The sequence below is a fragment of the Carassius auratus genome, chromosome 22 (genome assembly GCF_003368295.1).
Source record: "Carassius auratus strain Wakin chromosome 22, ASM336829v1, whole genome shotgun sequence".
Taxonomy (NCBI): domain Eukaryota; kingdom Metazoa; phylum Chordata; class Actinopteri; order Cypriniformes; family Cyprinidae; genus Carassius; species Carassius auratus.
In genome coordinates this window covers 19,696,193-19,810,709 of record NC_039264.1, presented here as the reverse complement: position 1 = coordinate 19,810,709, position 114,517 = coordinate 19,696,193, and the positions used below count along the sequence as shown (strand labels likewise).

At 38.6% G+C, this 114,517-nt stretch overlaps 7 protein-coding genes across 10 annotated transcripts; 4 read left to right on the top strand and 3 right to left on the bottom strand.

Annotated features, from left to right (window-relative positions):
• The first annotated feature begins 1,006 nt into the window (after positions 1–1,006).
• LOC113039952 (beta-1,3-galactosyltransferase 2-like) lies at positions 1,007–10,432 on the top strand. Of its 2 annotated transcripts, XM_026198132.1 has the most exons (3): positions 1,009–1,183; positions 5,769–5,874; positions 8,586–10,432. In XM_026198132.1, exon 3 carries the CDS (start codon positions 8,605–8,607, stop codon positions 9,649–9,651), a length of 1,047 nt encoding a protein of 348 aa, XP_026053917.1. In that variant the 5' UTR covers positions 1,009–1,183; positions 5,769–5,874; positions 8,586–8,604; the 3' UTR covers positions 9,652–10,432. The 2 variants fall into 2 exon arrangements, with proteins under 2 accessions (XP_026053915.1, XP_026053917.1); XM_026198130.1 differs by lacking the exon at positions 5,769–5,874 and having other exon boundaries at positions 1,007–1,183.
• A 4,679-nt stretch (positions 10,433–15,111) lies between these two features.
• LOC113039951 (calpain-2 catalytic subunit-like) lies at positions 15,112–26,225 on the bottom strand. The gene is made up of 21 exons (XM_026198129.1): positions 25,948–26,225; positions 24,068–24,137; positions 22,733–22,851; positions 22,363–22,496; positions 22,121–22,289; positions 21,864–21,947; positions 21,401–21,486; positions 19,828–19,902; positions 19,581–19,741; positions 18,235–18,404; positions 18,060–18,071; positions 17,695–17,906; positions 17,574–17,610; positions 17,436–17,501; positions 17,287–17,344; positions 16,813–16,877; positions 16,633–16,701; positions 16,436–16,514; positions 16,234–16,350; positions 16,089–16,147; positions 15,112–15,493 (listed from the first exon to the last, which is right to left on the bottom strand). The coding sequence occupies exons 1-21, from the start codon at positions 26,182–26,184 to the stop codon at positions 15,470–15,472; spliced, it is 2,103 nt and encodes a 700-aa protein (XP_026053914.1). The 5' UTR covers positions 26,185–26,225; the 3' UTR covers positions 15,112–15,469.
• Positions 26,226–34,057: 7,832 nt separating this feature from the next.
• On the bottom strand, positions 34,058–53,102 carry LOC113039949 (calpain-2 catalytic subunit-like). The gene is made up of 22 exons (XM_026198127.1): positions 52,993–53,102; positions 42,793–43,000; positions 41,822–41,891; positions 40,202–40,320; positions 39,837–39,970; positions 39,466–39,634; positions 37,903–37,986; positions 37,741–37,826; positions 37,596–37,670; positions 37,354–37,514; positions 37,098–37,267; positions 36,637–36,648; positions 35,980–36,191; positions 35,799–35,835; positions 35,597–35,662; positions 35,455–35,512; positions 35,273–35,337; positions 35,003–35,071; positions 34,747–34,825; positions 34,548–34,664; positions 34,363–34,421; positions 34,058–34,272 (listed from the first exon to the last, which is right to left on the bottom strand). Exons 1-22 carry the CDS (start codon positions 53,040–53,042, stop codon positions 34,249–34,251), a joined length of 2,124 nt encoding a protein of 707 aa, XP_026053912.1. The 5' UTR covers positions 53,043–53,102; the 3' UTR covers positions 34,058–34,248.
• Positions 53,103–53,933: 831 nt separating this feature from the next.
• LOC113039950 (calpain-2 catalytic subunit-like) lies at positions 53,934–68,046 on the bottom strand. The gene is made up of 21 exons (XM_026198128.1): positions 67,759–68,046; positions 66,137–66,206; positions 63,253–63,371; positions 62,776–62,909; positions 62,408–62,576; positions 60,008–60,088; positions 59,840–59,925; positions 59,685–59,759; positions 59,111–59,271; positions 58,862–59,031; positions 58,169–58,180; positions 57,634–57,845; positions 57,351–57,387; positions 57,173–57,238; positions 57,027–57,084; positions 56,848–56,912; positions 55,906–55,974; positions 55,628–55,706; positions 55,284–55,400; positions 55,121–55,179; positions 53,934–55,037 (listed from the first exon to the last, which is right to left on the bottom strand). Exons 1-21 carry the CDS (start codon positions 67,993–67,995, stop codon positions 55,014–55,016), a joined length of 2,100 nt encoding a protein of 699 aa, XP_026053913.1. The 5' UTR covers positions 67,996–68,046; the 3' UTR covers positions 53,934–55,013.
• A 15,237-nt stretch (positions 68,047–83,283) lies between these two features.
• On the top strand, positions 83,284–97,472 carry LOC113039948 (calpain-2 catalytic subunit-like). The gene is made up of 21 exons (XM_026198125.1): positions 83,284–83,637; positions 84,704–84,773; positions 86,544–86,662; positions 88,149–88,282; positions 90,399–90,567; positions 90,681–90,764; positions 90,847–90,932; positions 91,688–91,753; positions 91,846–92,006; positions 94,469–94,638; positions 94,767–94,778; positions 94,880–95,091; positions 95,207–95,243; positions 95,889–95,954; positions 96,042–96,099; positions 96,182–96,246; positions 96,359–96,427; positions 96,513–96,591; positions 96,673–96,789; positions 96,948–97,006; positions 97,141–97,472. The coding sequence occupies exons 1-21, from the start codon at positions 83,401–83,403 to the stop codon at positions 97,162–97,164; spliced, it is 2,094 nt and encodes a 697-aa protein (XP_026053910.1). The 5' UTR covers positions 83,284–83,400; the 3' UTR covers positions 97,165–97,472.
• A 126-nt stretch (positions 97,473–97,598) lies between these two features.
• LOC113039946 (calpain-1 catalytic subunit-like) lies at positions 97,599–108,153 on the top strand. 3 transcript variants are annotated; one of them, XM_026198124.1, is made up of 24 exons: positions 97,602–97,724; positions 98,637–98,662; positions 98,776–98,829; positions 99,507–99,750; positions 100,682–100,751; positions 101,891–102,009; positions 102,684–102,817; positions 102,893–103,061; positions 103,156–103,239; positions 103,326–103,411; positions 103,481–103,555; positions 104,109–104,269; positions 104,347–104,516; positions 104,613–104,624; positions 105,035–105,246; positions 105,375–105,414; positions 105,504–105,569; positions 105,651–105,708; positions 105,788–105,852; positions 105,982–106,050; positions 106,150–106,228; positions 107,156–107,269; positions 107,357–107,415; positions 107,549–108,153. In XM_026198124.1, exons 4-24 carry the CDS (start codon positions 99,508–99,510, stop codon positions 107,573–107,575), a joined length of 2,112 nt encoding a protein of 703 aa, XP_026053909.1. In that variant the 5' UTR covers positions 97,602–97,724; positions 98,637–98,662; positions 98,776–98,829; position 99,507; the 3' UTR covers positions 107,576–108,153. The 3 variants fall into 3 exon arrangements, with proteins under 3 accessions (XP_026053908.1, XP_026053909.1, XP_026053907.1); XM_026198122.1 differs by lacking the exon at positions 98,776–98,829; XM_026198123.1 differs by lacking the exons at positions 98,637–98,662; positions 98,776–98,829 and having other exon boundaries at positions 97,599–97,724.
• Positions 108,154–109,459: 1,306 nt separating this feature from the next.
• LOC113039945 (replication stress response regulator SDE2) lies at positions 109,460–114,295 on the top strand. Its single transcript, XM_026198121.1, has 7 exons — positions 109,460–109,663; positions 109,753–109,870; positions 110,102–110,213; positions 110,340–110,509; positions 111,433–111,538; positions 111,626–112,298; positions 113,634–114,295. Exons 1-7 carry the CDS (start codon positions 109,562–109,564, stop codon positions 113,847–113,849), a joined length of 1,497 nt encoding a protein of 498 aa, XP_026053906.1. The 5' UTR covers positions 109,460–109,561; the 3' UTR covers positions 113,850–114,295.
• The last annotated feature ends 222 nt before the right edge of the window (positions 114,296–114,517 follow it).

Below are 114,517 nucleotides of genomic sequence, written 5' to 3'. Positions count from 1 at the left end.
TAACATCCATTAGAACATGTGTATTCCTTTCAACACAATTTTGAGAAAAAATGTTCTTCCCACTTTATATCTTCGAATGGCCCCTTTAAATGATTTAACTCACTTTTTGGTATTCTAAAAAAATTCCATGTTTTTCTATTTAGTCTGATGGCTAAACATCCTCTTTGTCATTTTCTTTTTTTATTACCAAAGTTAGATTACGGTCTGACAATCCTGTTATCATATTAAAAGGCGATTTTCTCAATTTTATTATTATTTTTTTAATTTTATTGCACCCTCTGATTCCATATTTTCAAATAGTTCTATCTCAGCCAAATATTGCCCTATCCTAACAAACCATCAATAGAGGGGTTTGAAGGGTTAGCTTGTTCTGTTGGGAAAAATATTTCGGGATTTTGGACAATTGCATATGACCCTTTCTATGCAAAAAAGAAAAAAAGAAAAAAAAAAGGACCCTTATGACCCAATTTTGCTTCCTGCAGGGTATCCTAACCATGCACCACTCTCTCATCCATAGCCTGTATGGACAATATAACAGAAAGGGAATTTTAGATTTAAATCTGCTATTGCTCTAGAGCCACTAGAGTGCAGCAAAGTTCTTATCTCTTGAAGTTAAGGTGTGGAAACTACCAAATGACAGAGCCTGCGCCCCAAGGCACATATATACATAGATATATGTGAGTGTGAAAATATTTATTTTCAATACCATATAGCCTTGGGCAGATAGGGTGGATAGTATGCACACTGGGACGCAGGGTGACACAAAATATAGGATTAAATTACTACAGAGTCTACAAACACCATTCTACAGATTTTATTATTATTATTTTTTTGTAATAGCATTGATATGAAACATCAGCTGTCATAAAAACATTACAATGAGTTATATATATATATAAAACATGACTAAAGGATATCCCATATTAATACACATAAACATTCACATTTACAATTAAATCATGTCTACCTGAGGAGGAAGAACAATTTCCGGGTGTGGCTAGGGGCGGGAGACACCTGTTGTTTTACAGATGGAGGCTTTTGTTTGCTGGCACAAACATCGATTGAGATACTTTACTCGAAATCTGTGTTAAAGGGCTGGACTTTAAAGCGTGAAACGCAGAATCACGCATCACAAACGCGTTTCCGACTCAAGAGGCGTTCACCTGGTGTCACCGCGTCTGATGTAAGTAATATACGTTTGTTTCGAGAGTTTGATTCGTAGTCCTTTTACTGTACTTTATAGTGTAGGCTACAGCAGTGAAAAAGAAAGGGGTGGTGGGTTTTATGTAGCGGGGTTGTCAAAGTTACCGCGTTTCGAACTAATATCGCGAGAAATGAGAGAGGAGAATGGCGCTTTTTGCGGAAATTGTGTGTCAGAATTATTTATTTATTTATTTTTATAGAATAGTGTCAAGATATTATCAGAAAACTACCATTACTAGTTCCATGTTAGGGTAAATGGATCATAATGTAAATTTAATCTTAAAATGGCTTGTTAGGTAATTGTTTTAGTATGATGACCAATTACTCATAATACTAACCTCTATAACTAGAACTATTTAAAATACAGATGTATTTTTTCAAAACTAGGTAATAAAGACAATAGATCAAAACCATTAATTAGGGAACAATCAGTGTGATATGATACATTAATCTATTTTATAACCTAATTCATCATTGTTTGGTCGTTTGGAACATATTTAACACAAAACCAAATAAAAAACGAGGCTTGTGTATGAGAAATCTATATTCACACTATAAGCCGTCATACACGAAACCTTTGGTTTTTAGTGAGAAGCATCGAGTTTCAGCCGCATTTAAAATGCAAGTGTTATTTCACACCTGGCAGTCTGGTTTACCTTTCCAATTCAATAGAATGAGTTATAGAATCCTGACATGGGTGTAAGCCTTGTGCTAAACTGCAGTGTTTTACCAGCCTAACCAGATAAACCAGTAAGCGACATATATGTCTGGGGTTGCTCTGCACCTTTTGTTGTGTTTGGCATACAGCCATAAAGTGTTAACCGGAGCAGAACCTGCAGCGATAAAATGAGATTTGTATGTGGCTCCGACTTTGAGGCCTTGTTCAGATAGGTTCAACGATTTTTGTTTGATTGCATCTCTATTTAAAAGGTCCAATTGGATTTCAAGTTGTTTTTTGTAATTTGGGAGAAACAGCACATTAGTTTTTTTTATATAGAGTATGCATTATTGTTTGAAAAACAGAACTATAATACTAAACAAATCTCTCTAATACTCAGCATTCAGAGATACATATATATTTAGTGTGGTACATCTCTGCTAATTAAATATATATGGTTCATTCTGTGCCAACTCAACCAGAGGTATGCTGTGTTTTTGTAAAATAAATGCATGAATGAAACGCACAGATGCCACGGGTGTATATTTACTGAGTGACAAATTACAATTATTATTATAACTATACAAAGATTGGAAGGGTTTATTAGTAAAATATGTGAATTTGAACTATCTTTGTTATATTATATGTTTACTGGTGGTGACAGCTCAAAAATATGAAGAAATACTTGTTGTGCCCCCCCCCCCCCTCCCGGTTTACATGCCTGTAACTCAAACTTTCTTAATCTTTAAGGCAATATATGCATCAGTCCCAAAGATGTGGGGTTTCCAATGTGTCTCGATGTCCAAATTGTTTAATTTTACCAATTATTATTGGTTGAAAATCAAATGTGAGCCACTTATCACAGAGCACAAACTTATTATATTAATAAGAAGAATGTATATTATAACTGTATAATAAATTAGATTGTTTCCCTCTATCAAAAGGTTATTTTTCCATAACTATACAAGCCAATTACTCAAGAAGTATTAAAGATATCTCAATAAGATTTTAGATAGTTTCTTCTCTATATCGGGTTCTCAATGTGGCTTCAAGTCCAAATTGTTCAATTGTACCCATTTTCATTGGTTGAAAACCAAATTTGGCTTTGTGCTTAACTAGTCATGATTGCAAATATGAAAAGAAAAAAAAAAGTAAACCAGGGTTTAGGAATGTATAGTATCATGACACATCAGAGTATGAATAACAGGATTAACTGTTAACTTTGAGTCTGCGTATGAACAATGAGAAAAAAAAATAAGATTACACAGGAATGGGGTGGAGAGATTTACACAGGGTTAACTTGTTTTTCGTATTTGAAAGACCTTAAATGTTTCAAAGTTTGAGGTACTGTCTGTGATTCTACCAAACATGCCATTTACCAGTGCTTGATACTTTGGTCTATGCCTACGCTTCACATGTTATAACATGAGGAGATTCTAATGCTTTAACAATCAAGCTGAGGCAAATCTTGGTTAACTGATGTGAATACAGTGTGTGAGGAAAGAAACCACATGCCTCAACTTGACTATTTTTTACAGGCAGGCAGGTCTGTCCTATGCAGTTGTTTTGATAGAGAGAAACAAGATCAACCCTCTACATTGCGAGTAAATCACTCGCATATGCGACTGAATTTTACTCTATGCGACTTAATGATGTTTATCGTTAGCCATTGGCTAATAAATTCTTTAGTGTTCGAGGCTATTATAAGATTAGCACATTTTCACTCGCTGAACAGAGTTTCGCTCTCTCTCAAGCGATCTGTACTTTTCAGTTCATCTCAATGGACGCACAGTGCATCTGTATTTGCCGAACTGTAAACTCTGTGTGAAGGCGCACGACTCGCCGTTGCTTTGCTGATAGCGCTGTTTCTCACACATGCAAAGAGAGAGAGAGCGAGAGTCTTACCACACTGAATCGACACATTACATGTAAACTATATTATTTGTTGTATTTCCCTGTCAAAATAATGGAGTTCATTTAGAACATGCGGAAGATAAGGCGGTTTCTCCGGTAGTGGGCGGAGCTAATGCGCAAATGGCAATTTCATTGGCTGGCGCTGATCTATTACTAGCCCTGTTTTGATTTCAGCAAATCAGTTCGACCGAACAAAGACAACGTGATTAATATTCATTAATATTTTAAAATAAAACAATGTGTTATTTGAACAAGTAGACGTTCTTGCGGCATAAATGTGGAAATATTTGTTTTTATTTAATTATAAAGAATTCCAAGCACCACAAAACTGCTTGTCCCCACAGCCATTTACAGGGGGAAAGTGCTTTATTTTGCAGTCAAAATCAGTTTTCATCCATTTTCAATAACAAAAATGTATTAATAACTATTAAATATTTTATATAAAAGGCATAAGAAAATAAAATGCTCAATAAATATTATAAAAATGTATAGTGAAAACAGTGGTCCCCAGGATTTGTGTCACTGGTGTTACCGTTTGTTACCATTTCTATCACTTTGTTTATTACTCTTGAAATGACCTGTACACTAAATAGTCTAACCTTCATACTTGCATAACAATAGCAGTATTTTTATTTAATGGTCCAGGTTAAAGTCAGTATGTATATTAATGACAATATGGAATAAATATAATGTACTTTAGTGGCGGCAGGTGCTACGTGCTGACGATACATTCACAGTCAGACTTAACGACATGCACAGTTATCAAAGGCGCGAGTATGCGTACAGTTGAGGGAAACTAATAAGCTATATGTGTTCGGTAGTTAAATATGTGACGCGGTGCAGCGCGTTTGTAGAATGCGCATCATTCGAATCAGTTTGCTCAGTAATTAAAGAGGGAGGGCGACGTTTCTGTTATTCAGTTTGTGACATCCTTAACGGGAAACGCAGAATCATCAGAACACTGGCGGAAGGCTCCTCACAGCGCTTGGTCACGTGTCACACCAGAACAGTTTTCGGAACCGAAACTTAGAAATTGCTCACGGTTCCGGTTCTTTTTAAAGAACAGAACCGGTTCTGAATGGTTCTCGATTCCCAACCCTAGCATATAATTCCACAAAGCTAGTTAAAATCAACATATTTTTTCTGAAATAACATGATGCTGCAATCTTAAGTAATTTGGCTCAGATTCTCAGGTTAAAATTGTCGTTTTGATCCCTCTTCTGAAAAAAGTTGATTACTCAGTAAATACACATCAGTGACATTTAATGGGACAGTTCACCCAAAAAAGAAAATTTTGTCATTACTTACCCATCCTCATGTTGTTCCAAACACAAAGTAAGATATTTCGGATGATTTCCGAGAGCTCTCTGACCCTCTTATAGACCGGAATATTACCACGATCAACGCACAGAAGCGTAGCAAGGAGATCATTAAAAAAATCCATGTGACATCAGGGGTTTAACCGTATTTTTACAAAGCTAAGAGAATACTTTTTGTGTGCAAAGAAAACAAAAATAATGACTTTATTCAACAATGTCTCCTCCGCGTCACCCAATAGCGCCATTTTGGAGAATATTGAATACGTAAACAACATATGCTGTCCTGTGTCAGCAGCACTGTGCATGGATATGCTGTTTACATCATTTTTGCTTTAATCCGAATGTAAAAAAAAAACGTAATCCAAAATGGGATTATGGGGTGAGACCGAAGAGATTAATCGTTGAATATAGTTTTTTTTTTTAAAAATTTTATCGCACACAAAAAGTATTCCCATAGCTTCATAAATTACAGGTAAACCACTGATGCCACAAAGACTATTTCAACAATGTCCTTGCAATGTTTATGTGCGTTAATCTTGGTAGGACCCTGGTTTTCTATGGGAGGCTCAGAGAGCAATGTATCTTAATTTATGTTAGGTCTAGACTTAATCTCTGTCCTGGTAACCGCCACAAAATTATCTAACATCTCTCAGTAGACTTTTTTTTTTTTTTTGAGAAACTGGTGTTTCTGGTGTAACAGGCTGCTCTCGTCCAATAGTAAATGAGTCATCTTAGTGTGTTGACGAGAAGGAAATGCAAGCTTCATTATCGCTGCTAAAGGTATGTCTGAATTAACTAGCATTTCAAGTATGATTTGTGGATTTATTGAATAAATTTAGAGCCATACCCTTTTAAATAGAATGCTGTATGATTTGCTTAAAACAAGTCTTACTTTTTGTTGTTACAAATGTGTTGTTGTGCTCAGTTGTGTCATTTTGTATAAGGTTGGGAAAGTATCCTTAACTGCCAGAATGAAAGGTTCAGTTTATTGCAAAGCACAAATACGTGCGCAGTTTGTCTTTGCTCTGTTATATTTCAACAAAACCAAAATGGTATTTGTTTGTACCTTAAATTACAGCTAGAAAATGTCTTATTCATTTGTGGTATATATTGCGAACTTAATATGTATTTGAGGGAGGCGTTTATGTCCAGTATTCAGGATCTTGTGGATGTGTATTGTATGTGAACTGCATAAATGGTTTGACGGATACATTTGTTGACACTGTAATGATTGTGTTTTGAGTTTCAGTAGTCAAGAATTGTTTTTATGGTCTTGGTCTTGTCATGGATTTGGGAGCATTTGGACTCTAGCTAGAATCAGACTAATGTGGAATCAGATTTATTCCGGTGATCGGAAAGGTCCCAAAAACCCCCACTAATTATCATCATCAGCTTATTTTCACTGAAATGACTTCGCTGACATAAAAAGAACTAGTTTCACAAAGGCTACAGCCAACAGTGTGCTAGCAGAGATGTTCTGCATGAGAGGAAGCATCTGTCAGTGTGGCAATCATTTATATTTAGAATTCAAACAGGGGAACTGAAACTAAGACTGCAGATATACAAACCGCAGACGAACTAGCTCATGCTTACTACTTTGAATGTTCAATTTTGCATTCAAACCTAGGAAGTGACATTTAAATCTGTATTCTTGTGAATTTTTAATGAAGCCGCTTTCCAAAGCTGGAAAACAAAAAAATGCTTCACTCACTGATTACACATACAAAAACAAAACAAACAACAACAACAACAAAAGAAAATGGCCAAAGTACACTTTGGTTTTTATGTGAATGTGAGTGTGTGTACAGTGCATGTGATGCATCATTATGTCACCTAAAATGATATGCCCGCACTTGCGTTGTACACTTAGGTCACATGCACATTAGGTCTTGCATTGACTAGTTGAGTAGTAGAGTTTTCGACTTCTTCAACCACTGTTGGAATGGAAAATGACTTCAAAAACTAATAACAAACAAGTAATAATTCTGCCTAAATATTGGGCTGACACCGTCTGGTGTTTGCTAGATAACAGTTGAGCCAGGGGACCAGCGCAATATTATACACAGACCTCTAAAATCACAAGTGTGAAGTGAATAAGTGTAAACTTTATGAGTGAAAAGAGCGCAAATCAAACACAGCATTGCTGTTGCCTCTCCATGAATCTCTCAGAAGTCAGAGCTTTGCAAGAGTGATAACACTTATAATAATAATAATAGTAATAATCCATCATTCACACATTCTATTATTTGTATATATTTAAAAGGCAATGATTTAAACCTTAGGCTATGATATGATACGAATAAATAAGCACAGTGCGCTCACCAAACAAACAGCAGCACTGTGCAGCATTTCAGACTCTCAAAAACCAAACCAGTTCTCTTTCAAGAGCAGGCTGATAATCAACTTAGATACAGATACATTTTCTACTTGTCCTACATGTTTGCATTTTTATCTTTTGCTGGTTTGCGTGGCTCATTTGTTTAGTGAAGTTCAAAAAACATTAATACTTGCTTTTGTCAAATTAGCTTAAATTAGTTAATGTAATTAAAACGTTGGTTATACTACATGACATTTTTCAGTCAAACAAAATTAAATGCAGTGTTGGGGGTTACAAGTAACTCAAGTTACGTAATCGGATTACTTTTTTCACGTATATAGTAAAGTAATTACTTTTTCATTTACAAGAAAATATTTAGAGTTATTTTTTCAAAAAAGTAACACCAGTTACTTTGTTTTCCCATTTATTGACTTACAAGCCTGTCCTCATATTGGGAGAAATCGGAAGTACAGAGGCGCTGTGTGAATGTGATGTAGTTCTAGACTAAATGTGAATGTGCATCAATTCATCCTACTCGCAAAAAAAAAACAGATTTATTATTCTTCAATATGAATTTAAACAATGAAAATCAAACTCAGAATATGACGCAAACCTGCAATAATTAATTGTTAAATGACACAAATGTATCTAATCTAATCTTATTAACTGTCTTTGCTGTTGATCTTTGATGATCCAGTTCAACCATACTATTCAGCAAAAATGACTTTATATAAACTAACCATTGTGCTTCATTGGGGTTTTTTATTGCTGAAGTGTGTTGAACCTTCTTCTCCTGTGTTCTACTCTACAGACGTGAATTTACTATTCCTTCAGCCTGAGGTTTATTCATTACACTTTTTGGTGTGAAAGGGCTTTTACATTTGCTATGAATAGAACTTCTTAGATTAAAAACAATCAAGTCCTGCTTATATTTAAAAAGTAATGCAAAAGTAACATAAAACATTACTTTTCATAAAAGTAACTAAGTAATGTAATTAGTTACCTTTTTAGGAAATAACGCAATATTGTAATCCATTACTGTACTTTTAAAAGTAACTTTCCCCAAGACTGTTTAAAGTGTTTCAAAACCCCATGAAACCAACATCAGAACAAACATAATGATAAGAACTTGCTTACTGGACACTTACTTGTGATTCTTTCTGTTCTCTTTCAGTTGTGTCTCATCAAGACAGATGTACTATAACAAGAGTGTCTTGTTTTTTCTCCTGGTTCCAGGAACTTCTTTACTATTGTATCTCTCGTATTCCTATATGACATTAGGGCAATATAAGAAAGAACCACAAAGGTACCCTCTTCCAAAACGACAAAACACAACAGCACCAAAAAAGGATCCTGTAACCGAAGAACCAGAAATAGACCAGGAAGTCCAGGAAGATCCGGGGTTGTACCATGTGGCCTACCCCCGCAAATATAAATTTATCATTGACCAACCAAAGATATGTGAAGAGCAGAAGCCCTTCGTGGTGATTATTGTCCCGGTGCCTCCTTGGGACCTTGAGGCACGCAGTGGCATCAGGAGGACGTGGGGTGGAGAAAAGCTCATTGGGGACAAAGTGGTTCTGGTGCTGTTCATGATTGGCTTACATAATGGAAATGATCAAGAAACGTTGCAGGAGAAACTCCAGAATGAGAGCCAGCAGTACAAAGACCTCCTCCAGAGCAACTTCCTGGATTCTTACAAGAACCTGACCATTAAAACCATGATGATGATGGAGTGGCTCAGCAGGAGTTGTCAACAGGCATCCTTTGCTGTGAAAGTGGACGCTGACGTGCTCGTTAACACAAACAATCTAATAAATATGCTTGTGAGTCTGAACCCAGTACCAACCAACTATATGACCGGGCTGGTGTGGTACGGAAACATTGTCATTCGAAATCCGTTAAACAAGTTTTATCTCCCCTATGACGTGTACCCCAAAGACACATATCCGCCGTATCCTCTAGGCATGTGCTACATCATTTCTCTGGACCTGCCGCAGAAATTTATTCAGGAATCTAAGCACATTAAGGCCATTTTCATAGAGGATGCATATCTTGGCTTGTGTTTGGAGCGTATGGGTATCGTCCCATCTCATCCGCCACATATAGAACAGTTTGTGGTGAACCCACCGCAGTACAATCGCTGTTACTATTCTGGACTGATAGCTATACTTACGGGCAACACAAATCAGATGGCATCTTACTGGACAGATATTCATTCAACCAGCAATCCATGCTGAGGTGGAAACGTCCAGGCTAATAGGACATACTGCAATATTTTGTGTATGACGAAGACATTTTTTTATATTATTATTTCTTTTTTACTTTAATGGTTCGCTTTATATAAATGTACATTTTGTGTGTTGTGTGAGCAACACACAGTATCCTCAGGAACATAGACCTATGTTTTTACATGTAAAAACATGTATGTATTTTTTGTTATATAAAGTTTGAGACATGTTAGGGGTATGTTTTAAGTTATTTAAGAATGAAATAATTTGCTTGTTGATGTTGAACACTTACTGTTTAAAGGTTATCTTGCATAAAGAAATGTGCATTTTCAGCGGAAAGCTAAGCTTGCACACACTCATTCCCAGTGTTGGGAAGGTTACTTTGGAAATGTTACAGATTGCAAGCAACTCTATTTAAATAGTAATAAGTAGTGTGTTACTTTATCAAAGTAATGTAATGGATTACATTTACTTTTGGATAACTTTTATAAAATTCTATAAAAGGTTTTCAAATATTAATTATTATTAGAAATTAGTCTTGCTATTAAACAGATTTCATACTGAGCAATCCATACTGAGGTGGAAACAACCAAGTTACAGTATATACTGCAATATTTGCTTGATGGTTACACTACATGACATTTTTCAGTCAGAAAATGCCAAGTCCAACACTGCTCATGCCATGCTTGACAAAGAAATATGATTCTACCTGGGGTAGATGCAAAGAGGCCTTTGTGATCCCAATAAGGTGGCATCCATTTAATAATCTGAATTAAAATTATTACTTCTACTCAATGTGTTATTACTGCATACTGTTTTATTATATGCTGCAACAATGAGGTGCAGATTTTCAAAAAACCCTGGGGAAGTCGTGGCCTAGTGTTTAGATAGTTTGACTCCTAACCCAAGGGTTTTGGGTTCGAGTCTCAGTCCTGCAACACCACGGCTGAAGGAAAAAACCCAACTGCTCCCCGGGTGCCGCATCATACATGATGCGCACTGCTCTGGGTGTGTGTTCATGGTGTGTGTATGTGTTCGCGGTGTGTGTGCACTTTAGATGGGTTAAATGCAGAGCACAAATTCTGAGAATGGGTCGCCATAGTCACGTCACATTCACCTACTTAAACATAGTGTAGATAGCATGTTGTTAAAAAAAATACTACTACTATTATTTACTAAGTGTAAATTGAAACAATTGCTGTTTGCCTATCCCTATTTGCACTCGTTGTAAATTAAATAGCATGGAATTGCTATTTGCACTTAGTGTATATGTAGCATCTAGCTTCTATTGCTATTTACACTTAGTGCAAATAGCCGCTGCCTTAAAACAAGTTATGCTACATCCTTGGCAGAGGACATTGGACTCAATAAAAAATAAAAATACATGAATGAACAAGCTTAGGCAAATATATATATAAAAAAATTAAATCACCAATACATTATCAGTTTTAATTTTTTTCAAACTTTGGATAAAGACAATTCTCTACTGTAACAAAATGATTTGATATACCATTTTTCTTTATGCAAAGAATGTGTAAAACCCATAAATAGGTTTTCTCATTTTATATATATATATATATATATATATATATATATATATATATATATATATATATACACATACAAACATATATATATATATATATATATATATATATATATATATATATATATATATATATAATACATCTATAGGCCTACACTATATCTAATTAGCATATTAATGTGTTTTTGGGGCAACATTTAATGAAAAAAATAAGTGTAATAATGGGAGTAATAATTGACAAGACTTTAATACTAATATAGAATATTTCACAGTAATATTGAAATATAATTTATTTCCCTATTCATTTGTTGCGTCTCCCAAAATTCATATGTAAACATGCTTTTAGTTCCGTGTCCTCATATGAGGACGTGTATGCAATCACGTCCTGTTTCGTAACAGAAAGTCATACTTTGATTTTGAAACCCCATAACATTTTCCTGAGATGTTGACTTGTGAGACACAGTTTAAAAATTAGTCAGATTTAAATGATAATTACACAATATTATCATACTTCCAGAAGAGTGTCTCTCTGACTAAATTAATTTCAGACATTTCTGAAGACCAAAGAGAGGGAGTGGTCATGCTGAAAAGCCCTGAATTCACTAAAATAATGTCCTGATATGACGATGCAGGGTGTCGGGGATAGGAGGGGCAGTTTCATATAAACCTACGTGGAAACTCCCTGCACGGCATTTCTAAACCAGAAGTTCATCCGCCTAAAAAAGTACCTCATAAGTATGATATAAACTCTACAATTCACATAGGCTACATCTTTTTTATTTTTACTAAATAATTCTACAAAAAATATGAGCTTGAAGACGTTTAAAACTGCTTCTACTGAGTTAGGCCACTTCATGCCGGGTTATAGCCTAACTATTTAACTGATGAATAAAGTAAATATTAGCTCACAAGCTAACCGGACTTGAATATGACCTATCGCTCCCTCATCCGTGTTTCAAGTAGGCTACTCAAAATCATTTATGTTGTCTATTCTTCCCAACAGTCAACTGCACATTACATTAAAATGTTCAAGGTGATTAAATGTCTATTTTCTTAGTTAGCACTTAGCATTAAGATGAGAATTACCTGAGAACAGCTAACGTTACTGCTAAACAGTGTTGGGGCTAGTTACTCAAAAAAGTAATATATTACATATTACATATTACTCTCAAAAATAGTAATGCCTTACTTTACTTTATTACTCCCTGGAGAAAGTAACTAGTTATATTACTAGTTATATTACTAGTTACATCTTTTTTTCTTAATTACTCTATGATTGCCTGAGATGCATCAGATGGAGGGAGAACATACAAAGGAGGAGTGTTCTTTAGGGTCTTTATCAGTGGCGGCTCCTGCCAATTCTCTCAGGGGGGGCAAATGTTTGCTCTATTAATGAGGATAGGTCACCCATTCAATTGATAAATTAACGGGTAGTTAAAGATGTAAAGGGAACCGAACTACTGTAGTATTAATTAAAAATAAACTGACATTAGGAATCAATCTCTTGCACTCCTTATTTTTCTATATCCGTGTTAACACTATTCAGCAGCATATGAAGACTAACACCAGGATGTGGTTTTTCCAAAAAATACTTTTTACTTTTCGATTTCAGTTTAATAAGAAATAATTGAAGTCACATAAATCACTGTTTACATAACTCACTTATATTACTGCTCGTCAGTACACCTGTTCTCTAATCAGCGGTTAATTCCATCAGGTGCGTGATTTCACATAGAGCAGCTGTTACTACACAGAGCCGTTATTAACTGAGAAGATGCGCAAATCCACGTTCATTTTCAGCGTTTATTGGCACGGTTTTATGAACATATGGTTCACGCACCTGATGGAATAAACCGCTTTAGAGAACCGGCTTTACTGAGATGCGCATTAACGAGCGGCCGATCGTGATCGGAGCACTCCTACAAAATAATTACTGAATCTCCACCCGTCGAAACTAGCTTTCTGTTGCTGGGAACCTTCCTCTGAAAAAGAGCTTGCCGTTGTTGACGCTTCCATTTTTCCCCATCTGTCTGAGCGTGCCGCTCTGCTGCCGGCTGTCGACCAATCAGTGATGGTAAATGATACCTCGTGCCAAACCCAGACCAATCACTGTTCCATTCACGCCCTCCTTCCCTTCCCTTCTGTTCTCTGTGTTGTGTGCCTTGTGTGTGATGAAGGTGCTACTGGCAAAAGTAACGCAAGTAACTAGCTTGGGAAAACTGTAATAATATTACCATTTTCAGACGAGTAATGCCTTACACTACTAGTTACTGAAAAAAGTAATATTATTACAGTAACGCGTTACTTTGTAACGCGTTACACCCAACACTGCTGCTAAATGAGTGACCTAGCTGTATGTGAGCCATTATGTTGACTCGAACACCACACCCAAATGTCGTAGCCAAGTTGGAGATTATATTTCAAACCCAGAGGTACTAATATGTACAGTATTAGCCATACCTGTTTACGGTGCTCACTGAGGCTTACATATGAAGTAGTTCAACCAATGATTAATCTGCGGCTCAAAACTGCACTAGTTGGGGCTACTATGATATTGTTTATTATTGCTTGCATGATGATAAGAGTAATTTGGTTAAAAAAAAAAAAAAAAACTCTGCATATGCTCATTTTCATTAGACTTACAGATAGTTTGGCTACTGCAAACACTGGTAAACTTTTGGGGAAGTCTACTATCTATGCTAGGTAGCAAAACTCGATTCAAAATGCAATATGCAAAACGCAGTATTAAAAACGTCAGTGTATTTCTGTATTTAAATGTACCTTTTCCATTACCCATGCATGCAAAGTTTGGTGCAAAATGAACATGAAGTTATATAATTTACATGTGCCATTTCCAACTGTAATAAATAGGTAAATTGCATAGCCTACACGTTAACGCCTTCTACAGGTCATACATGATAGTGTTCACATTGGACGTATTAAAATGCAGTATCTTTATTATTGTATTATTGTTATATAAACTTGATGTTTAAAATAAATTTAAGAAGAGACCATATTTTCTAACGTTGTCAAAATCCGTATATTACTAACTAAATTAGTAAATATAATAATTATACAAAAATACACACACACACGCACACATATACAGTAGTAGTAATAAAACAAAACAGATAACTCCGTTTTTAACGTTTTTTAAAAGTCATGTTTTTCGATGTGTATTCCAATTATTTTCAGTCAATCTGCAGTTGGGTTATTTTGATTAGGTTAAAAAAATAACAATTAAATGCAGATAACACAACACATCATTAAAAAAAATAAAACAGGGTTCTCTGTTTTTGCAATTAAACTCTTCATATAAAGGCTTCATACATTTTTATTTACACAAATAATAGCGAGGGAAATGTAGGCTAATTTCCGTTTTAATTTTAATGACATTAATAATATGAATTAGTTATATATATATATATATATATATATATATATATATATATATATATATATATATATATATATATATATATATAAATCATTGTTTGGCTGAATTAAAGTTATAATTTAGATTAGAAAACTTAGATTAGCCTACATATATAAATTGTTATGAAATGTAATCGTTAAATTCAAAAGCCAATCAGTTTTCCCTTAGATGTGTATCTATGTCTGTAGAGTGAAGAATCGACACAAAACACAACAATATACCCAGTATTATAGATCAATAATATTTTTTATTAAATAAATTATGTAATCTCTTCAGTGTACACATTTATGCTCTTTAACCCCTCTGTAACCGCCTACATTAAATAAACGCATTACTGTAAACACAAGTTTGTTTCTCTGGTTGCCATACCACACAAATCTGCATAATGAAAGATTCAAATAAAAGTTTAGGTGTTTTCGCTTAAATCGCTTTTTATGCAAAAGCGCTATTATTGTTGTAGAAAGAAAGACATGATGCACAATGAAAATGTCCTTAAAGTCAGAGGATTTATTTACTTTTATTTATGATTAACAGCTCATCTTTATTATTATATATTTTTTTTTTCATTTATCATAGTAGTGATTCATTAGCTAATAAAAAACATTTCTATTAACTATACAACAAAATAAGCTATCCCCAACTAGCTAAACCACCATAATATGAATTACATTACACTGCACAGGGAACCGGTTCTTGTTAGCATATGAAGATGCTGATCAGTTTGATGGAGGCCTGAGTCTGGAGAACATGTAGCATGAGATGTAGGTCAGTTTTTCCTTCTGTCTCTGGTAATCCCATGTCAATGCAGTGTGTAAGACATGTCCCGAATCTGCTGCTCCTTTTCCTCAAAGCATGGAAAAATTCAGCCACTAGAGAGAGACAAAATACAGTTGTTGTCTCAGGAGCCAGGTAAAGCGAGTGTTGTTGTCTTTGAACATATATGGAAGAGCGTCCTACCATCCCTTTCTGATTTTTAACTTCTAAACCTTTAGAGACAGACCTGTTGTGAGCTCTGAGGTTGTTAATTGATTGCATATGCCACATGTTTGAATCTTTTCAAACTAGTTTTTAAATGATCATGTTTTAACAGTAGAATTAGTGGTGAAAAACTAATTTCCCATGATTAGCAAATCCCCCAAAGTAGTTTGCAAGAAATTGCACTGTTACATGAAGCACCACTAATGACTTAATAAACTTTTTTTTTTTCAAGTTTTTGACAGTTTTTCATAGTTTTCACCATCATCATTCATGAATGTATTGTAGTTTGTTCCGGTACTTCCGGAATACATTCTTTTTTGATGTACAATTTGGTGGAATTAAGAATTTTCAACGCAAAATAGGTGTAAAAAAATGATAAATCGCCAAAACGTTAACTGAATGGAAAAAAGAAAGAAGAAAAAACTTAATAAACACATCGTGTCTAGATTCTAGATTGCATTTCACATGACTGGCAGAGACACAAACCTCAAAAAAGTTCAGCACTATTGTGCCAGTCTTGTCCTTGTCCAGCATTTTAAATGTTTCTGCAAAAGAGAAATGTGGACATGTAAATGCAGCATATCACATAGCATTGTCTTTATTTGAATGCGGTTGTTTATCGGACACTCACTGAACATGCTTTCCAGACGCACAATACAGCCCACGAAGTTGTCAAAGTCGATGGTGAGACTGGAGTCGCTGTAGCGCGCGACCATGATCTGGTGTAGAGGGCTGTTCAGAGAGAAGCCTGTACGAACAATAAGAGGGTGATTAAACAATAACAAATTCATCAGTTTTGTGTGAACTGTCCCTTTAAGACACAATATTCTGACCTGCTTTCCCTATGGCTTCTCTCATCTCCATAGAGCTCATTGTGCCGGACTTGTCTTTGTCGGCTTTACAGAAGACGTCCTGACACAACGCAAACACAGGCAGACTTCAAGTTTACAACATAGTTTAACAGCCTTCAAAGAGGGACAGTACAAATAATAAAGATGATACCAGGATCAAAGCAAGCATGAAAACATACCAGGTACACCTCAATTTTAGTCCAGAGAATCTTAAATTCAACCATGCCCAGTTTTCCACTGCCGTCTTTCTGAGACGGCAATAAAGGAAAGAACAGACTAGAGTAGTGCAGAAATAAAACATTCAAATCTTTATAAGATCTGTTTCAAAAAACATCATGTGCAGTTCTTTGACAGGATACGTCCAGTAAGTTCACCATGTTGCGGCAAGTGTCCAAACTAAATCCATCAGTTTTGATGTCTTTGCCTTGAAAAAAAGTTATTATAAATAGTCAATAATTAAAATAAAATATACATATACATGTAAAAAAAATAAAAATAAATATATATATATATATATATATATATATATATATATATATATATATATATATATATATATTTCTTTTCTTTTTTGTTAATTAATATCTATAAAATATTAAATTACTATGTATTTTATAAATTCAAGCAAAAGTTTTTTTTTCATATAATTATTATATTATTATACATTTCATTATTAACTATAAATTTAACAGAGCTATTATTTATATTTATTGTTACTTATTGTTTTATGAATTGATAATATCTATAAAATATGAATGAAACTAATCATTATATTAATATAATCTAATATAAAAAAAAACTAAACAAGTGAATAAGTGTATCCGAGATCTTACGTTTAGTCACTACTTTGTTCAGGACATTTTGCAGCTCAAATGCTGAGATTTCAGCATCCTTGCGTAGAAAAAGAATGATTGGATATGATTAATAAATATTAAAATGATCAAAAAGAGCAAAATTCATTAAAAAATCCTGTAATACTCACTGCCCCAGCAAGCTGTCCAAACAGACTCTTGAACCGGCTATCAATATCACCCTCGTTCACGTTAATCTGTGAAATAATACAATTGAAATAATGCATGTTTATGTCATAATACAGCATTACATTCATGGAGAAATGTACCTCAGGAACGTTGCACTCGACAGGGTCATCAAGCTCTCTAAAAACCAAACATATTTTCAGTCAGGAGGAAAAGACTTTTATTAGAAACAAACAATGTAATTATTGTGTGCCTGGGACTCACTGGAACTCTGCCTGTTTCTCAGAGAAGACGCGAACACAAAAGTCTCCGTCCTTGTTGGGCTCGAAGGTGGACGGGACGATGAGATACTCGCCGGGGGGCAGACAGAAACGAGAGCAAACCTCGCGCAGGTTGATGAAGGACTCTGAACGGGCCGCTGAAGCATGCCGCACGAAGAAGTTACGGTCCAGGTGGACGTTCCTCTGCCCGGCAAACTACAACACAGTATTACAATGAAATTATATTTTTAGTGATCATTTCTGTGTAAATGATCCCTTTAAGAGCTATGAGGAAAAAACACTTGGATTTTGAGGTTGTGGAGCAAAACAAAACAGGTAAATTTGTGCTTCAGTATCTGCAGTCCATACCTCGTCAGGAACCTGTGGACAATAATAAGAGAGATATATTGATTTAGTTTCTGTTTGTGAAATGATCAATTCTTATAACTGCTGATAGTTCTTGGGCAGAACAAGTAGGAAGTGGATCAGATTTTCTTATAAGTCTATGCTAGTCTATTTTCAGACACGGTGTTAGGCTGCTCACGTCGTAGATGGCGAAGCCGATGGTGTGCATGTCCTCTCCGACTTTTCTCATTTTGCGGCGGTTCTTCTGGATCAGACCCACAACGAAGCTGCAGCCCTCTTCATTATCAGTCGGGTCGTCGTCCTGCTCCTCCAGCTTGATCAGAAACTGAGGATTCATCCAGAACGAGTCTGTCGGGAATATAACGAAGGTCAAACAAGTGTTTAGTAAAGTTTGTTTGGTTTAGTTTTTATTTATTTTATTTGTTGTGACATTGTTTTTGTGCAGTATTCTTTTGTTTTGCTTTTTTGTTGTATTCATTTACAATTATTTTTTACAATAGCTTTTTAGCAGTTTTGTTTGTTATATTCTTATTGTTTATCATGTTTGGTATTCCTTTGTTTGTTTTGTTTATAATTATTTGTAAAATTCTGTTTTGCTTTTTTATTGTTTTTACTAGTTTTTGCTGTTTTTGTATAGTATACGCTTGTTTTGCTGTTGTTTTTGTTGCTTTTTATTGCATTTCATATTCTTTTTGCGGTTGCTTTTTAGTGTTTTTTTGCAGTTGGTTTTAGTTTAATTTTGTTTTTGTTGTTTTTTTTCAAATGTGATTTTATTTTTTTTGCAGTAGTTTTTGTCCAAAATGTTTGTTTTGGTTTGCTTTATTGTTGTATTTATTTAGTTATTTTGCTTTGCTTTTTGTTGTTTTTGTTTAGTATTCTTGTTTGTCCTTTGTGGTTGTGTTTGTTTAGTATTGTTTAATTCCTGTTATTGTTTAGTATTATTTAGTTTTTGTTGTTGCTGTTTTTGTTTAGTATTTAGTTTTTGGTGTTGTTGTTTTTGTTTAGTATTAATTTGTTTTATTGCTGTTTTTGTTTAGTATCATTGTTTTTTGCTGCCTTTTTAGCATTATTTATATATTTATTGCTTTTTTTGTTTAGTTTTATTTTGTTTATTGCTCTTATTTTTGTTTAGTATTGTCATGTTCAGTTTAAGTTTTTGTTGTTTTTTTCAATTTGATTTTATTTTGTGTGTTTTTTTTGCAGTTGTTTATTACAGTATTTTTTAATGTTAAGTTCATGAACATGTCTAATTGATGTTCATTGTTAATTAATAGCACATTAACTAATGTTAACAAGTAAAACTAATCTAATGAACCTTATAGTAAAGTGTTAACGTTACTTTTCTAAACAAAGTTAAAGTTGATTTTGGATCCGCATCTCCTCTTCATTGCCTTGCCTGCATTGTGACAAGTATTCTTTGTTTTGTTTTATATTCTTAGTCAAACATTTAATAATAATAATAATAATATAATGTAATATAATAAAATTCAATGTAATTATCAGGTAGTTGATTCAGTTCATTACTTGGGTAATTTCTGCAGCCTCCAGCAGTTGATCCTCTCCTCCAGTTGCCATCAAACTTGGACAGCGCCCACTTATTAACGCTGTCGTCTGACAGAGCATCAGGGGTCAGATTACAGATCTCCACCCGCGAGTAATGACGCAGGAAATCAGAGAACGACATCCTAAGACGCAGAGAAGTATTGTTGATCATAAGAACACCTTAACCGAAATGTCGGAAAAATAAACAGATAAAACATTCACAGATTACCAGAACTCTCCATCTTCTGCTTTGCAGACCAGTCTCTCACGGTCACTGTCACTGATCTGACGCCATTCTGACGACCTATAGACCAATCACATGACATCCTGGCGATTATTTAGCTAAACTGTATTTGGGTTGAATACAAATCTTACTTCACATATATACACTACCACTCAAACGTTTATGGTAGGCAAGACTTTTTGTTTTTAAAAGAAGTAGGGACTGGCAATATGGGCTCAAAAATATATCATGATAATTTCTAATATTCATAGCGTTAACGATGTCAATGATGATATTTTAGGGAATCCTGTTTTTATTTTAGAGAAAAGTGTTATCTTTCCTATTTTTACTCATAATAGGGTGTTGTGAGCAGTGCACACGATCGCTGAAGCTCTGCATATTTACAGTAGAAGTAATGCTCCAGGAAATCACTAATCTGGACAGAACCCGGAGAAATCATGACCGAGGAAACCTGAAGACAATAAACATGCGATTGCACAAAATATTTGGTCTGTGTTCTTCAAGCAATCTTGGGTACCGTATTTTCCGAACTATAAGTCACACTTTTTTCATAGTTTGGCTGGTCCTGCAACTTACAGTCAGGTGCGACTTATTTATCAAAATTAATTTGACATGAACGGAGAGAAATGAACCAAGAGAAAACATTACCGTCTCCAGCCGCGAGAGGGCGCTGTATGCTGCTCAGTGCTCCTGTAGCCTACACTGAAGACATAGAGCGCCCTCTTGTGGCTGTAGATGGTAATGTTTTCTCTTGGTTCTTTGTTCTAAATAAATGCGACTTATAGTCCAGTGTGACTTATGTAAGTTTTTTTCCTCATCATGACGTAGTTTTGGACTGATGCGACTCAGGTGCGACTTATAGTCCGAAAAATACTGTATTTTTATAAGGATAAAATGCAATGCTAATCGACATAGCCTTTATCACTGCATATAATGCTATAAAATAGTATGATTCTGTGATACCAAGCCACATCTGATCTCAAAAATAAGTTATTTTAAACACTCGACTGTTATTAAGAAAAACCACGTCAATCAATAATATCTTTGTTGGTTTTTAAACGACTCATACATATGAAAACTGTATTGCACATGTGCTATATATATACAGTATTATAAGTTTATCAAGTGATATAAGATTTCGTAGGCTGCACATGGGCACCACTCGAAAGCCTAAAACCACAGACCCCCCTACATCCCAATTTAACCCCTCTCTCTATAATATAATCATGCTATATATTAAAATGTTGTGTATATATTCTCAAAGGATTCAATTAGTTAGGCGTTAATGGGTTAAGCATGTTAAAGGATGTCGATTTTGTTGTGGAACGAGGAAGCTAGGTGTACACTGTGTGATGTGGAGGATGGGCGGCACTCAAACTCTCCTTCATTCACCTGAGGGCTTAAACAGAGTTCCTATAGCAACATGACTCAATCGAGCCACGGGTGGGTGTGTTACCCTCTGCAAAACCACAGAGGGATTTCAGAAACAGAGCTTTGCATGCTTATTAGTTTACAGACATGTAACATGTTTTGAAGCCAACACCCATGGGTCACCCACCCATCACTCCAGGGTCCGGTCCACTCCACCTGCCCCCAGGGGTTCCTAATGCGGATCAGTTTGGTTAAGTTGCCCCTGTCCTCCACCTGTAACAGTCATTCATAAATCATTTTTAACACGCAAACCAATTAATATGGTTAGTTCACCCAAAAACGCCAATTTCTGTCATTATTTACTCACCCTCGTGTTGTTATAAACCTGTGTGGGTTTCTTTCTCCTGTTGAACACAGAAGTGGAGCAGTTGCTGGTTGGTAGCCATTGACTTCCATAGTGTTTGCTCCATACCATGGGAATCAATGGCTGCCGTCAACTGTTTGGATCTCTTCTTTTGTGTTCAACAGAAGAAAGAAACCCATACAGGTCTATAACAACACAAGAGTGAATAAATGAGAGTTAAATGAGTTTAGTTTTTGGGTGAACTATCCCATAGATTTCAATTCTAGTCAATGTAGTCACCCCTAACCTCTTCAGCTCCTGTAATCGAGTAGGCATGTCCTTTCACTAGTTTCTGACTAGTAATGGCCTCCGAATCAGCCGAGTCTGTGATCTAAGCCAAACCGAAACGAAACCAACATCATTAACAAATACATAACACAACCGGTTTTGCACGACTATCAATTCCAGTTCACTGACGGTTACACAACATATCCATTTACACGCTCCTAGTAATTACGAGGTTGCACGACTGAAGCACACGCAAGTAAATATGAAGTTTCTCACATCTATCGAGCAGCCCAGCAGCGAGCCCCAACTCAAAGCCTTCTGGATGATTTTGAAGAGGTTTGGACCTGCTTTCGATAGTTCATGGACCTCAGCGATGCCTCCAGTGAAATCCTCAAAGCCCTCGGTGGTGGAGCCACCAGACAGAGCTTCATAGCAGCCGTTCAGCCTGAGGACAAGAAGTAGCTTCTCGTTATTATGTCTGAGGAAGTCTAGTCGTCATGCTGAGTGAGTTTGCATACTTTGCATAGGCCTTCTCCAGCAGGGCGCTCCAGAACTCAGAGCCCTCGGCGGAGTGGACAAACAGCAGCTCTTTGTTCCTGGTGGGCAGACGGTCATCGATGACAACATCCACCCATTCACCACACTGCCAGAACTGAAGAGACGAGAGACGTATGCAAACGTTAATGGAACGTCTGACAAACGTCTCTTTGGAAACATGTCGTATAGATATAATAGCACTTTCCGAATGCATGGTAACATATGTCATTTTCATGAGCGTGATAGCGAGATCAATCCTTAAACAACAATAAAAATAAATGTGACTTTTACATGAGAAAACAGCTTTGCATAAATTACAACAATGGTAATATAGGACAAGAGGTTATTAACCTGGAAATGAAATATTCCGGCGTAGTCACCGTCAAAACTCTGTCCAGACGGGACCACACGGGCGAACACGTCCTGGTTGAGGGTAAGAGAAGCAATGGCAGCTAGAAGCCAGCAGTCACCTGGAAAACCATAAAGATGATATCATACTGCGCTCACTAAATCTGTGACTCAGTATTGCAGGTGGAAAGTAACTGCATTTGTATTTAATATTTTATTCGACTTTACTGTACATTCACGCAAACACTCAAAACAATAGCAGCACGATATTGCTGGTAAAACGTAAAATCCTATCTACATAACCTTTACGTTTTTCAAGTTGGCATGTTTCAAGACACCACCTCTTCTATTATTCCTACTCCCACAAATTTTGCAAACTCACTTTCATCACAGACACGTCCTGAATAGCCAGTAAAGTCAGTGGCATTGTCTGATCAGGACTCGTATCAGACATTTTCAGCTACTGTGGAAAACTCCAGTCACCTGACTCTTGGGACATGTTTCCATTTGACAAAACAGAGGCGTATGATCCAAGACAGGACACCAGTGTTTGTGTCGTATGGAGTAAAACAGGTTTAACAGGCTGTGTGTGGGACGAACAGTTGATATGTACACAAAAAGGTTTTGTTCCTCCCATGTGGTACAACAGGAATTCCCTTTCCTATGATTACTCACCCTTTGCTTTTGAAAAAAAAAAAAATCTATAGGTTTGGACCATAGACTATATAGAAAAAAACATAGTGTCCATGTTTTTAGTGTGACATCACAGATGAGTTAAAAAATGTCACCTCCCTCACAGTTGTCATGAAGGGTAAAATTAGCTATATAGATCAATATAATTTTTTGCACCAGGATGTAAACATGTTTTTTTCTGCTGTAAAGTAACATGGGGAGTCTATGGGATTGACTCTCTTTTGCAGCCAGCCTCCAGCAGCCAGTCGATGAATTACAGGTGTAGGCTTCACGAGAGAGAGAGCGGGAGGTTGTCGCTTGGTTTGGCCCAATGTTTTGGGGGAACTGTTTCTTTAAGAAAATATGCAATTCATGAAATTCCCAGATATTAAAAATCGGCAGTTGAATAATTTAAGAAATAAGGATAAGAAAGTATGAGTTTACTCAAACAGGGGTTTGTACAATTCTTATGATTTTTCGATCCCGTCCATCCGCCATCCAAAGAAACTTCCCAAACTAGAAAACCTGCTTTTGTGGTTCAATGGCTGACTTCAGTTGGTTATACTGTATGAGGAAGTTCTGTCTGATCTTTTTGGATCATCACTTCTAAAGTTTAATTGTACTCTGGCTCCACAATGGGTGAATACTATAGCAGAGTTGACTCACCCAAAGCACCCTGGCAGATGTCAGTTCTGGTCGCTCCTCCACTAATGAACGTTGGACTGGATGTCAGTTGCTGGGTGATAAAAACAGGCATCTCAAAAACATGAATCACTGCTTTACCCTAACAAGAGATGAGTTCATTCCTGAATTGAAAATGATTAAACAAATTGCTGGGTTGGGTTGCAAATTTATCTTAAGAACCATTTAACTCAGAAGGAACTTAAGATTTTATGGTTATTTTGTTGGTTTGTTGTTTTAGTAGCCTAATAACTTACATTTATCATTAAAGAAAAATATTTGCTTGATAATTTTTTTTTTTATTACAGCTACCTGAGTAACAGGATTGAATGGTTGAGCAGTTAACTTTGAAATATTTGTAAAACTTTTTTTTTCTTCTCACCATGGGAAGAGTCCAAATTATGTTTCTTCTTGGGGGTTAATATTTTAAGTTTTATATAACCTGGGGGAAATCATGCAATAACAGGGTTGCAAAATTAGTTTAAATAACACAATACTATGTAGGAGCTTGAGATTTTGTAGTTATTTGATTTATTTTACTTTATTATACATTTTACAAATATATATTTGATCATTTTTATCGCAATAAACTGAGTAACAGGGTTGAATTGTTGCACTAAATACAATATGTTTAAAATTACTCAAATTTTTACTTTATTATACATTTAAAAATATATATATTTGCTTGATCATTTTTATTACATTAACTTGAGTAACAGAGTTAAATAGATGCACAGTCATCACTGAAATGTATCTACAAGTTGACAATGAATGTTTCTTCTTGGGTGTTACTATTCTGAGGAATGTTACATTTTCTATTATGGGGGAATTTTGTGTGGTAACAGGATTGAAAATGTGACACAGCTAAATATCTGCTTTTTCAGTGGTATTAGTTAAATTATTAATTAATTTTTAATTGTTTAAAATAGAAGAGGCTGTGACTCAAACTGACACCATTCTTGCAAACAACAATAACCATCCATCAGTACAGCAGTGAGGATCGTATTCCCTTTAATTTGCTCTAAAAAGTTCTTCTGGTAAGCAGTAATGCATTATGTGTATCACAAAGCATAAGCATGTAACATTTAATGTGCTAATGCTCTTAGAGGAGTATGCTTCCATAGCTTCCTGGTCTGTCTGGCTCTGAAGTGGTTTGTCAAGCTCAGTCTAACATGCAAGGGCTTTAATATGCAAATTTTTATTTTTGTTCTTTCCTGGTTGCTGGGATGGTGAAAACACATGCATTAAAACACTGATGTGTATATGTTATATGTTTGTCTGTATTACAATGATATGATTGACCACAGGTGCAGCTTCATGATCAGTCATCACAGAAAAAATTTAATAAATAATGATGGCAAACACAAGCAGATACAGGAAGCTTCAGACTAATTGTCAGTTATAATAACCAAGCACAAAACAACAAGACATGCCTAGAGCAAACAAGTAAGAAAAGAAGTAAAAGTTGAGATTTGTACGAGAATAATGTGTTTTGCCATTGTAATGATGCAATCATGCAAAACGGGTAAATATCAGTATTAGATATAACAAAGAAATATGAAATCAAAACATCGGATAGCCTACTATAGGTTTAACCAGTGTAATATCATATATTTTGTATGTTATGCAAATTCAGGAAAATTAGAGTAAGTCTTTCAGTTTAGACCTTTTTTTTTATTTATAAATTAAGTATAATACATTATAACTTTTAAATATGCATGTAATATTCATGCAGGTATTTATGTAATGTTTCATATGTGCCTATATATATATATATATATATATATATATATATATATATATATATATATATATATATTCAGCACCTTTAAATATAATTTATTAAATGATAATGTTAGACCCACCTTTGGTCTCAGCCACTCAACCCCGCGCACTTTAGAGGAGTTTGGTCCCAGTTCCTTGAACCCGAGCGCAGATACATTGGCTTCAAACGTGTCGTCCTGAAACAGATGTCCGCTCTCCAGACAGTCGCGCTTCAGCGCTTCATAGTCCTGGTTGAGGAATTTGACCGCCTGGGCGTTAGTACCGACGCCCGCTGCTCGCGCGCGGTTCTGCTGGAGCTTCGCTGCGATTCCTGACATCTCTGCGCCTCTGTCACAACAAACAGTGAAAGCCCTGACCTCAGATGACAACGCGTTAAATAGAGTGGGCGGGGCCAGGGGCGTTAGCCTACTAGCCGAAATAAGTCATAAATAAGTCTATAATATTTTACGAAATAAATTCGTTTATTATCTATTTAGCTATAACCTAAACATAACCTACTTACTTATTTTCTTTGATGAACGCAATATACAAAGGAGGAAAAAACATGTAAAACACAAAACATTGTTTCAATCGGGGATCCAGTTAAACTTGAATCGGCACACACAAACAAACAAACATTTTGCAACTATTATTTTAAAATACCATATAAGATAAGAAATGGGATCATTGCAAGTTAAATACTCCCTTTTTAAATAAACAAAAAAGGTGCTAAATAAACATGAAGTGTTAAAACAGTGAAATGTTGTATTTTTTCTGGCAATTAATGTTGTAAATAGCGAGACTTCTGAAGACTAATTCATATGACACCACTAAAATTTTCAAAAATTAACTTAAAAATGCTACTACAGGCTAATATTAATAGTATGCGTGCACACACACACACACACAGTTGCACACACACACACACACACATATAATTCTACTGAGATTAGCAAATGTTATGTATATTTTTTATAAATTGTCCTGTTACCATTTTACTGAGATGCTGCTCCAAACAAAAGTGTGAGTGGACTGTTTGGATGATTCAGTTGGGAATCAATTCAGATACATTTGCTAATCCTGTGGTTCTAAATCCTCTCCATGAAGTACCCCCGCCCTGCAGATTTTGCATGTCTGCCTCATCTATTACACCTGATTCAACTCATCAGCTCATTAGTGGAGCCTGCAAGACCTAAAGTGGATGTGACTGATATAAAATGTGCAGTGCTGGAGATGTTCCCTAGTGAACGAGATGCTTCGGCGACATCACCGTATGGGAACACCCCTTGGTGTGATGAATGTCTGAAGCCCTGTACCATCCCACCAATTTTATTGGCAAAATAGCACTTGACACTGCCTGATGCATGTGTATGCATAGTATACCTGATTGCCGCATGCTATTTTGTTCAGATTACATGATCTTAGGAAACACTTTCAAGGTACGGAATGGCCCGGACTGCAGCATCTCGTTCCCTATTCAGGGAACCGTGGTTACATACGTAACTAAAATGTTCCCTTTCAAAGGTCACTTCGATGCTGCAGTGACATCACCGTATGGGAATGCTATACCATCACGCCTGATGTACCTGAGATAGCTGGGATCCGAGGAAAGCATCTACTAGCGGAGAGAACCCGGGAGCCAGGAGCCGTCCTCACAACAAGACTGTAAAACTTGACCAAAAAAGTGCTCCGTGAGGACCATCCTGCAGCAGCACATATAACGTCCATCGAAAATCCACTGAGGAAGGCTTGCGATAAAGCCACTACCCTCTTGGAATGAGCTCAAATTCCTAAGGGCGAAGCGAGTCCGCTCACATCATAGGGTAAGGATATAGCCTCCACCAGCCAATAGGACATGCATTGCTTTGATAGCATGGCCTTTATTTTATGCTGAACAGATGAACAGCTGGTCAGACTCATGTCATGGGGCTGTGTGATCAACATAGACCCTCAGTGCTCTCACAGGACAAAAGATTAGATCTCCTAACCCCACCTCTCTTGGGGAGACTTGAAAAACGGTCTTGAAGAAACTCCAGTACTGAAGCGACAGGGCAGTTAGCTGGATCCATAAGTCTACACCAGGTAGTAAACAGGTTCCATTTGAAGGCATGTAAACATCTCATAGAAACCGCCTTAGAATGAATTATATTCTCGGTAGCCTCTACTGAAAGACCAGGACATATTAACTCATTCCGCTCAAAGGCCGCACCTACAGCTTCCATAGATCTAGCTTTGGGTGCCAGATCATTCCCCATGCATGCGACAAGTCCTGCCTGAGGGGAATCCCCATGGAGAACCCACTAGAGAGCCCACTAACAGACTGAACAGTTTCGCAAACCACTGCTGAGTGGACCACCACAGAGCTACCTAGTTGTTCCACTCTGTCCAACAGTATTCAGGATAACACTGCTGGAATTAGCAGAATCTGAGGAAAAAGAATGCAAAGTGATCCAGTCCCAGGGGCAATGGAGGGGATAGGGAGAAACATAGCAGGCAATGTGCAGTCGTCGTTCTTGACGGAATAAGTCTACTTCCACCTCTCAAACACTCGCCATATACAGCTCACCGTTTGGGGGTGCAACCTCCGTTCCCTTTCTTTCAAGCTCTGTCTCGAGAGCATATCCGCTCCGAAGTTTAAGTGTCCTAAGTAAGCCTAAACGGATTACAGCCAAATGTATTCCAACAGGATGCACAACGGACCACTTTGCTAGCAAGAAAGCGTCAGCAAATTTTGGGCCGTCCCTCGAACTCTGATGGCTGATGTGTGCAGAGTGTCTGAGGGGGCGCTTGGATTGGTAGCTTGGGGCAACTCAGCTCGAAGCGCAATTTGTGGTGAGACAGTCAATGTTAGTTAAAAAAAAAATTATCTGGCTGCATCCATAAGAAAATATATATTCTTTTCCAAATACCGTTGAGGTTAAGCCAAAGGTGGTGCTAAACCGTCACTGTGGAGCGTGACAGCCGCCTGACCTGAAGCGGAGTAAAATTTCCTTTCAGTTTTATTATTAATTAAATTTTTTACATTAATTAAAACATTTAGGCTACTAATGAAATATAAGCTATATACTAATGTTCAGGGAACCATGGTTACATACGTAACCGAGATGTTCCCTTTCATAGGTCACTTCAATGCTGCGGTGACGTCACCTGCTATGTGAACGCTATACCAAAACGCCTGACGTACCTGATAGCTGGGATCCGAGGAAGCATCTGCTCAAGCGGAGAGAACCCGGGAGCCAGGAGCCATCCTTACATCCAGACTGTACGACTTGATAAAAGTACTCGGTGAGGACCTTCCTGCCGCAGCACAGATATCATCCATAAAAGATCCACTGAGAAAAGCTTGAGAAGAAGCCACAGCTCTAGTGGAATGAGCTTTAACTCCTAAGGGCGAAGCGAGTCTGCGCGCCTCATAGGCTAAAGATATTGCCTCAACCAGCCAATGGGACATGCGCTGTTTTGTAACCGCATGGCCTTACTCTTATGTCCAAACAGACAAACAGCTGGTCAGACTCACGCCATGGGGCTGTACGATACACATAAGTCTTTAAAGCCCTAAGGGGCAAAGACTTAGATCTTCTGACCCCGCCTCAGCAAGGGATAAAGCCTCCAGGACCATTTGCTGAAAGCAAAAGGGATTAGATGCGACCTAGGAACATAATTAGGCCTCGGTCGCAACAACACCTACACAGATCCCGGTGCAAATTCCATGCACGAGGGTGAGACAGAGAGAGCCTGTAAATCCCCAACTCTCTTGAGGGAGGATAAAGCCATAAGAAGAAGTGTCTTCAGAGTCAGGATTTTATCCGGTACAGTTTCCAAGGGCTCAACAGATGCCCTGATAACCCTGCAACAAAATGGATAAATCCCATGAAGGACTCGCACGGGGCGGAAAGGCCTCAGCCGTCACGCACCCTGTATGAAACGAGAAACCAGTGGATAACGGCCCACTGAGGTACCGTCTATATATTTGTGGTAAGCTGAATAGCTGCCACGTAAACCTTAGAGTGACTGGCGTCGCTCTATTCGAAAAACGATCCTGAAGGAACTCCAGCACTGAAGCCACTGGGCAGTAAACTGGATCCACATTACGATTTTCACACCAGGTCGTAAACAGTCTTCACTTGAAAGCATATAAGCATCTCGTAGAAGCTGCTCTAGAATTCAGTCTATTCAGAAACTAGTCTCGGTAGTTTCAACAGAAAGACCTGGAAATACTAACTCACTCCGCTCAGAGGCCACGCCCACAGTTTCCACAGATCTGGCCTCGGGTGCCAAATCAGTCCCTGTGCTTGTGATAATAAATCCTGTCTGAGGGGAAACTCCATGGAGAGCCCGCTAACAGACTGATCAGGCCTCCAGCAGCAGCTGTTCCACTCTGTCCAGCCTTATTTAGGATAATACCGCTGGGATCAAATGAATCGGGGAAAAAGCATACAGACTGGTCCTGGGCCAACTGTGAGCTAACGCAGCAAAGCCCAGGGGCGATGGGGGCATAGGGAGAAGCATAGTGGGCAATGCGTAGGCCATAAGAGATTCACCGTTTGGGGGTGTAATCTCCATTCCCCTTGTCATCGCGCGAGAGTCCAATTCTATTCCCAGAAAGGTTATCCGTTGAGAGGAGATTAAAACACTTCTCTGAAAATTCATGTGTAAGTCCAGGCTCTTTAAGTGATTCAGCACAAGAACCCGTTGAGAGTGTGCTTGAGTCTGCGATTGCGCTAAAACCTGCCAATCGTCTAAGTGGTTTAAACACGGACGCCCTGGAGCCGCAACGGGGCCAGAGCTGCATCCATGGATTTTGAGAAGTACGGGGTCACAATCCGCCGTCTTTTTTTTTTTTTTTTAAGAAAGGCTGTAAAACCCTGCCTCCATCTGAGAGGGGTGTACGTCTTCTATAGCCCCTTTGCTCAGCAGAGTTGACATCTCCTGTCGCAACACTGCTATTTCCATCGGTTTACCACCGTGGAAAGAATTCCGTGGAAAAGAGGCGGGCCTCTTAAAAACTGAATGGTGTATCAGTGTCACATTGTGAAACGTGTCCACGGCAGGAATTAGGCCAACGACTTGAACATCGAGCTCTGCCGCTAACGAAAAGCGGCAGCTGTGTGAGCCGTCATAAACTGGCCATCTTTGCAAGCCTCTTGTGCCGTCCCTCAAACTCTGAAGGCTGGATTGTGCAGAGAGTCTGAGGGGGCGCTTAAATGATAGCTCAATCCAATGATGCTCGAGGTGCCTTTGCTGCGAGACAGTCAATGTTAGAGCGTGGGGACTGCAGTGAGAGGGTTGGATGTGCATTAGCAGTCCAACAGCACTCTTTAGTGGAGGGCACAGACCCTGGCAAACATTGAAGGAAAGCACATGCGTCAAACTCGCTGCGTTTCGTTGTGTATAATCCTGAAGCGTATCCATGGCAGGATTTAATCCAACAAGATAAACATAGGGCCACGCCGCTAGCGAGAATGCGGCAGCTGTGTGAGCCGTCATAAACTGGCCATATTCGCCAGTCTCTTATGCCGTTCCTCAAACTCTGAAGACTGAATTGTGCAGTGTCTGAGGGGGTGCTCAAATTACAGCTCAGTTCAATGACGCTCGAAGTGCCTGTGCTGCGAGACAGTCAATGTTAGAGCATGGGGGTTAAGAACGAGAGGCTTCTCGTTAAGAACTGCCATAAAGAGAATAAGATTTGCCAAAATTAGACACGACTCGATAGGTCTTCGACGAGACTTAGGCCGCGGCGGAGTTTGGCGCAATCCATTCAGCTAGAGAGGTAGTCAAACGGCATCGCTGTATAATAGCAGTCCGCCATGTCACTTAATCATGGTGAAACCCGCGGCGTTCATGATATGTGCTGATTAAGGCTGCTTCCAGAACCTCGAAACCTCTTGGTGGAGGTCCGTGAGAAGGGTAGTTTATCCACCACGCAGATAGCCACATAAATAGCACACAGAGAAAGGGGAGGCGCGTTTCTCCTGTCCGTTCGGAGGGAGAGAACCACGTATGCCGGCCAGTGGACAGGTGCGCGTGGTAAGTAGGCTTCAAAAGCACAATTGCACATGTGGAGGCAGTGTGAAGAAGCTCATTGCTACGCGAACCTGTGCAATCCATCAATAAATGAATATAAAGACAGCGATGTGCAATAATTCTGGGCAATTGTTTGTTAACATGTTTGTTGCAGAGCGAACCATCAGCCTGCGCATTCAGAAGTATAAATTGAAGTCTACGTCCGTGCTGGCCGTGTACCCGTCCGGATTGCTCATGCGGAAAGTATAACACAGGCTTTACAATCGCAACTTCTTTGTGCTGTTACTCCTTTCGAGCTGAATCTCACAAGAATTGGTTATCTCCCGACAACATCAGGTGCTTTATTTATGGAGAGTAGAATTATTTATTTATTTAAATGAATGTAATAGATTAGATATCATAATATTTAAGCTATAATATTATAAATCAGGTTAGTTTGTATTGGTGATGTAATATGTAAATTATATGCTTGTGGCCCGCGAGACTTGCACTGGACCATAGTGCGGCCCGCTGAAAAAAAAAGGTTGAGAACCACTCGTTGTAAAACCGAGGTCCGCCATGTCAGCAATGTAGGGAAAACCTGCGACGTTTGTGATGCTTGCTGATTAAGACTGCTTCCAGGACCTCGAAACCCATTGGTGGAGGTCTGGGAAGAAGGGCAGTGGCTTACGGGGCTGGGCAGGTACACGATTAGTTAAAAAACGGTTGTGAAGTTTAGATAGGGATTGGCCTTTTTGGGCCGCATCCACTTCCCAATCCAGAGCCAGTTTATCCAACGTGCCGGTAACCACATCCAACAGCTCACTGTAGGAAGGGAAGGTGCATTTCTCCTGTCCGTTTGGAGGGAAAGAAATGCATGTGTCGGCCAGAACATCCTCTGAGTCCGAAGCCATGGTTGGCAAAACATTGTTTGTTAAAAGCAATTCTGCTGATTTGCTTTCCTATGGCACAGAAAACTCACTTTCCTGAAGGAAATTAAATCTGAGCAAAATAGCACACAGCACTCAGGTATACTATGTGAATGCATGCGTACAGTGCCAAGCGACATTCGGCCACTAAAATAGGCGGGATGGTACAGGGCTTTAGACATTAGTCACACCAAGGGGTGTTCCCATACGATGACGTCACCACAGCATCAAAGTGACCTATAGCAAACCACTGTGCTAATCCGTTTAACAACTGTTAATTGAAAAGAACCGACTCAAATGAGTGATTCATTAGCGAACCGTGCATCGCTTTTTTTTTTTAATTCTAAACACTTTACAGACGTGATCATGATTGCGGTTAACAGCTGAAAATGATTCTATGGTCATCTCAATCCTCAAACGTATTTATCAGGGCTGCGTTCAGTCTCGACAAAATGATGCAAAACGTTTTTTTCAACGGAACATTTCAGATGAAGGAAAGTCCTCTTCTTACCTCCAAGACTATACTTTATTATATAGGCTATAGCCTATGATTATTGCTGATCACTGCTGAGTAATATTTACCATTAGCTATATATTCAGAGGGGTATAGAATGAAAGTGTCACTCCATAATACAAAATATATAAATATGCATAGTATTTTTATTTTACATTAATCAGTATTTAGCACACCTTCCTTGGGAAAGGATCAGAAGACATTGCAATTACGAAATTATATTTAGACAGACATAAAGAAATTCCAGTTCTATACTTGTACTCTTTTATTAGTTTAGTCATCTTGCCTTTAATGTAAATGTGCAAACAATATACTTTATTTTGAATTTATTTTGATGTGAATTACACTGTGCGAGCTGTCTCTTTAATATCGTGTGATTTATATGTTGCTTCTGATCGGGCTGACATGTTTGACACCACTAAACAAGAGAAAACGCATCTCCAACTCAAGACGTAAAATGACGCAAACCTTAAAAAACAGGTTGTGTCAAATCCTGTCTTTCCTTGTGTAGCCTACTAATCTCCATACTGGCTGGCAGACCGTGTAAATTCGGTTAGTATTCCCTATATTCAGTGGCCATTTTTTATGTAAAATTTTTTAATGTTTCTTTTACGCTGCCGGAGGTTTGCACACTTGTAGTCTAGGCCTACTATGTTGGTTATTGTTATCATTATTATTATTTTATTGTAATAATAAACACACTTTATAGTTCTTTATTATTCTAATGAGCATGAATCAGTTAAAAAACAGTCATGAGGTATCTGTGAATGGTTTTATTTTCAGCTGATGAGCACCATAAACAAATTGCATTCTGTAAGCAATACCAACGTTATTTGCCTGTCTTTGGCTGATTTTACTTATTGGTATTCCAGGTCTAATGCACCATCTTCATTTTAATAGCAGGAAATGAATGGACTTCTAGTGCAGTTCTGGTGCAAGGTAGGCTAAGTGGATTTTCAATTCAGGGCCAAGCACAACCACTGCAAAACACACACACACACATTTGTAAATGAAAACACTAAAATGAGAACATACATAAATCATAATCCATGTTTACACTTGTGAGTCACCTGCAGGATATCCAGCTCGATTTTCCCAGTGTCCTTCTTATCGAACGTTTTAAATATTTCTGCATAGAGCACAGATGAACATGTTACAGTAAATCAGCATTAACACCTTTTTATAATTCCTATTCGGAGCCATTTATTTCCAGTAATTGAAAACATTAAACTGGATAATCTTCCGGAAAACTTACTGAAGAGCATTTCCAGGTGAATCAGACAGCCAACAAAAGAATCAAAGTCAACGGCGTACTGCTGATTGGCGTAACGTGAGATTATCACCTCAAGTACCTCATTGTTCAGCTGGAACCCTGTGAAAAAGCAAATACAACCATTAATGCACTGATTATGACCACTTTTTGAAGAAATGAATGACTATATTTTCTTCATTACCTGCTTCTTTGACAGCATCTCTCATCTCATGGGAACTCATAGTGCCCGAGTTGTCTGTATCATGCTTCTTAAAAACCTCCTGGAGAGGAATGACAGAAGATAAACATTAACTATTTAACATCACCAAATACAATGAAGAATTTGAAGAACTTTAGTGCCCACAAAGTTGTTGCTCTATGGTAGGAATGCACAATAGATTGTAACATATTGATTATCAGCTGTTCATCTTTGATTTGCACCAAAATATATATTATACCAAATATTTCTGGATCTTTATCCACAGTATATGAAACTCCACGAGGCCGAGTTTGCCGCTGCCATCTTTCTGGACCAAGGTCAAGGGTCATAGGAGGGTTACTGTGTGTAATTTGGTTGCTGTTTTTGTACAGTGAAATTATTACAAATATTAACTTAAACTCCCTGGGGGGCTTTAAGTTAATATTTAAGGGGTTTGGCTGACAAAAAGAAAAATCTCTGCATTAATCCATGTAGTGTTCATTCATGTGATCCAGTGAGGTAAGGATACATCTAGCAGTCTGATAATGTGGCGACAGGTTTCCATGCTAAATCCATCCATCTTCACATCAGTGCCTGTGTGATATACCACAAAACATTTAGAAAATGACCAGTACAGAATGTTTAACCATTCAATTATATAGCCTATATTTAAATAAATGTGAATAAAACCGAGGAAGTTTGTTTTCCTACGTTTCGAGGTAACACTGTCAAGGATCTGCTGTAGTTCAAACACAGACACCTCTGAGTCCTGCAGATTGAAGACAAGATCATGTATACTAGGTAAAAAATGATATCAACCCAAAATTAAAAAATGACCAGCCATGCGACTTACATTTCCAGCCATCTGATTGAAAAGGTGTTTGAAATGTGGGTCCACATCACTCTCGGATATGTATTGCTGGGAAAAAGATAAAATATTGAAATTCATTAAAGAAAAGTAATATTGATTTTATATGGAGTACATCTGAATTTACAGAAATGTTTTTCTTATAAAGCAAAATAGTACACACTATGTGTGTAAACGAAAAATTCACCTTTTTCACATCGGCACTGATCTCCGTATCCATCTGGCTGCAGGGACCAGAGTCAGAAACATCCATCATGCATTTGGGTGCAAATACAAGAATGTTCAGTGTACAGTCATGATTTATTGGTCCGACAATCAGTTAGCAACCATACAAATGTTGAAATAAACTAAAATCACTCGGGACGAACCTGGCAGCAGCCTCTTTCTCTGTGAACACACGCAGTATGAAGCTACCCTTGCGATGTGGCTCAAAGGTGGAGGGGATGATGACGTATTCACCCGGAGGCAGTTTGAAGCGCTCGCTCACCTCTCGCAGGTTGATGAAGGTGTTGCTTCCTGCAATGGAGCGCTGACGCAGCAGGACATCAGGACCGAGTGTAATGTTATTGCGACCCCTGAACTGCAACACAAACACAGATGCATGAAAATTGGTAATGGCTGTTTCATTTCTATGTATTATGTGGCGCCCCAAAGCGACATGATAGAAAAAAATAGGAGGAAAGATTCAATTTTAATGCGTTAGTGTTCACACGCCAAATTTCTTAGCATTTTCTTGCAAATCAATTGTGTGCACGCACAAGTTCTCTTACAGAAGGATTGCGTTCCTTGAAAAACGTTTCATTATAACTCCCATCTCATATTATTTCCAGCTCAAAAGTTTTGCAAATGAATGCAAAGCTTCTTAGGGGAACGCAAAAAGCATTGAAATATAGTTTTTCTTCCTTTTTTCTTTAACCACCATGTCTCTTTAGAGTCTCCATAGTAGCCTATCATAAAAGAACAACTGGTTACGTTTGTGGTGTTCAGTTACTCTTATGTGCAAAACATGTTGAGCTCATACACACCTCATCTGGAACCTGAAAAACACCAAAGAATATTGTACAATTCAGTGTTCACATTCATACAATTCACCACAAAAATATTATATTATTTAGAGGTAATGTCGATGGTTATGTCACTGGAAAAGTGTGTTAAATAAAGGGCAACAGTTGCGTTCTGGAAGTAAAACATTATTTTAACATTTGAAGAGAGGCAATTCACTGATATTTTAACTTTATTCAAGGGAAAAAATCTTTCCAAACTCCAGGTGAAGAACTACTCTACCCATGAACTGCTTTAAATGAAAGTTTGAAATGTTTGATTCACTTTGGAGCAGGTTGGTTTAATTAAGGACTCTTTATTGTCTTTAAAGAAACTGGAGTAAATGAATGGGGGGAAAACACCTCTAGAAACTAATATTATGTGATTAGGTGGTTCTGCTGGTTGTGGTGTTTATAGTAATGTTGTCTGCTATATTAATAGTTACCCTATAGATTGCGAAGCCAATGGTGTTCAGGTCTCGTCCAAACCGTTTGTCTTTACGACCATCTTTCTGCATCAGACCCACTAGGACCGTGCAGCCGTCCTCTCCATCATGAGGATCATCATCTTCTTCATCCAGCTTGATCAAAAACTGAGGGTTTGAGCAGAATGTAGCTGGAGAGGAAGAACCAAACAGTGGATCAAAAAAAACGCCTAAACAACCTTAGTTTCAAACACATTGCAGTGGCAACCCAATTTACCTGGGTTGTTCCTGCAACCCCCTGCGGTGGATCCCACCCTCCAGTTGCCTTCAAACTGGCTGTAGTTCCAGCGGCTCGCGTCTTCGCTGGAAAGCGTGTCTGGAGTCAGATTACAGATCTCCAACTTCGAGAACTGCTGTATGAAGTCTGAATATGCCATCCTGACAGGACAAGGGAGATTTGTCAGTATTCGACAACATATTTGTTACGTTGTTGAGGGTTAAAAGCTCAAATTCTCTTACCAGAACTCTCCATCTTCACCCGAATAATCCAGTTTAGCTTTCTCTTCTGGTTGGACACTGTTCCACTCTTTGGAACTGAAGAAGACATTGGAAATATTTGACAGGACTGATGTTGAAGGAGTAAGATCTGTTTATGGAAACTCACTTGTCACTCCAAGGGCCCGTCCACTCCACCTGACCCCACGGGTTCCTGATACGCACCAGCTGAACCAGACGGCCGTTGGAATGAACCTGTAAGAAAGATGACAGCCATTAGGGCTCCTTTGTGTTTTCCTATCAAATCCATATTTCAGTGCCAGTTTCTGACCTCTTCTGCGCCCGTGACCGAGTAGGCATGACCCTTCACCAGCTTCAGACTTGTCACCGCTTCTGTCTCATACGAACTGGTAATCTGATCAATGATTATGCAAAAAAATCAGCTTTACATCACACAAATATATAGCAGTCTAAAAAAATTCAAATATAACAGTTATTTTAAATATTAATGTTTCACAATATTATGGTTTTTACTATATGTAACGCTATAAAAACCTTCATAGTCGTTGTGGACTAAGGACAAAGGTGGTGGGAACCGGCGAACATTCAAATAAAATTTAAACAATAAAACAAACACAATTCATTGCTGCGTCCTCATTTCGGATAGATCCAGAACCAGACTTGGGTCCATATCAAACACCCAGCTTATTGTGGCGTCATTAAGTGTTTTTTGCTAGTTTCAGCCCGATGCAGTTATCATTTTCTCTTCCTTTGCCATGTTGTTTAAATAGCAAATGCATTTGCGCCCAATTGTGTGCCCTGGGCGTGCTGGTCTGAAAATGAAGTGTGTTCAGGTGCATTGCTGGGGCGTTACTATTTTAAAGCAACTGAAATAGATTGTGCCAGTGACCAACTAAAACCTGGCCTTAATTCAAGTGCACAGCAGTTTCTTTAGTTGTTTAAAGAGCTTGTTAGTAATATGTGCCTATAGGCAGGTCCGCAATGCATTACACACACAGGGACGTGCAGACAAACGTCAAATATAAAAAATTAAAGGATTACAATGTAAAAGATTATTATTGTGTATGCTACATTAATATAAAAATGCCTACATATCATAATGGACAGTCATGGTATGTGACAGAAAAATGCCCTCTAGTTGCTTGCGCATGAGCAGATCTGTTTCCTTTCTGTGGTACATTACTTACTAGATGTTAAATAAACATACTGTAGCTGAAAAACAAGTTCAACTTGTATTTTTGTTCTGTTGTGATTGTAATTTGTTTATTTGTTCTTATTTTTAATAATAAAAAAGCTATTACAATTAAAATTAATTAAAAATAGCTATATCAAGATAAATTGTTATAATAGTGGAATTAAATTTCTAATACCATGAAATAAGATTTTGGTCAAATAACCCACCTCTAGTAGTAGTAGTAGTAGTAGTGTGTGTGTGTGTGTGTGTGTGTGTGTGATATACTTTATATTAAACAACACAGTGGTTATCAGCTTCAAAGTATGAAAAAATAATCAGTATTAGCCTAAATGTTTATCCTATTATGTATTAAAGGAATAATAATATTAGTCACACTTGAAACTCCTGGTATTTAGTTTGAGCCACAAGTGAGCTAATATTTGATATTTCCAGACACAAAATCCTTCTTTAAATATGGGTGAGTCCAACCCATTTGCATATGTGGCAAGTGTTCTTTGCAAGTCGCCTGCAAAACACCCACAAAGCACAAGCAAATTGTTCACAAGCAAAAAACTGCTATCTGGAATCTTCGTAAATAATGTAGAAGCTTAGGTGTTTCAACCATATTTATTCATTATACCACAGACCGCAGCTGTAAGTTTAAATGATGTGAAACAACAGAAATGGAGTGTGACTCACATCAATGGAGCAGCCCAGTAATGATCCCAGCGTCAGTGCTTTCTGCATGAGCTTAAACAGGTATGGAGGAGCTTTGCTCAACTCGTGGTTCTCAGAGATGCCTCCAGTGAAATCCTCGAAGCCCTCAGTGGTTGAACCTCCCGACAGAGCTTCATATGAGCCATTAAGCCTTCAAAATATGGGAATAATCAGCGCCACCGGCTGGTCATGTCATTGATATGTGACATGTTATATGAACATTGTGTGTTTTGTAGGCAGTGGTTTGATACAGTGTTTACCAACGGTTTCAGATGACTCAGTATCTTGATGTTCAGCATTACAGTTCGGGTTAGTAGAAGCAGGTAATTTATGATGAATAAAAACACACTTACTTTGCATAGGCCTTTTCCAACAGGGCGCTCCAGAATTCAGAGCCCTCGGCTGAATGAACAAACAACAGCTTCCCGTCTCTAGTGGGCAGCCGGTCATCAATGACAACATCCACCCATTCACCATACTGCCAAAACTGAAGAGATGCCAACAACAACAATCACTCAGACAGTGTCCCCTTAATTCATCATTGGAATGCTAATAGGGTTGTGTGTTGCAATTAATATTTACATGAGATCCAAAAGACTGAGACCACTAGTGAAACTAATTTTGGATTTTTTTTTTCTGAACTATTCTTCCAGGTTTCAAATCCTAGATCTCTAGTGGTGTCTCAGACATTTCGATCCCATGCACTGAATGTCCTGACCTGAAAGTGAAAGATGCCGGCATAGTCCTCTATAAAACTCTGTCCTGGAGGAACTACACGTTCCAGAATTGCATTATCAAGAGTCAAAGAGGCAATAGCCGCCAGCAACCAACAGTCACCTGCCAATGAATCAAATGTCATTAGATACTTCCGCATTGAGCTCATTGTTTAATGCAAACTGTCTTCCAGTTCACGTGTGACAGATATAGTCCTCAAGGATCAACCTAGGCTTCCATGTTTTGCTCAAAGAGGATCCTGCGCATATACATCTTGTTCAATGTTGATGGTTGGCCCACTGTGGGGTTAGAGCCTACAACCTGTAAGCTTACCTTCAAGCTATAGGATTTTAACCACTCCCATATCTCACAATATGTTTTTCCACAACACAGGAAATGCTCTTGCATTGTGAGGTAACTTTAATTAGCGGTTGCAAAAGCAAGCATCACTATTATTATTGTTCATACTTTGTACACGTATCCACTTACCACTTAAACTTGAGCTTATTTGTGCTATGGTCATGAACATACCAAAAAAAAAAAGTTGCAAAAGGGTGCTTTCACAGTGACTCCATAAAATAACCATTTATAAAACGGATAGTTCTTGTCCTTGATTCTGATTGGTTGAGTCACGTTAGAAGCTGTTGTAAATTACACTACAAACATACAACGTTGTTTACTTCTGTGTGTTGCTCAGTTACCACTTTGTTGGTATCACAACTGTTTCTGAGGAACTACATTGTTTAGTGGAAGAATACGTTTTTTTTTTAATATCATTAAACTTTTTTTGCTCCGTTTTATTCTGTGAAACCTTACAATAAATATGGAATAACCATTTTATAAAAGCAATAAGCCACGTGAAGCTATGGTTTATAGTTTACAGTGACTCAGTGCTTCGCGTTGTGCCTAACAACGCCCCTTAGCTGTTAGAAATTCACTGTAAACCACGGCTTCTTGCGGCTTATTGCTTTATTCTTGTTTTTGTGAAAAATAACGTTTTGTCGAATAACAAAATTTCACGGATGTTAGAAGTTTCGCACCGTAAATGTGAATAAAGAACCTCTATTTTTAAGAGTAAATGATACCTCTTACTTTGCATGCCTTCTACTTTGTGCTTTTTACCAAAACGGATGAAGAAAACTGAAGGAGGCACTGAGACATATCACTTCAGTTTTAACTGAGTTCAATCCATTGCTTTTGGAACTTCATGTTTCATTTTAACTGGGCAGTGTTTTTATAAAATGTTAAAACTAACTGTTATTTATTGTGTTTTTGAGAAATTGAGTATCATATAAGTCACATATATGACACAATTGCTTATCTAGTGGTTATATTTGTTGTGTCTTGGTCGTTAGCACTGCACAATATGAGTCTGTGTGGGTTTGGGGTGGAGGACAGTTTACTCATGTCAACATAAAGCAGACACACCAGCAGATAGAGCTAACTAAACACCGCATTTAATAGAGTAATGCATGAAAAAAAATCCTGAAATTCCATATTTATCAGGTTTTTTTTAATGCTGCACTTCAGGGATACTGACTTAACCTGTATTTGTTAGTGGAATTCGTAAGTAGTTTAAGATAACATACCCGGACATCATTCTGACAAAAGACTTGTTCCTCACCTAAAGCTCCTTGACAGATGTCTGTCCGATTGGCGCCGTCCACAATGAACTCAGGGTTTGAGCAGAGCTCCTTTAAAAAGGGACAATGTGAGGAAAAATTAGAGGTGATAGTGTTACGTTATGTAAAAGTACACTTAAATGACAATAGCTTGTAATTGCTCTTAGCAAACAACGCATATAAAAGTTTCAGTTGATCTAGTGTGCTGCTGTGGCTTGTGTATTCATAAAAGAAAAAAAAACATATAAAAAGCATCGTATTGTTGTATGTTGTATGTATCAACAGACTCAAGATCATTCTCACACCTAAAGAGAAAACTGAGCAGCCGTCAGTTACCATAGTGAGAATATAACATATATTCACATGCATGCACATAAAAATACATGTTTTGATTCTCATATAAATTACTATTTATCATTCTTTCTTTCATCATATACTTTCTGCTCTTGACTTTCTGTCAAGTTAGTGGACTCCTTGCACCACTTTCGGTTTATTAAGATTTTAAGGCAGCGATTAAACATAAATTTGCAATTTGACCAATTCTAGAATTAACTGAATAGTTGTATTAATCACTGAAACTCCTAACCTTAACTGATTTAAAAGAGACATAAACGTGTTTCTTGCAGTAAAGTCTAATTTGACTTTATTTTTGCTAAATTTATTATTATTATTATTATTATTGAATTGTTTAATGATAATGAAAAGCATGACAAAAACAATATGAAAATGTTTGAATTAATAATTAATATTGATATTACTTTTTTTACTTTGAATTAACCTCACTATGCTCTCTAAATAACATCACTATTTAAAAACATTTATTTTATACATTAAATAGATGGAATAAAAGTTATTTAAATATTTTTCTCAGGTAGAAATGAATTCTATAAAACATACAATGATCACAAAAGCACACCTTAATATTTACCTAAACTCCACCTGTGCGGAAGAAAGCAAACACTCACTGCAGTACCTTAGGTCTCTTCCACTGCACTCCTTTGGTCTTGAAGGAGTACCGTCCGAGTTCGTTGTATCCCAGGGAGTCAGATTCAGCAGGGAAGGTCTGGTCACAGAACAGGGTGTTTTTCGCCAGACACTCCTGCTTCAGGGTCTGGTAGTCTTGCTTGTTGTAGGGAATCGCCTTCTCATTTGTTCCCAGTCCTTCTCCTCTATCCTGCCTCCTAGAAAGAACCTTAGCAATATTAGACATGCTGCCCTGTAGTCGTACTCAAGTTCCTCTCAAGCTTGTGTAGTGTATGTGTTTGTGTGAGACTGATGCTGGTTTTTAAGTGAGAGCTGCTGTATGGTAAAGCAGTGAGGGGTGGAGTCAGGAACAGGTGTTGCTTTCAACCTGGTTTTACACATCATGCAACCCAGCGATGTATAATGAATATACAATTATCTAAAGCTCATAGTGGATACATTTTAAATATATATATAAAAAAAACTTTACTTTAGGAAACAACATTTATAAGCAAATACTATGAAGGAAGAAAATAAGTTTTCTTTAAATGTTGAATATTTATTGTGTTCATTTGTTTACCTTTTTACATGCATATTATATATTTACATTAAAACAGGAAAGAAAAAAAAAATGCACATGTAGTCCATTAGTGGGGCAGCTGTGGCCTAATGGTTACACAGTTGGACTTGTAACCCAAAAGGTTGTAGGTTCATGTCTTGATGCTGGCAGGAGTTGTATTTGCAAAATGCATTGAAATATAAAAGCAAGAAATTGTAATTGAGTTGCATATAAATGTTTGATTGAAATTAAATTGGCAAAAACATGACGAAAGTAGGCTATGTTGACATGGCCAGACACACCCGTGTGTGCTGGTTTAACATTCAAATTCAAAACCACAGACTTCAACGTTATTACAGTGCTTCCTATCACCTTCAACTTCCAGTTCATCCTTGTTATTCGGACTCTTGCACATTCGTCATGTTTTTAGGCTCTAAACTCTGTTAACCATTTATATGGCTCTTGTTTTGCACATCGTCATGACACAGCAGGAAACGGCCCTTCTTAAACTATTGTCACAAAGTTTTTAAAATGCATACAGTAGCATTACGATTTGTAGAATTAAGGTAGAATTCTAGCCCATTAAATAGAAAGCAGTGTATATATCATGGCTAGGCCTATGCTGTGTAGGTTTTATGTAATGCTTAAATTAATGTGCTCAACTTAAACATGAAAAAACATTTCAGCATTTGGTGCATCCTTGGAAATAATCACATTGGATCAGAGATAAACTGCTTACAGAATATGGCTTTAAATATGGCTCATGACTCAACTTGCCCCCAGTGGATGGATGGATGACTACGTAAAAGTTTTAAGATACAGTTCACAACTTTGAAGGCATTTTAAAAATGATCTAAAATTTGCAGAAAATAAAGTTCAACATTTAACATTTAAACTGATAACTCTTCATATATTTGTGGTCATGTTTTGTTTAAGGTTTCCTAGAAACAAAGTGGCTCAACTTCCCCACAGGCTCAAACCCCACTGTTCCTTAATAAAAGAGATTAAAAAAAAAAGAGCATCGGCATAGTGTTACGATCCACCCAGTCTAGGATAGGGGAAAGCAACATTAAAGTAAAAAAATAAAATAAACAACATAACTGTGATACGACTATTTATTTGATGTAACACAAACAAGGAAGTATTAAGTCTTCAGGAGTGGATGAAAATCCCAAAGAAAATACAATAAAAAAATGCCTCTAACTATTGCGACCAAGTCTACACTTACCTTACAGAAATAAAAAGTAACTAAACAACAATATAATTCCCTTACTCCCTCTCTAGTTTTAAACAGGAGAAAATGATTCAAAAATAATAAAAAGAGGGCACCCACTCCCTAGAACTTTTTTTGAATGTATATATTGAAACTAGAAGATACGTTTCCACAATTGGTATCAAAATAAATACAGAAAGAAATAAGTGTCTATATCAATGTAACAATGTTGACAAGTTAACAGCAAGGCAAAGAATTAAATAGAAAGGTTTTTACACTGATTCACAACTGAACAACAGTAAAGCTTAGAAACAACCAACTGTTAGCTAAAGCCCCAAACAACAAAAGAACCACGCGCTCCTCTCCCTTGAGCGCGATGAGGCTTTTAAACTTCGACAGGCCACTCCCCAAACGAACATCCTTCATTCCAAGAGATCACCTTCACCTGGCTTTACCTGCACAGAAATAAGGCATGGGGGGGGGGGGACAACCACGACTGCCACCTAGTGGTTGGGAAGACATGTATACAAAAACTTAGTCTGTAGAACGTAACACCCCCACCCATAAATTACAAACCAGAGGTTTGTATATAATACAAGACAGGATACCCTTAAATTTCACCATCATAAACGCGTGACAGAGCATCAGCAACAACATTTTCAACTCCTTTCTTATAATGAATGTCTAGATTGAACTCCTGTACAATGAGCGACCACCTCATCAAATGCTGGTTTGAGTTGGACATTCGTGACAAAAAAAAACAAGGGATTGTGGTCCGTATACACCCTAATGGGATTACAGCTTCCACCAACATATACTTCAAAATGCTGAAGTGCCAGCAACAGAGATAGTGCTTCTTTCTCTATAGTACTATATCTTCTTTGACTCTTTGTAAACTTTTTAGAGAAGTAAGCTACAGGGTGTTCAACACCAGAGTCATCATCCTGCAGCACTTTGGCATACACTTTGGCATCAACTGGCTTAACTTGCCCTTGTCCAATCACTTTACCAAGATAAGTGACCATAGCTTTAGCAAATTCACACTTCGCCAAGTTTAAGGTCAATGATGCTTCAGCCAACCTCTTGAAAACGTACTCGGTTACGAATGTAACCTCGGTTCCCTGAGATACGGAACGAGTACTGCGTATGGGGAAAAGCTCCTTTTTTCCTCGATACTGAAGCCTTTTTTCAATAACGCAGTGCAACTGCACTGCCATTGGTTTAATCTGTAAACTTTTTTAAACCAATGACAGCGCTGCGTAGCTGCGCGAGCCTGTGGCGATGCAGCGCGCCAAAGCCCGCCAGAATGGGTGGGGCGAATGGCTATATAAGCAGGCAATCGCCAGAGGAAATCAGGTCATACGACTGAAGCGACGACACTGAACCCGCAGCCTCGTGGCACGGCATATAACGCAGTACTCGTTCTGTATCTCAGGGAACCGAGGTTACGTTCGTAACCGAGTACGTTCCCTTTCGATACTTCACTCATACTGCGTATGGGGAACGAATTCAACCGCGCCGTGCCACGGTAGGGAACGACAAGACTTAACTTGAACACCCTGGGGTCCAGAGGATAAGTGAGAGGGCCGGAGCCATCGAACCCTTGACGCTACACTGCTGAGAGGGAGCTAGCTCCCTGGAGGCGGTATGATGACAGAGTCTGCTAGAGGCCGTCGTATCAAACCTAAAGAACCCGAGCATGCAAGGTCGGGATATCCAAGTTATAGAACCTGACAAAAGTGGACGGCGAGGACCAGCCGGCCGCCTCACAGATGTCCTTGATAGAGACACCACTAGACCAGGCCCATGAAGAGGCCATCCCTCTAGTAGAGTGGGCTCTAACTCCTATGGGGCACTCAAGGCCCATAGAGGAGTAACATAGAGCGATAGCTTCAACTATCCAACGCGAGAGGCGTTGCTTTGAGACCGAAGACCCTTTGGTGCGGTCACCAAAGCAGACAAAAAGCTCGTCAGATTGCCTGAACGGCTGAGACCGCTCAATGTAAATTCTCAAAGCCCTCACTGGGCAGAGTAAATCCAGCTCTCGCTCACCTGACAACGGAGGCAGAGCTGAGAGGGAAATTACCTGTGCTCTGAATGGCGTCGAGAGCACTTTAGGTACGTAGCCATGCCTGGGTTTTAAAATGACCTTAGAGTCATTGGGCCCAAACTCAAGGCATGCAGGGCTCACCGAGAGGGCCTGCAAATCGCCAACACGCTTGACCGATGCTAGAGCAAGTAGCAGAGCGGTTTTGAGCGTTAGGGGCCGAAGGTCAGCTGACCGCAGCGGTTCAAAGGGAGGTCCTTTGAGTGCTCCAAGGACCGTGTGAAGGTCCCAAGTGGGAACGGTAAGAGGACGTGGGGGCTTCAACCGCCTAGCACCTCTGAGGAAACGCACAATGAGGCTGTGTCGACCCACTGATTGGCCAGCAATAGGAGCATGAAATGCTGCAATGGCTGCTACGTACACTTTGAGTGTGGAAGGGGTGAGACCCTTTTCTAGACGCTCCTGGAGAAATGACAGTATCGGAGATACATCACACTCAACAGGGTATTTGTTTTGTGCTAAGCACCAGTCAACAAAGACTGACCATTTTTGGGCATAGAGGCGTCTTGTAGACGGGGCTCTTGCCTGAGCAATGGTGTGTAGTACGTCCCCGGGGAGGCTCAGAGGCTCCCATCGAGGGACCATACATGCAGAGCCCAGAGTTCTGGCTGTGGATGCCAGATTGTCCTGTTCGCCTGAGAGAGGAGGTCCCGCCTCAGGGGGATCGGCCATGGGGCTTTCATGGAAAGCCTGAAAAGCTCCGAGGACCAAACTTGGGTCCTCCAGAGTGGGGCCACTAGGAGGACTCTGTGTCTGTCTTCCCTGACTCGTCTGATGACCTGAGGGATCAGAGCGATCGGGGGAAAAGCATAAAGAAGGAGGCTGGGCCAGTTGTGGGCCAGCGCATCTGTTTCCTTTGAAAAATAAGTTGGGCAATGAGAGTTGCTTTCTGAGGCGAAGAGGTCGACCTCTGCCTTCCCGAAAATCTCCCAGATTTTGAGAACTGTCTGGGGATGGAGCATCCACTCGTCCGAGGGGACATTGCTCCGTGAAAGCATGTCTGCTCCCAGATTCGTCTTGCCAGGTATGTGTGTCGCCTTGAGCGATCGCAACCTGGGTAATGCCCATTCCAAGAGGCGCTTTGCCAGTGCGCAGAGGCGGCTGGACGAAAGGCCGCCTTGGTGATTTATGTAGGACACCACTGTCATGCTGTCCGACTGGACTAGGATGTGGCGCCCTTCCAAGATTGCCTGAAAGGATTGAAGGGCTCGTTCTACTGCCAGCATCTCGAGGCAGTTGATATGAAGATGGCTTTCTTCGTGCGACCACGAGCCGAAGGCTGGTCTGCCCTCGCACAGAGCACCCCAACCCAGGTTGGACGCATCTGTTGAGAGTACCGTCCTTCTGGAAACCGCCTGTAGGGGTACTCCACGACTGAACCAAACAGGGTTCATCCAAGGCTCCAGGGCTGCTAGACAGGCCTGGTTGACCCTGATGCGAAAGCGGCCGTGCCGCCAAGCATGAGGTGGGACCCGGAGTTTCAGCCAGTACTGCAAGGGCCGCATTCGTAGGAGGCCGAGCTGTAAAACTGGGGAGGCGGAAGCCATCAGCCCTAGCATCCTCTGAAAGAACTTCAGAGGGAAACAGGCTTTGTTCTTGACAGAGGCCGCGAGCTGCTGAAGTACAAGAGCGCGCTCTGGTGATATGACAGCCCTCATATTGACGGAGTCGAAAACTGCTCCCAGGAACGTAATACATTGGCTGGGGAGCAGTGAGCTCTTGGCGAAATTGACCCTGAGTCCTAGGCACTGTAAGTGGCTCAGGAGCATGGATCTGTTGTGGTCTAGCTCGGTTCGTGACTGGGCTAGAATGAGCCAGTCGTCGAGATAGTTCAGAATGCGAATTCCCATCTGTCTCAGAGGGGAGAGCGCCTCGTTCATGCACTTCGTGAAAGTGCGGGGAGCTAGAGACAGCCCAAAGGGAAGGACTGTATATTGGTAAGCCACACCTTCGAACGCGAACCTCAAGAATCGTCTGTGATGGGGGGCTATCTGGATGTGAAAGTAAGCATCTTTCAGGTCCAGCGAGAAGAACCAGTCCTCTGGGCAAATCTGCGTGAGGATCTGCTTCAGTGTCAACATCTTGAACTTCCGTTTCATGAGGGAAAGGTTCAGGTGTCTGAGGTCTAAGATGGGTCTGAGACCGCCATCTTTCTTGGGGACAAGGAAATAACGGCTGTAGAACCCCGACCCGCTGTCTGAGGGAGGAACTATCTCTATGGCTCCCTTCCTTAACAGCGTCATCACTTCGGTGCGGAGGACCTGAGCATCGTCCGGCTCTACCGAGGTGGGAATCACTCCGCGAAAACGCGGGGGTCTTCGGGCGAACTGCAGTGAGTATCCGTGTTTTATTATCCCCAACACCCACTTGGACACTCCGGGGATGGCCTGCCAGGCCTCGGCCCGCGTGACAAGGGGCTGGATAGTGTCGGATGGCAGACCGCTGATCAGGGGCCTGAACACTGACGAGTGTGGAAGAGGAAAAGTGCTCTCTTTTTGAAAATGTGAAATATTTATTGTGTTCGCCATAACAACGGCGCTTTGCGTGGACGCAACAACAGTGGGCCCAGGTCGCACAGCAGACAGGCGAGAGAGCTTCTGGGGTGGTCCGGCCGCGGCGGGACTTTGCCCCTTCCTCTTTCTTCCCCAACGATCAGGAGGATTTAGAGGGCGTCGGGTCCAGCACAATCCTTTGCCGGGGGCCCTGACGTCTAGGCGGTTTAGCTTGGGCAGGAAGTGTCGCATGGCTTGGGACGACTTCTGTGCTGCAGTGAAGCGTTCTGTAAACCCTTCTACCGCTGGTCCGAAGAGGCCGCATGGAGAGACTGGGGCATAGAGAAAGGCCACTTTGTCGCTCTCCTTAATCTCTGTTAGGTTGAGCCAGAGGTGGCACTCCAGCACAACCAGGTTGGCCATGGATCGTCCGATGGCCTGGGCCGTGGCTTTCGTGGCGCGCAGAGCCAAATCAGTGGCGCTGCGGAGGTCACGGAAAGCAGGTTCACTAGAGCTAGACTCATCCAGGGAACGGAGAAGCTTTGCCTGGAACACCTGCAATATGGCCATGGTGTGCAGAGATGAAGCGGCTTGGCCCGCAGAAGTGTAGGCCCTGCCAGCCATGGCAGAGGTCGTCCTGCAGGGCTTGGAAGGAAGGGCTCTCTTATTTTTCCACCCCACAGCCGCGGGGGGACAGAGGTGAGCAGCCACGGCCTCATCCAGGGGCGGCAATTGCTCATAGCCCTTCTCCTGAGAGCCATCTACTGAGCTGAGAGCTGCAGAGGAAGTGCGTAGGCGGGCCGAGTAGGGGGCGCGCCACGACTTTTTCAGCTCGTCATGAACCTCAGGGAAGAATGGGGCAGGTCGCTGGCAGGGGGCATGGCGGCGTCCTGGCAGGTACCACTCGTCCAGCCTGCTGCGTGTCGGCTATTCAGGGGGGGCCCACTCCAAATGGAGTTCCTCAACGGCCTTGGAGAGGATGCGGAGAAGCTCGGCATCCATCCCAGCTCTGGCGTCGATGGGCTCCAGTGACGGCAGGTGGGCGGGGTCAGAATCGCCGGCCCAGTCCTCCGTTTCAGAAGCCGCGAGTGACATGGAGTCGTCAAGCGGCTCGTCCTCCGATCCGCCAAAAGAGACGAGGTCGCTTGCTTCAGCCGAGGGACGCTGCTCTGGGCGTGAGAAGAGGACAGGGGACGGCTCTCTCATTGGAGAGGGTGAGGCACGCGGGCGCTGAGCCGGCGTGAGCTCACCCAAATCCGGGCGCTGGGCCCCTCTTCCCCGCTGTCTTTTCCTGGCCGGCTCGCGGGAGGAAAAAGACGGGAGGGCGCGAGGGGCGGGATTACTTTCATTAAAGAAAGCAATCCGCGAGCGCAGAGAGGCGAGACTCATGCTTTCACAAAAGCAGCATGAAGTCTCAGTGAGTGCAGCCTCAGCATGGGGTTTACCCAGGCAGAAAACACACTCACCATGGCCGTCGTCCTCATGCAGAGGGGCTCTGCATGTGCAACAGCTGTGGCGCGGCATGGCCGTCGCCGTTAAAACGGCGTTAGAAACGCTCTTTTAGAGCAGTGAAAACCGCTGGAAAAAGCTCTTTTAGGATCGCCGGATGGCGGCAGGAGATCGCTGAGAAGCGGCCGGAAGCGGGAAGCGGGCGGCCCGAGATCGGCGCTGAGAGCGGCTGTCTGCGAGTACGCCGGCGCTGCAGGCGGTCGGCGGTCTCAGCTGATCCGCTGCGGTGCCTCTTCGACGGCGAGAGCTCGTTCCAGGCGAAGGCGTTCAGCAGAGATCCAACGAAGTGAAGTCGTCGCTGAAGGAGTAAGATCTGATTTCCTCTGGCGATTGCCTGTTTATATAGCCATTCGCCCCGCCCATTCTGGCGGGCTTTGGCGCGCTGCATCACCACAGGCTCGCGCAGCTACGCAGCGCTGTCATTGGTTTAAAAAAGTTTACAGATTAAACCAATGGCAGTGCAGTTGCACTGCGTTATTGAAAAAAGGCTTCAGTATCGAGGAAAAAAGGAGCTTTTCCCCATACGCAGTATGAGTGAAGTATCGAAAGGGAACTAGTTTCAAGTTATTTACGTGATCCTCCCAAGACATTGAGTAGATAACCAAGTCGTCCAGATATACCTCACAATTGGTCACCCCTGACAAAACTCTCTGCATGAGCCGTTGGAAAGTTGCTGGGGCATTTCTCATCCCGAATGCCATAATGGAATATTGCAGGAAGTTATCAGGGGTGACAAATGCAGAGATCTCAGAGGCCCGTGGGGTCAAAGGTACCTGCCAATACCCCTTTAGGAGATCAAGCTTGGTAATGTAATGAGCAGAGCCTACTCGATCTACACAATCCTCCATACGTGGCAGGGGGAAGGAGTCTGGTTTTGTTACATTATTAACCCTACGGTAGTCAGTACAAAATCTTACAGTTGAGTCAGGTTTTGGAACTAAAATACAGGGTGATCTCCATGGGCTTTGACTGGGAAAGGCCAAACCATGTTGTAACAAATATTCTACTTCTTTCTCATTAATTCACCCTTCATTGGGTTGAGCCGATATGGATGTTGCTTGATTGGCCTACACTCGCCCACATCGATATCATGTTTCAACACTGTAGTCTGCGTTGGCACATAAGAAAATAAAGTAGAATACTTGTGGACCAGATTTACAATGTCCTCACATTGTTCTTTAGGAAGATACCAGAGATATGATTTCAAATCACTCAAAATGGAGGAATTATTCAAGCGCATTGTCAGGCCATGAACGTCACTATCGGCTAAGCCATCATTTACAGGATTATATACCACTTGCCTGACACTAGTGGACAAAACCGATACAGGTTTTGGTATCGACTCTGGAGATACCGACCTGGTCTTGTAGGCTTTCAACATTTATGTGACACAACCGGGTTTTTCCTCTTACGGTCTGGGGTACTAATCACATAGTCTGTGTCACCAAGCTTTCTCTCAACAACATAGGAGCCCGAAAATTTGGCTTGCAAAGCTGAGCCAGGAACAGGAAGAAGGACAAGCACTTTTTCACCAGGTTGAAAATTACGCACTACACTTTGCTTATCATAATGAGCTTTCATTTTAGCCTGTGTTTTAACAAGATGCTGTTTTGCAACTTCAAATGCCCTGTGGAGACGTTCCCGAAAAGAACTGACATAGTCTAACACTGACATGGGTGGAGTGGTCTTAGACAGCAACTGCTCACTCAACAACTTCAGTGGTCCCCGAACTGTATGGCCAAAAATGAGTTCTGCAGGACTGAAACCCAGTGACTCTTGAACGGTCTCTCTAATTGCAAACATGAGTAAAGGAAATCCCTCTCCCCAGTCTTTTCCTGTATCAAGACAGTATGCACGAAGCATGGACTTTAAAGTTTGGTGAAACCTTTCAAGTGCCCCCTGGGACTCAGGGTGATAGGCACTTGACAGTTGATGTTTCACCCCCAGTTCTCGTAATACCTGCCTGAACACATGAGAGGTAAAATTGGTACCTCTATCAGATTGGATAATCTTAGGCAATCCAAATGTAGAGCAAAATTTTACAAGCTCCTTAACAACTACTTTTGCTTTAAGAGTACGTATCAGGACAGCCTCAGGATATCGTGTCACAGCACACATCAACATTAGGATGTACTGATGACCTGACTTTGACTTGGGCAATGGACCCACACAAATCAATCAGGAGTTTCTCAAAAGGCTCTCCCACAACAGGAATTGGTTGCAAAGGAGCAGGAGAAATAACCTGATTTGGTTTATCTGAGAGCTGACAAACACAACAGGAGCGAACAAAGCCTGACACTGCAGACTTCAATCCGGGCCAAAAGAAGTACCTTGAAATCCGCTGGAAAGTCTTTGTGATGCCCAGACAAAACATTCTCATGCTTCAGAACTTTTTTACGATAACCTTGTGGAAGAACAATTTGGTAGCTTGTACGCCACTCATCCTAATCAGAATATTGTCACCTCCACCAACGCATTAGCACTTCCCGGTCCAAAAAATATCCTACTCTAGACTGCCACCTAGTGGTTGGGAAGACATGTATACAAAAACTTAGTCTGTAGAACGTAACAATAGTAATGTTTCATTTCCTTATTTAGATTGTGGCAGCGACAGAAGGCATTGTGATAAAATAAACTATTTTAGGTAGACTAAACAACTTTCTTTAAAACAAAAGTAGTTAGGCCTATTAATATTAATTTTGTGTTTTAATACTGTGTTTGCGTTGCATCGTGGTGCTTAAACATAAAACCATGTCTGCATTTGTGATCAGAGAAAAGAAAAAACAACAAGTGCTACTTTACACTGCTCAAAACTCACATTTGAATCATCTGCGGCAAATCCTTATATATATATATATATATATATATATATATATATATATATATATATATATATATATATATATATACAGTATATGACATTTGAGTACTAAACTTAGTTCTCTTTCATGTCTTTTTGCACTTAAACTTTCAAATACATACGTTACAAAATCACAAAATGACAAAAGTCAGTTATGTCTATGAAGCTGGAAAAGAAATTGCATGTTTATATTAGACCTGTGTATTAAGTGAGAGTAAATATGGCATATTGTGTGCTGCTCACTTAGGGCGGGGTCTCTGCAGTGTCTGTCAACAGTTATGGGAGGGGCTTGTAAAATGTGACATCACAGTTTACAGATTCACGAAACGCCTTGTTCTTTTTAGGGTGATAAGAAGTCAGCCAAGAAGTTGACTCAGAAAAACCAGAGAAAAGCAGAAGTAGGAGACAAAGTAATAATGCTGAAAAGAAGTTTATTAGATAATCTTAGTTGCATATGTTTCAATGCTCAGACTGCATCTTACAAACACAAATCCAACAAGTCGTGTTATACCAAACTGCTCCACAACAACATCACATAAATTTCCATTCCCTCGTTTTTCTTATTCATGAAGACAAACAGCCTTTGAAACACGTTTACAAGATTAAACAACAATGGAAAAAGTTATATAATATAAATGACTAATCAATTAATGAATCAATGAAATGAGTATATAAATGGTTAAAATTATCGTTATAAATGATTATTCAATAAAAAATATTAAATGATGAATGAATGAAGAATAAATGAATATAAATGAAAGAAAGTGTTGCATTTGAGGATTCTTAGATCCTTCAGTTAGAACACACAACACACAAATAATACATCTTTTCATATGAATAAAGTGATAAATATGAGGTTTGTAAATGCAAAGAAAATGTAGCGCAAACGGTAGAAAATCTACAGTTTGTTTCAACTGCTTAAACACTCTTTTTTTTTCAAAGCTCTACACAAAAATCTAAAAATTGCACACAAAATGCAAAATGCTTCACATGTCTTTTAAAATGAAGGAGTAGACTGACGTTTTGCTTGCTGTGTGAAGAGTTTTGAAAAAGTGACAAGTGAAAAAGTATTGAGAAATATGTCCTAGCAATTGTGAAAAACATTTTCCACTCCAATATAGTGGGTGGCGCTATATCCACCTTTAAAGTTGATCTGTGTCTCACCATAAAACAAAAGAATATGATTGTCTTTGTTTAGCTTTGTTCACTAACTGCTGTTGGTGAGTTTATATTTTGGGTTCTGCACTTGGGTTCAGTAAACTTGCATGCAGTGGAGATTTATTACACATGCAAGTGATTTAGTCATCTTTATTATAGCCAATTCTTCAGTAGAAGCACCGTAGACAAACAAAATTTTTAAAGCAATTCCAAGTTTATATAATACCCATCTTTGGTTGGTTTTACTCTTGGGTATTTCAGGTCTGCTGCATCCTCTTCAGTTCAATTTCAGGAGCTGAATTGATTTCTGATGCAGTAATGGTGAATGGATTTTTAACTGAGGGCCAAGCAGAGCCACTGCAAAAGCCAAAACAACACATCTGTAAATGAAAACGCTACATTGAGAGGATACAAAAATCAAGTTCACACTTGTGAGTCACCTGCAGGATATCCAGCTCAATTTTCCCAGTGTCCTTCTTATCAAATGTTTTAAACATTTCTGTGTAGAGAACAGACAAAAATTGTTACAGTAAAGCATTATTCCAGATTACAATAATGCATTTACGTTATTATAAAACATTAAATATCTTCAGTAAAACTTACTGAACAGCAATTCCAGGTGAATCAGACAGCCAACAAAGGAATCAAAGTCAACGGCGTACTGCTGGTTGGCATAACGTGAGATTACCACCTGAAGTACCTCATTGTTCAGCTGGAACCCTGTAGAGAAAAGCACAAACAAACATTGGACTCCTTATTGGGATCAGTGTTTAGACTAAACATAAACTTTGCACACTGAAAAAACAGAACATGGAAGAAACCTTCAGCCACAATTGGATACCTTCCATGTGCCAAACACACAAGCCTTACACCGTTAAAATCATCCCAGTAATTGTACGGTGATTTACTGGGATTACTGTGTAAAAACGGGGCCATAGACTCATTACCTGCTTCGTTCACAGCATCTCTCATCTCATAGGAACTCATAGTGCCTGAGTTGTCTTTATCATGCTTCTTAAAAGCCTCCTGGGGAGATATAACAGATAATACACATTCAGTATTTAACTTCGGTAAATAAATTTAGTAATTTTATCAGAACTTAAAGCCAACAAAGTTGTTGCTTTCTTGTAGGGATGCGCAATAGTTAAACTGTACCATATTAGCTATTGTCTAATACTAGAGATTTTTCATTTAGCTTTAATTTACCCCAAGATATATATTTTACCAAATATTTCTGGATCTTTATCCACAGTATGTGAAACTCCACAAGGCCAAGTTTGCCGCTGCCATCTTTCTGGATGGATGTCAAGGGTTATAACAGGGTTATGGTGATTAATTTGGTTGAAAGGACTCTGTTGAGAATATTAATCCACAAATACAACATTCAGATAATCTGTGATTCAAATCCAAACTGGGTTTCCTGAACCCCTGGAGATTTGCCAGGGATCTGCAGGGGGTCGTGAGTTGGTGAAAGGCTAATAGTTCAATCATGAAAACGTAAAATTAAAAGAAATATTTAGAAAATTTAAACTAAATTGTAATTGAAATATTTACTTTCAATGGGACGTTTATGGTTAAATGGGTTCGGCTGATAAAAGGGTTTGTGAATCTCTGCATTAATCCTAGTGCTGTCAAAGATTAATCGCGATTAATTGCATCCAAAATATAAGTTTTTGTTTACATAATACATGTGTACTATGACTATTTATTATGCAAATATAAATACAAACATATATTGTATATTTTGAAAATATTTTACATGTATATACATTAACAGTAGATTTTTTATTTAGAAATATATTTAATATGTTAAAATAAGATATTATCTTAAATATATGCATACATGTATTTGTAAATTAAATATGCATAATAAATATACACAGTATACACACATATGTTGTGTAAACAATTTTATTTTTATTTTGGATGCAATTCATTCTTGATTAATCGTTTGATGAATCCATAATCCATAATTCATGTAGTAATCTTACATATAGGTGTTCCTGTGGCTCAGTGGTAGGGCACTGTGTTCAAAGGTCATGGGTTCAATTCCCAGGGAACAAAAAATGTATAGTTTGAATGCGCTGTAAGTCGCTTAAAATATAGATAGGATAAAAGCTTCTACTTAATGCATAAATATAAATATTATCCAGTGAGGTAAGGATACATCTAGCAGGCTGATAATGTGGCGACAGGTTTCCATACTAAATCCATCCATCTTCACATCAGTGCCTGTGTGAAATATGGCAAAACATTTTAAGCACAGAATTTCAATTTCAAGGAGCTTTCTTTTCTTTTATATATATAAACAGGTATAAATAAAACTGAGAAAGTTTGTATTCCTACGTTTTGACAAAGCAACGTCTAGGACCTGCTTTAGTTCAAACACAGACACCTCTGAGTCCTGCAGAGTGAAGACAAGACCATTTGTGACCATATTTATCATCACCTCAAACTGAAATTAACCAGCATTTAGATTAAAAATTACTTACGTTTCCGGCAATCTGACTGAAAAATTCTTTGAACTCTGGCTTCAAATCACTCTCAGATATGTATTGCTGGGAAAAAATAAAATAATAATATTTTTAAACTGTATGTGGATCTTATTCTGTTTTATGTCTGAATTTACATAAAAGTATTTTACACTATGTGTGTAAATGATCAAATCACCTTTTTCACATCTGCATTAATCTCTGAATTCATCAGGCTGCAGCGACGAGAGTCAGAAACATCCATCATGCATTTGGGCACAAATACAAGAATATTCAGTGTACAGTCATGATTTATTGTTCAGACAAAGAGATGTTTTAGTGTAACGATCCACTCTAGGCAGAACAGAACCTGCTCAACAGCATCGTCATGTGGTCTAAAACTTTACCAATATTATTTCCTTTTTTATACCATATTATACCCTTTTTTAAGTTGAAATATGCTAAAAAGACTTGTGACAAACCTGGCAGCAACCTCTTTCTCTGTGAACACACGCAGTACGAAGCTTCCATTGCGATTAGGCTCAAAGGTGGAGGGGATGATGATGTATTCACCTGTAGGCAGTTTGAAGCGCTCGCTCACCTCTCGCGTGCTGCTGAAACTTTTGCACCCAGCAATGGGCTGCAGACGCAGCAGGACATCAGGACCGAGATTAATGTTATTGCGACCCCTGAACTGCACAACACAAACACAGATGGATGAAATGGCATATTAAAACTTACAACAGTTGTTTTGTATGAATATATCATAAGTAGCTCTCAAGGGGACATGGTGATGAAAAAAAAACAATTATTTAAATGCTTTTGTGTTTAAACAGGTAAAACTGTTATCTTTTAAAAGTATAGTGTTCCAAATGAGAAACCAGACATTCTCTCTATTAACATTCGCCTTCCCTGGAGAAACTTTAGGGGCTTCTTAGCATCGTTAAAACAAAATAACAAATGGTTACATTGGTGGTGTCCATCTACTCTCATGTACAAACCATTCAGATGTCATACCTGATCTGGAACCTGCAACACACACACACACAAACACAAAATAAATTATAATATTGTCATTCAGTTTTCAATGTTAATGTTATTTAACCACAAAATGTAACTACAAAAAAGTTAATTAGTTGTTATATTGATAGTTGTATCAGAGGAAAGTGTGTTCAAAAAAGTCTCCCATAGATACTTTGTAAAATTTCAAATCATAGTTTGAAATATAATGATTCATCTTCGAGCTTGTTGCTTTAGTTCATGACTCTATACTTATTTTATTTATTTTTTAATCCTTGGACAAATTGGAGAATATTAATGGGGGAAAAAAAACATATCTGGAACTAAAAGAGACTCTGGCATTTTTGTGTCCACCCCCTTTTTCGAACTCCATTTCCCATCCTGCCCCATTCCTGGGACTGATTGCACACACACACACACACACACACGTCTGGCATTTACTAGCGTTTTCCTAGTTTTTGTTCTTCCCTGTTTGACTTTGGATTGTTTATACCGACTGTGATTCTCTGCTGCCTGCCCCGGCCTTTGCTTGTTACTGTTTCTGATTTTGGATATCCCTTGACACCTGACACTGTCCTTTGATCATTGCCTGTTTGGCCATTCTTGATAAACTATAGTATTTGGATCCATACGTCCCTGACTCCTCGTTACAAGTACTAACAATATTACTGATTGTATTTAGCCAGTTACCTTATAGATACTGAAGCCAATGGTGTTCGGGGTTTTTCCGAAACGCCTGACTTTGCGAAAATCTTTCTGCATCAGACCCACTAGGACTGTGCAGCCATCTTTTCCATCATAAGGATCATCATCTTCTTCATCCAGCTTGAACACAAACCGAGGGTTTGAGCAGAATGAATCTGGAGAGGAGGAAACAAACGGTCAGATGGTAGTTAAAAACTGTTTTTAATCAAGTGCAATGTGGTTAATTTAACTTACCTGGATTGTTCCTACAACCCCCTGCGGTGGATCCCACCCTCCAGTCACCTTGAAACTGGTTGTATTTCCAGCAGCTTGCAGTGTCACTTGAAAGAGCTTCTGGAGTCTGATTACAGATCTCCAAAACGGAGAAGTGCTGTATGAAGTCTGAAAACGCCATCCTGACAGGACGAGGAGGTTTGTCATTTTTTGGTTACACTTTATTTCGATAGTCCACTTTAGACATTCTGCTGACTATAAGTAACTTTGCAACTACATGTCAACTACATATCAACTAAATGTCAGAAATTTGCAACTACATGTCTACTAACTCTCAGAGTAGACTGTTAGGGTAAGTTTAGGGTTAGTGTTAGGGGTAGGTTTAGACTTAGTATAAGTTGACAATAAGTTGACAAAGAAAGTGTTAGAAGATATTAAGCAGACAGACTACTAATACTCTACTAACTGCTAGTTGACATGTAGTTGCAAAGTTACTTACTGCTAGTAGAATGTCTAAAGTGGACTATCAAAATAAAGTGTTACCCATTTTTTATATTGTTGAGACCTTGAGGCTTAAAAGCTTGAATTCTCTTACCAGAACTCCCCATCTTCAGCTGAATAAACCAATTTAGCTTTCTCCTCTGGTTGGACACTGTTCCACTCTTTGGAACTGACAAAGACATTGGAAATTTTTGACAGGACTCTCAAGACTGATTGTTAAAGGAGTAAGATCTGTTTATTGAAACTCACTTGTCACTCCAAGGGCCCGTCCACTCCACCTGACCCCACGGGTTCCTGATACGCACCAGCTGAACCAGACGGCCGTTGGAATGAACCTATAGATAAGGTGACAGCCATTAGAGGTCCTTCAGTTTTTCCTATCAAATCCATATTTCTGTGTCTGTTGCATTTTCTTACCTCCTTTGCGCCTGTGACGGAGTAGGCATGAAGCTTCACCAGCTTCAGATTCGTTTTCGACTCCATCTCCTGCGAACTTGCCTTTTAGATATTTTTAATGATAAAAAACATTAGGAAAATCAGAATTAAATGTGCATTGATAGTAAAAAAAAATGTTTTTTTATTTGATATATTTTCATTAGAGATGATGCACAACACATAGGCTATTGTATCGACCATCAGTGTCTGCTGTAGGTGCAAAATTTTGAGGAAACTTATCCAAGTTGTAGGCTAGTCAATATTGTGCAGTTGTATCTGACATAAAGGATCTGCGAATGGAAATGTCACCACAAACACTGAAGTGATTGAAAAGTAATAATCAGCAATATGTGTTCACACAAATTACTTTATTTGAATGTTTCATTGATGCGACTTGGCACTGAGTTGTTAAAAAATAAATGCATACTAGTGATATCATTACTTGATAATGCCAGGAACCAATGAATCTGGTTTTTGAACTGGAGACGAATTGACCGAAAGGAACCAGTTTGTGGAAGTGAATCGGACTTTGCATCACTAATGCAGACTCAGAGTCAGTGAACCACAGAAACAGGTATTTATTTGCAGCATGGCAGGAAACAGGTGAGTATGCTGAGCAAATAACAGTACACAAGGCTTGAAGAAATTAATAATAGAATGTCCTTTCCTTACAAATGCGGGAAATTGTGGATTAAATGGAGCAGTTAGAGCACACACCTCGCTAGCAGGTAAGTACTGGGTTAACACACACTCTGAGGACTTGGAGCCATGAGGGAAACAAGAACTGGAGTTGCAGGAGCATAACAAAGATACAAGTAAGTAGTCCACAACATCAACAAATGAGACCAGACAGGAAACTGATGCAAGGTGTGTGCTAAATCATGTTATAAAGCACTCTCAGGAGCATGCCAAGCCATCCGCTGGTGATATAATCTCAACTATAAAGCCATGTTGTCCGATCAGAAGCATGAAAGTTTCCTGTATGTCACCACAACCTCACTGGCTCTGACATTACAAGCCAAAATACTGGTTTCGCTGTCTACATGATAATGCAATCAGAGTTGGTTATCGTGTGCACGTTTCAGTACATTGAAGGAACAAATTAGTAAATCGTGCACACTGATGAAACTGATGTGTGAATGGAATGTCATTCCCTGTATGAACAGCTCATATTTGTACTTACCAGTAAAGCCAGTAATTTTACGGCAATTTACTGGTAATACTTTGTGAAAGGGGCTAGATAGTCTATTTGCAATGCTGCCTCATTTGTTTCCATAGTAGAGAAGAAGATCCGACGGGTTCGGTCGGGTATGGGCTTAATTTATATCATCTTACATGGGCTCGGGCCAGGTTCGGGCTTGCGCTCCGGTTTGTGAGGTAAACAATGAGCTGTCATGTGATATGTTTTGATTAGCGCGAGAAAGATACGAAAATGGATGCTGAGTAGGTGTAACAGAGGCTTGCCTCAGGCGATTACGTTTTGGTTGCACCAGCAACTAAAGCAAAGTCTGAGGTGTTGAAAAGTTTTGACCATGTTTATAATGAGAATAATGAGTGAATAATGACGCACCATCAGTGAGCGCAGGAATTCGCTGAAGCCATCTACAGTGGATTCAATAATTCTCCTCCTCAAAAAGTATTTACGCTAATGTTGGCATTATTCTTTAATTAAATGTCAGCTGCTAGTAGCGAAGCAAATCCGGAGGAGCCTTTATCTTAATTTCGTTATTGCCAAATACCTATCTTAATTTAATTTGTTTAAAAAGACTCGTTTTTATTGGTGCGTTGGTTTATTTATAGGCTAAATGAGCCTATGTATGTTTAGAGTGCTGCGATGTTAAGATTATTTTATTTCTTTATTCCAACTTCCAAGTGGTCTAGTCTAAGTTAGTTATGAATTAATTGTTAAAACATGTATAAATTACTCATTCTTGACAAAAGGCAAAAGAGCTGTGTGTGTGCGCACATTTGAATAATGTCGGGCTGTAAACGGGTTCTGTATTTTAAAAAACTGTCAATCAAAATGTACTGTCGGGCTTGGGTGCTGTCGGGCTTAACTTTTAAGGCCCGATTACAGCTCTACTCCATAGCAACCCTTGTTCATTTCCTTGACCACTAATTACCCAGACCCGTTCCTTGTCTGCCCTGGTTAACTTGTGTATATATACCCCTATGTTTCCCTTGTTTAGTATTCAATTGTTGCTCTGCTGTAGATGCCCTTGTCTCGGATTTCCTGGTTTTCTTCTGCACTGTGATCCTGTGTACCAGTGTCTTTTTACTCTAAGTCCTATTAAGCATTATATATTTATACACAATTTTTTTCTTGCCTTAGAGAAATAAATGATGTAAAAAGAAAGCCAAGCAAAGTAAAATGGGACTCACAGAAATGAAGCAGCCCATTAATGATCTTTGAGTCAGTGCTTTCTGCATGAGCTTAAACAGGTGTGAGGAATCTTTTTTCAGATCATAGGTTTCAGCGATGCCTCCAGTGAAATCCTCAAAACCCTCATTGGTCAGGCCTCCTGTCAGAGCTTCATATGAGCCATTTACCCTTCAAAGTACAGGAGAAATAAGCAGCAGTGGTTGGTATGTCATGGATATGTGACATGTTGAATGAACGTTGTGTGTATTCTAGGCTGTGGTTTCTGGTTTGGCACAGTGTTTATACCAAACATTTCAGATGACTCCATAGTTTTTGTTACAGTTCAGGTAAATAGTAGCAGGTAATTTATGAATAAACACACACTTACTTTGCATAGGCCTTTTCCAACAGGGCGCTCCAGAACTCAGAGCCCTCTGCTGAATGAACAAACAACAGTCTCCCATTTTTAGTGGGCAGCCGGTCGTCAATGACAACATCCACCCATTCACCACACTGCCAGAGCTAAAGAGATGTGAATAGCAACAATCACTCTGACACCATCCATTTCATTTATTATTGGAATAATAAGGTTATAAATACTCAAATGAGGTCCAACCTTCCGAGATTACCAGTGAAAATAATCAATTTATTTCTTTTTTCTAATGTGAAATGACTTTTTACAATTATAAAATATATTATTAACTAATAATTTGAGTGTAAATTTTATTACAATATAATTATTTAGATGATTTTAAGTTATGCCTAAAATGTTGTAAGGTTTAAATCAGATTTTATTTATTTATTTTTTAAATATTTGATTACTTTAGTGGTTTTCAGACATTTTTATCCCACTGCATGTTTATACCTGAAAGTGAAAGATGCCGGCATAGTTCTCTGTAAAACTCTGTCCATGTGGAACTACACGTTTCAGAAAGTCAGTTTCCATAGTCAAAGATGCAATAGCCGCCATCAACCAACAATCACCTGCAAATGAATCAAATATCAAGATACTTCTGTGATAAGATTATTATTTTATGCAAATTGACCTTCAGTGCAGTTATTACAGATATAGTCTTCCAGGATCAACCTGGGCTTCACTGTTTTGCTCAAGGAGAATTTTGAGTGTATGTTTCTTGCTCAGTGGTGATGATCCATGGATTAACCTACAACCTTCAAATTTAGGTCTTCAGTCATTCCCAAGTCTCATAATATATTTTTCCAAGCGCACTTAGTAGTGTGAAGTAACTTTTGAGGTAACAATTGTTAAAGATAGCATCATGATTATTGTTGCTCATACTTTGTTCTTAACCACTTACCACTGAAATTTGGATGTACAGTATTTTACTCCACACCATTTGTGTGTGATTCCAAAAGGAAGTTTTGCAGGAAGTTTTGATGCTAAAGAGCCACCATTTTGTTTGTTTTTTGTTTTAATACCTTTTTATTCCAAATGAATAAATGTATGAAAAAAATATTTAAATTATGTTCAGTCTATTTCTGTCAGATCTACATGAATCACGGAAACTAGATCCCAGAACCTGAACCCAGAGAATGTCTCGGTTACGTATGGCAACCCTCATTCCCTGAAGGAGGGAACGGAGACAAATCAGGGATATCGCTTTGATAGACCAATCTTCTTCGAATGTAAACTAAGTAAGCCAATGCACATTGGCATGCAATTATTGGATTCAGCTGCAGCTGATCACATCCTGAGCATAAAAAGGCAGCAGGTGCATGTATACCAGGTTTTCGCTTCAGAGCCGAGCCGGTGACCTGGCCGCTCATCGGTTCAACAGCGGCCGCGATGTCTCCGTTCCCTCCTTCAGGAAACAAGGGTTACCATACGCAACCAAGATGTTCCCTTTCAGTCCATCACTCTTGATGTCACATTGGATGACAGACGAATTGGGATTCCTACCAAAGCGCCATGGATGCTGCCCTTTCCATTGGCCTCTGCGAGCCACCTGAGCTCCTTTTCGGTGTAGGCCGGGGCTCACAACAACAAGTTCCATTCACCGTTTTAACAAGCAATACTAACTGGGACTGGTATCCTCCTGATAGAACACAGGAGGATACCGGCTCCAAATGAAGGCTATGGAATCTAGCGAATGTGTTGGGGGTCACCCAGCCCACAGCTCTAAAACTATCTGTCTGCATCACCAAAGAGGTCAGTTTATGACAAAGGGGCATTAAAGAACCGATCTCTGTCTGCATCTGTCATATCATCCAGACACAGCCAGGACCACAAGTGTGGACATCGCACGACCCAGAGAACTCGCAGTGACCTTCTTCGCTCAGATCGCGAGATCAGCAGCAGTTTGGAGATCTTTCAGAACTTCCAGGTCGTGACCACCTTTGTGCAGGTCCTTCAGTGCCTTGGCCTGATGCACCTGCAGTAATGCTGTAACATGTAAGGAAGAGGCAGCTTCTCGTCAGGCCTTTTAAGCATTTCTGGACAGGCCAGATGAGTACCTACAGTCCCAGAAGGGGAAGCATGGTTCAACTACCACTGTAGTGCCATAACGGCAACACCAAAAGTTTCCAAGAGTGCGTTGAACTCGTAGCTCACTTAAAACACTTTTATGCTCATTTCGTTGTTGTCCGAAGTGAAAAGCTGGTATGCATTGCACCTGCTGCCTTTTTATACAGATTAGTCTATTGAAACAATATGCCCAATTTGTCGGGCATCAGACATGATGTCAAGAGTTACCAACTGAAAGGGAACTCCCCCATCCCTTATCTGAGATTATAATAGTTTAGAGTGAGGAGTTGGGGTGATGATGAATGCCAGAAAACTGTTGGGGGACAGAGGTGATTTGGCTATATGAATGTATGTACATACAGTATGTGTGTGTACAAATATATGCAGTACAGACCAAAATTTTGGACACACCTTCTCATTCAAAGAGTTTTCTTTATTTTCATGACTATGAAAATTGTGGAGTCATACTGAAGGCATCAAGGGCTATTTGACCAAGAAGGAGAGTGATGGGGTGCTGCGCCAGATGACCTGGCCTCCACAGTCACCGGACCTGAACCCAATCGAGATGGTTTAGGGCTGAGCTGGACCGCAGACAGAAGGCAAAAGGGCCAACAAGTGCTAAGCATCTCTCGGGGAACTCCTTCAAGACTGTTGGAAGACCATTTCAGGTGACTACCTCTTGAAGCTCATCAAGAGAATGCCAAAATTAGTAATCAAAGCAAAAGGTGGCTACTTTGAAGAACCTAGAATATGACATATTTTCAGTTGTTTCACACTTTTTTGTTATGTATATAATTCAATATATAATTCCACATGTGTTAATTCATAGTTTTGATGCCTTCAGTGTGAATCTACAATTTTCATAGTCATGAAAGTAAAGAAAACTCTTTGAATGAGAAGGTGTGTCCAAACTTTTGGTCTGTACTGTATATATATATATATATATATATATATATATATATATATATATATATATATATATATATAAGTATGTCTATTCAGTACACACACACACACACACACACACACATTTTATATATAATATAAAATAAAGAATATACATATATAGATGTAAATACATGTAAATATTTGCAAAATATATACTGAATGTGTGTCTCATGCTAGTTGATTAACTAGACAACCTCCACCTGTGCTGAATTGGTTTATATGATTGTGTTTCTCCCGAACATTGTTAACAAAACATAATTTGTCTGTTAACACCCAGACAACATCTTTCAGATCAAAAGGCTCTTTAAAGTTTTCTCACCTAAAGCTCCTTGGCAGATGTCTGTCCGTGTGGCTCCATCCACAATGAACTGAGGGTTTGAGCACAGCTCCTTTAAAAAGAGACAATGTGAGAACAATTATAGGTGGTAGTGTTATGTTACGTAATGGTACAACTGAATAACAAGAGGTTTTATTCACGCTTCACAAAATGCACATGTTAAAATTTAGCTATCAGAGTGTATCAAAGTATTGTAATGTTATTACAAATGTTGAAGGACACTGGTTAATGTGATGAAGTTTAGCAGGGCCATAGCAGTAACCCTAATGTTCTTTAATAAAGTTGCAGAGTGACTGAGAGCCTGCCTGTTTTTATTCATAGTGAAACTGTGTCAGAAGTGGCAGACTTGAATGCAAGATCTGAGCATTCACCCACGAGATGGACTATGGGGTATGGGTGAAAGTGAAACAAGAGTTGTCGGAGGAGATTGTAAATGGAAAGGGCTAGTGATTTTGGACACATGTGGCGGTGACAGATCCACACTGGGCTTCAAGAGATGAAATCAGAATGAGAGACACCATCACGCTACAAGCTGCTGAAACAGGCTTTATGTCTCCCTTCGCTCTGCACACTCAGCAGCATGGCACCGACATAACTGCACAAGTGCGGCCTGGTGTGATGCACTCTCGCAATGAAGTGAAGACACAGAATGTAAACAATCACAGTTGTTCCCAGGCCAGTAGTGAAATCACCAGAGACTTTGATATGTAATTCTACAATAATTCTACAAATCCTGTGATAATTAATTAATTAATAATTCATTACATTTAGTGCTTTTCTAGGCACTCAAAGCGCTTTACATAGGCGGGGTATCGTCTCATCCACCACCAATGTGCAGCATCCATCTGGATGATGGGATTCCAGCCATATTGCGCCAGAACGCTCACCACACTCCAGCTTACTGGTGGAGAGGAGACAGAGTGATGAAGCTAATCAGCAGATATGAAGATTGTTAGGAGGCCATGATGGTCAGAGGCAAATGGCCGAATTTAGCCAGGATGCTTGGGATTTTTACTGACCATAGAGAGTCAGAACCTCGGTTTAACGTCTCATCCGAAGGACGGCTGTGAATGGCCTGCTCCATTAGTCAACGTGAAATTGAAAATGGATAAATATGTGCATTATAAATATAATTTTTTTTTTAATTCAGTGTACACACATTAAAGATTTAATTGATTTCAAGTAGAATAAAATACAATAGAATAAATACACTACGAAAATAGATCATTTAAAATATGTATCAAGATCTAATTTAACTAGTGTTATCACAGAACAAAATATTTTTCATATTGTAATTATTGATTAATATTGAATTTAATTTAATACTGAATTAAATACATTCTTTTTAGCATATTTTAATATAAAAAAGGCTTCATATATATAAAAATATTAGCATGAAAAAACTACTATAAAATACTGTATTATTTTATTGATATTACTATTTTATATTGAATTAACCTCACTACTCTTTAATTAACCTTACTATTTTTACTATTACTATTAACTTTTTGCATATAAGTAATTGGGTAAAACCAAAGTCATTTTAAGGGTCTTAATACCTAAACTCCACCTGTGTGGAAGAAAGCAAACACTCACTGCAGTACCTTAGGTCTCTTCCATTGCACTCCTGCGCCCTTAGGGGACTGCGGTCCGAGTTCGTTGTATCCCAGAGAGCCTGAATCAGCAGGGAAGGTCGGGTCACAGAACAGGGTGTTTTTCGCCAGACACTCCTGCTTCAGGGTCTGGTAGTCTTGCTTGTTGTAGGGAATCGCCTTCTCATTTGTTCCCAGTCCTTCTCCTCTATCCAGCCTCCTAGAAAGAACCTTAGCAATATTAGACATGCTGCCCTGTAGTCGTACTCAAGTTCCTCTCAAGCTTGTGTAGTGTATGTGTTTGTGTGAGACTGATGCTGGTTTTTAAGTGAGAGCTGCTGTATGGTAAAGCAGTGAGGGGTGGAGTCAGGAACAGGGGCAGGAGTTGCTTTACATCAAATAAAAGAAATGTACTTTTTTTTTAAAGCAAGTTATACTTGATACACTATATATATATATATATATAGAGAGAGAGAGAGAGAGAGAGAGAGAGAGAGAGAGAGAGAAATCTGCTCCAAAATAGTGGCGTATATGGTTTTCTTTGCTTTTACTTTTTACAAAATTATTATTATTATTATTATTATTATTATTATTATTATCATCACAATTTTCATTTAGCAAATACGTCTCAGCAAGGGTTTATTTTCGGGGAAAAAGACAACAACAGCAAAGCATTTGCTGCATTATTCAGCATAATGCATCCCCCTCTGCAGGTATTTTGTTAAATAATTTTTTATTAAAACTATTTAATTAGTTTATATTTAAATATTTTATAATTTGTATTTATCTGCATTATAGATGGCTAAGTAAAACCATTAAATAAAACATATGAATAACAAGGAATTCATGAAATGTTAAGAAAAGTTTTAAAACTAGATACTGTAAGTGATGCATTATATATAAAAAAATACTTGAAAACGTGATAAAGAACTTTTCAAATAAAACATTGCCCATTTAGTATTACATCCATTTATTTACCCAATGACTTCACATGCATTACATTTGTATGGTCCTTCCGAACAGCTCCTACTTTCAATTTGTCTCATTCGGTGGGCTTCAGGGGCCAGGTTCATGAAAATCTCCTTAAATTATGAGATTTCTTAAGATAAATTCCAAACTTCAATCCTAAATAGTTTGCATGCTAAGCTTATGATTTTTACGGTCATCTAGACTATACAGGCACCAAAAAGACAACGCTTGAAATGTTTTCTATTGAGTTTATCAGTCGTTAGCAAGAAGCACCAATTCAGTCAGATAAAAAAGATTTTTAAGATTTTCTTCTTAAGAAAAACATATGTTATTGAGAACATTTGAGGGCAACTTATCTGTTTCCGTGAGAAGAAAATCTTAAAAATCTCTTTATCTGCATGCAGCAAAAAGACGACCCTTAAAGTGTTTTTCATTGAGCCCACTAGTACGTCTGTAGTAAGAACCTCCATTCAATAAAATAAAGAAACATATATATATATATATATATATATATATATATATATATATATATGTATCTGTATTTCTCTATTATTACATTTTAGGCACTTTCAGTCCAGTCTCGCTGGTGGAGTGGAAACAGTGTCATTAAAGATGCTTTAATAAAAGCCTAATGTTTTAAAGCCGTCTCCTTTCTGAACAATTTGTTTTCAAATAATTTTGAAGTTGTATTTAATTTGAGAATGTAAATTATTAGCTTCTAGCAGTGTTACAATGTTAAGATCACATTGTACAGTACTTAAATACATTTTACAGTACGGTAATAAGCTTATGCATATGACATTAAAGTTGGAATACAATAACAAAGAGCTTATGAAATTACAGTTGGAATACTAAAATATCAGTGCAATGAAAGTATTATACTGTAAAGCTTATATTTTCTACAGCATGGTACTGTAATATTTCTACAGTAAACTGTTGGTACAGATTACAATACTAGGTACACTGTAGAATAACAGCTTTATGCTGGCAAATGTAACTGCCAGTAGTTTACTGTTATTTAAACACACAAAAACACCATTTAAGGAAAATTAGGGTTACAATATATTTTTGGTTTAGTTTTTATGTGTATGCTAACGTATCAGTACAGTAGCTATGCATGATGTAATTCAATTTGCAGCATCAGCATAGTCGCTGTAACCCAGTTTTTATAACTGTGCATATACTTCTTACATTGCAAATGTATGCCATCAAGTGGAGTATAGTCAAACCAAAATTTAATCAGACACCTACACATCTTTCTCATATTATTAAAGTTTATTTGCTTGCTTACTTACTTACATAAATGAACTATAGTGTCCTGCACTCACTAGTAAAAAAATAAAAAAAATAAAAATAAATCTGGTGTCTGAATAAGTTTTGATTTGACTGTACATTGAAAGACAATGCGTTCAGCTGTACACATGAAAACTGATGCATATTTTGGGCTTTAAAGGTTTGTTTAAATTACTCTAAATATGCACCGTTAACAAGTACTTAACAATCTTTGTTCAATAACTGTGCACATGTACCATATCCACAACGCTGTAAGAGACTTGGCCTTGCACAATGCAGATAAAGTTGTACAATGCGGTTTCTGAGAATAAGAGCATTCCATACTGCAGTGCACACCATCATGAGTATATCAGATCACAGATATAAAAAGCTTTATGTCCATGCTGATTGTAGAAGGTCTCAATAGCTGTGCGACAACATCAGTCTTGACTTCTTTGGCTGGGTTCACATGCAAATTGCGTCCTCAACGTGCAAATGTTGTTTGACCTATGTCAGCAGTATCTATTAGTAAACTCTGGAATATTTAAGCATATTTGTGCATTAACTACACTGTAAAAAAAAAAAAACACTTAAAGTCAAATGTAGCATGCAGCATGTGTCATTTGAAGTGGAAGCAGAATTGTTATTTATATTTTCTTTGCTCACAAAAAGTGATTTTGTTGCTTCATACAATTTACGGTTGAACCCCTGATGTATGTCTGATGTCTTTACTGTGTTTCTATGCCTTGATTTTGGAAGTACCCTTGCTGTCTATGGGAGGGTCAGAGAATGCTCAGATTTCATTAAAATATCTCAATTTGTGTTCAGAAGATGAATGAAGTTCTTACGGGTTTGGAACCACATGAGGGTGAGTAATTAATCAGATAATTAAAATTTTGAGGTGAATTATCACTTTAAAGGGGGGGGTGAAATGCTCTTTTTCACTCAATATCCTGTTAATCTTGAGTACCTATAGAGTAGTACTGCACCCTTCATAACTCCAAAAAGTCTTTATTTTTATTATATTTATAAGAGAAAGATAGTCTGTAACTATTTTTCCCGGAAAAACACGAGCACCTAGAGGCGTGACGTGTGGGCGGAGCTAAAGAATCACGAGCGCCAGTAGGCTTTCGCGTTGAGAGCGTTTGGAAGCTGTGAAACACAGATCCAGAGGCTGAAATTTAAAAAGAGCAGCATCAGCAAAGGAGTCTCTATGTGGTATGTACTGAAACTGTATATATTTGCTTAGCGGTTTTGGAAAATGACTAAGTTCCACTCTATGTCGTCTTTTTTTTATTATTTTTTTTTTTAAGCTGTACATGTGGAAAGTGCAGTTTGATGACAACATCGCATGTTGTTTACTTGATGTGCTTACACGCCGACAGCTAAGTTCACAACACAGAGATATTTGAAGCAGTTTTACTCACCGCATGCGGATCCAACACACGATCGTGACCCTTTTTCGTTGGGACTGCATTATCCTTAAGAAATAAACGATGTTCAAATCCGTCGTCAAACTGGGCCTTGTTTGTAAAACAAGCATCTTCGAAATGCAGGGAACAAACAAAAACACTTGCACAACTCCGTTGATGCTCTGTAAAAATAAACTCCATCCACTGGTCCCTTAATGCTGTTTTTTTTTTTAGTAATCTGTGCAGGGTTGTCTTGCCCTGGCAACCAAAAACACAAATACTTGGAACAAAAATACTCCTTCAAACGTACAACTTAATTTTTGAAACTATGTCCATGTTTAGCATGGGAATCCAACTCTTTAACAGTGTAAAAAACTCAGTATGCATGAAATAGCATTTCACCCCCCCTTTAAAGCATATATGGGCTGCATGGTAGTACTATTCTAATCATGGTAGCGCAAGACTACCCTTTTCCCTTCTCTAATTGTAACATCTTTTTTTTTTTTTTTTTGCTTTCTTTTTTTCTCACCATATCATGAAACCATTCTATCCCAATCTGTAAAATGCTGCTTGCTTATTTCTATTTGTATGTTTGGAAAAAGTATAAAAGGAACATGGGAGTATATTCATTTTTATTGATTCAGTACTGGAAACTAAGTCTAAATATGGTAAATACTGTAGATATGTCTGACTGAAGTTTAGAAACTAGTGGCGTAATATCAATATTAATATCTTTAGGTATTAGAACCCCCAAATATATATATATATATATATATATATATATATATATATATATATATATATATATATATATATATATATACATATTTCAACATTTTGTCCTACATATTGGCTTAAAGGCTCAAAAAGTAAAGCAAATAGGTAAATAAAGGACTGTAAAAGATTTCCATTAACTTTGACTCAAGCTGTAGGTTTACTATAAGAAAGTGAAAAATGTTGCATGGAATCACTGATTTTATCTTATGTTTCTGAATATACTCAAAATATGCAGTGTGTGTCTGATGCTATCTAGTGTCTGTTTGACTTACAAGAGGGGCATATCTGATAATTATAGTTTCTAAACAACCATTTATAAAAACATATCTACCTTCTTTAAATATTTACTTTCGAGCAGATGTTCATTGGTAACATGTTTTGATATAAGAATGGAAGCCTATTCTAACGCAAAGAAAATATAATTCCTAAAATATGAATGATCAATATATAACAATATATGTGTTAATATGTGTTCATATATTACAATATATTGAATAGTACATAAGGAATTGCCACTCTCATATATTAAAAAATATGTGACAATATATTTACTTATATATCACAACTTCCAATATAAATTATAATAAAATATGTTATAATAAATATATAAGAATATAATAAAATTATATTCAATAATAATAATTATTAATAATAATTATTAATTTTGAGCAAATACACATGAAATGACTCTTAATTTAAAGTTTCAGCTTTTTAAAAAAATAAATAAATAAAATAATTGTGACAAACTGTATCTGAACTGTAAGTCAAGCTTTTTATGGTTATTTAAATGTTGAGTACAAATTGAGTACAAATATATAGTCAAAAAATAATAATAAAATATATATTCTTTACATTAATGTTATATAGATATCTGTTATTTGTTTTAAATATTATTTTCTTTTACTATATTATTTTATATAGAAAAAAATATATAAATAAGAGATTTTGACATATAAGAAGCATGTACCTCTAAGATCAGTAAAACCACATAATCTACAAAACCAATGTTATGTTGAATTCTTTATGTTGAGATTGAACGATAAAAGCACAAGTCTGTGCTTGTGAGTGTTAGATGGAATGACTTACATTACCATCTAAATATAGATTAAAATAGTATGAAAATAAAAATGTCTGTCTCTATCATAAGTACTAAACTATCCTAATGATCAGTGATAAACATTTTAGGTACATATAGGTAAAAGATGGACAGTAGATTTTTAATACCTAACAAAAGTCAGTCATTTATGTGCTGGGAATCACTCTCTCCCCGTTATTACTAATATTTTTGAAGGTATAATTCATTGCTTTTTTATCAGTACAGTCATGCATAACTCTGGTATATCTTAGATAAACCAGGTTTGGCTTAACCACACAGTTTATCTTTGGACTGCACACTTCTTGGTACTTATGGCAGGTGAGTGGAGATGAATCAGATGAGGGAGGAAGGAGAATGTGTGTGTTATGTTGGCAGTAATTCTTTGGCCTCGTGCCTGGTTTGTAATGGCTTCTGCTTTAGATGGGCCTACAACAGTTTGAGCCAGTGAATAAGGACATACTGTTACTGTAAATATCATAAAAGAAGGCGAAAGATTTTGAATTCAGTAACTTGAGTGATTCGCTTACCAGGGATAGAATCGTAAGCAGGATAAAAGATGAATGTGTTCATGCAAGACCCTTGCGTGAGACAGACCCAAATTGGAAAAAGCGATAGACAACTATAGGGCCAACGAGACAACAACACATCAGATGAAAATGATAGTTGAAGAAGTAGATGTGAACAAGATAAGCAGTGTCAAAAAAAAGAAAGAAAAGAAAAGAGGATCCATTGGCTCCCATTGAAGACCACTATATAGAGAAAATTCCAAGAATGTTTTCCTCAAAAACCTTAATGTCTTTCCTACTGAACTAAGAAAGACATGAACATGAAATTTTTATTCTGGAAGTGAAATACTCCGTTAAGAGCAGCTTTGTTTCAAACGGAGACAGTCAAAAACAACCTGGTTAACATAAAATGTGTTTTTTCCCCAATTTTTTTTCCACTATGTACGGGTCACAAGAGAAATATTAAGTGAATAATTTAAAGTGATAGTTCACCCCAAAAAAAGGAAATTTTATGTTTATTTGCTTACCCACGAGGCATCGAAGATGTAAGTGACTTTATTTCTTCAGTAGATCACAAACCAAGATTTTTAGCTCAAACCATTGCAGTCTATCAGTCTTATAATGTAAGTGGATGGGAATCATGGCTAAAAGAACAGAAAACACACACAAACAAAACCAAATTACACCCTGTGGCTTATGATGATACATTGACGTGTAAAGACACAAAATGATCGGTCTGTGCAAGAAACTGAACAGTGTTTATATTGTTTTGATTCATGCAATTTCCGAACTGTTAGAACTCTCCTGAGAGTGTCCTCCTGTGCCATTCTCAGCAGCAGGCACGTGAGGCATCTTCTTCTTCTTGCTTTATGGCGGACTGCAGACTTATAAGTGCATTACTGCCACCTGTCTCTAAAGTGGACCACTGACACTCCTTATTGAGATTGTAGATTGAGTGTCAATGGTCCATTTGAGAGATAGGTGGCGGTAATTCACAATAGTGAATTGACCATACATAAGCACAGAGTGCGCTTTAGAACTTCTGCAGAAAGATAAGCCAGCTCGTAAACTTCTGGTAAAGCTAATTTTATGTTGTGGTTTATATAGGTAGATACTCTTAAGGCCCTCACAGAAAACCCTCATCTTGTCAGAAATTAATGAGTAGGTCTTTATAATCCAGCACTTAGCATTCTCACATTATCTAGTCTCAACGTTACTACTCCTTATACCTACCTGTGATGTTGTCTCTGTTCTCCTGCATTCCTTCGATCCTATTGCTCTATCGCTATCTGAAAGACAGAGGAAGGACTCTTGTTATTAACTCATCTAAGTTCCGTTACCCGAATTTATGGACTGCTGGTACTCACCTTCTCCTGCCACCTTTATCTTTTGCTCGCCCGTGAATCTGAAAAGCCTGTTGTTATTTGCCACTTAACTGAGTATTCCCCTGTTTGTGTGTGTTGCCGACAGAAGACCAGACCTCAAATATGGATTATAATAAGTTGCTCTCCCACAGAGTATCTGCTCCATCTCTGCCAAGATGGACGTACTCTGGAGAGCTACTGTATGTAGAGGAGTTTGTGGAACATGTCCATTTGGTAAGTTGAAGCGATTCCGTGATGAATCACGTTTTGCTGAATGTGCTGGATGATGATCTGCTCATCATCCTTATGCTCACGGATGTTTATGAGTTGCCTCTGGTGGATTTTATTAATCATGTCCTCGAAGTAATGGGTTCCATTTTCTGTGTTGGTGAAGTAGATGAAGACTAACGTGATGTCTCTCCAGTTCCAGGATCTCTCCAGCTCACCCATAGCGCCCAACTAAATCCTCCACATACTTAGTCTCCCCTCTACAGATTACTTCTAGCCTGATATCCACTCCATCTGGTCCTTTGTGGAAAAGTAACTTTAGTCCAAATGTCTGCACAAGAATCCCATCCAGACTATGCATCCCTCTCAGAGCACAGTTTGGATCAGCTCTAGCCCCTAACCAGAGTCGTGAGATGTCTCTAGCCTCTGACCAGAATTAAGAGATGGATCTAACCCCTGACCAGAGTCAAGAGGAGGCTTGCATTCCAGAGTTTATCTCAGAGAATGCTCCAGACCCTGAGTTTAGCCCAGTGAAGGCTCCTGTTCCTGAGTTTGGCCTAGAGAGGTCTCCTGTTCTTGAGTTTAGCCCAGAGAGGGCTCCTGTTCCCAAGTTTATCACAGAGAAGACTTCTGTTCAAGAATTAGGGTCAGAAAGGTCTCCTGTTCCCAATTTAGGCCCAGTGAGGGCTCCTGTTCCCGAGTCAGGCCCAGACAGGGCTCCTGTTTCCGAGTTTAGCCTAGAGAGGGTATCTGTTCCAGACCAAAGCCCAGAGCAAAGATCCAGCCCCTGACCAAAGTCCAGTGCAGGCTCCAACCCACAAGCTCAGTGTGGTGCTCGCTTTCACCTCTGAGCTCTGCCAAGATCCTGCTATAATCCATGGATTCACTCCAGAGTTTGCTCCTAGTCCAAAGTCCACTACAGAATGCGCTCACTTATGAGTCCATCTCTCCTTCTTCTTTGCTGGCCCCATCCAGATCTCCTGTATATCTTGAGTCCCTGAAAGGTTCGCTCAGTCCTCCTTCATCAGTCTCAGTGCCCGCTGTCAGTTCACCTGTCTGTTTCCTGCCATAACTCCAAGACCCAAACCCTACCTCTTCTGCTTCATTCCTTTTGGTGTGAGGTTGTGCCTTCCGGGAGGAGAAGGTACTGTCACAAGCTCACCAGTTTATGTCTTCCTGCCCTTCACAAGACTAGTCACCTCTACGCATTAATTTCCCAGTATCCTCCATGGCTCACACCTGTTCACTGTTCCACACCACACCTGTCTGCCATCAGCGCCATCAGAAGGTCTTTATAATCTGGCACTTAGCACTCTCACATTGTTTGGTCTCAAGGTTACTGCTCCTTATACAGATATATCTATCTGTGCTATGCAAAGTTCCATCAGCTAAGTTCCATTACCTGAATTTCTGGACTGTTGATACTCACCTTCTCCTGCCGTCTTTATCCTCTGCTCCTACATGAATAAAGCCTGTTGTACACTTACCTGAGTGTTCCGCGTTTGTTTGTGTTGCTGACAACAGTAAATAATAATTTAACTTACATTCATTAACATACATTTTCATGTTATTTAATAACATATAATTTCAAATTGCAACCAAGATGGCGGCGCGTCCAAACGCAGCTGCTTCTCTCTGTGGCATTTTCGTCGTCATCGCGTCTACCTGTCTGTATGCGCGCATACAGTCACGAGTTTCTGCTGAATTTCTGCAGAACCGCATTTTTACAATTAAACTCCACGCACGCGGAACAGCTGTGGGATCTCGGTCTGCTACGGAGGCCTACACCATCACTGACCCCCACTACTGCATCTCAGTAGCCCACAGCTGATGCGCCACAAGCGGTGTGAGAGGAAGCAGAAGAGGGGCAAGAGTAGAGGTATCCGGCTAGGCTAACGGCTAACCCACACAAGCCCTCTATCCCCACCATCATACTGGCTAACGTACGCTCGTTGGACAATAAACTGGTATGCATTCGATTACTACGTTCAACTCCAAGGACTGTAAGAGACTGTTGTGTTTTTGTGTTCACGGAAACGTGGCTCAGCAACAGCTGACGTGCTATCGAGCGGACAGAGCTCTCGTCCTCTCGCGGTGGCGGGCTTTGTGTTTACATCAATGATGCGTGGTGCCGCGATGCTGTTGTGATCTGCAAACACTGCTCACCCTCTGGTGGAGTTTATAATTATTAAGTGCCGGCTGTTCTATCTGCCGAGGGAATATACTGCTATACGGCTCATTTCGGTTTACATTCCCCCGATCAACAGCAACAGGAACGACGCACTAAATGAACTGTACCAGCACATCAGTGAGCAGCAGACAGCACACCCCGATGCTTTTCTCATCATAGCTGGGGATTTCAACCATGCTGACTTAAAGAGTGTGTTTCCAAAAATACACCAACACATTAACTTTCCAACATGAGTTAATAACATTTTGGACTTGTTTACACCACACAGAGAGGAGCTTACCAGAAGCCAGGGATGACAGGGGAGGTCTACAGACTCCTGAAGATGCGGAACGCTGCCTTCAGAGCTGGAGATGAGGTGGGCCTGAGAACAGCCAGGGCCAACCTGTCCCATGGCATCAGAGAGGCTAAGAGACAGCACTCCAGGAGGATAACCCATCAATTCAGCAACAGCAGAGACACTAGGAACCTGTGGCAGGGGATACAGACTACAAGCCCCCACCACAGACCTGAGACAGCAACATCTCTCTGCTGAACGAGCTGAACACCTTCTTCGCTCGCTTTGAGCAACAAAACAGCACCACTGCACAGAAGACTCCACCTCCTCCCGGCGACCAGGTGATGACGCTGACCCCAGACAGCATGAGGAGATCCTTCAGCAGGATCAATGCACGCAAAGCTCCGGGTCCTGACAACATCCCTGGGTGTGTACTGAGAGACTGTGCAGCAGAACTCACTGATATCTTCACAGACATTTTCAACATCTCACTGAGTCAGGCTGTTGCTCCCACATGTTTCAAAACTACCACCATCATTCCAGTTCTGAAGAAGCCATCTCCATCCTGCTTCAATGACTACCGTCCTGTTGCACTTACTCCCATCCTCATGAAGTGCTTTGAACGGTCATGCACCACATGCACCACCAACCGGTCGACCGATGATGCCATCGCCAATGCCATCCACTCAGCACTCACACATCTGGACAAAAAGGACTCATATGTCAGAATGCTGTTCATAGACTTCAGTTCCGCATTCAACACAATCATCCCTCAACAGTTCATTTACAAACTGGTCCAGCTGGGGCTCAACACTTCGCTGTGCAACTGGCTGTTGGAGTTTCTGACTGGAAGACCTCAGGCAGTATGGGTCGGCAGCAACACATCCAGCACCATCACACTGAACACTGGGGCCCCCCAAGGAAGTGTGTTGAGCCCCCTACTCTTCACTCTACTGACCCATGACTGCACACCATCCTACAACTCCAACCTCTTCATTAAGTTTGCGGATGACATGACTGTGGTGGGTCTCATTAGCAACAAAGTTGAGACAAACTACAGGAGCGAGGTGAGCCACCTGGCCAAGTGGTGCAGTGACAACAATCTCTCTCTGAACGTGGAGAAGACGAAGGACATTGTTGTTGACTTCAGGAGAGTGCACACTCAGCACGTTCCTCTGACCATCAACGTTGCAACTGTGGAGAGAGTGAGCAGCACCAAGTTCCTGGGTGTGCACATCACAGAAGACCTCTCCTGGACTGAAAACACAGCAGCACTGGCCAAGAAATCACAACAGCATTTCTACTTGCTCCACAAACTGAGAAGAGCCAGAGCCCCACCCCCCATCATGTACACCTTCTACAGAGGCACCATCGAGAGCATCCTGACGAGCTGCATCGCTGTGTGGTATGGCGCCTGCAACTCGTCCTGCCGAAAGACTCTGCAACGCATAGTGAGAGCAGCTGAGAAGATCATTGGTGTCTCTCTCCCCTCCCTCCAGCACATTTACAGAACCCATCTCACTCGCAAAGCCCTCTGCATCGCAGGTGGTCCCACCCACCCATCACACAGCTTCTTTAGCCTGCTGCCATCAGGGAGGAGACTGCGGAGTCTCCAGGCCAGGACCAACAGACTGAAGGACAGCTTCATCCACCAGGCTGTCAGGAAGCTAAACTCCCTATCAAACTTGCCCCCTCTCACCTCCACTGAACTATGAACCTCAATTTCGATTCTCTGTATGTATGTACTGTACATGTGGAAGAATTGACAAATAAACCAGACTTGACTTGACTTGACTTATATGCAGAGCCTGGTAATACCAGGAGAGTACCTATACATGTAATTGTAGATTTTAATGCTGACAGCTAAACACTATCATAACTGTTTAGGCTAACATTATCTAGCTAGTGATACTATCTCTTAAATGACATTACAATGGTATTTGTGATAATCATTAACTTTCTTTCATAGTCATGAACACATTGTTAAACACTTACAATATTTTAAAGCCTTCTCAAATCTACAGCTGTGAAATTAAGAGATGGCAGTGAAATTCACTTTGAATATATACTTTTTATTCATGAAAATGATATAAAAAAGTGTGCCAAAATTTGTCTCCTGGTGGAAAACAAAAACTGTTATGATGAAAATGACATTAAATTAAATGACATCTACTTATTATAATGCATTATAATAAGTAGATGGCAGAAGAGGATCACTCATTAGCTCAACTGCCATTTCAACTCCCTCTCTTTTTTTTGTCCTGCTTATGGATTTAATAATAAAAGACTATTATAAAAAATTATTTTCACATTTACTTTACTGAAGTATAAAGTATATCAAGTGCAGGAATCACAAGTCTCATGTCATTTAAAAAATAAATAAATATGCTCCGACACTAACAGCCTAAGGGGGTAAATTAGCCTATTATATAACTACAAATAAAATAAGTTACTAATGGTATAACAATGAAACAATGTATTAAATATTTTGAAGCATTTTTAAATTGAATTTAGATTCAGTTTTATATTTAACTGTATTTAAATGCTGTAAAATATATTCAATCAACATGTACTTGTTACTGCTGTAATTTTGTTACTCTGAATTTAGACTTAATCACTTAATGCACAACTCTGTTTTTGACATCTCGTCATATATTTTGTTCTGTTATCACTGTAAATCATAGTAATGAGTCACATAAACATTTTGCAGATTTACTTGCGTAATATTTAACACCCAAGTTTGTCATTCCTGAAACAATATATGTGGAAGTTTGGCCCTTCCAGACTTTTCAGAATTTTCTTCAGATTGCAAATGGATTTTGTAGAGAAACCAAGCAATGGACGCTCCCCGTTACAGCACAATGCAGTTGACCAGAAATGACTTTGCTGGCTTATCTGAAACCAGGAAGCAATCGCATGTGGTTAACTGACTTAAGTTAAGACATTCACAGACATAACTTGCGCAAAGTTTGCACATTGCTTGATATCTATTGACTCGCCTTAATGTTTTTAAACAGAAATATTTCCAATATTGTGGGACCTAAGGCTTGTGGTTTGTGGGGTGGCCTGCAATTTGTATTACGCCTCTGATGGTAACAGTAGTGAAACCGAACAAGATACATAAGGATCCACAAGACTTCTACTGACAGTGGAAGTAGTGGTATTCAGCTTGACAAATGCAAAGATATTCTCAATCCTGGATGCTAATCGTGTATTCTGGTGAGTAAAAGTGTATTACTGGGTTATAATTTTCCTTGAACGTTTAACGTTTAAATGCCAAAAGTGGAACGAAGTAGCTACTCTTGAACAGCGGCACACTGACAATTTATCCGCTCAGCTCAAAGTAATTTTTATTTTTATTTTTATAAACAGCGCTGTGAGATCCAGTGTGACGCAGTTAAATTCAGCGAAGAACACAAATTACTGATTTAAACTAGTTTTAAAAAGCCAAATGAGACAGTCCTGACAAACAGGAGAAACACAATGAAACAGAAGGCTTTTCAATCTACAAATCGTTTACCATGGATTCAATGTAGTAACACTATGGTATTGTGGTAGCCCATCATTTCAAACTGCATTATATTAATAATTTGGACATGCATTAAATGTATTAAAGGAGTAGGCCTAATGGAATACAGCATTTTTGTGATTAAGCTATAGCGTTTGTGCATTTATACTACATGTATTCAGACTACTGTTTGTCATAAATACCTATAGAAACCATATGCACTAACGGATGTTTAAAAGACATAAACAGAAACTGAAAAATAACATTCAGTAAAAAAAAAAAAAAAAAAAAAAAAAAAAAGAAATGAAAAAGGGAACCCCTTTGTTAGCCCTGGTGTCCGTGTTGTCTTATTCCTCACCTACAAGACATAGGCTATAAGACATGATACATACGATCTAAACAGGGTGCCTCTCAGTGCCCTTCAGTACAAGCTAATGTAAAGTCTGATTCTTTTCAAATCTTTTAACGATACACTGGAATGGAGTTAGGCTCTGACTTGATTGTCAGCTTATAATTGTTAAATTGCGTCCTCTGCTGGAGGTAAACTAGACTGCATAATTTAGATTTTGTAAATACTGGTCAAAAACATATTTTGCACAAGATTTCATGGCCAGGAATTAGGAATTTGATCCCACACTTATTTGTGGCCTCATTTTATTGACTAGTTCACTCATTTTTATTGAGATAAATCCACTTTAATTTGTTTTATTGTTTTAATTTTGTTAAATCATGGTCTACTAATGGTTGTACTAATTTATTCCCATTGTTAGCATTTTAAATCGCATATTACGTCATACATATCTGGAAAAAAAATAGCAATATTATCAGTTTCTCTACAATTTATGGGTATGTGTTTGAGTTAAATGAAAATGTTGTTTTATTCTATAAAATACTGACCAAATTTATCCCCAAATTCCAAATAAACATGTTGACATAGAGCATTTATTTATAAGTGTGGCATGAAGTATTGTCCTGTTTTAGGAAAAACAACAACAAAAACCTCATCCAGGCTCTTCTTTGCATTTCATTGATGAAGGGCTTTTTCTAGGTTTGTTCTAGAAGCCTGTTTCAAAATGTCCTCACACTTCAACCCAGCTACAGTTTTACATTCTTTCTGTAAGTCACTCGATGTCATTTTGAAGTACTACTAGCACGGTTTTTGCCATCCTGTTGCAAGTCAGGATTGTGATGACTACACAGTTGAAAAAAAAAAAAAAAAAAAACTCCATATGCTAGTCCTTCCGACCAGTACATGACCAGCAAAGGACCATCTTAAACCAGCTCAAACCAGCATCCTTAGTTGTATCTCGGTCAAATAATAAACCATACATCAGTGGAAAGCTCATTTATTCAGCTTTCAGAGGAAGTATAGAGCTCAATTAAATAAAATTGACACTTAAGACCTGTTTTGTGGTCCAGGGTCACATTTGGTTCATATAGCAATCAAAACAAATGAGTGGTTCTATATCCTACCGATTAGAAATGCACGGCACGCTCCTGACTGCGCTGAAGCGACTGTAATATCCGGCAGATGGTACTGTTGAGAAGATAATCATGTTCTGGGCTTCCTCTCTACCGTTAGGAGGGAAATATCAGAATGAACGAACATGTCTGAACGAATGAAGCCTAAGTTCTGTGCGCACAAGAAGCCAAGCTTGTTCACACTCCAAAATCCATTGTTAATTTAAAATTAAACTGTTTCTTCACATGTCATTGACAACTGGACAATTTTTATGTAAACAAGCAATAACCTAACGTTCTTTAAAAAAAAAACAAGTAGTTGTTAAAATTTATTTTGTAATATGCTATAATAGAAATGTAGCATCAATATCGTGATCAGTCAGATACGGTATGTTATTGTTTTCGCATCAGCTGTCAGTGTATGATGCTAACGCACGTCTTCCTGTTCTTCTTGTGCGTAAAAACGCGCAATAACGCGCTCATGACAGCCTGACCACGCCTGGGAAGTTTGGGGCGGAGAGTCACAGTTAACTAAGTTGAAGGATCAAGACATTTGTACATTTCTCGGACTTCTTGGGCTCTTCAGAAGTGGAACAATGTCTGGAGTCGCCTCTACCCTTGCCAAGAAGAGAGCGCTGGCTGCAGGGTTCGGGTCTAACGCCAACGCCACCAAATACCTCAACCAGGACTTCGAGGCGCTCAGGAGCCAGTGTCTCAGCGGGGGGACCCTGTTCTCAGACCCCTATTTCCCAGCCGCACCCGAATCCCTGGGCTTTAAAGAACTCGGACCCAGCTCGTACAAAACCAGAGGACTAGTGTGGAAAAGACCTGGGGTATGCTTTCAGTGCCGTTTATTAACTATTAAGGGCATCATTCGTTCACTAGAGATTAAACAAGAACTCGTGCACTTTCTATAAGTTGCGTTGTGCTGTACCGTTATCCTTTTCTTTACGAACGAGTATTCCTAGTACGCCTACATCTTTCTTTGCACAAGTCGCATTCTGTTTGCTATTTTTAATAATAGACTTTTCAAGGGCACTCTCTTCCTTTGGGGCCCTGGTAAACAGTACTGGTTTTACCCCCAGTCCGTCTTCTTGGCTGCTTCTCGCCTTTTAGGGTCGCGTCGCGAGCGTTGCGTTTCAGCGGCGTAGCAAAACAGTCCTACTTTAAAAAGTCTTCTCGTGACCAGTGTGCGTTGCAAACGCTCATTTAGACCCATTTAGTTTTTGTCATATTTGTGTTAATCTGTAAATCTGCATTTTGTCATATGTGACCATGGACGACAAAACGAGTCTTAAGGGATATTTATTTATTTATTTAATTGAGATTTATACATCATCTGAAAGCGGAATAAATACGTTTTCCACTGATGTATGGTTTGTTAGGACAGGACATTACACTCTTAAAAATAAAGGACGCTTATAGAAATTATCTTCTAAATGCATTGATTGAATTAAATTTAAATGTAAAAAAAAAGGTTATTGACAGCGATGCCATAGAAAAAACATTTTTGGAAATTTACAAACAATCTTCAGGGAACATGATCTTTAATTACTATCCTAATGATTTGTGGCATTAAAAAAAAATCAATAATTTTGACCCATACAATGTATTATTGATAATTGCTACAAATATACCTGTGCTACTTATGATGTTTTGTCAATGATCTGCCTGATAATGATCCCGATAACTCGACCAGCGTACTGTTGCTATGATTACTGTAGCCGATTTCTGCTTATTCATTTACACCAGGTGGTCAGATTAACAGCTGTTAAGTAAATATATTCAATGTTTATCTTTGTTAATATTTTAGTGTCTATATGCTTTCCTTTCCATATCTGATAACATGATTAGCCTGATTCTGTATTTCAAACGGGGTGTTGTTGGTGTCTTTTGCAGGAGCTGCGCTCAAAACCCCAATTCATCGTCGGAGGAGCTACACGGACGGATATCTGTCAAGGAGCTCTGGGTAAAAGATGAAAAACAGTCATCCACCTGCAAGAAACACATTCTGAGATTATTTGTTAATCCTCCTGGTTTCGACTAAATGTGAAGAACCTGTTCAGTATACCGTGTCTCCAAGTCAACAATACAGCTCACTGAGTCACAGATCTCTTCTCGCCCTTATCTTAATTCTTTAAACACAGGAGACCTGCAAGTCCGCTTAATGTTTTAACTGCCTCAACCAGAAAATTTGCTTGTACTATGGTGCAATCAACGCTGTAAATTCTGTAAGGTAACTAATTATCATTACTTTAATGGAAAGTAAAAATCATGCTACTAATGCGACACTGGGACGCTCTCCATTAATCTCTGCAAGCCACCATCATAGTTTGTAAGCAACAACAAATCGCCTGGAACTACAGAAATGTGGGTGTTAAAGTGGCATACGTGCATTTACACCTGGATGTTAGATTTTTGGCTGAAATGAACTGAAACAAACCTGAATTCCACTGAATTGATTTGTTTCTTGAATGTATAATGGTGGTGCTAATTTACTTGTTACTTTACTCCCTAATTTGATAAACGAATTTGATTGCATAACGCACATTACTTATAACTTGCGGTGAAGCCCATTATTAATTCTACGAAGCCTTAACAATGAATTCAAAACATTGTGAAAATGCAAACACTCCCAAAATGTAATACCTAGAATAAGGGAGGGTCAGGATCTAAAGGATGTTTTTAACATAGTGTTCATTCCAGTGGATATAGTTAACTTAGAAAAAAAGCTAGTAAACTAAAACTAAAGCTGAAATAAGTGGAAATTAAAATAGAAATGTTCTATGAAAAAAAAAATACAAATGAGAAATGTAGCCAACTAACTAATGGAAAAAGCTGAAATACTAAAATGACTAAAACTTAAATAAATTAACTATACTAACTTATAAAAAAACTAAATTAACTAAATATAACAATTATATAAAAAAAAGTAGTTATGATAAATTATTGCAACAAAATTGAGTAAAACTTAAACTAAAAATAAAAAAGAAAAACTGAACATCAAAAAGATTAAATAAAAGCTGATTAGATCTATCTAAACCGTTCGGAGGACTTGAGCACCCAACTTCTCAACAGTTAATTTACATTCTGTTAGCTTTACACTAGTAACTTCAGTATCTTTATTCTCTCCTTTTATACCTAATCTTTTGCCTCATCTCTTCCTGTTTGTTGTGTGTACCTCTAACCGAATGGCTGAGCCAAACACATAATACAAACCACCCAAACCTAGAAACTAGCTTGAGGGATTTTGGACACAACCAGTTTTGTTATTAAATGCTGCAGTTAAAGAGAAAAGAACTTGGCTGTATTTCTCCTGTTAAGTCTTGCATTAGAAACATACATGCACTCTTGCAAAAGCAGTCTGTTTCTTTTGCGGAGGGCAGATTTAAGTCTCTGCATTTTCTACATGCGTCTGCTGTCACAGATTTGCAGCTCACCACTTGACGTGACACGAAAACCACAACGGCTCACATTGGCTGCCTTGTTCCATAAGGAGTTTCATTTGCCTCCCTCAAAATGTGCCTGTTCTTGCTTGTCTGCAGGCGTTTTGAATGTCACGCTAAAAACGTTTGTCAAGGTTTCATTTTGCTTTCCAGATGCAAGTATATGTAACTTCACTTCCATATCCATTAAAGATTGAAGTGACAACAGGCCTGTGTGTGGCTGTTTCAGCTACAGACCACAGAGCGGTTGTAAACACAGTCACAGACTCACTTCCTGTCTCGCCGTCTCTCAGGTGACTGCTGGCTGCTAGCGGCCATAGCCTCTCTGACCCTGAATGAGGATGTTCTGGCACGAGTGGTGCCCGAGGGACAGGGATTCGGTCAAAATTATGCCGGAATCTTCCATTTCCAGGTATCTGCAAGTTACACTCTTAATGTATCACTTTCCATTATAGTGTTACAATATAAATTAATTGCCATATTAATGAACAAAATGGACGTTATTTGTTCGCAGTGCTTTTTTATAAATGTATTAGTATTCAAAAATATATACCACTCTTTAAAAATACTGGAAACTATATTCATATACTATTATGTTTACATGCAACTCCAAGGTATTTAAAAAAATACTACTGTAATATCATGGTATTACCATAGTGAATGCCCGGAAAACATGATATTGCCATGGCAAACAATACTATAGTACATTTTTATAAATAAAAATGGTAACACTTTAGAATAAGGTTCCATTAGTTAATGTTAGTTAACTACTTTCGTTAACATGAACTAAGCAAGAACAATCCTTCTACAGCATTTATAAGTCTTAGTTCATGTTAATTTCAACATTTACTAATGCATTATTTAAATCAAAAGTTGTGCTTGTTAACATTAGTTAATGCACTGTGATGGCATGAACTAACAATGAATAACTGTATTTTCATTAACTAACATTAACGAAGATGAATAAATACAGTAATAAATGTATTATTCATTGTTTGTTCATGTTAATTAATACATACTAACTAATGGAACCTTATTCTAAAGTGTTACCATAAAAATAATTGTAAAACCATAGTGTAGGTTAAAAAACAATCATGGTAGTACACAGTTGATATCCCCCCCCCCAAAAAAAATTTTGTTTCTATATAATAAATCAATGTGGTAATACAGTACATATGTAGGAAATGACCAAAACATGGTATTCCCATATATATTTATATTACCATTCAAAAGTTCAGTAAAAGAGAGTCACTAAGAAATTAAGCAATTTGAAGCTTTTGTTCAGCAAAGATGCAATAAATTGATCATAAGTGATAGTAAAGACATTTATTATGTTACAAAAGATTTATATTTCAAATAATAATCCTGAAAAAGTGTCACGGTTTCCAAAAACAAAAAGACGAAGCCGAACAACTGCTTTCAAGATTAATTTTAATAAGAAACGTCTCTTGAGCAGTAAATCAGCATGTTAGAATGAAGGATTCTGAAGGATCATGTGACACTGAGGACTGGAGTAATGATGCTCAAAATTCAGCTTTGTATCACAGAAATAAATGACGTTTTAAAATGCATTCAAATAGAAAACAGTTATTTTAAACTGTTATTTTAAACTCTAAAAATATTTCACAATATTACAGTTTTACTGTATTTCAAATGCAGCCTTGTTGAGAAAAAGCTAAACTTTTGAATGGTAGTACTATAGTACATGACCGAAAAACATAGTAATAGCATAGTATAGGTCTAAAAACCGTTATGTCCGACATTATCTTTGGCTTTTTTCTTTTAATGCAGAGTTTGACTAGATGTTTTACTTTTGTATTTGAGTGTCTTTGCAGTTTCCCACACTTTTGAGATTGAACAGATAACGTGATTCTGCACGCTTTACCTCCGTCCTTTAGTTCTGGCAGTTTGGCGAGTGGGTGGATGTTGTCATTGATGACCGGCTGCCGGTGAAAGACGGCGAGTTGGTGTTTGTGCACTCCGCCGAGGGAAACGAGTTCTGGAGCGCCCTGCTGGAGAAGGCCTATGCGAAGTTAGTGTTTGTGTGTGTTGTGTCTTGAGATTTTGTGTAAACTGCCTCAACCAGAAAATCAACTAATTCGTGGAACTTACTTTCTAAGAACAAACATCAGGAAAATCCTTTGTTTTCTTAAGGACTGTCAACTGATTTGAATTGTTACGCAACTCTTTCCCCGCCAGCATTTTTGAAAAAAGTTGCCAGCCACTGCCAGCGATTTTGATGATTTTCTCTAAAATTTGATGGCCTCCAGTATATTTTACTGTATGAATATTTGAATATTCAATACACCAAATAAAGATCAAAGCCTCCACTTTTACTTTAGCTCATAGCATTCTTTTTTTATCAACACTTGAATATAGCTAAGTTTCATAAAAATCGATAGTTTTGAGCAAAAAGGTGAGAAAATCAAATTTTTATCAAAAACTAAATCTGGATAATATTTAGTATGATTATCAAAGCATAAATTCAGTAAATTGCTTCCATTTAATCCTTTCGCACAGCCATATACCACTTCCTGGATCATCATATTACTCCGTAACATTATGCAGTTTTCATTTATATGCCGTCTATCGCTGATGATCGCATTATTTTTAATATGCATCTGTTTACATAAGAGATGGCTTGTTTCTTCGTCCTGTTCCCGTGTGTTTTTGTTCGGGAGGTTTTGTACTCGATCAGAAGATGTTTTAATAGCGCCCCCGAGTGTATAACAGTGAAAACACAAGAAGCCGTAAAAACTCGTCTTTAGCTGGGAAGCAATATCTTCTAAAATACTAGATAACTCGTCAATGATAGGGAAAGAGTTAAAGGACTAGTACGAAAAACCCAACACGCTCTGTGAGGATCTGGTTGTTACAGAACTTTGCATACAAGCACAGCAGGATTTACCCACAGTAGGTGTATTCCTGGAATAAGGGTGTGTCATATGTTTTTAATCTAGAGCTCTTTAGCGTTTATCATTGCCATTGAACACATAATGTGGACCAGCTGTCGTTTTGTTGCATTTGTTGAATGTAAGAATGCGTTTACAGCCAGTGACCTATTTTGGAACCCTCATGTGATCTATGGGAATGGGCCCGCCCACAAGTGGTGATGTCATACATGAGTATTTATGATAGGGGGGAAATGACATGCTTTTGTAGTAACCATCAGCCTGGTTCCTTTGATTTTTGAATCTGATTTTTACGTTGGCTTTTGGATTACTGACGAAAATATACTCCAAAAAACTAAAAAAACTTTATGATTCTTTCATGTTTCGTTTATCATGATTATCCTCAAAATTTTGCACAGCTTTAAGAATTTTTTAACACTAAAGCTTAAATACATTCAGCAGAAATAAAAAGCTAAACTTAGGCTAAAAGAACTACACTAGGGTCACATGACTTCACCATCGCCAACATTAGGCTTCTGACAACTCTTTCAGTCTTTATTTAAAAACATTTTACAGACTGAATAGTGCAAGATTATAAACACGACGAGGGTGTAAAAGTTGATTAGTGACTAGATGAGTTTAACTGTTTGGTGTGATGACATTTACTGTAATGTCCCTGAAAACCTCTGAAGTACAATATAACAACTTGTTAACAACCACATAAAAGCTTTTTTAAAAATCGTAGTACTGATACATAAAACATGAGCATATGTTGAGCTTGTGTTCACCACAAACCTTAAAAACCCATTTAAAAAAAACACTGACTTCAGGATGGTGAAGGTTTTGGCCTACAAAAAAAAAAAGCTGTGGATTTTTTTTCATAGTTTTCATAGTTTCTATTTTTCTGCACTTAGATATTTTCTGTTTTTCATTCTGTAGGTATAAATCTAGAGCACATCTACAGCCATCTATTTGTAGTGAATTAAATTTTAACCACTCAGTAAATATTTAACCATCACATAAAAGAGAAGGAAGCAATTTCATGATTCCTAAATGCAGCTCCATTCTTTTCCTAAACTTTCATCTGTCCGAAACAATAATTAAGTCCATTTGAACCTTTGTATAGTATCGGAAATGTCATTGAGTAGGATTTATAGTAGTCCCTCTAAATGAGACTATTTAACAATAGGTCTTTCTCAAAATGAGCTCAAAGACATGTGCGTACAGGTAATGTGCATGTTTTATGGTCTCTGGCAGGGTGAACGGCTGTTATGAAGCTCTGTCTGGAGGAACCACCAGTGAGGGTTTTGAAGATTTCACTGGAGGCATCGCTGAGAGCTACGAGCTGAGCAAAGCTCCTTCCAACATGTTTCAGATCATCCAGAAAGCCCTGGAGGCTGGAGCTTTGCTGGGCTGCTCCATCGACGTGAGATTCCTCTGCCTGAATTTGAATTATTTCACCAATCAGCAATCACTTTTAGGTCATAAGCCCCGCCCATTTTCATATATACCTATTTTATTTGTAATTCTGTGATGTAGATCACTAGTGCCTCTGATTCAGAAGCCGTCACCCGCCAGAAGCTGGTGAAAGGCCACGCTTACTCACTCACGGGGGCGACCGAGGTATGAATACAGCTACTGGCAGGCCTCTGTTTTTAATAATATAATATATTTTGTCATTAGAGTACATTCTGCTTTGTTTTAGGTGAACTATCGCGGGCGCATGGAGAAGCTGATTCGTATACGCAACCCTTGGGGGCAGGTGGAGTGGACCGGAGCCTGGAGTGATGGGTACGATTACTGCCAGAACCCAAAAATATTATAAAAGTTCATGAATGTAATTAAAATAGCAAAATAAAAATCTGAAATTATGAGGTCGCAATCACACAGTGCCAACCTTGTGTTGTTGAAATGTTTGTTGATTTTATTCATCATTTTATTCGTCACAAAGACATAAAATAAAGTTTGTATCATGAAAATAATTCAATGGGTTTTAAATGAAATATAAAGAAAAAGTGGGTCTCATTAACTAACCATGAGTATTCAAGAATTTGTGCATGAAATCTACTTAGAGACATCTTCACAAACTAAACATGATTCACCAGAAGCATAAATACTGAAATTGACAAAAATAAAATGTAGGAACAACCAAGCCCATATATATGCAAACATCACATACTCAAATACATAATCCACACACTTATTAATGAATGAAACCCAATGCCTACTCAATATTTTACATGTATTTTTGTTAAATATTGACACATATTAAAATCTTTAAATAAATGGTTGAATTTGGAAACGAGTCATTAATAACAGAGCAGAGCTCATTCACATATCCAAGTTTTAAAGGTACAGTACGACTAAAAGTTTTATTTTAAGGGTCAACGAGTGGGTAAAGTATGCATGCAAGAAATCCTGACTCCTGACAAAATCATAAGATATCGCCTCTGTGAATTATGTTGAGTTCATAGTTTTAATGAATATCTATGGAAATAATTTGGAAACGGTAGCATCACTGATAGTTTATTTTTTCTTTCATTTAGTTCATCCGAATGGAATAATATTTCTTCACAGCGGCCGGACGCCAGCGCTGAGGATGGAGAATTCTGGTGCGTTTACAGATTTCTTTATGGGTCTACATTTAGTGCAATCTACACGCAATTAATTATATATTATATATACGTTTTCTCTCTGTTTTCAGGATGTCATTCTCAGATTTCCTTAGCCATTACTCTCGGATAGAGATCTGCACTCTGACCCCGGACGCCATCACCAGCGATTCAATTAAACACTGGGCCGTGACCAACCACGACGGCACATGGAGGAGAGGCTCCACCGCTGGGGGCTGCAGAAACAACGCTTGTGAGCACACACACACACACACACACACACACAAACACAAACACAAATTTCTAAACAAACATGGACAAACTTTGGTTGGTTTTGTTTGTTTTAGAAGTTTGTGTGCCCATATAATCTTAGCATAAGTGGTAAACAGATTTGGCTTGATGTCTGCAATGGAGGGCTCAGAGAGACTATACTACTCAAGATACGATAGCCCTGCTATAGACAGAAAGATAAATAAATAGATACACATAAAAGGAGGAGATGGGGAGGAGGAGGGATGCCGAGAGAACTAACAATGGAAGTGGTAAGAGGCTGTCTTTTGGATATAAATATGAAGATTAGATGGGCGTACTTCTCCCAAAATTGCATAAATAACTTCACTTATGGAAATGATATATTTTCATTGCACTGCTTTGGGCAGTACTTTAACCACCGACCAACCACACCCCAATTCCCCCACCCCACCCACACCCCCTGTCCTCTGTTTGGAAAACTAAAATATGGTCAATATGGTTCATGCATGGACGAAACTATTAGGATGGTACCTTTATTTTCCACAGACACAGGAAATTAATATTGAATTGCTTTGCTAGTTAAGATAATGTAAACCCATGAGGGAAGAAAAACTTAAAAAGCATATTCATAAATCTTAAAACTTCTGGTTACATGAGCCTAAGCTCATTTCAATAAAATCCATGCAGAAGTTAATATCAGATCACTTTAGAATACAGTATAGGATGTACCGAATATTCTTCAGTTTTATGCAAAACAGAAATACAACAATTAGAAAATTTCTGTCATATGGCCAAAATTATTATATATATTTTTTGCATACTGTAGTTGTGTTTGATACATTCAAACTTACAAACTTACAAGACAGCACAATGTAACCTCTCTCTGACTTGAAATGTGTCCCTACATTAAGTCTTGAATTTGAGACCTTGAAAGGTCCTTGAATTTGAAGTTAACCAAGGTGTGGGAACCTTGCGTACCATGTACTCCGCCATTGTTGTGTATGTTTATTCACGCTTGCCCTTAAAATCGACAAGTACTGTGCATGTCTACATACCTGGCACATACGACACACGTGCATGACGTCACTATTTTCAAACATTCACGTTTTGGGTTTTTACACGGAAACAATGACGATGGTGTTTTCAAAAACTTGCATTTTGAAACCTGTTTAAAAAAATACGTTTTCAGTCCTAAAACACCATTGTCTGGTGAACGAACAGGCAAAACGCATTAAAAAGTTTCCATTTTTTGGTTAAAAACATTGTCGTGTAAATGGCCCCTTAGTGTTACAAAGTTTGTTTATGAGCATATCTTCTTATCGGATATAAAAAATTTGTATCTTAGCACTTATCAAGTTTGGTTGGTTTTATAATATTGCTGATGGCTGCATCCATTTGTGGAGTTTTTTGTGGCGCATTTCTTCTGAGTGAATAGAAAAATTATCCACCTCAATTGCATACATTTGTTAATTTGAATTTTAATATTGCATCCGCATTTTCCATTCATTGAGATTTTGCTGCGCATCAAAAAATTTATTCAGTAAAAGTGTTTCCATGTAGTTTATGCTCATGTTTTCTTATCAGAAGAAGGATCTTTTTCGATTAGTTATGTGCATTTCAAGATTTTATCTGAATCTTAGTGTAACAAAGTTTGATTTGGTTTATTTAATAATGGCTGCCTCCATTCAGTAAGTTATTTATTTCGTACATTTCCATTGTAGTTATGCATATTTTATTTTACCCACATCTTGGTGTTACAAAGTTTGGTTGGTTTAGTTTGTCTAATAATATTGCTGATGGCTCTGCACATTCACTAGCTATGTTTCCATGTCCCTATTTATATGTGCACTTTGGGCTATCGCATATAAAAACGCTGTATAGAAATGACAAGATATGTAAATACTGTAAATAACTCATGCCCTCTACTTAAACGCATAAGTGTTTTATCCGATAAGAAAATATGCACAAAAACTAAGATGAAAACATGTTTACTGAATAAAAACATCAAAAAGGCCATGTGACTTTGCGCAATGGGATGTATAACTGGACTAACCAGTGGACCAAAGATGCTATTTTGGTATTTCTTAAGTGCCTGAAAAGTCTGTCATCAAAGTGGTCTAATTACCTCCTAGAACTGAAAAGACAGTGACTTCTCCTGCTGCAGCAAATTACCTTTTTAGATTTTTGACACCAGTTTATCAGGAAGTTACGAAGTTGTTCTGTTCATCATGCTGGATGGAAATGGGGCTTTATTCACAAATATATTATCCAATATTCCAATTTTGCGCATTAAATAAAATCGCAACTTTCAGTAAAACATAGCTATTGCACATTTTGTAATTAAATCAATAAATGTGTTGTAGTTTTGCATATTTTATGTCATGCGCATCTTGGTCTTATGAAGTTTGGTCGGCTTGGTTTGTTTAATATTCTTGCTGACGACGTCCATTCATTGCTCCTCAGACACATTCTGGATGAATCCTCAATATGTGATTAAGCTGGATGAAGAAGATGACGACCCAGATGATAATGAGGTGGGCTGCAGTTTCGTGGTGGGGTTGATCCAGAAGAACCGGCGTCGTCTGAGGAAAGCAGGAGAGGACATGCACACTATTGGCTTTGCTATTTATGAGGTGAGTAGAGACACAAGGAGTATCTACACATTTTGATTCTCATGTACGGAGAGGAAATGAACATAATTACTTCAGAATTACATTTGTATGACATCAAATCCACCTTTTGTTTTTGTTTGCTTCCACAGGTTCCTCCACAGGTAAGAGTTACACTACAAAGAGGGTGGGGTGCTTCTCATGACCAATCATACCATTATTCGAAGCATTTTCTGGCTCACTGATTGGCCTTTGTCTCTGTCAGTTTCGAGGTCAGCGTGATGTGCACCTCGATAAGAACTACTTCCTGACACATGCGCAGAAAGCTCGCTCTGAGACCTTCGTTAACCTGAGAGAGGTCTGCACACGCTTCAAGCTGCCTCCTGGAGAGTACCTCATCGTGCCGTCCACCTTCGAACCCAACAAGGACGGAGACTTTTGCCTGCGAGTCTTTTCCGAAAAACAGACCGAAACACTGTAATGTATCCCACCTGTTTGAGGTTTCTCTATTATATGCCAGTGCGATTGTATATCTTTTGATTTTGAATACTTGGTTGTGAATTTGATTGGATAATCTTATGTTTATTCCCAGACCATGTGATGACCCCGTGGATGCTGAACTTCCTGATGTGAGCAACTCACAAGATCGCAAGGCTGTTAAAAGTCAATAGCGTTATAGTAGCTATGTTTCCATCCAAAGCTGCAAAATTCAACTTATGCAGAAAATTGGAATATTACCAAAGAATTCGCAAATTAAGCACCGTTTCCATCCCATGTGTTGAAGAGAACAAAATGAGCACGTTCTGTGAAATTGGTGCAAAGTATCAATAATAATCTGTTGAGGCAAAATCACATGGCTTTTTTTTTAAATAATTTCAGTTTATGTGCAAATTTTCTAATGCACTTCTGAATGCAATATCTCAGAAGGTTAATAAATGCATGAAAACATAGCTACTGAATGTAAATATTTTTGATTTTTGATAAAAATGGTTAGTTAATGCTTAAAATAACTCCTAAATTAATTAAATTATAGTTTTTTATTTAATAATAACGTTAAGAATAAATACAATAATACATATAATAACAATAATAGCAACAAATTAATAAATTAAAATGAAAATTAATTCGGTTATTACCACTACTACTAGTAATACATTAATAAATAATAATAACAATACTACTACTATGGTAAATTTGGGTGGTAATCACAATATTGTCAAATGGACTTATTGAACCTGTAACATTTTTTAAACTGTGCTTCCTCTTGTTTTCAGGAGACTGTCTCAGACAGTGAAGTTGATTCTGGATTCAGAGGCATGTTCTTAAAACTCGCTGGAGCTGTAAGTAGAGATAGATGACTTGTAATGCAGTAAACATTTACGTTTATTCTCAAAAGCAAGCCAACCGAACCCTACTATTCTCTATAGGACATGGAAATATCAGCCACGGAGCTCATGACTATCTTAAACAAAATCGTCGCAAAACGTAAGGGCTCTTGCATCCTCAATTTCTGCTTGAGATCTAACGAAGAGTCTGATGAGGAGCTGCTTTATATGTTGTTTTGTAGGAACTGACATAAAGACGGACGGCTTCAGTTTGGAAACGTGTCGTGTCATAGTGAACCTCATGGATGTATCCTCTCAGCTGCAGTGGTTTACTTTTTGTTGTCTGTGTATGTGCTTGAGTCTGGAATTACAAGACTTCAGTGTAGTTGAACTGTAAATTTCCCTTAACTGTATCTCAGGACAGTGGGAACGGAAAACTCGGTTTGGGAGAGTTCGCTACTCTGTGGAAGAAAATTCAGCGATACCTTGTAAGAGATCCACCAGAGGCCTTTAACACAATTTAAAGAATTTCTATTTGTCATGACATGTTGCTCCATTTTATAATATCCCTAGGGAATTTACAAGAAGAATGACATGGATAATTCAGGAACCATGAGCACTCCAGAGCTGCGTTTGGCGCTGAAAGAAGCCGGTGAGTCTCAGATACTCTCACAGAAATCATGTCGGTAGAAGATTTTAATATTCACTGCTTGTGTTCTCTTTCCTCTTCTAGGTTTCACTCTTAATAACGCTATATTTCAGCTGCTGGTAGCACGTTACGCCGAGACAGACATGACTCTTGACTTTGATAACTTTGTGTCCTGTCTCATGCGTCTGGAGATGATGTTCCGTAAGTCCCCTCGGTGTTTGGCTCTTAAATATTTTGGCTGATTTTGCAGGTTTGACCTTGCAGATTGTGTCTAGGCCTTTTTATAATGGGACGTTGTGTAGGGTCGGCGCCCCCTGTAGTTCTGGAGCATCTTTAGTGAACCTACTTCTCCTTTTCAGGGGTATTCAAAAAGCTGGATCCTCACCACAGTGGCTTCATTGAGCTGGACTTTGTGCAGGTTTGTCATGCTATAATATTTTCGAAAATTATATTATTGAACTATAAATGACATTTTGAAGATAGAGAGATAGATGGATAGATGGATTGATATATATATATATATTTTAAGCACATTTTCTTTGTCTTTTTTAGTGGCTGAACTTCACTATGATTTAGACGACTCATCGCCAGGCCACACCACTCAAGAGTGAATTCTTAAGATTACATGTGTTAAATTTTTTGGGTTTACGTTAATTTTTTTAACTGTCAATTGCACTTTCGTTTCGACCAGTCTTGGTTCCAAAGGCTCTTACTTCCATGATTGTATTGCGTTTGACATTGGCACACTATTTTTGTTTACAAAGGCAAGCATCCTTGAACTAGGAGAATCTTAACCACTGTATAATAAAAAATAAAAAAAGATTGTGTGCATTATTATGAATGCTTTCTCTCCAAAGGACATTATTAAACATTTTTGAAACATATGAACTTGTGTTTTTATACATGATTTGATTTAGTAAAGAGGCATTCCCGGTCCCTTTAATAAATCTTGCTTAGACGCCGTTTATACGACCCCTCAGCTGTCACTCATCGTTAGCCCCTCCCCCATGGGCGTGGCCTTTCACTGCGGTATCCTTCTTGTTGTCTCTCATCCGCACTGATCCGTTTATCATTCTCATTCCGCTATTTTAAAACGCACCAGCTGGGCTGATAACCATAAACACAACTAAACGCTGGTAAGTTTAGCTTCACTTTTCCATCTTAACTGTGTCTGACATCCGTCTATTATGTGTCAAAGCGGGACACCTTCGCCCTATATTTCCAGCAACAGACGAAACATTTTTATTTATTTATTTTTAAATAGCTTATTTCTTACATTTCTAGCGATCCTTGTGAATCGGTCTTATTAATTTATAAGCAACGCGTCCACATCATATACACAATGAACATCAATTATTTATTGCCTTAGGGCGTGCATCATACTTACATTACATGTATGTGTGTGTATACACTACATTCATTCATATTATTACATTACTAGGTTTGTGTAGGTTGTGGTCATCTGAACAAAACTGAACTGAGACTAAATTAAATATTACAGTACTAGCACTATATAAAGCAGCATGAGTAAATATGTGCAGCTGTTTTTGCGGGTGTGTTCATTCATCATCTAAAACAAACACTAGAGTGCTGATGCTCAGTCTGGCCTATTGATTTCACAAGTCAGCTGACATTTAGTATCAGTGGGCAACATTGTGTTTACATACCACATTATCTACTATCCAATGCAACTCAGAGAAAAAAAAAAAAAAACTGGTTAAAAGTTCATTAAAACTGCATTTGGAGAATATTCCCTCTTCTTTTCATAGGCTACTATATCTAAATGTGATTTAAAGTTACATGTACATTTACACACGTACATGATGCAGGCAACACAAAAGTACAACAAACTTCCCTGGTATTATTTTTATATTATATGTCTTCTTCTTTTTTGGAGATATACCATGGTAAAATAATTCGAAGTACCATACAATCACTGTACCATATTTGCATGCATTTTGCAACATAAACATGAAACACGAATGTTAGCAATGAGCTGATTTCTCCTACTGTTCATTATATTTCTAAATGACCTTTTTCTCCTCAAGCTCGAGGCCCACACAAGGAACCTGAGGTATATTCCCTCTCTTGTCTTTCTGTAGTTGCAGTTCCAGAAAGGAACGATTATGAACTAAATGTTTAATGCTAGCATAGTTATCTTAGCTGGGTCTATGTGGTTTTCTTTAGCTACCACTTAGAGAACTGCCCTCCATGGACATTATCCCTGAAATCATGGCTTGTGTAAGTAATTAGGGTCTGTTATTTATTTATTTTTTTTTGTTCTGCAGAGATGATGGGTAACCATGTTACAAGACAACATGGAATTAGCCAGTCATTAGTAAACCTCTCTCCAACCTCATTAGGGCACTAATTGAGTGTTTGTTGTAGAGGGCATTTCTCTCAGCTAGCTGGACTAAAAGCTGCATGAATGCTGCTGTACTAATAATGGCAACTTGGCTGACCATAAGCAGACATAAGCAAGCACAATCCTTTTAGCACCAGCATTTTGAGCTAAATGCTCAGAGACATTGAATGCACGCTGTTGAAAGATGATGCTATTTGTGTGCTAGCTTCTAGTAACCAGTCTCCATCTGCCATGTGCACACACTTTGAGTCTTTTTGTTTGGTTAAAGTTTGTAATCAGAAGGTTGCAAGTTCGATTCCCACAAGAAACCCAGCAGCTATAATCGTTTAAAGGGAAGTTCATCTAAAAAGGGTTGTTCTGTAATAGTTTACTGTTTCTCATGTTGTTCCAAACCTGAATGACTTTCTTTTTTTTCTTCTATGCAACACAAACCAAAAAGTCTTTACTCTTTTCCATGTTACAAAAAGTGAATGGGATAGGGGTTTGGACAAATATGGGATTTATTTTGGATTGAAGCATGTGTTAAAATGGCTACTTCCTTATTTTGCTACAGCATGTATTCAATTGGAGTGTCGTCGCGTATTTACAAGGAACGGCTTCAGGCAGAAGGGATGGGAACCAATGACAATGCGGTCAAGTTCCTGAACCAGGACTATGAGGAGCTGAAGAGAGAGTGTCTGGAGAGCGGCAGGCTGTTTGAGGACCCCTGCTTCCCAGCCGTGCCTCAGTCACTGGGCTTCAAGGAGCTCGCGCCATACTCCTCCAAAACACATGGTGTGCAGTGGATAAGACCCACTGTGAGTGTCGCAGAGCATGTCCTATACAAACAGCATGCTATCTACTGCATACAACTGCACATTTGAACACGTATTGGGTGAGAGGGAGTGGGAGGACAACGATTGAGAGATTACGTTAAGTTAGACTCAATCTCTCATTTCCCACATTAGAACTAAGACACAACAATGGGTTCTAACTGCTAAGACAAGTCTCAAGTTTTTATTGTAGCACAACTTGACACTTCAATTGCTAGGGATTGGAAAAGACGATACAGGAAATGAAATGGGAGGAACAAGATTGGAAATCTTCATGAGCTATCATTTCCCATATGAGAACCAAGGTGTAACTCCTGGTGTAAATTACTGAGACAAGGTTCTTGCTTAATTTTTGCCATTTTTTCAGTTGTGCATGATTGATTGTTAGAGTAGAGAAAGGCCATGAAATGAAGTTGGAGCATCAAGATTGATAAATTACATGAGCTAGACACTCCTTTCTCACAAGCAAACCAAGGCAAAACTACTAAGCCATGGCTCCAACAGTGTAGGTATCAAGCAAGCTAGAGTTGGGTTTAGTTTAGCTCTTAAAGAGTTTAATACTTAGGCCTACTTTCTAATTGAATTACAAAAATTACATATATCTATCCTTCTTTGGAAAAATCTCTTTTAGAAAAGTTTTATATAGGTTATGGACTCTGTATCCTTGTCCAACCTCAAATAATATTTCCATAGCTTATCTGGTAGGATCTAAGTATGTACAATATACCTGTATGTACCCAGACTGCTATGCATTTGACATTAAAAGGAGAAACTGAATGAAAACATCACCTCACGGATACAGTTGATGTGAAATCATGAAAGAAGTGTGTTTGGTGTTGTTTTCCTGGGAAAGTAGCACGCTTCGGTTGAGTTGCTGCTCTTAAATGTGTTTTGTTTGCTTGCGTAATATTCGCAGGAGCTGTCAAGCAACCCTGAGTTTATAGTGGGCGGAGCCACACGCACAGATATTTGCCAGGGAGCCCTAGGTGAGTATCTACTGTATTAGCCTGGGCGTGTATGTTTGTGCATGCTTGCACACGTTAGCCAACTGAATGTCAGGAGCGTTATTTGTGCTTCGGTGCAGTTTGGGCGATCCGGCAGCTTAAATCCAAGCAAAACAGAGTGCGTCTGGGAACCTCACACATACTGCTGTCAAACGCTGCCACACAAATGTAGAAACCGTAGACTTTCTAGCATACACACAGCATATAGACATACACACTGATGTATTAACATGGACGTCAACAATATGCAATTTTAAGATAGATAGATAGATAGATAGATAGATAGATAGATAGATAGATAGATAGATAGATAGATAGATAGATAGATAGACAGATTTTGTGTATATCACTGGAATACTATAGCATCCAATCCGAAGCCAGAACTGGAACTACATATTTCATTTTACTGCATATATTATATATTTTGGCTGTATGACCACTGGTTTGATGGATTAACTAATTGCGAATCCCTCTTAGTCAAAATATGGTTAATAACACCTCTATGATCATAATCTGATGTGTTTTCTGTTGCTTTTAAGAGGGGATGTGTGTTTGGGGGCAGATGTGTGTGTGTGTGTGTGTGTGTGTGTGTGTGTGTGTGTGTGTTTTTTCTGTCTGGTGGGGAGTGGCTAAACATGATTTCTGAGTGGTGAGTCACACAGACACTGGTGTAGCATTTGAGGACTCTGGGATCGCTGGCTGCAAGCCACAGCTCATGGTGTGTGTCTGTGTGTGTGTGTGTGTGTGTGTGAAAGAGAGAGAGAGAGTGTACACTCATGAGTCCCAAATAAAATGATTGTTTGTTCAGCAAACACTGGGTGGAGGAGGATGGCGAAGCTTATCACAGATATGCATTTTACCTTTTTCATTTAGCACACAGAAAACCTCATGACGTGGTTCAAGCCTCCCCAGTCAGAGGGGTTTGGCTTTGACAAGGGTGTTTACTTCATCCGAAGTAAACGTACAGTACTGAAACTGTGCTGTTATCTCGTTGTACAAACACATACCACACCCCCTTTCTGGCTGTTGGTGGAGGGCTCCCCCTAACGGGGCATTATAGTACATACAAACATTACCCACCCTAATTTTGGGTTTTCCTGTGGTAATTTTTCTCCACTCAGGTGACTGTTGGCTGTTAGCTGCCATCGCATCCCTGACTTTAAATGACAGGCTGCTTCACAGAGTCGTTCCTCATGGACAAAGCTTTACGGACGAGTACGCCGGCATCTTCCACTTCCAGGTGCACAGCCGATGTGTAGAACACACATTAGCAGAAACAATACACATACAAAGCTCTTCAACTTCTGCTTTTCCTTCTTCATTTTGATAACAAACCCCAATTTTTTTAACTATAAAAACATATTTTTTATTAAATGAGTAGTTCACCCCAAAATAAAGATTTGTTGAAAATGAAGTCACCCTCAGGCCATCCAAGATGTAGATGCGTGTTCTTCTTCATTGGAACAGATTTGGAGAAATGTAGCATTAGATCACTTGCTCAGCAATGGATCCTCTGCAGTGAATGGGTGCCGTCAGAATGAGAGTCCAAACAGATGATTAAAACATCACAATAATCCACATCACTCCAGTCCATCAATGGACTTCTAGCGAAGTGAAAAGCTGTGCGTTTAAGAAATTCATCATTAGGACATTTTACCTTCAAACCATTGTTTCCGGCTGGACTTCATCAGCTCTTTGGACTCACATTTTGACCCATTCACTGCGGTTGACTCTGGGTGAGCATGCAATGTAATGACACATTTCTCCAAATATGTTCCATTGAAGAAAGATAGATGACTGATGGATCCACATCGGGGAGTCATTTTTCAGCACATTTTTGTTCTTTAATATAGGCAACATGTATTTTTATCACAGCATTTGTCTTACTAATTTGTATTATCCCATGTTCCACAGTTCTGGCAGTTTGGCGATTGGGTGGACGTTGTGGTCGATGACCGTTTGCCTGTGAAAGATAAAGAGCTGATGTTTGTTCACTCAGCAGAGGGAAATGAGTTTTGGAGCGCCTTGCTGGAAAAAGCCTATGCCAAGTAAGTCTCTTCCTCTGTCTTCTTCTTGGCATATGACAGTCATAGGGACCATAACATGTGCGTGTGTGCCCTTAGGCTGAATGGCTCATATGAAGCCCTGTCGGGAGGGTCCACCACTGAAGGTTTTGAGGACTTCACGGGTGGAGTGGCCGAGATGTACGAGCTGCGTCAAGCTCCCAAAGACTTGCACCGCATCATTGCCAAAGCCTTGGAGAGAGGCTCACTGTTGGGCTGCTCTATTGATGTGAGTCCCCACAGCGCCCACTACAGGCCTGGAGACAAAATGCACCATTTATGGATCCATATACTCTTTTTTTTGTGTGTAATTTGTCTTGTAGATCACCAGTGCCTTTGATATGGAGGCTGTAACTTTTAAGAAGCTGGTGAAGGGACATGCGTACTCCGTCACGGGTCTCAGAGAGGTCAGGATCACCTCTAAAATGTATCTAGAGCTCATTAGGTTACCATTACAGCGGTCTGCATCAGACACTTGTTGTTTTAATTTTAGGTGAATTTCCGTGGCAGCAGAGAGAGGCTGATCCGCATCCGAAACCCTTGGGGGCAAGTTGAATGGACAGGGGCTTGGAGTGACAAGTGAGTCGACCAGTCAGAATGCATTCAGATATATTTGCTCATGGTGTAACACTTACATTTAATTTCCAGTTCTTCCGAGTGGAATGGGATTGATCCAGCAGAGAGAGAGGAAATGAACAACCACATGGAGGATGGCGAGTTCTGGTAAATCTCCACAGACATTGGATGTTCATGGTTCTCACGCCTTTAACTATGCACTCTCTATTAGGGCAAAGAGTCAGTCCCAAAAAGAATCAAAGATGTTGGCATTTGAGAGTCGACTCCAAAGCTTTGGATTCCTCTGCATGAACTGAAGTGTCTATAACCTTGATTACCAAACTACTACACATCCCAGAAGAGCTGCTACTGCTAAACATGAGGATTTTATTATTTATTTATCACTTAAATCTTTGGTTCTGTTCACAAAAATGATTCATTTGGATTTGGATTCATTCACTGATTCAATCAGTGACTCTTTCTGTAGGTTTAATCATCATGGGTTTCTGAGTTTTGTGAGTATTTTAGTCATTGATTTTTTTTTTTACATGTAAATGATATATTGTAGATTCATAATTGTATAAGGTTTGCAGGAATCAGTTCTTGGAATCAACTCTTTCAGATTCAGAAGTTCAGAAGCTGAACAGCCGTACTCTATGTATGGCTCTCTCTTTTTCCCTTCACATTATTTTACTGACGCTCTGTTCTCTGGCCACTTCAGGATGCCATTTCAGGAGTTCAAACGTCAGTTTTCTCGTCTGGAGATCTGTAACCTCACACCAGACGCTCTGAGTGAAGATTCTCTGAATTTCTGGAACACGATTAAGTTTAACGGGACTTGGAGGAGAGGAAGTACAGCAGGGGGCTGCAGGAACAACCCCAGTAAGATCAATTCACACAGTTCCAATGAATGGTATGCATCAGCTAAGACTATTACACACGTGTTTATTTTTCGTCAGATACATTCTGGATAAACCCTCAATATAAGATCACACTGTTGGAGGAAGATGATGATCCTGAGGATGATGAGGTGGCCTGCAGCTTCCTGGTGGCCTTGATGCAGAAGGACAGGAGACGTTACCGCAAGCAAGGGCAGGACATGCACACCATTGGCTTCGCTATATATGAGGTTGGAGGACAAAGGCTGAGACACAACAGTCACATACTTTGTTAAATATCATTATTTTCACTAATCTCTTGTCTTTTATTCCTGTATTGTTTTTAGGTCCCAGAAGAGGTATGGAATCTTTTCAGTATTACAGGAATTTAAGGTGAAGTGTGTCATTTTTTTGAATGTTAAAGTACTTGCTTGTAATGTGGAGAGATTTCAGTTAAGCCGTTAGCTGGTTGATTTTCTCTAAATGTATGAAGACTGTCTCTGTGGTGTTTTCAAAACATTCCTCTGTTTGAGTTTTTCGCCGACCCAGCATAGCAACAGTGGCTTAACCAATAGTACGAGGTTGGGGCGGAGCTCTCTGTTTGACTGGCCAATGACAGACAGGGAAGTGTTTAGGAAACCTGTTCGAAAACAATATTTTTTGCCAAAAATCTACACAGAAATGACACACTTCAACTCTAAAGTACATTCAATTTCTAATTGTTGTGAACAACCTGTGACATAGACTCTTCATTTCTTCTGTTTCTTAGTTTCATGGCTCCCAGAGCGTTCACCTCAAGAAGGACTTTTTCTTGCGTCACTCATCCTGCGCTCGCTCAGAAACCTTCATTAACCTGCGGGAAGTCAGCACACGACTGAAGCTGCCACCGGGCGAGTATCTCGTAGTCCCTTCCACTTTTGAGCCCGGAAAAGAGGCTGATTTTGTCCTGCGAGTCTTCACGGAGAAACAGTCAGAAACTCAGTAAGTGACTGGACTGTTCAACTAAAACAACAGTGGAACAAAAATATTTTTATGTAATTATTATTTTTTAATTGTTTGGCATCAGTTCAATATAAAAAGTATCTCTTTCATTTTCCTATCTTTTTTAGAGAAATGGATGATGAGATTGCGTTTAACTTGGAAGATGAAGTAAGGACTTTCAAATAATCTTAGCTACCACAAAAACCTGAAAACCACCAACAAAACACGCACTGCTCACATTTTCTTCTTATCGACAGGAGGAGGTTTCAGAGGAGGACATGGAAGACTCTTTTAAAAAGCTGTTTGCGCAGCTGTCTGGAGAGGTGTGTTTCTGTCTATCCGTGTTTTTCATTGATAACATTGTGCATCCCATTAGATTAACCTTGATCTAAACTCTCTTGTAGGACATGGAGATTTCAGTTCATGAGCTCAGGACCATTCTGAACCGAGTGGTCAGCAAACGTAAGCTCAGCTGACACTTTTAAGTGTTCATTTGTGTCTGTGTACTTGAGAAGTACCTCCGCTCTTCTATGTTCTTCAGACAGGGACGTGAAGACCGATGGGTTCAGTTTGGAGTCGTGTAGGTGCATGGTCAGCCTGATGGATGTATCCTTAGATTGTAAAATCTAATATTGTGTATATATATATATATATATATATATATATATATATTTATGTTTCATCTGATTATTGAGACTTTGGTAGATTTTGTTGGCCTTGACTGATCAAACTCAGAAAGATGGCAGTGCACGGCTGGGAATTGTGGAGTTCCAGATTCTATGGAATAAAATCAGGAAGTGGCTGGTGAGAAACTCCAAATCATGTAACCTTCCCTACATCATATGAATACTGTAGTGTGGTGGCAACTCGAACTCTTTTTTTTTTTTTTTTTTTTTTTTGCAGGGCATTTTTAGACAGTTTGATCTGGATAAATCTGGCACAATGAGCTCATATGAAATGCGCCTCGCTGTGGAGTCAGCTGGTAATCTTTGACCATGATATCTTTTTGTTTAATAGAAATTAAGGAGGAGAATCAACCCAGATTTGATTCAATTGATAATTAATTTGGTATATTTTGGTTTACTTGTACATGGTTTTTGGAAACCAAGGCTGTATGTTTTGATTAACTGAAAAGAAACAGTTTATAAGAATAATATCTTTAGGAATCAGACTTCACTGATTATGATTTTTTTTTTTTAAAACGGTTGATAAAAATCGTTTGTGAATCAGGCTACAGTGGTCACCCTTTACGTGTTTGATTCACTGAGAGTGATTCGTTTGTGAATCGGACTTTGGTGCTGTTGGTGCTGTATGTCTTTGAATCACTGAAGTGAACCTGCTCAAACGTTAACTAATGTTTTCACACCGACACTGACAGTAGGCAGTGATTAACGATCGGTTTTAGAATTTCGAATTAAGTCTGCGTTTAATCGAAACGAAGCTTTGAATCAATCGAAACAACTGCTTTTCAAAATGATTCACTATTTCGAAGCGCTCGAAATACCACACGCTGGTGACATCTGCTGGGCAAAACTATTAAAATACAACAAAAACAGCTTTTACAAACACACTGCAGTTGTTTTATTTAAAGTATAATCTATTAAATGTAATTATGAATCACAGTATCTGTATAATATGTATAAAATCGTATACTATCTGTATCAGGGCTTGTTTAATGGAGAGCTTGGTTCTACAAGATAATAAGAGACTATAAACTACTACTTTTCCTTTAAATGATAAATTAATTGCATTAAAAATGTCTACATATATATATATATATATATATATATATATATATATATATATATATATATATATATATATATATATATATATATCAAACTGTTCTGAGATTGGTAGTTCAATTCAAAAGCAAGGCCTTAAACTGATGCCTTTTCTTTGTCTACAGGTTTTAAACTCAATAACAAGCTACATCAAGTAATTGTGGCACGGTATTCTGATGGAGATACGATTGACTTCGACAATTTTGTCTGTTGCCTGGTCAAACTGGAGGCTATGTTCAGTATGTCATTTACACATCTAATTCTGTTTTTACAAACTTTGCTAATGTTTCACTAAAACGTCTCATTAATGTCTCATTATTTAACAGGGACTTTTAGAGAACTGGACAAAGAGGGCTCAGGCATCGCAGAGCTCAATGTTAGCGAGGTGGGTCGTTTCTTATACCTTCTGTTCGCATGCACTATTCAAAATGGTGAAATGTTTATTTAGTAATGCTATGGTAATATGGTATATTTCCTCAAGTAAAGGAAATGATTAGCTCTTTTGCTCTGTCTTACAGTGGCTGTACCTGACCATGTGTGGTTGATGTGTGAAGATCATATCGTTCTGGAATAGAAGGGGTTAAAACCATTCCCTAAACTGCAGCTTTAATCCGTTACACCCAGTAATTCCTGAGCAATACAGTGCATACTGCCTTAAAACACATCCAAACTAACCCTCACATGAGCCTATAGGGCACTGTATGACTTTTGGTAAAAAAATGGATATCCTCATTATGCAAGTTGAGTTTATCAATTATTAACCACTCAATGTTAACAGAAAAATACATTGCAGCATGTCAGAGAGCAACTTAACATAGCTTTATGATTAAGAGCATGCCACTAACCACATGCTGTAGGTTATTTTACAGTATACCTCGCAAACGTAGCTTAACTTAGCATTTGAAGTTTGCACCGGTAAGGCCTTGATAATTAAAGAAATGTATTTTTATTTGATATAGTCGGTGTATAATTTTGATAGCATTTATGATCACTGTGATGTGCTTTGCAATTATTTATTTAAAAAATAACTTCAGTTCTTATAGGATGATCAGGGAATTGTGCTACACTAGATTTTAAGCTGCTTCTTAATTTACGGAGGTGAAAATAAAGGATATAAATATAACTTCTTGGTATGGCTTTTCAATAGCTGATGAATTACATTTTGCCCCTGCAATTCTTACTTTGAATCTCCCAGTTTCTAGACAAAAAGCATGGACTGTGACCTGAATTTAAAAAAAAAAATCAGTCTTTTCCCCTCACAACTCCCAAGAAATAATCTGAACTATATAACAACTCAGAATTGTGAAATACAAGCTTTTAATAGTGAGACATAAGCTAAAAACAAATAAATAAATAATAATAATTGTGATTTGAAAAAATATAGGCACGATTACCTTTTTAATTCCATTGTGGGAACCACATGATGGAACTTAACAGAACTGTGAGATTTACGTTCAGAATTAAGGGGGAAAAAGTCATAATTCTGAATTTCTACCTTCTAATTCAGACTTTATATTCATACAAGTTTTTTATCTTAGCTAACCCGTGTCGGGAACGAGCTTCCATAGTGTGTGTGTTTGTGTGTGCATAAATATATATATTTCCCATGTATATTGTGTTCCATATTATATTTACATAAAATATGTAATTAACGAGAGAACAAGAGAAATAATCATACATAAATGGCTAATTAGATAGATTTAAAAAAAAAAATCAAACAAGAATCAAAATCCGTGGAAGTGCAATATTACATTTTATATCCCATACAAAATACAGAGTCCATTCGTTGACACATATTGTCTTCGTCCAGGCGGGCCCATCTGGCCCGAGTGCTGCTCATTTACGGCTGCGAACACACTCTTCACCATCTCGGCTGATTTACCATCTCCTCCGCTCGCATCAGAGCTGCATAGTGATATGAGCGTGTTAAAAAATAGTTTTTTTGGTTGTAAAGATGATCAGGAGCTCAAGTTCTACATCTCTTTGCAGAGCGACGCCATGTTGATACGTCAGACGTACAGCAGAGCATGCTGGGAACATTTCAAAATAAAAGTGCAGTAATTTTGGCGATTTGATTACCATTTTTATAAGCACAGATTTACTACATAGACCATGGTTAAACTATGGCTAGTGTAGCAAAACCATGGTTAATTTGTGATTACCATAGTAACCATGTTGTTTTGTTTTATTTGTAGTAAAACCTTAAGATTTTCGAAATTGTTTTTGGATATGTGATGCTTATTATTATGCAAAAAAGTCATAGGAGAGGCAAATATATAATATCGTGCAACTGCTAAAAATTAAATATGACATATTGACAAACTACATTGCTTCATTTAACGAGATAAATAAAAATGCAGCTTGGATTTACCGTTTTCTCCCTTTTAAGGTTTATTTTACTACGACGAATGTGAGATTTGACCATTTGACAAGTTCCGTTCTTCTCTCGGCTTCCGAACGCTATTAATACGTCACGGATTTCTCCGGAAGTTGATAGGCACGTCTTCTTCGAGAACAGAGGAGAAGAAAACATGGAGCTCTTCGTGGTTTCCCCAACTTTGAGGTTTACTAACCTTACCGTGTCCGCGGGCTCGACTGTCGGCGACCTCATCGATCATTTCGCCGTTAAAGAGGTGAGTGATCAGTCAAAACTGAGGATTGTGATTCTGAGGGTGATAATTGTGGTTAAAACGAGCTGAACTCTAGTGTTGTGTTCTCTCAGGGTGTCTCTTTCATAGACGTCTATGTGAAGAGTAATGGCCGAGTCTCGGACAGGACTGACCCGCTTCGGGCTGGACTTGTGTACCGTGTGGAGCCTCGGTTATGTGGAGGCAAAGGAGGTAAACACACCAGTCCGGGACATCAGTGCCGATCTGTTTTGAAGCCTGCAAATGTTAGAACATGATGAGTTTCTGATATTTGGCTAATTGTTATATGATAATATAATTGTTAGAGTATGCTGTGGTATAAATATGTCCCCATTCTGGATACATTTCCAATTTGGAAATTATTAATTATATACACACACATTTGAAAAGTATAAATAAAGGTTTTATTCCTTTGTTTTGTAGGATTTGGCTCTATGTTGAGGGCCCTCGGGGCACAGATCGAAAAGACCACTAACCGTGAGGCCTGCAGAGATCTGAGCGGAAGGAGACTAAGAGACGTCAATCATGAGAAAGAGTACGGAGGATGATTACAGTTTCCAATTACATGCTTTTTTGAATATTTACTTAACTGTTTTCTGTTCCACCGTTAGGTCGTCTCATTGATGTGAATCATTGAATTAGTATGCGTGTTTGTTTGTAGAATGGCGGACTGGCTGAAGAAGCAGGCGGATCGAGAGGCAGAGAAGGAGCAGCGTCGTCTGGAGCGGATTCAGAGGAAATTGGCCGAGCCCAAACATTATTTCACAGACCCTGATTATGAACAGCAGTGCCACGACCTCTCGGAGAGACTGGAGGACTCTGTGCTGAAAGGCAACTTGAATTAATTTATTGTGTGAAAAAAATCTACTGTCTTATAGTAGTGCTAGAGGATATTTACACAGAGGAGAATGATAAATAGCCATAAATGGCATTTTTGTACACATTTAGTTTTATCCTAGTGAGTGAAAGTTAAACGTCTACACCATTATCCCAAGGTCTTTTGAAGATTTGTTAATTTTTTTTTTTAATTTAAATACACCACCTAAATTCACTAAAATCACCTTTTGAATCAGATTATTTTTTTTCTACTGAGATTAAATTGACTCTATTAAACTAAAATATTTCTGACATTTAATATTCTCATCCTCAAAAGTTCAAGTAATTTGACATTGCTTGATTTTGTAGCCAAAAGAGATAATAATATTAAATTAATAATAAAAAATATTACGATTTTGAAAGCGATCTTTCTTAGAAATGTTGTCTAAAATTATCTTTAGCAATATGTAAATTATATATTCAGTATATTTATTAGTTAGTGTTATCTTTATTATAACGATGTTTAAACTATTACAATTAATATTAAATACGTATAATTATACATTGTTATTATGGCTGAAATACGGCTGTCAAATCAATCAATCATGATTTAACTGCATGTTTAACATTTTGTTTGAATATATAATGTTTATTCGTATTTATGACTTGTGTCAAAGAAATCTAAAAATTTCTTAAGTATATACATGGATCTGTGTGTGTGTGTGTGTGTGTGTATTTATATAGACCTCAATATACACTGTACAAACACCTATATTATGTAAACACCTGCTTTTATTTAGGATGTGTATTAATTGTGAGTGATTTAATTTGATATTGATTTGACAGCTCCATTAATGTTGCATATTGTAAATATTCAAGTATGTTGCCCAAACGTAATTATTCTTGACAGTAGAGGTAAAAGTTGTGTGTTCTCGCAGGCATGCAGGCTTCTTCTAGTGGTCTTGTCAAGGCGGACGAGGGGCCGAGTCGCAAGCGTCCGAAACCAGCTGACAGTGAAAAGAAGGCAAAGAAGAAATGTTTCTGGTTAGCTGATTTAACCCATGTCAAAAAAGCGAGCTAATCTTGCTGACTAGAATCACTAAATTGTAACACGCTCGTTTAATCCACTAGGACTGGCCTCGGAGGACTGGAGGAGATGAGCAGCTCTGGTGAAGGAAGTGATGACAGCGACAGTGAGGCTTCTCCGTCCACTTCTGGAGCTTCACGCAGTTCAGATGCTCCCAAACCAGCTGTGCTCCCGTCTGCCACCAGGGGGAGTGACCGGACAGACCCTCAGGAGCAGCCCAGCAGCTCCAGCAGCTCCTCCTCCCAGAGTCCCGCACCGAGCTCCCCAACACAGGTGGAGGAGGAGGAGGTGCAGAAGGAGTGTACAGCTGAAACCAGCCAAAACGCCGCCAGCGAAGAGGATAAATCCTCCCAGAGCCCTGCATCGAGCTCCCCAACAGAGGTGGAGGAGGAGGGGATGAAGAAGTGTAAAGCAGAAACCGGCCAAAAAAGCAGCAGCGAAGAGGATAGTTCCTCTCGGAGTCCCGCACCGAGCTCCCCAACACAGGTGGAGGAGCAGAAGGAGTGTAAAGCTGAAACCAGCCAAAACGCCACCAGCGAAGAGGATAAATCCTCCCAGAGTCCTGCATCGAGCTCCCCAACAGAGGTGGAGGAGGCGGTGCAAAAGGAGTGTACAACAGAAACCGGCCAAAACAGCAGCAGAGAAGAGGATAAATCGCAGGTTGTTCCCACAGAAGCACCAAGCGGCCCAGCCGAGAGCAGTCAGGCACAGGAAGAGGTGAGATGCCTTGTTTATGAAGGGGATTTTCATGATGGAAATGTTTTTGGGTAATACTGACAACTGTGCAATATAAATCATCTGCGAAAACATAATTATTTGAACAATGTGTGATGTGACATTATCGAGTATTTTGTGAGGATCTGTTCAAAACGGCAGCTCTACAGAGTACACACAAACATTATGTGAAGTCTAAAGTAGTGCACTTACGCAGATAGAGTGCGTTCTTTTACTGCATGATTCAGACTAATAAAATGCATTTAGAATGATCCCAAATTCAAGACATTGGGGGCGAATATGTATGTCTCGAATTGTGAAAGCGATTGAGAAACAGAGTCTCTTCTGCGGCCCGATATGCGTTCAACTCTGTTTTTATTTTAGTCTTGACAAAAGACATTCGACATTCACATTATGTGATTTGACATTTTGTTTACATAGAAATGGGCACCTGTGCACCGCATTAAAATAAATGATCATGTGTTCATTACCGCTGCCCAAATTAAAAACTAAAATAGTCATCTTTGAGAGCAAGGGCGCCCCCTGGTGTTACGTGACCCCTATGTAGCTTGCGTATTTTGTGTAAAGGGAGGATTGGCTCTGGTTTATACCACTTATAAAGTTAATCAATCAATGATTCCAAATGTGAGGTTTGATATTTTACAACATTAATTAAAACAAGAATTAAATTATGTTGTTTGCCACCATTTTGCCTGTTTTTGCGTTATTTCGCCAACAAGAATAATTCCAATCAAAGCCTACTAAAAAAAGCACAATATTTTTATTATTTAAATAACAGTAGGTATTGAAGTTTTTATGTTTAATATATAAAAAAAAATGTATGCCTTTTGTAAACGCAGGATAAATGCATTAATGCATCTAAATGCATCTTCAGATGCAGCTTCTGTGTTTCCTCTGAATTACAAAGATGGATTTTGTTGATACTGATTTCATTTGCCTGGTAACAACACAAATGTCTTAATATTCAAATTCACTGATTAAATGTAAGAATTCGACTAAAAAGATAAAGGATAAAATGGCTTAATGAAGGCTAAAATGTCCATAAACTGTAAAAATCAGGTTAAACCTATTGGAAAAATTAATTAATCTATAAGTGTGAACTGAGCACCACACAGAATATCAAGAATATCACAAACTTTAGGAGTCAGGCTGTCCACTGCATTCCTTGGAGATACCAAGATACCAGCAGAATGACACACTCAGCTAAATATTGTTATAATCGTTATCTATTAAATCTCAGGAAATATCAAGATACCATTTTTTTTTTTTGTCAATATTGCACAGCCCTAACACTGACTTGTGTTTGGCTCTCTTGAGGTGGAGGGTCTGCTGGATCTGCTGTCTGTGAGTGGTCCCGAGCAGCTGGAGGCTTTGGGTCTGGAGCGGCTGAAGAAAGAACTGATGGAACGAGGGATGAAGTGTGGAGGAACGCTGCAGGAACGGGCTGCACGTCTCTTCTCCATCAAAGGACTGAACCCTGATCAGATTGACCCTGCGCTCTTGGCCAAACCCACCAAGGGCAAGAAGAAATAGCTTGCGTAACCCATTTAGTTTGTTTAGCATGAATTTATAGTGTTGTTTGTAAAAAAAAATCTAACACCTGATTTAGTAAAATCCTCAGTTTGGGACAGTAATGAGTGCTAGATTATTACCGAACAACTTTAAAGTTTAAATTTAATTCACAAAATATGGCATTTTTACTTGTTTTGGGGGTTTTTTCTGTTAGGAAAAACATTCCCTGTTAAACTCGGGTTAACTTTTGTGTAATCTGTACAAGAAATTCTTTATGATAATTCAGTCAGAGTAAATAGTTTTTATTCATACAGAGCCTTGTAATCGGTCATATGTTTATGATGTGGGTGGGATGTCATTCAACGATTCATCAATGGTCCAAAAAGGTTGTTCATATTGCACAGTATTTGGCTGTATATGTGTGATTTTCATCTTGACTTTATTAAGTAAAATATTGTTGCACAATTGTGTGCCCTGTTTGTTGCTCTTATTACTCTGTATCATGTGTCATCATAGTGAATAGAATGTGAAAATAACCTTTTATCAGAAAAATACATACACTCTGCATCAGAATGCAAATGTTTTTTTTTGTTATTGTTGTTGTTTAAAACATTTTTGTTGTGTAAATGCAGATGCATTTTCCATCAAATGCACCGATATCTAATTATGATGGATAGCATGAAACTAAA

What these genes read in the sequence shown, in the direction of transcription:
- LOC113039949 (XM_026198127.1), bottom strand. Translation starts at nt 53,042, where the DNA reads ATGAGAATGTTTTGTCTGGGCATCACAAAGACTTTCCAGCGGATTTCA. An exon ending in CATCTGTCAAGGAGCTTTAG is followed by an intron (nt 40,321 to 41,821) that starts GTGAGGAACAAG and finishes ATTCATTGGCAG; the next exon opens with GTGACTGTTGGTTGCTGGCG. An exon ending in TACTGGGCTGCTCCATTGAT is followed by an intron (nt 37,987 to 39,465) that starts GTGAGTCACACT and finishes ATCATTGATCAG; the next exon opens with ATTACCAGTTCGTATGAGAC.
- LOC113039946 (XM_026198123.1), top strand. Translation starts at nt 99,508, where the DNA reads ATGTATTCAATTGGAGTGTCGTCGCGTATTTACAAGGAACGGCTTCAG. An exon ending in GCATGGTCAGCCTGATGGAT is followed by an intron (nt 105,853 to 105,981) that starts GTATCCTTAGAT and finishes GATCAAACTCAG; the next exon opens with AAAGATGGCAGTGCACGGCT. An exon ending in ATAAAATCAGGAAGTGGCTG is followed by an intron (nt 106,051 to 106,149) that starts GTGAGAAACTCC and finishes TTTTTTTTGCAG; the next exon opens with GGCATTTTTAGACAGTTTGA.
- LOC113039950 (XM_026198128.1), bottom strand. Translation starts at nt 67,995, where the DNA reads ATGTCTAATATTGCTAAGGTTCTTTCTAGGAGGCTGGATAGAGGAGAA. An exon ending in CCGTCACAGGCGCAAAGGAG is followed by an intron (nt 59,926 to 60,007) that starts GTAAGAAAATGC and finishes CCTTATCTATAG; the next exon opens with GTTCATTCCAACGGCCGTCT. An exon ending in AGATGCTGTGAACGAAGCAG is followed by an intron (nt 55,401 to 55,627) that starts GTAATGAGTCTA and finishes TTTTCTCTACAG; the next exon opens with GGTTCCAGCTGAACAATGAG.
- LOC113039948 (XM_026198125.1), top strand. Translation starts at nt 83,401, where the DNA reads ATGTCTGGAGTCGCCTCTACCCTTGCCAAGAAGAGAGCGCTGGCTGCA. An exon ending in CCGGAATCTTCCATTTCCAG is followed by an intron (nt 86,663 to 88,148) that starts GTATCTGCAAGT and finishes TCCGTCCTTTAG; the next exon opens with TTCTGGCAGTTTGGCGAGTG. An exon ending in TTTGGCGCTGAAAGAAGCCG is followed by an intron (nt 96,592 to 96,672) that starts GTGAGTCTCAGA and finishes TTCCTCTTCTAG; the next exon opens with GTTTCACTCTTAATAACGCT.
- LOC113039952 (XM_026198130.1), top strand. Translation starts at nt 8,605, where the DNA reads ATGTACTATAACAAGAGTGTCTTGTTTTTTCTCCTGGTTCCAGGAACT.
- LOC113039945 (XM_026198121.1), top strand. Translation starts at nt 109,562, where the DNA reads ATGGAGCTCTTCGTGGTTTCCCCAACTTTGAGGTTTACTAACCTTACC. An exon ending in GTTATGTGGAGGCAAAGGAG is followed by an intron (nt 109,871 to 110,101) that starts GTAAACACACCA and finishes TTTGTTTTGTAG; the next exon opens with GATTTGGCTCTATGTTGAGG. An exon ending in GCAAAGAAGAAATGTTTCTG is followed by an intron (nt 111,539 to 111,625) that starts GTTAGCTGATTT and finishes TTAATCCACTAG; the next exon opens with GACTGGCCTCGGAGGACTGG.
- LOC113039951 (XM_026198129.1), bottom strand. Translation starts at nt 26,184, where the DNA reads ATGTCAGGAATCGCAGCGAAGCTCCAGCAGAACCGCGCGCGAGCAGCG. An exon ending in CTAAAATTGAGGTGTACCTG is followed by an intron (nt 16,515 to 16,632) that starts GTATGTTTTCAT and finishes GCGTTGTGTCAG; the next exon opens with GACGTCTTCTGTAAAGCCGA. An exon ending in AGAAGCCATAGGGAAAGCAG is followed by an intron (nt 16,351 to 16,435) that starts GTCAGAATATTG and finishes TTGTTCGTACAG; the next exon opens with GCTTCTCTCTGAACAGCCCT.